General features: G+C 40.0%; 1 protein-coding gene across 6 annotated transcripts; it reads right to left on the bottom strand.

Moving 5' to 3' along the window:
- Window positions 1-466: 466 nt before the first annotated feature.
- On the bottom strand, window positions 467-103694 carry LOC139443343 (protein PALS1-like). 6 transcript variants are annotated; one of them, XM_071224322.1, is made up of 18 exons: window positions 103529-103694; window positions 100839-100864; window positions 99884-100093; window positions 98794-98920; window positions 61156-61265; window positions 57365-57419; window positions 28091-29116; window positions 27157-27443; window positions 14648-14839; window positions 7439-7514; window positions 6709-6794; window positions 6423-6506; window positions 5980-6182; window positions 4561-4697; window positions 3638-3799; window positions 3117-3319; window positions 2448-2561; window positions 467-1452 (listed from the first exon to the last, which is right to left on the bottom strand). In XM_071224322.1, exons 2-18 carry the CDS (start codon window positions 100842-100844, stop codon window positions 1267-1269), a joined length of 3264 nt encoding a protein of 1087 aa, XP_071080423.1. In that variant the 5' UTR covers window positions 100845-100864; window positions 103529-103694; the 3' UTR covers window positions 467-1266. The 6 variants fall into 6 exon arrangements, with proteins under 6 accessions (XP_071080423.1, XP_071080425.1, XP_071080427.1 ...); XM_071224324.1 differs by lacking the exons at window positions 61156-61265; window positions 98794-98920; window positions 99884-100093; window positions 100839-100864; window positions 103529-103694 and adding an exon at window positions 57551-57751; XM_071224326.1 differs by lacking the exons at window positions 57365-57419; window positions 61156-61265; window positions 98794-98920; ... (1 more) ...; window positions 100839-100864; window positions 103529-103694 and adding an exon at window positions 57152-57221.
- Window positions 103695-110328: the final 6634 nt, after the last annotated feature.

Genomic DNA, 110328 nt, shown 5'->3' with positions numbered 1-110328 from the left:
AATGAAATAATGAAATTTAATCTTGCTGCACTGACCTTGAACCCTACCTAGAGTTACATTTTGCTGACTTACCTATGATCAATGATCGTACATCCTTGAACACTATTGACCACAGTAGCTATTTCAGAAATTAGATCGATTAAAAATATTTCAACCATAATCATCTTCAAAACAAATAAAACCATTTCTTTCAAGTAAAATATTCATACTTGTAAATTCCGATGTAGACGGATTCTTGCGTCTGTCATGTCAATCTCTTTGTGAGACATGCAGGCCACATCACAACAGCAACCATGGTGAAAAACATGGCCACAGCCACTGAATGATAAACCTCTTTAACCATCTCATAACAGAATTAAAACTTTGGTAACCATGGTAACAGATCTGTATAAGGCACAACCTCGTACTTGTATCATCTTGATTGTGGAGAAAACTACGGGAAAAGAAGTGAAACATGAATATTATATTGGTTGAACTTGTGCAATACAACCAGGAGGATTACTCCCAAAATGAAGTTATATGTCACAGACAAGATACATGGTGTAACCATGGTAACAAGATGCCTTTTGAGCATCGTTTATACACAAGGGACAGTGCACATGTTCCGAGTAGCATGTTATGAAGATTTATTCCCATCAGACCTCACATTGTCTGGTGTCTTGATTATTGCTTGTCACAATTAAAAACATCAGTCGTAGAAACATCCCATTCATCGTCATCTGTTCCATCAGGCTTCCTTGTTTAAATACAGAACACTTCCTCTGTTGTGTCGATTCACCCAGTTAAGTTCCGTATACACTTGAAGGTATTAGAAAGCTGCATTCACATTGTCTTCTGTTCAATATACACTTGAAGTTATTTGATAGTAGCGTTAGGAACCAGTCACATTGTTCCTGTGTTGTGTGATTCACAACTGTGGATGCGCTTCTGCCTGTTTGGCCCTCAATAAGGCTAATGCTGATCTTGTCACAAGAACTCAGAACTATCACACTTGACATCATCCATGGTTCAAATGTACATATTGATTGTGAGCTGGGCTCTCACAGCTTGATCACATATCATACCAGCCAACTTTCACTCTGGCGTAGTTATATGCTTCGTAACATGGTCCTATGACCATCACAGGATTATCCCATTGTTTCTGTATCTGCTTCATCACTCCTATGTTCGAGCACACATTAGTCTGGTAGCACATGAAGCAGACAGGTCACAGTAATCCATGAATGAAGTATTGCCGAAGCAAGTGCCAACCAGCCTCTGGTCATCTCACATGAATGTGTCTACCCAAGGTTTCGGAATCCACTGTGGTTCGATCTCGAGGCGGTTGATCTCTTGAAGGAGCTCATCGTATGCCCTGTTGAGGTCCTGGTTGACCAAGATGTAGTCAAAGTAATGGCCATATATGTCCTCCATCTCACGAGCCTTCTCTATGATGTCCTTGAGTTCGTCATCCTAGTAAACAAATATACATGCTTAAGGGAAGACATTGAGGTGTGTGCGGTGGGGGTGGCTGTTAGGGATTTTCAACCCAAAATTTCAGGTTGGTGAGTTGAAACAAATAAAAATAAAAAAATTACAATTTCAAATACGTCTTGGGATTGTCTCAAAATGTTAAATGGTAGGGAGAAAAAAAGTGGGGCTTGATTTATTAAGTAATTTTTTGAACAGTTCTTAGTTATGGTACTTCAAATAATTCATTAATATTGATAGCAACAGTAAAAGAGTTGTTTTCACATCTTACTCATTTCTGGTTGGCCCCATTGCTTTACATTTTCTTTTTTTTCACATTTCATCTAAGGAAAAAAAGTCTGGCCTATAAGTACTCATCTGATCACATGTGAGGTACTCACACCTGACAGATAGCTAGAAGGTAATTAAGTAAAAAATGAAAAAAATGAAATAGTGCAAATGAAAAATGGGTGCCCCTTTCTTTTCCTTTGGTGTGTGGGAGATTTACTCAGATGAAGTCTCAGATATCAATGCAACAGTACCAATAGCCTAAGAGAAAACAATGTCTCTTATTTAATTTAATGGTAAAGTGAGTGTGTGAGTGAGTGAGTGAGTTTGATTTAAAGCCACTTTGAACAGTAAATCAGTTATATTATGGTCTGTCAGCTTGATATGGGAATAATCCCTGAAGCAATGCAGGTCTTAGATCTTCACCACACTTTGGTGCATGGTGCTGACAGACTTAAAAACATAATCACGGTGAAATGAGATTCAAACCCATGATCATAGTTTCCTGTCATGGCTAAGGGACACAACTCTGTACAATATATTCAAGTGTCTTAGCTACCTCGGCCTCCTGTACCCCTATTTTAATGGAATAATTGACAATTACTTTTGTATTACAAAAGGATTTGTCAGATTAGGTGGGACTACTTCCTTGAACATGTTATCTCAGTTGCTAGAATGTTGACTACGCTGTTGTTGAGATGTATACATACCGGTGTTGCTGGTTTGCCCAGCTTGACGTGCACAGCACGAAGCTTCTCCAGGTTCGGGGGACACACGAATATCACATAAGGCTTCAGGTCTGATGTGTACAGCGGTTTCACAGCCTGGCAAACAAAAAGGAAAACCATTTGTATAGATGTCAGTACACTTGGTAACTTTTAACTTTAGCTTGACAGCATTCTGTCAAGAGTTATCTCCCTTCCTACAGTGTCTATCATGTTTACAAACCATAATTACTTTTAAAATCAATTTACAGTTCAACAGCTATATTTCATCCCTATTAGAGTGTCCAGGAGAGCGTAAAATCCGCGGTTCAATTCTGGCCACGTTATACCAATAGATGTCAAAAGATGGTACTTGTTGTTACCCTGTCTGGTGCTGGGCATTAAGGGGCTAAAACAAGGACTGGTTGGCTCAGAGTCAGTATACTGTGTCTAAGAAGGGTATTTATGTTAAACTTAGGCATATCTCAGTGGGCTAGTGCCATAAAATTTGCATTAGTCCGGACTAGTACACTCAGCCACACACACGTCGCTACATAAGTGCGTTGCCATATAAGTGCAATAAACTTGAACACGACATTAAACTCCATTTTCCCTCACCTCACCTATAAGAGTCTATCAAGTTGAAGTTGAGCATCACGTGGAGCATATACTTACGTCGGCATGGAGATTGAGCACGCAGATCTTCCCCTGGTGGATCACCTGTCTCACGGCCTCCATACTTGTGCCATACAAATTCTTTTCAAACTCGCCATACTCGATAAACTTCTGGGCCAAGATGTCCGCCTCAAACATGGTGCGTGAGATAAAGTGGTAGTCCTTGCCCTCTATTTCCTCAGATTTGCGGACTCGACTTGTGTCTGTCAACATATGTAGGAACTCCACTGGTTATTGTGGCACTTAATATCAAAACCATCTTTCATCTGAACATCTGACGAATTTCAGTTACAACACAAAATATTAATGTATACTTATGAAATTATGTATGTACAGTTAACACTTCAATTGTTATATAATTGTGACATACATATACACCGAGACACAGACAGACAATCATGCTAGGTAAAAAGTTTAGAAAACATTGAATTTGAAAACGTTGAATTCTGATCCTTCTGCTGATAAAATCACAGGCTTCAGATAAATGACTGTGTGAGAAACTAAAGAGTAGATCCACGTACGGGGAACAGCAGCAGCAAATCTGTCAAAGTCAGACTCCATGAGACGCTGTCTGAGCTCCGCCCTCCCAACATTTGAAGGGCCAATTAAGGCAATTGGTCTTTTTCTGTTCGGCTGAGGTAAATATTTAACCATTTCTTCATATGAGAGGATTTCTTCAGTTTCTGCAAATATAAATACTGATGTTCATGGCATCCACTAATCATGCAGCAGAACAGGAAAATAACTAAAGTGTATGACATCAGGAGCACAGATACGGCGCTGACAGACCAAGTTCACAGATAGTATGAATCAGGGATTCAACCCATTACATGTGGCATCTTAAGCGATGTGGCAAACAGGACACCTGCACCATCAACACTTATGTTGTAAATAACTGAATATCACGCGTATTCTGTTATACGTGTGTGAGAATAACTCTGCTATTACTGGAATATCACAACAGCTGTAACACAAAGCAACCATGTGGGGCCCAGGAATCAAACTTGGTATTGAGAGTAAGAGAACACTTCAACCACTTAGCTAACAAACCAACACTTTAAGCTGCAAACTGCAAACATAATCACATTTTGGGTTATTACATCTAAGTTGACATCCTGACTTCACCCTGTTAGACCAAAGACCTGGCCTTCCTCATATCCATAACAAATAACAGGGGGCGCTTAACCCTTTGTCCAGGTGATTCATTAATCCAGACAATGCCAATGGGTACTGTCTGGGTTAATGGGGTTTCATTGTAAATTGCTTATAACGCATGCCAGACACCAGAGGCAGATCCAGGATTTTGAAAAAGGGGACGCACATAATACCCAAGTCATGAAGTGACTTGACCGAGGGCACATTTCAACATGTAAGGTGTCTGACAACGGCGTTTGCCACCCCGCAGCTGGATCTGACAGTGGACATACTAGGTAATGGCACCTACCCTCGTCAGCCCCAGTGTACAGGGAGGAGCGTTTCTTCTTTTTCTTCTTCTTGTCTCTCTTTCCACAGACACACGATCGCCCCTTCTTCTTAGAGTCCTTCCCGTCTCCCGGCATGGTCTGACGCAGTGTTTCACGTCTGTAACAACAACACACAATCCCATCTCAAAATTGGTTCAAATGGGATTATTTCAGAAAAGCAAGGGTGTTTTTCAACAAAAGAATTGTTGTACTGGTACCACAGAGGACACAGGTGATACACAAACTGTACCAAAGTGGAGTTGTAACAAAGGCTACCATACCACCTCAAGAAAGAGATTCTCTGTCAGTGATTACTGCACTTGCAGATCATGGAAGAGCCTGCTGGGTATAAGCCTGGCCAGTGATTACTGCAATTACTGTTCATGGAAGAGCCTGCCGGGTATAAGCCTGGCCAGTGATTACTGCAATTACTGTTCATGGAAGAGCCTGCCGGGTATAAGCCCGGCCAGTGATTACGGCACTTACTGTTCATGGACAGCCTGCTGGGTATAAGCCTGGCCAGTGATTACGGCACTTACTGTTCATGGAAGAGCCTGCTGGGTATAAGCCCACCCAGTGATTACTGCACTTACTGTTCATGGACAGCCTGCTGGGTAAAAGCCTGGCCAGTGATTACGGCACTTACTGTTCATGGAAGAGCCTGCTGGGTATAAGCCTGGCCAGTGATTACGGCACTTACTGTTCATGGAAGAGCCTGCTGGGTATAAGCCCGGTCAGTGATTACGGCACTTACTGTTCATGGAAGAGCCTGCTGGGTATAAGCCTGGCCAGTGATTACGGCACTTACTGTTCATGGAAGAGCCTGCTGGGTATAAGCCCGGCCAGTGATTACGGCACTTACTGTTCATGGACAGCCTGCTGGGTATAAGCCTGGCCAGTGATTACGGCACTTACTGTTCATGGAAGAGCCTGCTGGGTATAAGCCCACCCAGTGATTACTGCACTTACTGTTCATGGACAGCCTGCTGGGTATAAGCCTGGCCAGTGATTACGGCACTTACTGTTCATGGAAGAGCCTGCTGGGTATAAGCCTGGCCAGTGATTACGGCACTTACTGTTCATGGAAGAGCCTGCTGGGTATAAGCCCGGTCAGTGATTACGGCACTTACTGTTCATGGAAGAGCCTGCTGGGTATAAGCCTGGCCAGTGCTTACGGCACTTACTGTTCATGGAAGAGCCTGCTGGGTATAAGCCTGGCCAGTGATTACGGCACTTACTGTTCATGGAAGAGCCTGCTGGGTATAAGCCCGGTCAGTGATTACGGCACTTACTGTTCATGGAAGAGCCTGCAGGGTATAAGCCTGGCCAGTGCTTACGGCACTTACTGTTCATGGAAGAGCCTGCTGGGTATAAGCCTGGCCAGTGATTACGGCACTTACTGTTCATGGAAGAGCCTGCTGGGTATTAGCCCGGCCAGTGACTGGTGCTCTTCCTCGCCTTCCCTGTATGCCTGCCACCAGTTGGGATCATCCTGGTTGATGATATGAAGGATATCTCCCTTCATGAAGGAAAGCCCCAGTTCTCGACATGGGATATATGCATCGTCCTCAGGGTCATAGTTGAAGAGGGCTCGAAGGTGCACCTGCAGAACATCACCACGTAAATACTATATTCTATAAACATTTGTTGTGATTCATAATTAGTAACACCATATTCATAATGAATAACATATTCATATGATGGAAAAAAAGTTTTTCAAAACTTAATATAAGTTACAAATTATTCAGAAACTCTTTGAAATAAATTTTTCTGTGCGGCATCAGGCAACAAAGAAACGATTATTTTTTTATGCAATTAATTCTAGTGGTATTTCAGTACTTACTGCTTTTGGTCGGGCGGCTGGTTTGGGTGATGCGTAGTTGTGCGTCGGGATGATCATGAATGTTATTGTCCCTGTCATATAGGCCTGAAAACAGCAGTAGGTAATTAGTGTTGAACATAGACACATATCTACATAGTAATACTGTGTTACACAGCTAACAATGAACATCATTATCACTGATTATCCACAAGTTGTACAATCCGGCTTTAGTCACTAAACTGTTACTGTTCAAATTAAACAAATTCTGGAATAATACATTCAGTCTGAAACAATCTCCATTACTAACCAGCATCTCAGATACATCGTTGACATTTTTGCCGCGCATGTCGATGCCATTCACTTCTAGTATCTCATCTCCTTCGTGAAGCAAACCTGACAATGGAAACAAAGTTACACATACAGCTACTAGCTGTTATTCATGATACAGTCAGCAATATTCCCATGGCCTGTAAATAATCTGGGACCAGATAAGCAAGTGGTTGACAGCATGAGCAACAATCCACACCATCCGGGTACGATGACACGTCACATGATTAACAACTATCCTCTACTGTCAGAATGATCATCATGACAATGATGAGGCACTGGTCAATTCTTTGACTCCTGAATCCCCATGAAGAATGTCTGATATAATTTGCATGAATGTTTAATGCCGCACTCAGCAATATTCCAGTAAATAAAGAAGTTGTTATCTATAAATTGTGTCTACATTGTCATCCTTCAACTTATAAGTAATGCCTATCAGGCAACTGATATTCCAGTTATATGATGGCGGTCTGTAAATAATCAAGACTGGATCGGACAATCCAATGATTGATATCATGAGCATCAATTTACGCAATTGGAACGCATTGACATGCATCAACCAAGTGAGCAAACCTGACCAACTGACCACCTGATCCTGTTAGTCACCTCTTACGACAAGCAAGGGTGGCTGAAGACCAACTGTAGCCCAGGTCTTCACAGGGGATACTAAACGTAGCCTTGAACTCAGTTTATGAAAACAACAAACTCACCACTCTTCTCGGCTGCTCCACCCTTGACAATCCTCCCAATTATCACTGAGTCTCCCTCATTCTTCACTGTAGCTCCCTGTAACATGACAGAACACATACATAGAACATGACATATACGTCCATTAAGTAGCTGACATGACAACCAGCAACAGAGGCACTAGGAGTCTTGGTGAGTCTGGCAGCAAACATCTGACCTCAGTGCATAAGAGAGAGTTTTGGGTTTAATAGTGGAGCTAAAACTCGTGAGTGAGTGTGAGAGTGAGTTGTTTCAGAGTGGAGCTAAAACTCTCGAGTGAGTCAGTGAGGGGGTGAGGGGGTGAGGAGTGAGTGAGTGAGTGAGTTGTGTTTCAGAGTGGAGCTAAAAATCTCGAGTGAGTGAGAGGGTGAGTGAGTGAGTGAGTGAGTGAGTGAGTGAGTGAGTGAGTGAGTGAGTGAGTGAGTTGTGTTTCACAGTGGAGCTAAAACTCTTGGATGTAAAAATCATGGAAAATCTGACTGCACAGCTTTTGACCTTAATACATAAGCGAACAAGTGAGTGTGTGGAATCTTGGAGTGAGTGAGTTGGGTTTTTTGGAGATTTGAGATTTGAGCAATTATCAGTCATATCATGGCATGTCAGCTTGATGTGGGAGGAGACCTAAGAGTAATGCAGGTCTTCGCTGTTTACCACCTAGGGGAAACCAACAAACACATGTTTTGGCTGACAAATAAGAGTCATAATATGACTAAATCGGGGAATCTAACCAAATCATTAAATCTAGACACAACAATAATAGTACGCATTCATCTTTAAATAAAATATGCATATATTATTTTTGTTCTTGAAAAATGTCTACAAGTGTGAAACAAAGATAATATACCTTATTGAATCAATTATTCCAAAAACGTTGGTTACAAAGTTAATGTATTTCTTTAAAAAACAACACCCTACTTTTTCCCTGGAGGAGAAAAAGTCATTACTTTCAAACATCTTCTTACAAAGGTGGGAGTTTTTATGTTGCAGAAATGGAAATGAGGCAAAAATGGAGTAATTGAAGTCGCACAAAGTCCACAACTTTACCGACAGCTAATGTTGTTTTGTCCACTCAAGGCATTGATCCGAGAACAAAGAAAACTGGGATATGCAAACTGACCTGATCAGAATAACCCAAACAGCAAGGAGAATCAGGCCCTAAAAACACCAGAATAAATGGCCCTCTCTGTAAATTTCAAGGCATTACATCCCTCCTGAAATAGTTTGCAAATTTTAATTTTGGCATAAACTTTGATATTTTATTACCTCTCTTAACTGACACCAGGTTAAACAAAAAATACAACATATTGTGAAATGAAATATTTAAAAGGATCCTTCCTGACGTATATCCCTTGTCACATTTGCATCCCAGTGTAGCAGTTTGTTATATCCATCATACTGAGGGTGATATATGATCGCACGGAATGCTGGCAATTTAGACATGTTGGCATGAGATTGAATAACAAAGCATATCTCAGTTGTATCTCATAAATGTCCTAGCATGTCCATACATCAAGACTATCTTCCTTAACTTAGTCACCTCAATCTGCACTTTTTGACCCCCACATCGCATTTATGTCAACATTATTTTTGCAAATTTGTATATGGTTTGATCAGACAGATTATTGTGGATCAAACCACTGTTTTAAGAGTAAGCTGATAACTGTAAGCTCCTCTGCTCCTCGCTCAACAAAGAACTGTCAGCTCTACCACTATATTATAATATAGATTTACGATAGTGGAAAACCACAAGGAACAAGAACGAGGCCATGGTGTTAGTCTGTCTTACAGACCCTGATACATTTATATCAACTACAGCCCATGCAAGTCTATAATGTTTGGCAAGTCTAGATTACTGCAGTATCATCTGAAAATGAAGAGAATCACTGGGCTCCCTTTTTATTAGATTTTTATTAAGATAACTGAACAACTGTTTTTTTCTGTACGATATGTTAGTCTACCATGGTGTCTGAAGTCCTTTTAAACTTAAAATTAACCATTATACTTTGTGTTTTGCATCTTTCAACATATAAAAAAAATAGAGGCCCATTTACAAAAGCAATCTAAGCTGGTCATAAGCCTATGCCGAAATATCTGACCGAGACATTTGCAGCACTACAATTGATCTGTGAAAAAGAGGCCTGTTCTCTGGAGCAGGGTTGCAGCACGCCAACATCCTCGTGAGATGTTCCAGACGTAAGGTGGGGCTTAGCAAGCACCTGCCTGACTTCCTTCTCTATTGTCATGGAAGATAAGCCAACTATGCACACCATTACTGGATGATAAGGTCATCCACTGTTGCTACCCAAGACGTCCACGTTCCTGAGCATCATCACACACTGTAGTAGTCCTATCTCACCTCTAACCTATGACCGAGTCTAACCTCTTGTATCCACACTGAACTGCAACATAACAATATTGATTTTATCTCAAATCTAACCCAAGTCCTAACTTGATGTTGGATCACACTCACCTTTGGTTATGTAAAACTTGTACTGTGATTTAATGAGTGAGGGAGTTTTACTTTACTCTGCAGTCCAAAAAATAAAAGATATATCACTGTGCATGCTTTTAATCATTGTCTGGACCAGACAAACCAGTGGTGGTCAGCACGAGCAATGCTCTTGGGTACTATGACACCCACTCCACACATGTCAACCACCCGGACCCTTCAGTCAGTAACTGGTGATGTAACAATCTGTTCTGGAATCAAGAGTGAGTGAGTACTGTCTTACATTTAGCAATATTCTAGCAATATCACGGCGGAGGACACCAGAAATGGGCTTCACACATTGTACCAATGTCGGGAATTGAACCCGAGCGAACACTTTAACCACTAGGCTACCCCACCACCCCCTTGAATCAAGAATGTCCTTCAGTCTGTCAACTGGTCATCAAAACAAACATAACTGATATTTTTATATGCCATTTACAATTTTGTAACACATTGTCTCTGTAAGCACCGTCTCCGTGAGACCATGAGAACAGTTTCCATAGATATCAATGAAATGGGGAATATATTTCCCTTGACAACCATAACTCATTGTCTTCTATACTTCTTTCTGTATTGTCGGTCAAAGCACAACTCACAAAGTAATTGTCTTATTTAATCTTGTTGTTGACAGAACAGCCGAAGGCCTTGTGATATACACTGTGCTGCTGACCCTAAACTGCCAGTCCCCCTGTTTGTCATGTGACCAAGGTGTTGTGACTGTGGTGCCGCAGCTATTAATCTACAGTCATCGTGACAGCACGCAACATCTACGACTTCCCTGTTTCATGTAATTCGGTTAGTTCTCTGACAGCTTGGCGAAGAAATGGAGTCGAAAGTCTTCACCGGAAGACATTCACATTTCTCACAGACAGAATTGGCTACAGAACAATGGATGGCCTTTTTGTAAATTGAATAAAAATTTCTTAGTGTGTGATGTTGAAAGTTGGGAATATTGAATCTCTGCAACTCCAGTCCGTGTGTGATAGACAGAAGTTGTATGAGGTTCCCACCAGCTGTGCTCCCTTTCTTCCTAATATGTTTCTCAATGCATGTGAAAAAGAATTTCTGCTCAGATTGGCAGAGTCAAAAGACAGTAAGTTTACGATGTTTAACCTAAGTTGGTTGGTTTGTTGTTTAACACCGCACTCAGCAATATTCCAGCTATATGATCGCGGTCTGTAAATAATTGAGTCTGGACCAGACAATCCAGTGATTAATGTCATGAGCATCGATCCACGCAATTGGGATCGATGACATGCATCAACCAAGTCAGCGAGCCTGACCACCCGATCCCGTTATTTGCATTTTATGACAAGCATAGTCACCTTTTACGGCAAACATGGGTTGCTGAAGACCTATTCTACCCCGGAATCTTCACGGGTCGTTTAACCTAAGCCTCAGGTATACAGTGTATGTCAATGATCTGATGTCCAATAATGGTCAAATTCCTTCCATTGATTTACCCACCTGAAATAAAAGACACCATTGAAACTGTCTCATCCATGTCATATTCAGATTAATGCAGAAAGTGAGTGAGTGAGTATGCTTTTATGCCGCTTTTAGCAATATTTCAGCAATATCATGGCGGGGGACACCAGAAATGGGCTTCACACATTGTACCCATGTCGGGAATCAAACCCAGGTCTTCGGCGTGACGAGCGAACGCTTTAACCACTAGGCTACCCGATGGCCCCTCAATGCATAAAAATTCTGGGTGACAAAAAACCCCAAAAGGGATGAGTTCATCTTTCCAAAAGTCAACTGTCTCTTTGAGTCTAGACGTTTGCAGCAGCTCCAGCCCTTGGTGTCTACATTTCACAACTTCTGAGGTAAAATGGAGCATGCTCTTTCCACCAAGATTTCAAAGAGATTTGATAAGATTAACAGCATTTAAAGACTTTTTTCAAAAAGCCTTATCGTAGACATGTGGAGGAAATTTCCATATCCGATGCTTTAGTGACAAAAATGGTGTCTGATGCAATTCCCTGTTTTGACGTGTACTATATGTGCCGATGTTTGTTCAAGTGAACACATGACTTGCCTTTGCATGTGTCTGTGATGTGTGCTACTTTTCGCTCACCTTTTCGCGACCTCCTGGTATCATCATAATATTCATATACACATACTGATATCGTCAGAACTGTACAAACGAGTCTTCTTTTAGCAGATTTTCTCTTTTTCATTATGGAAAGAGTTATGTTGTTTCTGTTCCAATTACATGGTCTCAGATTCTGGAGGTTAATATTTTTTTCATTTTAGTTTTAGGACAATAAACTACCAAGATTTATCCAAGCATGTGCTTTTTTATGATCAATAGCATTACAACAATCATTCCCAAAAATGCAAGGGTCTGTTATAAACTTGAATTTACGGTTCTTTGTCAATGCTAAATTCAGGGTGTTGTCATCCAACAATGTGATACTAGAGCTAAACGTACAGGAGTCCATATTACCTGTAAGTTTGGGAGTTATGTCAATCATAGCGCTAAGATGACATTGTGTAGCTGGGATCTGACTTAAAAAATGTCAAACACTATCATGGGATATATATATGGTTATTCTCCATTGAACATTCTGACAGGATGAGCTTAATGGCTACCCCTTAACAAGTACATGAAGCAAGGATTGTGGGTGATGTCAAAATTACATTTCTCATGTCACATCTCATGTCTTGGGAACTAAGGAAAAATATTGATCCCACAGTTCACACAATTATGCTGAGACACCTCCTGAACTGTAATCAGACAAGCTTAGGGTGATGGCAGTTATCATGTGTGACTACATAGGGGAATACTGGGCAATACACCGCGGCCAACCCCGACAGTGTTCCCACAGCGAACCATGATATACAAGAGATATGACACGAGTAGCCTCATCAAAGCCTCCCCCAATGACACCGGACTGGTGCTAGGAAATAATAGACATATCACTCAAGGTTATACTGGATGCAGAATATTGCGTTGTATACAAATTGAATGGATGCAAATAATTTACATTGTGAGTCAGTTGGATGCAATAACGTATGGCTGTTTCAATCATAATATTTCTCAAAACTGTTGACTGCATGTTACATAGAAGTGACATATCTACTCTGGTAAGAAATACACTCAATGTTTGGGGTGTCAGTGGTTGATTCTTCTTGAAATCCACATCAATAATTGACATGAAGCTCTGAGCTGAGAATCCCAAGGAATAGAAAATAGATAGACCCTGGTAAATCTCTGACACTTATGTATCTACATCAAAGACTTCACCTGACCAGTGCTATGAAGTATTAACTATATACACCTGTATAAATCACCTATACCACAGACCTATATCCAACAAGCTCGGCCTACATACATGGGTAATACACTAATATACATGGGTAATGTGCCTCCCAACAGTAAAGCCTGGGAAAAAGCAGGTACGTATATTGAATAGGCAACCTTAGGCCTATCCCAAGTCACCTGACCTCGTATACCTGTTGTCATACCATGACGTCACGCCTGACTGAGTTTCTCAGAGACTCTGCCAGTGGGCTGAACAAATGCGTTGTACAAATTAACAGCCATGACTGTATTTCAATTCAGATATATTTCTAAGAAACTCATATGCATATCAGGTGGAAATTAACTTCCTGGAGTGAAGGAATACAGACTTAGTTTGTAGGGTCATGGTGTTCAACAGCACTGTTAACATTATTTCAGCATGTCAGCTTAATGTGGGAGGAAAGCTAGAGGTGATACAGGCCCCAGACATTTGTGAAACACAATCAAGGCAAGTCTGGCCTTCATCCCACGATCATAGGTTCCTGCCACACCTAAGGGTTGCAACTCTGCTTCTTATCATGTGTATGAAATTTCTATTTCTTCCTGAAGTAAAAACCAGAAGACTTATCAACAATTATTAAAATTTATATCAACATTCTTGAGTGGAAGGTCACAGTATATTTGGTGTTATCTTTTGATGTTTTTTTCACAGTTTCTAATCATACCAAATATAGAAAATACAATTTACAACATTTACACATTGAGTGGGTGAGTGAGTGAGTGAGTGAGTGAGTGAGTGAGTGAGTGAGTCTGATTTTAGCAATATTCCAGCAATATCACAGTGGTGGACACCAGAAATTCACACATTGTACCCATGTCAGGAATAGAACCCGACCGCCCCAAAAGACATTTAGAGTTTGGTGAGGTGAAATTGGGTTTAACATTGAGTTCAAGACTATTACACCCATACAGTGATGTGCATGTAGTATACTGACTCAGGGCTGACCAATCCTTGTATTATCTCCTTAATGCCGAGTGTCAGGCTGGGTAACAAGAAGTAACATCTTTCAATGTCTTTTGTTATGACACAGATTGGGATTGAACCACTGACCTTTGGCTCTCCGGGATAGTGCATTCACCTTGGTTTTTACGTTTTTTACACCCATAAAATCCGAAAAACATTGAAGTCAATTCTTACAAAAGTTATTCAGTAAATATATTTACCTCACCATGTTCAACATGAGTGAGTGAGTGAGCGGCTTTTAGCAATATTCCAGCAATAACATGGCGGGGGACACCAGAAATGGGCTTCACACATTGTATCCATGTCGGGTATCGAACCCGGGTCCTGGCTTGATGAGCGAACCCTTTAACTACTAGGCTACCCGACCGCCCCTGTTCAACAGGAAATAAACCTTGCTATAAACAATGTGATGAGTACAAGTCACGTACCAATGGCTCGTTGGTCTTCTCTAAGTGGATGATCTTCACACTGTCCTCGCCATAAGGCATGAGGGGGTACTCAAGGGGTTCACTGGCATCAGGCTGGGTGAGGGCAAGTGTGTGCGGGAGGGCGTGGACATGGTTCACCGTCACTGGCTCGTGTTCTCGCTGGGCTAGAGAGTCGTGTGCAAGCAATACACCCTGAAATAAACAATACAAATAATTAGAAAAACGTCATTTTAATGACAAAATGTCTGTGTACATGGTGTATGGAGTGTTAAACTACAACTAGAATAAAGAATTAAACATGCACGCTAGCTTTCAGCCTGTTAGGTGATGTATTTGAAATGTCCCGTAGCATTGTGAATGAGTTGGGTTTAACGTCGCTTTTAAAGGTATTCCAGTTATATCACGGCGTGTCAGCTTAATGTGGGAGGAAAGCCGGAAGTGATGCAGGACTCAGACATTTACCACTTCTGTGAAACCCACGGGTACGGGTATGGTGCTTACAAACCTAGAAACATAACCGGGGCGAACTGGGATTCAAACCCACAATTATAGGTTTCTGGAGTGCCCAAGGGACGCAACTCTGCACAGCGAATCGCGGCGCCTTAGGCGACTGGGCCACCCATTCCCCCAACCCCCAGCCCCCAGCAACCTATGCTTGTTGTACAAGGTGAGTGAATGGATTGGGTGGTCAGACAGAGTGACTTGAATGCATGTCATCGTTCACAGACATTGTGGGGCTTATGATTTTAAATCAATCACTGGATTGGATTGTATGGAAGGAAGCTGTCATGAATCAAGAATATTGCTAAGGCGTTAAACAAGAAACAAATAACATTGGTGATGTGGTTACTGAGGAGGTGTTTACAGACACTCTACATGATGGACAAATACGCCACACAACATGGGCTCTCTTTAGCTTCAGCTTCAACATTCCACAAATAGTAGCCAGTAATGGCCATAGAACTTTCTAAATACCACGCTTATTTCAGCACTTGGATGTGTGTGAAATGTTTTATAAAGATATTTCAAACAAAGTGGGTTTTTTAAGAGTAAGACTAAAAGCTGTAAAAAAAGAACTTAAATTCTAAAAACACATAAGACCACTTCAACATGGTTTCATACAGATATTTCAACATGCTTTGGGAGAGAGACAGATAGACAGACATGTAAACAGAATATGTTTCTACAAACACTGCCAACTTAACTTCAGCAAGGGAGATAACTCTTGAAGTATGAACATAATGCAGGTAAATGAAAATCCATAGAATAACATGGGTATTCAACATTAAATACAAATGTTCACATATTTACTGTCTGCACTAACAACTTTACTTAGCATTATATATCCTCAAACAGTGCGGTAAATGCTTGAACTATTTTCCTCCGACAACACAATCAACTATGTGTGTCACAAAGTATGACCGTAAACTTTAAATACGAAGCTGATCTTATTGACATAACAAGATTCCAATATTTGGGCACATGTTGGCCACAAAGCAGGCCACATTACGACCAGATTGACGGGTCAGTTCCACAGAGTTATTATTGGTTATGTCAACAAGTCTTGTACAAATGTTTGCCACCGCCATCATCATCTGTCATGTCCACGGTTCCCTGGCACAGCCTGATGACCTGTCACGGGCCTCCTTGTTGCCTCAGATGTACCAGGCCCTTACACATGCTCTGCACACAGTGGTGGGGAAACAAATGAAGACAAAAGTCTGTCTTAATGGATTTCTACATTTCGGTTATCGATTAGAACGTTGTTTTCAATGTGGCTTGTTACATCTTCTACAGTAAACAGTGCTAACATTTGTTGACTTGATCACCTGCGGATTCCCCCTTACAACCCACCCACAGAAGTACAGAAACAGACAGACAGTTGACAGGTAGACAGACAGACACAAAGACAGACAGATGACAGATAGACAGATAGATAGACAGACACAAAGACAGACAGATGACAGATAGACAGACAGACACAAAGACAGACAGATGACAGACAGATAGATAGACAGACACAAAGACAGATAGATGACAGATAGACACAAAGACAGACAGATGACAGATAGATAGATAGACAGATAGATAGACAGACACAAAGACAGATAGATGACAGACACAAAGACTGATAGATGACAGACACAAAGACAGATAGATAGACAGACACAAAGACAGATAGATAGACAGACACAAAGACAGATAGATAGACAGACACAAAGACAGATAGATAGACAGACACAAAGACAGATAGATAGACAGACACAAAGACAGACAGATGACAGATAGACAGACAGACAAAGACAGACAGATGACAGATAGACAGACAGAGACACATACACAGAGACACACATACACAGACAGACAGACAGAATCAGTTTTGAACAGATAACCTTACTTCAAAAGTCTCCAAACCCGTGTATGCATATTGCATGCATGTGATCAAGCTATAAAAGGATTGAGTGTCAACTAACTGGTGTTAAACAAACCATTATGACGATGTCACGCCATTGTCAGAGCTCCAGATAACATTTTGAGCAATTGAGTTTTTACTCAAAGGTTTCTATTTAATTTGGGTTATTACATTTTTCATTGGGTAACCAATATCTTTTCACTTATCTATACATCACTCTTTTGAGTTTTTCCCAAAATGAGTAAGCATTTTGAGATTTAAAAAAAAAAGAAATAATGTTTTAGATGTATATAACGGTTCTAAATATAGGCTTGACCTGGAAAGTAAATTAGCTTGTAATTGTGTGTCGGAAATTAGCTGTGTTGTACGCATGCTGAAAAATCTTCATTTGGTATTTACGCGTGCTGTTTTCAAACAATTGCATTTTCCATTAAATGCATGTGTTTCTGTACACAAGTTAATTGAAAGTAATTGTGTTTTAAATAGTTTTTGGGGGTATTTTAGACAAATACGCAGCTTATCTGTAGTTCTGCATTCTATTTGCAGTTGATTTTGAGCCAGAAATCCACATGCATTGTAACAACTAAAACTGACACAACCATAGGACAGTGTGCAGAGCTATAGAGAAATTGTATACAAACCATATCATGGTTTAAGTCGGAGAAATCACTCTGGCGAGTCCGGACAACATGGGACCATATTAAGGTGATTTCTACATTACAGATTCTCAGGCTCTTGCCCCTATCCATCAGTTGGCCTATATCAGACATTGCTGAGACAATGTTTAATTAATGACTGCATTTGGCAAATTATCTTCAAACTTGAATTGAAATGGAATGTTTGTTTCTACAGTGTTGACTCTTGAAGTCGGTCCAAGGATTGTTGGGAGGGTCTAACTACCACCATCCACAAAACTGGACTATGGCCAAAATAAAATAATTATCATTCAAATGGTTTTTTTTAATGTGAGGATGTAGGGATTTAATACTACATATTTAATTGTTTTTATAAACACAGCTCAAGGCATTCATACACATTAATTGTTGACTTATGTGATTTACTTGAAACTTAAATATTTGGTAGAGCTCCAGCATGTACATATGTGGTTAAAATATGTATAAATGTATACAGTACATTAAAGTAGTCTCTCAAGTTGTGAAAGAAGAGAACCTATGTATTCATGTTATACACATGTTGGGAATCAAACCTATGACATCATCAAGAAGAACAGTAACCTTATCCACTAGGCCACCTCATCATCCCTCAGGATCACATAAAATTGACTTTTTCGGGCGCTGACATTTTATATTTTCACACTGAACTCCTATGGTGGATCAAACATGTGCCTCAGGTGTGCAGAGCAAATGCTTTAACAAGTTAGCCAACCCCTGCCTCTGAAGATCACTTGAAATACCAAGGGCCCAGTTCAACACATTCATTGTAGCGCTCATGATTTTAAGTCCCATACTTTACCACAGACTTAAGACAGCCGTAGTGCTAAGATTGCTTTAGGAATGGCGACCTGGATTCTTTTTTTTGCGTAAATATTTCATTTCTCAGGGTACACTGAAACAATATAGTTGTCTTGTGTAGTGTGATGCCGTAGTGGTTAAAGGATTTGCTCGTCACGCTGAAGGTTCGATTCCCCACATGGGTACAATGTGTGACACCCATTTCTGGTGTGCCCTGTCGTGATGTAACTGCTGGAATATTGCCCAAACTGCGTAAAACCCATCTAACTCATGCTCATGTTCATACATGCTGAACTATAGTAAAGCTGCTCAAACAAGATGCAGACACAGGCATGATCAGTTTGATCATCTTCATCTTCTGTCCAACATGCCTGACAAACAGAGATTATCTATCACTGACCACAAGTCAACCACAGATCATGGAAGACAAACATAGTCGTCACCAGATCATCTCTGAACATCTCTGGACTGTCCGACATGTCATATGTTGCCTGGCAACACCAGATTCTACCTTTCATGTCAGATTTACTACCTTGAAACCACTTCAGTGTAAATGAACCAAAAAATGTTATGGCACTTAACAGATATTTTTTGGAGTTTAATCTTTGAGCACACTGTTGAAATGTTTGACAACACTGTTTATGGGCACTGAGCACGATGGCTGTAATCTGTTTGAGTCTGAGATATTGTCCTGGATGGTTTGCAAGATGGCCGAGACGATGCCTTCAGCTCTGTTAATACCACAATAAATACTGAATTTACTTTTATGTTTCAGCAACATATCTGCAAGCTTAAAATTGATAACAACCAATTTTCTTTGAATTTCTAAAATTAGGATCATTATTAATACACATATTTTATATTTCACTTAAATTCAATAATTTTTTTATAACTCTGCAAAATCATATGTCCAATGAAACATCTGTTATGAGTTATAGTATTGCATTGGGGACAAAGTGAGTCGGTGAATTGGGATCAAAGCAGTTTGTTACAACATTGCAATAAGTAAGCTGTGCAACACAGCGGTTGGTTACAACATTGCAATAATAAGCTGTGGAACACAGTGGTTGGTTACAACATTGCAAAAAGTAAGCTGTGGAACACAGCGGTTGGTTACAACATTGCAATAAGTAAGCTGTGGAACACAGTGGTTGGTTACAACATTGCAATAAGTAAGCTGTGCAACACAGTGGTTGGTTACAACATTGCAATAAGTAAGCTGTGCAACACAGCGGTTGGTTACAACATTGCAATAAGTAAGCTGTGCAACACAGCGGTTGGTTACAACATTGCAATAATAAGCTGTGGAACACAGTGGTTGGTTACAACATTGCAAAAAGTAAGCTGTGGAACACAGCGGTTGGTTACAACATTGCAATAAGTAAGCTGTGGAACACAGCGGTTGGTTACAACATTGCAATAAGTAAGCTGTGGAACACAGTGGTTGGTTACAACATTGCAATAAGTAAGCTGTGCAACACAGTGGTTGGTTACAACATTGCAATAAGTAAGCTGTGCAACACAGCGGTTGGTTACAACATTGCAATAAGTAAGCTGTGCAACACAGCGGTTGGTTACGACATTGCAATAAGTAAGCTGTGGAACACAGCGGTTGGTTACAATATTACGATAAGTAAGCTGTGCAACACAGCGGTTGATTACAACATTGCAATAAGTAAGCTGTGCAACACAGCAGTTTGTTACAACATTGCAATAAGTAAGCTGTGCAACACAGCGGTTGGTTACAACATTGCCATAAGTAAGCTGTGGAAAACAGAGGTTGGTTACAACATTGCAATAAGTAAGCTGTGCAACACAGCGGTTGGTTACAACATTGCAATAAGTAAGCTGTGGAACACAGCGGTTGGTTACAACATTGCAATAAGTAAGCTGTGCAACACAGCGGTTGGTTACAACAATGTTATTGACTTGATTCTGTCTGGTAACACTGATTATATCATTCCACAATTGAAAACCACCGCATCTCTTTAATTGTAGACTTGCACAAGTCTCCAAGGCAATGATTATTAGTTTAAACCATAATCCCTTGATTATATTCATAACAAGAACAAGATGTCCTTACAAAAGTCTGGCATTCTGTTAATCAAGTTATCTAAACTTGCTAATTATAAGGACAGAATAATAATACATCCATGGATATATCGTTCAGTGCAGTCTTGAAACTTGGTTTCTTTAACCAATAAACTGCATAAAGTTGTTTGCATTTAATTGACAAGTCTGTCACCTCACTTCTCATATTTCCATTTGGCTTGCATACCGGTATATTTTCCAGTGTAAATATTTCCTTTAACTTCAAGGGTTGATGAAGTACTAACTTGTAGCAATATGTATCACCATAGCTGCTACTTTCTCAAATTACAGCCAGTATATTTTTATGTCCGTCTACATTACAATACAGCCATGTGATTCTGTAACTCACTTGATAATAGTCACTTAGTTTTTATTTCAACATCAGAAACTTCTGATAATGTGAGTGTAGCGTCCTGATTGGACAGATGCAGCACTATAAATTGACTTGTAACTTCATACCAGTGGATAAACAAAACAAACTTGTGTTAGTAGCAGACAGTCTAAAGCTAAATAATGAACGTCTCTTAACCGGTGTCTATGAAAATTTAGTCCTTGAGATTTCTTTTTCTTAGATTGACATAACATTTACATGAAGAAATCATATTTTCATAGCATAGTTGCAAATTCATAAAATACGAAAATTCGGGACAGTTGACAGCCATGTTTCACTCCACTGCTAAACAATATTACTTCAGACTTTCCTTTTTCCTGAGAAATGGGCAAATGTAACATAGAAATATATACAAAATACATGTGTTCTTTAACTAAACAAGTTATGCTAGAAGGACAGCCGTCAAGAGTCATCTGTACAGGTATAATGTGGCTGTGACTTCAACCCGATCACACAGTGATTCAACATGTGGAAATCAACAACAGTGGTCTGCAGATTGCAAGTTGTCACACACAAGTATTTGAGAGGTGGAACCCACATTCCACAAGGCCAAATCTGCCGGCATATCAGCTTGACACACAAAGCCAGGAACTCTCTGACAATGCACACAGAACAATGGCTGACAGTTATGGTGGGGATTATATTTCAGTATAACCTTTTGCCTGACTGGCCTTATCTCCACCCTGCTCTCACTAACAAGAGGAAGTTCAATAAAGTCTATTACAGCAAGCAAGTGCCTGACCATAAACTAGAAGTCACTATCTTCCTGGTCATATATATGTTGATGATATGAGCGTATTGCCCAGTGTCAACTATTGGCTGATATACACAATAATTACCCAGTAGATCATATCACCATGTTTGCAGTTAGTTATGACCTCATTAATAGAGCGTCTTGGCTCTGTTACTATTATCGCCATGCAGGTCTTCACATAGAATCCAAACAAATCAAAACCTGGTTATCACAAATGCACAGATATCTTAGGACTATTCCTAGCTTTTAATTTACTACACCAGTGTATATTCACATAAAATGTACCATTTATCTTGAATTTTATAATCAAATTATTTACCTTTACCTCAGATCTGAGAGTTGGTGCTGATGATGTGTTTACAACATAAATTTGGAAATGATGTGATAAGGGCCCTTATTGGCCCACTAGAAAGTAGCAATAGGATTCCCGAACTGCACATGGGTCATTTCTTACAAACCAAGGGCGACATAAACTATAAAAGTGTCTTAGCACCATGTTAGAGTCACTCAGAACAGACATAGTTTGACAATGTCTTTGAGTGTGTGGGTATGATTTTACACAGTATTTAGTTATATCCCAGATGTATGATGGTGGGTACACCAGAAATTGGTTTGAGACATTGCACCCATGTGGGAATTCAAACCAGGCTTTTAACATGATGAATGAATACTTTCATGCTAGGCTACCATACTGCCCAACACTGCCTTGGATCAGGGCCTAGCTTCTTTGGTGTTTTCCCATCTCTGATGGTTGCCTACACTCCCTTACTTTGCAAGAGGAACAGGACCTCGCTCCCTTTGTGTTTTCCCATCTCTGATGGTTGCCTACACTCCCTTACATTGCCAGGGGAACAGGACCTCGCTCCTTTGGTGTTTTCCCATCTCTGATGATTGCCTACTCTCCCTTACATTGCCAGAGGATCAGGGCCTAGCTTCTTTGGTGTTTTCCCATCTCTGATGGTTGCCTACACTCCCTAACATTGCCAGGGGATCAGGACCTCGCTCCTTTGGTGTTTTCCCATCTCTGATGGTTGCCTACACTCCCTTACATTGCCAGGGGATCAGGACCTCGCTCCTTTGGTGTTTTCCCATCTCTGATGGTTGCCTTCTCTCCCTTACATTGCCAGAGGATCAGGGCCTAGCTTCTTTGGTGTTTTCCCATCTCTGATGGTTGCCTTCTCTCCCATACATTGCCAGGGGAACAGGACCTCGCTCCTTTGGTGTTTTCCTATCACTGATGGTTGCCTACACTCCCTTACTTTGCCATAGGAACAGGACCTCGCTCCTTTGGTGTTTTCCCATCTCTGATGGTTGCCTTCTCTCCCTTACATTGCCAGAGGATCAGGGCCTAGCTTCTTTGGTGTTTTCCCATCTCTGATGGTTGCCTATTCTCCCTTAATTTGCCAGAGGAACAGGAGGTAGCCCTTTGTGTTTTCCCATCTCTGATGGTTGCCTACACTACCTTACATTGCCAGAGGAACAGGACCTCGCTCCCTTTGTGTTTTCCTATCTCTGGTGGTTGCCTACACTCCCTTACATTGCCAGAGGATCAGGGCCTAGCTTCTTTGGTGTTTTCCCATCTCTGATGGTTGCCTACACTCCCTTACATTGCCAGGGAAACAGGACCTCGCTCCTTTGGTGTTTTCCTATCTCTGATGGTTGCCTACACTCCCTTCCATTGCCAGAGGAACAGGACCTTGCTCCCTTTGGTGTTTTCCTATCTCTGATGGTTGCCTACACTCTCCCTTACATTGCCAGAGGAACCATCGCCAGGGGTTGCCTACAGTATAGTAACAACCATACTACCCCAGTCCACACAAAAGTCACACAACGTCTCTGTGATTGATGTATGAAGTCATCCACGTCAGGCAGTTTCTACCAATATATCACAACACATCGCCTTAGATGTGATAATAATCATTAATATCCAACCTAATTCAATATCAAATACAACAATAAAAAAACAGCAATTAAATATAATTAATATTTCACATAATGTAATAACAATTTACAACATAAAGAAGGTGTCTGTCAATTATATTCCAGTTAATTCAATATCAAATACAATGCTAGGAAAGTCGATTATAATTCCATTAATATATCACTCAGTTCATTATCCCACAAAACACTTGTAGATTTTCTTATATATATATATATAATAAATATAATTTATATCCCTCCACATACAATATTACGTGTCAGTAAAACACTTGTGATCCTGGGTCCCTTTCGCAACAAGATTGTGATGCTATTGCTGCCGTAAGTCTTTGTTAAAAAAATGGGAGCTACAATAGTCGCGGAGACACAATCGATTTGCAAATCAGGGCCCTGCTTGAAGCAGTTAATAATTTTTCTTCAATTTTTTACAAAAAATGTCATTTGATCGAGGCAGAGTCGAGCCATTTAAGTTGGGCTTGCTCTTGAAACTTGCTCTTGAAAGACTCATGTAACAGTGATACAGAGGTGTAGTATTTTTCAATCTGTCACTCTAATTTGGGTTCCAACTCAGTCTTGAAATAACAGTATCTCCAAACGGCTGAATCTTTGTGCCATGAAGAAGACCGTGAAATTTCTGAAGTGACATCTCTCATGGTAAGGGTGCAAGATATTCAGGGACATAAAATAATCAGAAATAATACCTTTCCAAAAACTCTCAAAGCTCTATAATCTAATCTATGAAACTGCACAGAAATGCTTACACATAAAAAGTCATAATTATTTGTCAGTTTGACGTCATCAAAACCACATGAATGAAGCTGTTGAATTTTTAAACCAACATTACAACACAGAGTCTATATCACAGAGATTTGGATTGTCTTTGGTTATTTATCCTATGCTGAAGTCTAATCTAAACTTTGATAGTTTTTACTCTGAAATCAATTTTCACCACAAGATGTCTTATGTCCCTATTGTAGGCAGAAAGTCTCGTCGAAAATATTTCAAGATTTGAAAAAACTAATAAAGAACAGAAATTCATTCGATACAGATTCAGCAACGTTTATGTTTAAGGGGTTTCAAATCCAAAGAGAGCTCTTGCACCAAGATATATGATTTATTTGGTGGACATGAACCTGTGCAATGCTGCCATGTCACGTCAACCCTGTCACTCAAACACTGTGACTCATGTAACAAACATGGAGAACACAATTTGTCGTGTCAAAACATTTCACAACTATTGATGCTGTGCCCAAACTTATTGCGTAGTACATATATGCTGTTTAGAAAATTAAAAATGTCAATAAAACTATGATCGTTTCATACTGAAGTCCCTTAGATTGCAATTGATACTTTCCATTGTAACATTTTTGATTAAAAGGCCTGAACAGCTGATGAACACGAATACAGACAGTTGGCAGATTTAATTCCTTTCAATACCCAATTAGCAAAGAACAATGCTGCCCTGATCAAGCATTATTAGTCTATTCTCAACCTGATCACCATAAAATTGCCATAACAGATAAGCGTCTGAACAAAGCCTTTCTCAAAAGTATTGCCATGCTACTGTAGCTCGCCTGGATTTGTAGTCAACCACAAAAGTCACTTTACAAAACTTGCTGTTAGCATTGGTATTCCAATGATTTTAGCATACACACTGTGGGAAAACTAACACGCAAATGTAATTATTCCAGTTACTTTTCTTTGTTGTTTAACACTGCACGCAGCAATATTCCAGCTGTATGACAGTGGTTTGTAAATAATCAAGTCTGAACCAGACAATCATGTGATTGACATCATAAGCATCGATCCATGCAATTGGAAAACGATGACATGCATCACCAAAGTCAGCGAGCCTGACCACCCAATCCCGTTATTCACCTCTTACGACACGCCTAGTTGCCTTGTATGGCCAGCATGGGTTACTGAAGACCTATTCTACCCTAGATCTTCATAGGTTCTAATTAAAATGTCCATCATGAGAAACATACACGCAAAAGTTCAGTTCCCTCAGTCTGGTAATTTCAGAGCCAATGAGAGGAGAAGATGCTTACAAGAGGAGAAGATGCTTACAAGAGGAGAAGATGCTTACAAGAGGAGAAGATGCTTACAAAGCCAAATATGAATTCTGGGAGAAGTAAGAACATGTTTGTTTGTTGTTTAACGCCATGCTCAACCAATATTCCAGCTATATGACGGTAATCAAGTTTGGACCAGACACTACTGTGACTGACATGTGCATCGATCTATGCAATTGGGATACGATGACAAGCATCAACCAAGTCAGCGATCCTGTCCACCCGATCTCGTTATTCGCCTCTTGTGACAAGCATAGTCGCCTTATACGGCAAGCATGGGTTGCTGATGGTCAAAACAAGGTAATAACTTCCATAAATTGTACAAAACATAACATATGTGTTGAATCCCACAAACAAAACAAATACCAAATTTCATTATATTGTGAACAAAACAGGCTTAGTCATGGCTATAAATAGCTTTATCAATACAGTTGCCTTTCAGTCAGGTGAGGTGGGAATGAAACCCATTCTGTTTGTGTGTACGGCTCATTCTCATGGGAACAATACCGTCTCAGTCTGTAAGAAGTCACAGAGGGCAGACAGGACAACAGGTAATCATGGTAATGTGTCCTCATCCTCACTTCCAGTTGTAGGATCTCAAGTATACTACTCAAATCAAGTTAAAGAACAACCAATTTTTTGTATGACTATAGTTATTGTGAGAAATGGATGTATGGGTAACAACTAAGAGTAATCTCCATACTATCAGTGACTAGTTTCAAGCTAGGTTGAGTCCCCAGCCTATGACAATAGTTAGTCTGTCGCGGCCATGATAGATTGAACATAGTCTTACAGCCAGAATAGGTTGCTGGGGACCAATTCTACCCTGGGAACCCCGTGGGTCAAACGCATATTCAATATCACAGACCTCGATCCATGCCATCTGTGTTGCAAGTTGCAGCATTGTCATGGTTCCTTAACATCTTTTGAGTAGTATAGATAAGGACAGGACAGGGAACAACTAATACACCAGTGCTGTCAGGCCGGTTGCCAGGTTTTAGCATATGTTTGGACACAAAACGGTTTCAATAATACCAGTAACTGGTTCAAGCTATTTCAAACTTTTTCAAACTTTGACATCCCTAATTTTTTTACAATAAATATATCATGAAGTGAAGTGAGGTTTCCCATCTGGCGCATGCAAGGAACATGTTGGAGGAAACTATTATCCACACAACTAACTAGGATCAGCTGACGATGAAGAGGACTTCTGTTGAAAATCTAAAACATTTTTATAGTGTGATGACAGCTTAGGATTATGGCAAAGATGTAACAGAGGCATGGTATTTGCATGAATTATACATCTTGGATTTTTGGCAGAACAAATCAAGTGGTCTGTCCAAAACTTAAACTATACTAACTAAAATGAACTCACCTTCATATGTGGCCTATTAAGTAAACTGACAAGCTCCTCCGATAACTGTTCTTTTGATTGCTGCACAGAATTGATCACATTGTTAGCACTATTTTGGCCATTGCTTGCTACAGGGCGTGGCTGTGGGGATTGAGAAGTCACTTCCACAATCTTGTTGTGTATGTTAACAGCATGTTGAAACTTGCCGTTGAGAAACAAGTTCTTAAGAAAGGTAATATCTCCTTGGTCTTCATTAGAATTGAGCTGACTTCGGACATACTGCAGTGACTGGAACATATCCCCCATGTCTGGAACACAACAAACACATGAGTGAGTGAGTGGTGAGTGAGTGAGGTTTTATGTAAGTCCAAATGTGGACTGTAAGGTAACTGCAACTGGACCAGGTAAACCAGTGTTCTTTATTGTTTAATGCCTCACTCAGCAATGTTCCAGCTTCATGATGGCGGCCTGTATATAATCAAGCCTTGACGAGACCATACCAGTGATTGACTATACCATTGGGGTATGAAGACACGCAATCAACCAAGTTACCAAACCTGACAAGCCGATCCATTTGATCTCCTTCTACGACCACCCACATTAAGTGAGTATTGTTTTAGCGATATTCCAGCAAAATAATGCTGAGGACACCAGAAATGGGCTTCACACATTGTACAGACATTGTACCCATGTAGGGAATCGAGCCCGGGTCTTCGGTGTGACGAGTGAACGCTTTAACCACTAGGCTTTTGCTGCTTTGTAACCTTGCTATCTTCAGGTTCTTTCAGTGGACAGGAACTAGTCAAACTAATTACATCCTTTGCTATTTTTCAATAGAGTGCTAAAAGATTCTAATTCAAATCCAGTTCAAATTTGGTTACCCCTTGTTAAAGTAATTTCAACTAAAGAAACTAAACAAATTGTACAAAGATCTACGAAAGCCTCCATTACTTACCAACTCGCTTTGCATGGAACCTGTCCCGCGACGTGAGAGGATCACTCGAGTCCAGCGTTCCATCTTGGACCTCCTCATCCTCCCCATCAATGAACGCTGTGTTGACCACACCACTTGCCGGAACAGTCTTCTTGTCCTCAAGCGCTTGCAGCTTCTTGGAGCCGCGTAACGATGTTCGGAGAAACTCTTCCTCCTGGAAGTGCCTTGTCTCTTCCTCCCGACGTTTCCGGAGTTCTTCCTGATGTTTCCGTAATCTCTCCAACTGTTCCATTGTTGGCTGCTGCTGTTGGTTGCCCATTGCAACTGCAGCATCATTCAGAACTGCTTCTGTGTGAATGTTCTCACTTGAGTTATCAAGAGCATGTTTCATGGGGGTGGTTGGTGGAACTCGGGGCAAGCTGTTCTGGTTGGGCGGTGGGTAGCGTGGAGCAGTTTTAATTGTCCCCACAAAACTGTCAGGGCAATCAATCGCCATTTCTCTATGAGGTCCTGAATCCTCAAATTCAAATGAGTTCTGCATACTAGGATCAAAATCCTCACTGTCATATGCATATATGTTGTCCTTTGATCGGTTGAGCGAGTTCTGACTGAGAGTGGTGCCATTACGAGAGAGTCTGTCCGACCCATTCATCTCCTCAATGAGAGGGGTGTCAGAGGTGCTGGCCACCTTCTGTTTGCGGGATTCCTTCTTCGACTTCTTGCCCTTCTTCGGGCTCTCTTTCTCCAGAACCCCGTTCATCTCGATCAGTTCAGAACTACCATTCACATCGCCATTCTTGGCATGCCCATTGGCCTTCTTCTTCTTCGGGGTCTTTTCGGTCGGCATTGACGAAACGTATACGGTATTATCCTCCACAGAAATATCAGACTGCACTGAGCCTGCCTCGCTGTTGTCGGTGCTGTTGAGGAGTTTAGTCATGTCCCGCGGGGTGACCCTCTGTAGAGCTGGTAGGCTCTCAAGGTGATGCTTTGTGCCATCTTCAACCGCAATGATGTAAGCATCATGAACCTTCTCTATGTCAGAAACTGAAACACAAATAAGTAGGTTTAGTTTTGTAAATAATCATGTCAAACAGATGAAACAAAGAAAATGGTGAAACGTTTACCACAGATGTCAATCAGATGCAATACAAGTGACCATACAAAAACCTTAGTGCAGACTCTGTAGTTCTTGAGAACTCATGAGTGAAAACATTTTTTGGCTCCCGTTACCAATATTCTATCCATTTAAAGAATGGTCTTCACTCATGTGAAAATGTGTTGATTTATACATTCTCATGAAATATTACCTATCATATCACAGATCAACTGTAACTAGAAATCATTCATTTTTCATCCAACAGGTCAGAAAATTCCCATCCATATAATATAAAACGTCCATCATCGCGGGAGAAAAACTAGTTTTGATTATCCTCCCCCTCCCTCAGATTCCATTGTGCATAAAAGGCAAAAAAGCAGTGAAAATTATACGAATGGATCACTGAAAATTAGTGATGACACCAGTTACTCCCAGTTAATGGAACATAAAATATCAATTTCACATGAAGAAAAATCACATGTTTCAGTCTATTCTGAAGTCCTCCTAAACCATTCAGTCTTCTGACAGCCTAAGGACATCGTCCGTCAGTATAAAGAGACCCGTCTTTCACTGCAGGGACTCCTGATTCTCAACCGAAAATAAACCACTCCATGCAAGCGTATGTGATTCCGTATCTCATGGGGATTTAGGTATTGTCAATATTCGAAATAAAACCTCTCTTAACTAAATCAATATCCAGCAATTTCTGTCAAATCGGCGCTAACAACAGATTGCTTGAAGCTAAAGATGGGGAGATTGAGCATGGAGGGGCCAAAAACCAACTTGGATTCTGTCTGCAGAATGTCTTATTAGTAACACAGACAAAGTGATCCAGAAAACTCGGAAATGATTAAAGAAGCAATTACAGGAAAAACTCTGAGCAATACAAAAGTAATACAACACATGAATCTTAATTAACCATTGTGTAATGATGCAAAACAACTAATTCCTTTTCATATATATTTTACACAAAGTTTTAATCATAAACTTGCTGGAAAGAGCTACGTCTTCAGAAACCAATAACTGTTATGGAAATTTCAAACGACATATCACTTGAAATACTATGAAGCATGTTGGGTATTGGCCATGTTACACATCATGATGCTGGTCCATGTTTGACGCACATAGTGTTACATGACACGTCATTGCTGGCAATCAAAAACCAACAATAAAAGCTACAATGATAAATTCACAAAATGTCATATTGAAACAATGCAAACAATCTACCTTAATAACAATCAGCAAATTCCTGTGTGAGTTCAAAGACACTGACTTATTATCCCACACAATATTCACCATCAAACAAAACTACTGAAAGCGTCATAATGATGCGAACACTCTGCCGATGTATTCTCTCCAGCAACGGCAGGGAGCATTCGGATGATTTGACAGGGAAAGTTCAGCTAACAAGCATAAATGACGTGTCTCCTCCTATTGAGGTAATTGCGTTGTCTGAGTTATCACATCAACAGGTTAAATCAGTTTACTTGCCACATACAGCACCACTGGCCTATCATGGTCAATGGACTAATTGCAGGGTCCATTTCAGGCGTGTCTTCCTATATTGATAGAGGTGTGAGCATGTTATGGACAAAGATGGTTCTACAGTCCAACCGTCTCCCAGTGGACACTCTAAGGACAGTGCTACAGAAGGTGCTCCTGACTTGTGACATTGGTTGGTGTATGGGGGAAAGAGGGAACAAAGGATGTGGGATTACGATGACAGTGTGAAAGGGTATCTTCAGAATACTTCTATTGCCAATTAGACAAAGATAACCCCGGACATACTCATGATGTAACCTCAACATGTCATAAAGTTCAAGGAATATTTCCATCTAATTAGAACGAAATTAGCTTTGATGTCTTACATATTGCAACCTCAATATTTCACAAAGTTCCCATGGGGACATGACTTTGAGATAATAGTGAGAATGTATTGTATAAGTCCTAGTTGTTAGAATCAATATACCACCCCTGTGTATACGACCATACATAGCACACTCATGTTATGCATGTTCCAAGGTTGGAAACAATGTGACAATAAGATCATAAGTGGAAACAAGGGAGAGAGCAGGTATTAAGATAATTGCAAATTTGGAGCCATTTCGTTTATGGGAACACCATTAGTTTGTTTCCAAAATATTACACTGTGATTGAAAGAGCTGCAGCCTGCCATGTATTATTAAGCAGTCTTTGTATTCTTGGTAACCATTGAAGTCTTCTGTCCTATTTTCTAAGAAATATATTTTTAGAATAACCAATGAGCAATCTCGGAATTACGAATTATCTATCCTGAGTAAAACAATGGTATTAATCCTGAAGCTTTGGCGAGGGACTTACAGCGTTCATTCATGAGGGACAGATCATCTGTATTTCTCAGTTCCGAGTAGGTTATTCTATATTACTTATTGACATTTTCAGAGGATATGAAGAAAAAACAAATAAAATGTCCAGAGAAACTTCACTAATGGCAGCCTATTGTTCAGATGACTTATGGAATCAATTTTTGACATACTTACATTTAGTCCCTGAAATGAAGTTATATTATTTAAAAATTTATATCTACCAAATAAGAAAAATAATCCAAATGGAGCCCAGAACTTAATTCTGGAGCTGGGGTAATCAAGACTTGCCAAAACATTCTAGACTTGAATTGGATTCATGTTTTAATTTATTCTCTAGAGACTGGGAGAAATACTAGACCAGACATTCAAAGCGAGAAATGGCAGAAAAACATCATTATCATAAACTCCTGACTCATCCAGATCTTCTCACCGGTAACTGGCACACCTGATACAGGTGAAAAGATGTCCTACCAAGGTGTGCATCATCAGTCAGCTTCACGTCATGTCAACATTGACAGCAAACAAACACAAGACAACACATGATGTTGATAAAGTGTTACAAAAGAACACCTGGCAATAACTGTAAAGTTGTAGGAAAATCTATGTAACTAATTATCAGAAAACTGATGAAATAATTTCACAGGTAACATCTCTGGATAACAAATTACCGATCAAACATATTTGTAGATAATACATCTTATCTTATGATGATCATGAGAAAACTTGTCAACACTAACTCTTCTGTTATTTCTTAAAAAATCATCACATCAATACTGGTACTCCAAGAGAAGACACTCAAATGTCCTCCTTGACCATGTTGACCATGAGAAACTTTATAACATAATTCATCACAATGTCAGACGATGGTCAATGTTGCAATGTACATCTTGAGAAGACATTGTAATGTCAATCTTGGTCATGAGAAACTTTCACATAAATCATCCCTATGTCAGATGGTTTAAGCTGTAATGGACATCTTGGGAAGCTATCCCCGACCAGGAGAAACCCTACAACCATCATCGCCATTATCACATACCTTGTCTGTTGCATAAATCTGTTATCAAACATTAACCAGGCTTATGTTCCAAGCAAGAACACCCTTCACTCCTATCCCAAGCAAGCCACTGACTACACATCTGTTCAAGCGGAGTCAGTGTCTGTAACGGTGACTCCTCCACCTGCCTGGGGCTTCAACTACTACCCGGCAGGTAGCTGGGGTCAGTGTTGAGCGAGTGACCTGACTCTGTGCCTCCAGCCTCACAGCCCAGGGCCAACACATACTGCCTATAGGAATGTACAATCACTGAATGTCTCACCAATAGGCATGTGAGATATTCCTATTTGTTTACATCTCATTAATCATTATTTGGAAATATTAAATCATTGATTTCATTTTACACATCATTTGGAGTTTGTAGCTCTGTGCCTCTTTGCAGAAATATCAAGAACAATCCAGCAAACACATTTGAGAGTGAGTTGAGATTAACACTACCTATAACATTATGTCAGTGAATTCATGCCGTGTCAGCATTAGTGAGTTGTGGACAATTAGAGTAAGATCACAGGTGTCAGCTTAATGTGGAGATAAGCCCATAGTAACACTGATCCTACTACTTTCCTGAAACACTAGTACGGTAAGGTGAGGTGAAATGGGGTTTAACGTCGCGTCCAAGATTATTGCACCAATATAGAGATGTGCATGCACGTGTATGTGTGTGTGTGTGGCTGCTTGTACTAGTCCGGACTGATGCCGATTTATAGTGCTAGCTCACTGAGATACCATGCCGCAGTTTAACATGAATACCCCACTCAGATACAGTATACTGACTCCGAGCCGACCAGTCCTTGTTTTAGCCCCTTAATGCCGAGCGCCAGACAGGGTAACAACAAGTACCATCTTTTAATGTCTTTTGGTATGATGCGTCCGGGGATCGAACCCCGGACCTTCCACTCTCCGGGCTGACGCTCTACCACTTGACCACGGAGGCGGTACACTAGCATGGTAAGGTGCTGATAGATTATTGCAATTAGAGTAAATCTACCACTTTCATGAAACGCCAGCACGGCACGGTGCTGATAGACAGAGTAATGTTATTAGAGTAAATCTGGGATTCAAACTCATTGATCCTAGCACAGCTGGACCATGCCCCCGCAATAGAACATGAAGTAGTAGAATAAATCATTTCTAGTGTATTACTCAAAATAATATTCTCAGATGCTTGTGATTATTTGATGGAACAAATAAAAGCAGTCAAAATGAAACCATCAATAACGACTTGCATCTTTGAAACCATCATCTCATTAACTTCAGTCTAATAAAATGAAGTATTGATAAAAAAATACATGAACAAAGATCTGTAAACGCTATTCTGAGAAATTGCAGGTGGTCATCCACTGAGCTTCAAGAACTCTGTTCCTGTCCGACACTCATGTAACAAAGCTATCAGTAGAACACAGCCAGGCTTGTTCCGGGCATGCAGGCTCTAATTAAATCAGGATCAGGTACTGGGGTCATCTCACTGGATCCAATGCGATAACAGTCTATCTGACCCATGGTCAAGTCTGTGTCCAGGTTGAAGGTCAGGGTGTGGTGTTTACTGGTCTGGGGGGGTTAGCGGTCTATCTCTAATTGTCTGGGATGGGACCAGCTCCATCAGCTGCCTGGACAACACTTAATTCTACTTGACATCCCCCATGGTGGCCATACCTGCTGATAGGCAGAAAGGTCAGGTGCATAATCCCTGGGAGTGAAGGAGCGAAGGAGTTTTATGCATTTACAAAAGTCCCTTGTGAAAATTACACAGGAACTGATGTGATAATTTGATTGATGTAAGGTTCTTAATCCCTTTTAGAACAAAATCAATCCTCACATGAAATCTATTGTTGGAAGTTAAAAAAAAATGAGGTGGGTGAAATAGGATTTAATGTTGCATCCAAGATTATTGTATGATTATTGATTGATTATACGTATGTAGTGACGAGCATGCACTGTGTGAGTGTGTGAGTGTGAGTGTGAGTGTGAGTGTGAGTGTGAGTGTGAGTGTGTGTGTGTGTGTGTGGCTGCTTGTATTAGTCCGGACTAATGCTGATGTAATAGTTCTAGCTCACTGAGATACCATGCCACAGTTAAACATGAATATCCCATTCAGACTCAGTACACACTGACTGAGCTGACCAGTCCCCTTGTTTTAGCCCCTTATTGGTGACCACCAGGCAGGGTAACAACAAATACCATAATTTAATGTCTTTTTGGTAAGACACAGCCAGGTATCAAACTCCAGACAGTCTGTGTCCCCCCCCCCCCCCCCCATCTCCTCTCTCTCCAGGCGGACGCTCTACTACCACAAACTACTTTCCAAAAATGATGAAGATGGTAGGTTTCGCTGACTTTGAGAGAATTCATGATCAGTCTGGTTTGGATGAACCATTGGGCTTATAGTGGGGAGGAAACTGGGACTCAAACCCACAGCCAGGAGATCCTGGCAGTTGGGTCAGTGGGTGGGTGAGTGAGTGAGTGAGTGAGTGAGTGAGTGAGTGAGTGAGTGAGTGAGTGAGTGAGTGAGTGAGTGAGTGAGTGAGTGAGTTTAATGCTGCTGGGAACATTATTTCAGTTACATCAAGCCCTGATGATGTGGGACCACATGATGCACGTCTCAGACATTTACCACTTTGGTGAAACTCTGATATGGTGCTTACAACCCAAGAAACGTAATCAGCGCAAGCTGAGACATGACACCACAATCACAGGTTTCTGGCACACCAAAGGGATACAACTCTACACGGTTATTCTGGTGCCCTTGACAACTGGCAAGTGTCATGCCAGGGGTTGATAGACTGGAAACCCTCCATGTGTCACAGAGAACGCCTGAAGGGTGTCAGTGGGTGTTGCAAGTGTTTTATGGTGGCCTACCATGTTTACCTGTGTAAACCCGAGGCAAACAATGGGAACATCGACCCATACCAGTAGGGTTTGTTGACACGATATCTCCAGATTGCCTGTGAGATATGTTCCATACTGTCCTAGTTCGTCATAATATGGACTGTAAAAACATAGGTGAGGTGAAATAGGGTTTAACATCGCGTCCAAGATTATTGCACTTATATAGCGACGTGCATGTATGTGTGCGTGTTTGTGTGGCTGCTTGTACTAGTTCGGACTGATGACGATTTATAGTGCTAGATCACTGAGATACCATGCCACAATTTAACATGAATACCCCACTCAGACACAGTATACTGACACCGAGCCGACCGGTCCTTGTTTTAGTCCCTTAATGCCGAGCGCCAGACAGGGTAACAACAAGTACCATCTTTTAACGTCTTTAGGTATGACTCGGCTGGGGATCGAACCCCGGACCTTCCGTTCTCCGGGCGGACCCTCTACCACTAGACCACGGAGGCGGTCTCGTAAAAACATAGACACAGATAACAAGGTCACCTCTTCATGATGTAATCAATGTCTGATGTGTGAGGTGAGGTGAAATGGAGTTTCACATTCCCTCATACATGCATGCAGTGGTCTGGCTGCTTGTACTCATCTGGAAGGGCCAGTTGTACAATGCTAGCCCACAGAGGTACCATGCCGCTGTTTAACATGGATACCCCACTCAGACAGAGTATATTGACTCCGAGCCAACCTGCCCTTGTTTTATACCCTTAATGCTGTGTGTCAATCTGGGTTAAACTCATGCCATATATGACAATCATGTAGTCAGCCGTCAAATTTCAATTAGCCAAAGAATACTAAATCATACTGAGTGAGTGAGTGAGTGAGTTGGGTTTAACGCCGCTTTTAAAAGTATTCCATTTATATCGTGAAGTGTCAGCTTGATGTGGGAGGAAAGCCCCAAGTGATGCAGGCCACTTCGGTGAAACCCACGAGCACGGGTATGGTGCTGACAAACCTAGAAACATAAATGGGGCAAACCGGGATTCGAACCCACAATCATAGGTTTCTGGCATGCCTAAGGGATGCAACTCTGCACAGCAAATTGCAGTGCCATAGACGACTGGGCCACCCTTGCCCCCCCTAAATCGTACTGAGGACTACAAAAAATGCAATGATGGTAGTCCTCAGCGACTTGAAACACTTGATGGCTATTTTTCTCCATGCGATGATTTAAACAGATCAGTCTTAATGGACGAGTTAAAAACTGTAAGGACTTGTGTAATAAGTTTTGCACTTGTTCTTTGGACAACTCTTACAAAATTAACCAGAATTTCAGAGACTGTACAGTGAGTCAGTAAGCATTAGCAGAAATTCAGAAATACCATGTCTAAGAAAAATGGGCTTCACACATTGTACCCATGTGGGGAACTGAACATGGCCTTTGGCGAGAAGTGTGAACACTTTACCACTTGGCTACCCCTCTACAGCTGACATTCATTGATAATGACACAGCTTAAGCATTCCTTGGATGTCATGTGTCAACATAATGTAAATAGTTAGACCATTACATAGCTACAGAGCTGTTTGAATATTTCTATGAATTCATAAAACACATCAGAAGAATCTGCTCTGGAAACATAACATCTGTGCAGCCATATGTTACTAGGCTTACTTTCAACATGCAAATTAGAGTCAGGTTAATTGAAAATATAGATTCGCTATAATAATGTAGCTTTGTTATATTCAGACAATGCCTGTGACATTGTTTCAAACAGCTGAAATATAGCTGCAGTGAGTGAGTGAGGATGGTTTTACACCGCTTTTAGCAATATTCCAGCAATATCACGGCGGGGGACACCAGAAATGGGCTTCACACATTGTACCCATGTCGGGAATTGAACCCGGGTCTTCGGCGTGACGAGCGAACGCTATAACCACTAGGCTATCCGACCGCCCGAAATATAGCTGCAAAGAACATTAACATTGACAGTCTCATCATCCTCACCAAACACTGGTGTACATATTCTGACATACAAATACACACTTATACAACAATTCTCTAAGATATCTGACAACTTACTGAATCTCGAGCATACAACAGCGAAGATCACTGTGGAGATTGCAAAGCAAAAACACAATGACCTGAAATTAGGCCCACAGTTGTTCACGAAAATTCCTGGTGGAGATAGATATCAAACCACGCTGGAATGTGCATGCCATTAGATCCAGTCCTGATGGACAATCTCTGGTCCACCACAAGCACAGGGACTAGGTCAGATACTGATAGACACATTAACTGTCACTTGGTCCCTGATTTCTAGCTGTTTGCTTGCAACATAGGCAATGATTGGATATACAACCTAATTAGGCAGGAGCCATAGCTTTGCGTCATCACTATCAATTGTAACCTGACTCTCATATGAATAGGGTAGTCTTCCTCCCAGTCCCTGGAGAACAAATTAAGAAAGGAATCCAACTCAAGTCTAGAATTATTTGGCAAGTTTAGATTGCCTTGATCAGAAATTCAGCATTATGTTCTGGGTTATATTAATAAATATGATAACTTTATTTCTGGGACTCAAGTGTTAATCTGATGAATAGGACTGTATTGATTCAGTGAAGATCTGGAACATCACGGCATATAGCTATATGTGAAACAAATTCAAGATGGTAAATAAATTGTTAGTGGTATGTGAGAGTTCACTGTGACTTTAAATCACTTAAGTTTATTGAAATAATTTCTTGAGTTTCTCTCTTATGATGGACACGCTATGGCTCAATATGGAATACTGTTTTAAAGTACTGTATACATATCATGTCGTATCACAACCATACTATATTACATACAAGGCAAAAATGTAATGTTAAGACACACTTATAACTCTCTCATACAAACCCAGAAACAAAAATAGCCAAAAAATCCCATGCAAGTCTACAACAATTTGTCAAGTCCAGAATATTTTTTCCGTATCAATATGATCAAGGTCTCTGAAAATGAGGAAATTCTCTGAGCTATTTTCTATATGATCACACAATTTGACAAATGGAAAATCGTAAAATCTTTCCATTTCAGAGACTAAATATTGTCCATAGACCAACCATTGATTTGAGTTTATTTATTTCAGTACCCCTGGCCCATCAATGACATTATCATCCAACTCCAATTTAACAGAATCATATCAAAATCTATGAACCAACAATGCAACAAAGTCAAATTGTCTTTCAAAACAGATAACACATGGAGCCCAAATCTTCAAAACAACATACACAAAAAAATATGGTGTCATACCTCTTACGCCACTAAAATGTCTGATTCATAAAGCTTCAGCTCAGAAAAAAGTTTTTTATCCTCATTAGTGCTGACTTATCAAAGGAGCCATCACGCTCAGTCATCTTCACAAAGTACATCAACATAATTGTGCCTTGCTTTAGAAAGGTTAATTGAGAGGAACTTTCCTACAGCGATTGATGACTAATCCCATGAACTATACAAGGGGCAGCTACAAGATTCATATTACTATAGCACACCAATTTTATGTTTTATTAGCTATTCTGCAACATTATAAATAAGCATAGAGTTTGATACAAAGTGAACACATTCTCGGACATTTTAGTACTCTTGTATCAACATACACCCACTAATTAATTAATGCATCTGGATCATTTCAATCTGAAAACTGCAAAATGATACTGTAGCTAGCGATAAAAATAAAACTGCATCGCAACACTTATTATTGCATGGTATCTTATTCTGAAAATGTACCTTGATTACATTAAGAACACAAAAAGGTTGCTCTCAATCTACGGAGACAAACTGCTGTATCACTAAAACAATATAACACCATTAATGAAAGTCGATTAGTTCATTACTAAAATATTCATGATCTACCTCGTAATCTAGTATCTCATGCAGACAGTGAAACAAAAAATGATAAAGGAGGCATATACTCCTAACCGTTGTGTAAAAATAAAGAAGTTGACATCTATAAATTCTCTTCCTTATGTGTATCACTTCTAAATGCCTTTCAAAGACATGGAAACTGCTGTCCTAACAGCTCTACAATACCAAAGCAAGTCTAGATTCATCAGTTCTGGACTTCTACTATTATACAGTAAACAATGGTTATAACGAACTCAAAGGGAACACTAAGTTTAGTTTGTTATAACTGCAGTTCGTTATAAGCATATACAGCATATGTACAGCCAATGGCTGGGGCCAAAAAATAAGTTTGTTATAACCGTCAGTTCGTTATAAGCATGTTAATAAACATAGTTTACTGTATGTCAAAGACAATCTAATCCAAATCATGATTAAAAATAAAATAAAAATAATTTGATTTGAGAGACTAAATGTCAGTCTACTGGTAAGGTGGACCTACCCTGGCGGTGTGATTGGGCCTGCTCTTCCCCACTCTGCAGGGTTCCTACTACATACACATACATGATCCACTCCCTGGAATCTCAGGAACTACACTACAAACACATTATGGTGACCTCCGACTCCGCACTGGTGTTGGTTCATTGTTTCCACAATCAGTGGTGACAGATTTATGTTTCAAACCACTGCCACCATGTCAGCCATGTTGGGGGGTCAGGAGGAGGAACGGACATACTTCATCACATTGCTGTACGTCCCGATCACAACACTGATCACCCTGGCCGCTTCAACACTGGATAGCACGAGAGTTGTTACACAGTGATAATCCTCTGCTCCATCAAACAGGAAGAACTAATATTTCATATCCACACACCAAAACTCATCCGTGATAAAACACAAAGCCACTGTATTTAGGATAATCCAAATGTCCAAAGAAATATAATTGTTGTCTGATATCTTCCACCAACTCTGAGCTAAGCTGGTGCTATCTCCGGGTTGATTCAGATTCTGGAAAACTGATATCGATGTACCTGGTTATAAAAACATCCTTAACCAAAACCCACTGTGTTTAGAATTCTGAAGTCATCCATGGGCAATGTTATCAGCCCAACTGTCTGATTCTCCCATCACCTTGAAACAAAGTAGCATTCCAGCAGCTCAACACCATATCCACGTAGATCTATAAATGTTCACTGAAGAGCAAACTTAAATCATTCATCAGGTTGCAGAATGGTTCTTCAACCAGACACAGTCAAGGTCACACAAGACTGGAAACAAACTGTCCCGTCACTCATGGAGTGTCGTGGGAGAATAGCTGATGTTCTAGTCTGAGCATAGAACTCCTGCAGGGCACATACATGTAACTAGCATATACGACCTTTGATGTCACGCTTTAATTAGTCTCTAAGAACAAAGGGCTTACTCAACCAAGTCTCTCTCCACACTGAATCACTGCCTGTTATATCACACTATAGATAACACCAATACGATGAAACATGTAACGTTCCTCCAGCTCTGATGTGTATTACTCTTTTCAATCTGTCCTATCATTCATCTGTGATCTCTGCATGCAACATGTAGAACTTGATAGCATTGGGGCAATGTTGACCGAGTCTGACAGCTGGGTTTCCACCCACGCTGAAATCCTTCTCTGTACCATAAACATGATAAAAAAAAGTCCAGTTGATAAGAGGATGTTCCAAGGCAACCCTACACTGGTAATTGCTGATAGGAATTTGGTTCTGATAGTCACACGTGTATGTTTGCCCACATCAATCAGAACAGTTTATAACTGAGAGAGATTACATGTGTTCTCAGGCAGGGATCAGGACATTGGTTGTAGTTTTCTATAACTACAGGCAATTAAGAACAGACAGATATCCTATTGTCCTGATAATGGTATTTCATCTGTACTGCCTGGTGATTGTACCACCAAAGTCAGTGTTTCCATCTGAGACCAAACCGTGGCCTTTGAAGCTAATTAATAAAATATTCAGGTCTGTGATCACTTGCTGTTACCTGACACGCTTGCAGCAAAAAGTTTGGGGAAAATCCATACCTTTATCTGGAACTAACTAGAGACAACGTTTTCTCAGGAAACATTATCCAATTTTCTGAAACAGTATCAATTGGAAGAGAAAACTATCTATCCTGAACAAAGTTTCCCTTTCATCAGATGAGCCTCCAGACAACAGAGGCCATGAGTCATTTGATGTATTCCTCTGTGGTATTGTAAACTGTACAATACTTCAGTCAGCAGGTCTGCTCCATGTGGAACAAAATGACACAATATCTTCGGATATTCTCACTGTAACCACTTACAGAATTGGTTTGCAATAAGTCATTCAATGTATATTCTCTGTATGTTGCCTAATGAACCGTGCAATACTTCAGTCAGCAATAAACAATGATAAAACTCCCTGCTGAACAAAATGATACAATATCTTTCAATATTCTCACTGTAACCATTCCAGAGTCGGCATGTTTATTGCCATGTTTTCCTTGACCATGTTGACCAGATGGCAAGTTATCAGAGATCCCACTCCACTGTATATCAGCTAGACACCAGCTGAAAACCAATCACGTCTTTGGGAAACATCTAAATAGATCAGCAGAGTTCTGTTGTATGAAAATGTTGGCTTTGATGTACAGGTTATCTCAAGCCTGTCTGCATGATGGCTTCCATTGCTACACTTGGCTACCGTATCTGATATACCTCAGTGGAAACATATCCTATCAGGGCCTCAAGAGGAGAAGGTTCATCACAAGAGTCAAGTAGGATAGCTGTCTATTATCCACCTCCACACAACTCTTTGTAGTATGCAACAAATCCAGTGAAAGTCCATGTGCAGGTTAATTGTATTGTTTAGCAAAGGTTGGTAAATTGGTATCACATAGTCACTGCTACTTCATCAACAGAAAACTGTAAAAACCTCAGGTAACTGCTGGTATTGGTGTCACCAAATTTTAAATCCTTTTTACACACATCAAAGTTTTAACCTGTGTGATACCTGATCCGAACCAAGTACACATCTAAAGTACCAGGAATAATGCCCTATGGATGGCTGCCTGTACCATGTTGTACAGACTTGTGACAACCAGGAACTGTTTGCTGCATGTCGCCATCAGGTGTCACTGTGTCCTCCAGCAAGTGTCTCTACACACTTTGACATTTCGCCACAGCGTTCGACTTCATGTAACATTTATATGCCAGTATGGTTGATTTTTTCATGGGAAGTCGTCAAGCAGGTTTCGAGTTTCACCTGTCCATTTGTCTGTATGTAAAAGCCTTCAAAGACCTTTAGAGAGACAGCCTCTCCCTTCTCCTGGATGCCCTTCCAGGAATGCTAGGGCAGTTGCTATACATATTACTGACCCCGTGCTTGTAGCTGTTCCAGATGACTTTCTCAGATAAGTACAAGCATGTAGACCATGTAGACTGTCACAATGAAATATGACACCACTGGTGTCCCATATTCTGGGTACATTTGATTCACATCAATGGATACTTAAGCTGAGTGACGTCCACGAGTGTTTCCCTATCCCCCTTCTGTCTAACGAAGCTATCCTTCAAAATATATTGAATTCATTTTGGTGTTCATCTTCCAAATATACAAAAACATTGGCAACTTTAGAATCTTTTACAGACATCAATAATTGATAACAAATGGGATGTCAATTGCTAAACAATGCATGACATATTAGTATTAACTTCTCATATTACAAATACCAAAAGTGACACCAACCTAAACCTTTATACAGGTTCACATGTATTAATTTTTACAATTTCACATCTCACATATTACAGGATTCCAGATAACAGATAACAGCCTGCAGAATCAACGTTTTCCTGAATTCAACACTTGAAGTTTGAAAACCTTTTCAGAAGGTAGTTCTCCAGTGTATCTGTAGATCCAAAACAAACACACCCTGTCCACGACTCAAGGAAGCCCATAACTAAAGATGGACCATAACTCCAAGCAATTATCCTGAAATGGCCAATGAAACGCTCACATCTGTGACCCTGCATGAAATGTTTACTCATCTCCTCCTAGGCTATCTTACTAGTTATACCACCCTGCCCGGGTTATATAATATACAGCGTTATCACACCCTGCTCATCTATATCAAATATTTGTCCAAGCTATTATTCAACTTGGCTGCGACTGAAGCTTAAGTAAACATCACATGGTTCAGTGTGTCATATCGTGGAGCTGGCCTCATAATTCCTTTTCTTTCAAACTGTTGGATGTTTCCCAGGTTTTGCCACTTATGGTCACACGATGATCACCAAATCATATCCATCAAGGGTAGCCATCTTGGCAGGATTTATATGCTGGTTGAATGTTGTTCGTTAACCACATTTCCGATAGAATATTGACATGTATGTATTTATTCCATGAATTTAAAAGTAAACTTACACATGACTTGATTTGCAGGTTATATAGAGGAGGAAGAGTTCAGGGCGGAATAATCAGACAACAGCGACATTTATGGAGAGGTAAAAATGATTCATGTGACAGTGCGAGTACAAATAACAGAGTGAGTGAGTGAGTGAGCGAACGAGTGCCGCTTTTAGCAATATTCCAGCAATATCACTGTGGGGGACACCAGAAGGATCTTGTTTTGTAATAAAATTGTCAGATACATGTGGTCAGCAGACATTCCAGAGTTCCTCGCCCATTGCCAAGCTTGACACAAGGCAGCCATAGAACTATCAACAAACAAATCTGGTGCCTCACAGGGTAAGAAGAACTAAGTTTGTGCCTCACAAACATATTATATTCCCTTGAACAATTTAAAACCTGGTCAATTTAGACCTGCTGTCTGATGGCCTGTGACCTGTGACAGGCACCAGCTGTAAACAGGACAGAGCTATGTATGTATGAGTGAGTGAGTGAGTGAGTGAGTGAGTGAGTGAGTGAGGTTTTACGTTGCTTTTAGCAATATTCCAGCGACATCACGGCAGGTGACACCAGAAATGGGCTTTACACATTGTACCCATGTGAGGAATCGAACCCGGGTCTTCTGCGTGACGAACAAACACTTAAATCACTAGGCTGCTGTAACCCCACCGCCCCGACAGAGCTATGCAGGGAAGACATATACCATTGGTATTAGATTACTTATATTTCACATATTTTCTGTGATTTCCCTACAAGTAAGAATGCCAGTTATATCAAGGTATGATATTGGCGTAATGTCCTTAGTGATGGAGATGGACAATATTGTGAGCTGTGACTTGTGAGTTATGATTTGATAGTTATAACTTGCAAATTCTGTTAAATAGTTAGAAGATTTCATTCCGCGAATGTACTTTTTTGAGACTGCAGATACATTATATCATATGATACTTGAGAAGGAAACAGGTTTATTATCATTTGTAGTTCCATCATATCTGAAAGCTGAAGGGTGGATGGAGAATTTGCCCAAATAATATAATACAAAAAAAAGCAGCCCATTTTTCTGGGCCCACAAAAGATGAGATTATGTGGTGTCTAAGGCACTGACCCATGAGCATCGCCATGGTGCTGACAAACCAAGAATCTTACTTTAGGCTGAATCATGGATTCGAACCCATGACCATAGAATGGCAGCACCTTACACAACTTGACACCCATTCCCCCCATTAAGACTAGAACACAGACATTGTCCATAAGAAGCAAACACAAAACACACTGGGCTATGTAACAGCTCAAAACACTTCAGACTTAGTCAACATGACCATATGGTGTCGACCACATTCTGCAGTAATCTAGATTACTGCAGATTACTGCATAGCCTGATCTCCCTGCACATGCTGACTAACACATTACTATATAGCTGATACTGGATCAGACGGATATAACGGTATACAAAGTATATAAGAAGATGACTGCATTTCCTCATATCGTAGCGTTCCTAAACTTGCCTCTACTGCACACCAGGGAATGTCCTAGCTCCACGCCAACCTGATCATCCTTGCGGGCTAATTAGCCTCAACTCACCAGAGAAACAAACAAATTAATCATTATCCACGGTTCAGTGATCATTCAGGCCACATTGATCAGCTCCGTGTCATTATTGATCATATCAAACTTACTAGTCAATAATAAATTCCAGTGATGATATATAATGCATATAACAGTACTTCAAGAATTTAATGGTAACTAACTGTGCAAGAGTGATGTAATCATAATTGAAGATTTTATACTGAATAAAGATCAAAATTTTGAAAACATTTATAATTGTTTTTACACAGCATACTGCAACTTCACAAGGCTGATTGAATTGAATTGATCTGCACTTTTATTCTGCCAATTCAATGAACATCTACAATATCCATTCCGTTGAATATACAACAAGATAGCAACAAAAAATGACAAGTCAGCACATCTTTAGTGAACTGCAAATGAGTTTGGTTTAACCTCGATTTGGAACAGTAATTCAGAAATATAACACCGTGTCAGCTTGACATGGGAGGAAAGTCCAAAGTGATGCAGTTGTTTACCTCTTTGGTGAAATCACTGTGCGTGATTATGTTCATTACAAACGAAGAAACATAATCAGGGCAAACTGGAATTCGAACCCAGGATTGCCTAAGCAACACAACTCTAGACAGTGAATTGCAGCACCTGAGACAACAGGACACCTGTGCCCAAAATGTTAATGCTGAAATTTCTGTAATATGTATTTCAGTTCATCATGGAGAGATAAACAGAGGAGGTAAGCCCACCTGACACAGACATTACCACCATGGCGAAGCCTACAAACAAGCTGTATGGTGCTGACAGTCTAAACCAGTATGGATGCTGCTTTGCCTCAACATTTCAAAAAGATACAAGTTAACTACCCAGTATCTCAGCCTCATTCCAGGGCTACAGACATGCTTACTGACTTCATACAGTTTGTGGCATCACATATAATCCACAGCCATAATTATTCCCTGCAGTTCTCAAACAACAAATAGTAAATGAACCTTGGGAATTTGCAATGCTGTTACATGTTGCATGTGACAGACTTTCCATTGAGGAAGAGTGTTTGGTATCATTGTGTTTCCAGGCATGTTATGACACGCATGTTACATCAGACTGAGGCCATGGTTGTGACACAGATTTCCTATTGCCCATCACATGCAGGGTTTGTCACCAAGCTCAGTCCCGGGCAAACATGTGGGGTTGATGGACGCTTACGGCGGCTGCACCGACAAACAAAGCTGTCAATGAGGTCTCTGTCTCTTGTCAGCATGTGACGGCCTGAAATCTCTCACCTCAGTGTTGGACATCAAAATAGCCACAAGAATGTCTGGGACGGTCATCACAGTTTGGTCTTTGGCTGTAGGTGCATCTTTACAACATGGATGGTCGACGTCAGTTGCCACACAATACCAGTTTCTTACAGACTCAAGTCTGATACAACAATATCAGTTTCTTGCAAGTGTCATGTCTCATACAACAATATCAGTTTCTTGTAAGTGTCATGTCTGATACAACAAAACCGGTTTCTTGCAAGTGTCATGCCTCATACAACAATACCACTTTCTTGCAAGTGTCATGTCTGATACAACAATACCAGTTTCTTGCAAGTGTCATGCCTCATACAATACCAGTTTCTTGCAAGTGTCATGTCTAATACAACAATACCAGTTTCTTCCAAGTATGATGTGTGATACAACATTACCAGTTTCTTGCAAGTGTCATGTCTGACACAACAATATCAGTTTCTTGCAAGTGTCATGTCTGACACAACAATACCAGTTTCTTGCAAGTATGATGTGTGATACAACAATATCAGTTTCTTGCAAGTGTCATGTCTGACACAACAATACCAGTTTCTTGCAAGTATGATGTGTGATACAACATTACCAGTTTTTTGCAAGTGTCATGTCTGATACAACAATACCAGTTTCTTGCAAGTATGATGTGTGATACAACATTACCAGTTTCTTGCAAGTGTCATGCCTCATACAACAATACCAGTTTCTTGCAAGTGTCATGTCTGACACAACAATATCAGTTTCTTGCAAGTGTCATGTCTGACACAACAATACCAGTTTCTTGCAAGTGTCATGTCTGACACAACAATACCAGTTTCTTGCAAGTGTCATGTCTGACACAACAATACCAGTTTCTTGCAAGTGTCATGTCTGACACAACAATACCAGTTTCTTGCAAGTATGATGTGTGATACAACATTACCAGTTTCTTGCAAGTGTCATGTCTGACACAACAAAACCGGTTTCCTACAGACCAAAGTCTGATACAACATACCACTTACCTACAAACTGTCAAGTCAAATACAACAAAAAAAACCAGCTCTTTATCATGTTTTCAGAACATAAAGTCTGATTTCACAATAGAACCAACAAACAACAAAGTTACAATTCAGGTACATAAAACCGATAGCTGATACGCCCATGTATGACAAGAAACAGATTGGCACATTGATATTAACATTCTTGACCAAATCAGTAATTGAAGAACTAGGAAATGAATTGTCCAAATACAATGAATAAACATGTGTACAGATTAAATTAACTGAATAATATAGTTGTTAACAACGTATAATCTTCTTTCCAAATTAAAACCAAGAACTACATAAACTATTGTCATAATCAATGTCTATTCCTTATTACTTGGATCATTGAAAAGAAAACTGATCTTTAAACATCCTTGTCCAGTGAATTGATTAATCTTAACAATAAATATGCATTACATGCATAATATTCATCTCAAGTGTGAAAAAGAATAAAACTAATTTCAATGCTTTAACATAACTCAATAAAAGTTGTCATGCACTCATGTACATTTGGTTACATCTGGTTAAACATTTTCTGAAAGGCAGTTATAAACCTTGCTGTACATCCTCCATAATAGCTGTTGTTTGGTCAAGATGAGCTGGGAAATACTGCGCACTTACCCGTTATTATCGATAAACTTTCAAAGTCCATGATTCCGTCTCCATTACACACGCTCTGTGTGTTAAATAGACTTAACTTCAGCTGGATTCCAAAGTGAATAAGCCACCATCAATGTTTTCAACAACAAATGCTGAACACTATGAAATGTAATACTGATGACGGCACGATGTGGGGCTCTTACAGACTGCTCATTCCCTGTGATTACAACCTACACCGAAAGAAATTCACTTGGCCATATCCTGGCATGTCATAAAAACATTACATGCTAACAATCTTCCCAGCTGAGGCATCAAACACTCAAAACCACCAATTCATTCTCCATCGTTTGGTTTAAGCATCTTTGTACATTCCCAAAGGCCGACAGAATTTACCCTGAATTGAAAACCCAAACAAGAATGAGGCTCCGATTCTAAGAGGAAATGGGAACTGGATGAAGCACATTATTATTTGAAAGCTGCAAGAATGGACGCCCGGTGAAAAAAGTCTGAAATTACACGCACATGTATTGAAAGGGAATTGATTTTGGAAGGTGCCTTCAAAGACCCTGGGGTAGAGTGAGAAAGGAGGTGTTATGTTTCTTTGACGCGCTAGTTCCAGTAACTCACGACAAGTGCCATCAGTGCCGAGCCATCAGTGCCAAGCTATGGGTCTCTGAGCCATCATCTAGGTGATCAATACGTCTTGCTGTCCCCAAATCTGTCCTTGTCGATCCAGTGGTTTTCTGTACTTGTTTTCACATAAACCTTTTCAATGAGTGAGTGAGTGAGTGAGTGAGTGTGTGAGGCAGGGAGGGAATGATTCAGTGAGTGAGTGAGTGAGTGAGTGAGGGAGTGTGTGAGGCAGGGAGGGAATGATTCAGTGAGGGAGTGAGTGAGTGAGTGAGTGAGTGAGTGAGTGAGTGTGTGAGGCAGGGAGGGAATGATTCAGTGAGGGAGGGAGAGTGGGAGGAGGGAGGGAGGGAGGGAGGGAGTGTTTATTTCAGGTACAATTCACATTCAACAATCTTTCACTAACTATCGAGGAGGCAATGTAGTTCAATCATCTTTTACAGTCAGAACACCTTGGGTTAACGAAATGTGAAACAGATGAGTTGAGTTTAACACAGCCTTGAAAGGTTTGACAGTAGTGCAATGATAAGGAATCTAGCCATGTATATCTTTCACGCCACAAACCTTGTGGGTCATTTAGTGATTGAAGCTAAGGACTCTTGATTATCAACATGGGTGCAATCGCTGATGCTGATAGGCCATAGGCCATTTATATTGCGAATATTTCCACACCACACAGGGGCATGCTCAAAGTGTTATTACCCCGGTCACTGGATCAGTATGCACTAAACAATTATTCTCAGCTCCCTGGGGAGTATACAACCACATTGCCATCTCATCCTACTGGGTGCCCATGCACTGCTTGGTGAACAGAGGCACATTTCAAACAAATTCACTTGCCCAAGGTGACACCACATGTGATACATCAACAAATTCATTTGCTGGTGACCCGTGAAGATCTGGGGTAGAATAGGTCTTCGGCAACCCATGCTTGCCGTAAAAGGCGACTATGCTTGTCCTGAGAGGCGACTAACGGTTGATTGATACATCTCGTGAATCGATGCTCATGATATTAATCACTGGATTGTCTGGTCCAGACTTGTTTAATTACACACTGCCATCATATACCTAGAATATTGCTGGGTGCGACGTTAAACAACAAACCAACCAACCAACCATCTGCTAGTAGATCTGTATATCACTTCATTTTGAAAAAGCTAAAATATAATTTTCTTTTTTCTTAAACAGGATCTGTAATATAACAATGTGATCATGGGAACATGGCGACATTCACATTATCTCCTGAAGGAACTAACTGGTTAATTAATTCTGAAGAAAGAGATCATTTGTAAGTCCATCTTCTGTGTGAGGTATTGTGTTTGTCAGCAGAATTGCTCAAAATGGAAGTTGAAATGAAAAAAACCCCATGACTTTAACATGCCAAAATACGTCATGACCATAAACTAGTGAATGAAGTCATTGTTCCTTTGACAAGTAAGCAGCCTGCCAGCAACATCGTGTCACAATGGCTCAACCACAGAATCAGGAAATGTTACATTACAATAGCATTAAAACAACAGCATGAACATCTTGTGCAGTAGTAAAACACATGAATCATACCAAGGAACAGAAATATTAACCTGCTGGGTTATTAACTTGCCTATGATTTGTTTGATCCCCAGACACTGTCAACCATCCCAGCTATCACAGAACCATTACTGTCCGCCTTTCAATTCTGTATGGCCAGCATAACCAGTCATAATAATTAGTAGCGGTAACGATTTACCGATACCTATGATATCATCAATACTGAGGTACAGACGATATTTGAATCGTCAGTTTGTGAGATCTTGATACACTATAAATAGAACAGAAACTGATAGAGTTACCTCCCAAAGTGCCAGAAGTAGCATAGCGCAACATGTAAGCCTGGCGGAACACGTGGTGATGGAGGACGTGCCCACTACTAAACTATTCCATTTGAAACAACCATTACTTCATTTAAACCTGTTTTGTTTTTTGTTATTGTGGTAACAATAAATAGATGAATGAATCCAGAGGTTTCAGAGACGTATTTCAGTGATTTCATCTTTTCTTACTATTTGTTGGTGTATTGTGATACTGAGATATCGTGATACGTATTGTATCGCAAGATATAAGGCGATACTCAACTCTAATAATAACCTACTCAAGTGAGTGAGTGAGCATGGTTTTACGCCGCTTTTAGCAATATTCCAGCAATATTACGGCGGGGGACACTAGAAATCGGCTTCACACATTGTACCCATGTCCGGAATCGAACCCGGGTCTTTGACATGACGAGCGAATGCTTTAACCACTAGGCTAACCGCCCGCCCAACCTACTCAAGAAAACACTGGGTACTCACAGTACAACAATATGCCCTATGTTAAAGGTATCCTGAAGGTGTGAATGTTGTTTTAATGTCATAGTCTGGACTCGACAATTCAGTGATTGATATTGTGAACAATGATCCTTGCTGTCTGGATATGATGACATGCCATCAAACAATTCTCTGAACTTGCCCAGACCCCTTGGTTGCCTCTTTTTAACCAGCATAAGTTGCTGCGGACCAATTCTAACCCTGAACCCGCAAAGCCTGACTTCATTAACTATGTGGGTACACCAGCACTACACTAGAAACTTCATGACTTGATAGTTAACCAACCTACATTAAACAACCTAAAAACTCTTTAACAAATGCAACTCTGAAATTAGCCCCTGAATACACTCGAGGAGGCAGGTTGCCATGTATAAAGACCGCAGGGCCCTGTAATTGGCTCTTCCAATATTGACCCTCCTCCACCTTTGGTCGACCCCTCTTGCTTGCTGTATGCTGCCACCACCATACACAAAACACCTGTATAAAGGTCATCTTGACACTGCCATCTCGTCACCCTGCACACATCGTTAACCACTAATAATACAGGTAGATTTACACCTCTTCAGGAAAGAAATATTCCATCTTCAGGTTTTCCCTGCCACAGGAAAGCTGTTTAATGGTGTCAGACATCTGTAAGCTAAATTAAATCTCCAGCTAAATATCTGATGCTCTGAATGTTGTTCTGAAGTATATCAATCTGTGACTGCAATGTGAGCCATGATGTCAGAGCGGCGGGGGTGGGGGGTGGGGGGGACGTCTCATATAACATGTCTACCCTTATCTTATCTGATAAGCTGTCGTCTAGAATCAAACTAAATAGATATGTACAAAACAAATATCATGGTAGAGGACATGGTTTGATCAAATTACACACAGTACAGTATTGATCTGATTTGATTATCTTTCACTGGTTCTTACGCATGTGTCTTATCAAAAGACTTCCTTCAGCACAACATGTTTACATTACGAAATGACTGCTGCTGGAGAAAGCAAATACTTACAGAAAGGCCGAATCCTGGACAAATTATTCCAGCTACATACCGTGACCTGTAAATAACTGTTTCTGGACAAGACAAACCAGTGATTGATGTAATGAGTAATCACCCACGCTGTTGTGAATTCCACCAAGTCACTGAGTCTGTTCCATTTAGTCACTTCCTACAACAAGCACGAGTTGTTGGGTACTAATCCTGGCCTAGAATTCCCATGGGTGGAGGCACATCCACACGTCATCAGCCTAGAGTTAGTGTGTGGGTAGGAATGGTTTCAATCTGCTCATAGTAATTTTCTCATCACATCACAGCAGGGGATACCAGGAATCGGCTCCACACCTCAGGTCTATCATGTCTATAGCATAATGAGCAGCCACTTGAACCACTAGGCCACCCAAACACCTCATTCCCTTGGAGGTATTACAACCATACACATATTTCAACGCTGCTCACTTGTATTTCCTTGACTAACATTTTTCCAAGCATTTCCATGGCGACTTGAAGCAAATACAAGGTATGAAAAATAAGGTTTTTCAATCTTTTTGTCCACTTAATCCCTATTTGTGACAGCATGTTGTGTTGGTAAAGCCGAAATAGCCGTGACATCTCCAGGTGTCACAAACTATGTATCTCAGTTGTTGACAATGATGTACACTGGTGTTGTCACAGGTCAGTGCCAGATAACAGGTGAGGTGGGGTAAGATGGGGTTTAACGTCGGGTCCAAGATTATTGAACTTATATAGCGACGTGTGTGTGTGTGTGTGTGTGTGTGTGTGTGTGTGTGTGTGTGTGTGTGTGTGTGTGTGTGTGTGTGTGTGTGTGTGTGTGTGTGTGTGTGTGTGTGTGTGTGTGTGTGTGTGTGTGTGTGCGCGCTTGTACTAGTCCTGACTGATGCCGATTTATAGTGCTAGCACACTGAGATACCATGGGGTTTAACGTCGCGTCCAAGATTATTGAACTTATATAGCGACGTGGATGCGTGTGTATGTGTGTGTGTGTGTGTGTGTGCTTGTACTAGTCCTGACTGATGCCGATTTTTAGTGCTAGCTCACTGATATACCATGCCACAGTTCAACATAAATACCCTAGACACAGTATACCGACTCCTAGCCTACCGGTCCTTGCTTTAGCCCATTTATGCCATGTGCCAGACAGGGTAACAACAAGTACCATCTTTGAACGTCTGTTGGTATGATGCAACCTGGGACCTAACCCCGGACCTTCCGCTCCCCGGGCGGACGCTCTACCACTAAACCACCACGGAGGCTTTCGCCAGACAACAAGGGTAACAGGGAGTCTTAGTTTTTTAGTCATCTTGCAGTTATATAGTGTATGGAGATGGATACTCATATGGGGAATCAAACCCAGGCCTTTGGTGGAACAAGCAAATGCTTCAACCAGTCGGCTAACCAATTTATTTACATTGTATATAGTATCTACTACCCATGACAGCAATGTCAATCTTTGACTAATCTCATTAAAATATACAAGTAGGTGCAAGAATGGTGTTTATGCTGAGGTCAGCAATATTCCAGCTATGTATGGCAGTCTGTTAATATTCGAAAACCAGTGCTTGATATCAAGAGCATCATTCATATTTTGAGGCACAATCAGCTCAAAAAGAAAGAACCATTTACAGAAAAATACCTCATTATAAAATTAAATAAAAGGGAACCAAGAGACTCTTATTTTTTTCTGAAAATACACCAATAAAGACTTGCCAGCTATTATAGACTTGCATGATGATAACAGTGAAACATTAAAAGGATTTTAGATAATTAGAAATAGTGAACACTAGTTTGGATATTTCTGCAAGAAAAGGGCACATTACATTTCCTCCCTACAATAATGAAAACAAAACCGAAAAACAGGGGCATGGTTATTTTGGTACAAACCACCTCCCCTACTCACTGAAATTCAAATGGCTGCTCCCTAAGTAGACTGATATACACTGCCGGTGTTGTGGTGTAGCTGTAGAGACATGATAGAACACTGAGACAGCAACAAAGATGCCTGGGGCACAGAGTCTGGACATTGCCAGGCCAACTGCCGGCTAATGGGGGACGAGAACTCAATCCTTGAACAAACACACATAATGAGATAATGGAGGGAGGACCCTGAGTAGATTAGGAAAAAGTTTGTTTTCCTGGAAGTACAGGTATGGACTGGCCTTCCATACAAGTAGGGATGGAGACGGGTTATTGGTCACAGGTATGTCAAGGACATCTGGACAAGTTGCTATGGGCAAAAATATTATAATAATGAGTGAGTGAGTTGGGTTAAACGCCGCTTTTAACATTATTCCAGTTATATCACGGCGTGTCAGCTTAATGTGGGAGGAAAGCCCGAAGTGATGCAGGTCTCAGATGTTAACCACTTCGGTGAAACCCACGAGCACAGGTATGGTGCTGACAAACCTAGAAACATAATCGGGGCGAACCGGGATTCGAACCCACAATCATAGGTTTCTGGTGTGCCCAAGGGACGCAACTCTGCACAGCGAACGCGGCGCCTTCATGAAGTTATGAAACACTTAGATGGTTGGTGTATTACATGAAAATAAGTTTCAGAGAGTAACTCCTCTAAAATTCTAAATGTTGAAGTGTCTTTGAGTAGCAACAGTTAACATGATAGGCGTTTTCCTGATCAAATAGAGGCAACATGTAATAGAAAAACTTCAGGACAGTGTGAAACTGGCATTCCTCCCCGGGAGATATCACTGATTATATCCTGACGAGCAACTAATAAGGAGTCTTCTTACTACACCCTCTAGGCACCACTTGCCTGCACAGATAGAGTAGACATAATGATGTAAAGTGTAAACCTACAGTCCTGTCGCATGACTGGTCCAGGAAAGCAATATTCCATCAATAGATGCCCCTCAGCTTTCTTCTGACACACTGATACATCACGTTACAACTTGTACAAAGCTTCCTCAATTTTTCAAACAGACTCATTTTTTCAAACATTCCAGCATTGAGTAAGATAAATAGTTCAATTCTAACACATGTTATACCCTTCATATCTCAAGAGATTCTCACATGTTTTTGTTAACAAGATGGATTAACTGTACTTTCAAACTGCTTATTGCAAAAACATTTACAATCACACCCATTTTGTCAGAAAGTCATTTAGAATATTTCATGTTCTGGTACATAAATTAAGATTTCTAGTCGAACTGATTTCAATTTCAGTACATGCAAACTGTCAGCATAGTCCATGAACCGTGATATCTCTTGGCAGGCAGGCAGCCATTATCATAGTGTTTCCCAGGCCACCCAAACATCCATTGAAGTGATGTCCACCATTTATTTCCCATCTCCATGTGAGGTGAGTCAACACGAAGGTCGTACATGCACAGCCTACATACCTGCCCGTGTTGACCCTTCCATCGACCCTATCAACCATGACCGACCATTGCTGACAATCCACCCTGGGGGAACTACACCCGGGACAAAGCTGACCCGAATACTTGCGACAACACAGGTGACATGGCAGGCAAGCAGGTATATCCTGACTCAGGATACTCCGACATAGTATTATGTGTTTAATGTTCACCACTTGTACACACCATAAAGACTTTGTGCAATTACTATCAGGTTTCCGGGGAAAGCATGGATGGCTGAAGTGGGTGGGGCTGGAACAAAGGATCGGCTTAAACGACCTTGACCTTCAACGACTAACTGTAAAAAAATATCCCTAATGAGACATGTCAAGTACTTGTTCAGCACAGAGCCTCCATAAACAGGATATTTTATGCGATGAATAATGAGGCCGAACTTTTGATGTCATATAGCAAAGACTAAACCATAATCAAAATTCATTTCAAAATGTTGAGAAGCTTTTCTTCTCAACAACTCACCAAAGGCATGGTTTATATGGTAACATTTATCCGACCAACTTTATCATAACAGCCAAAATAAAAAATTATGAAGAAAAAAATAACACTGCGTCAGCAAATATCCAAAGCTATAAAAAACTAAAGACATCCAAATAAACTCCATTCAAAATCCATACTTTAAAAAAAGACTTTTACTTCCTTATCAGACTTAATGGAATCTGTATAACATTCTGCCACATCACAAAGAGACAGGTAACAGTCGATTTAATATGAGCCTACTTCCTGACTTGATCTGAATAAGTTCCTGTATATGACAAGAGACGGTTAATAATTGTGGTTTATCAGTTTATTAGCATGATGAGAAAACACCTAAGCAGTAAGCTTACTACTCAGCAAATTTCTATACCAGCCATATAATGTCTGGTGATGCCAGAAATAGGCTACACCTGTACATGATGTACCCATGTCGGGAATCGAACCCGGATCTTAGGCATGACGAGCGAACACTTTAACCACTAGGCTACCCAACCGCCCCTTTGAATAATGATTGCCAACAGTTACTGGATTAAGTAAAGTTGAGATATCAATATATATATAAAAGACATGGTATGAGATAATTCAATTTATTATTCCACATGCAGGTAACTCATCATGCTCATCCAACATACAAATAAATGATTCGATTTATTCGATTACTTTTGTTTAATAAATGACATATCTTACTATTACCCTGTATTTCAACTATTGTCTTGATGACTTTTCTGACATACACAAGACAACCCTAAATTCTGAAATACATACAGTCACAATCATATTATTTGTTTTAGCCTTGAGTCAAAATAAAAACTTATAAATTAATAAGATCTGAATAGCACAATAAATGGCACTTAAACTATATGATATTGAACATTTGAGTATATATCAAACTTGAAGTGAGCTTAGGTATGTGCCCAACAGATGACAGTCATGGTATGCACAAGATTTCTCAAACATTAAATTGACCTGGTGCCTTAGACTTTGTTCACATCCAGGTATAATATTAAAACATCAACATTAAGTCCCTGGAGTGTCAGGTGAGTTGAATTAGGTATTGAGGAAGGCTCCAAGAGTATGACACACCTGCCACAGAAAAATATTGCATTCCAAAACAATACCTGTATTCACCTGTAATCTCCCCCAAACAACTAACCTCGTTACCACCTGTCTTCAATTTGCAATTAGCACCTGACTGCCACTGTTGTGTATCCCAGGCCGAGCACCGAGCTGTCCGATGAGTCAGACAGACCATGACATATACATGTCGGCAACAATACCTCCACAGGGTGTGGAACAGTCATTTCACAACCCAACCTGACCGGACACAACCAAAACAAACAATTGAGAAACTCAAGATGCAACTCACTTTGCTGGTTCTTGGGTCGTTTCACTCTCAGACAGATGGACTTTGATCGGATGCACTGTGGAGAGAAATGAGACAGTGAGAGAGTGTCCCGGCTGGGTTGAACACCGACAGGGGGACATGAGACAGGCAGGCCATTACCAAACTTTCTCACCTGGGTGCTCTCACAGTCATGTCATGGAGACTCACCTGGATAAAAGTGGAAGTCCAAACACACAAACAAAGTATCCCAACTCCTTTAAAAGTGTCCAATGGTGTCCATTTAGTATCCTGAGAGAGACCTAGTGGTAATAGGGTACTATCAAGTCCATGTTTCTGTCAACCCTCTCCTCCTTTGCTCTCTGTAATCACCATTCAGCTATGCCAGTAATTCAACATGGCGGACGCACAAAGTAGGTCAACCAGAGTGCCCCTTCCAGCATGCACAAAGGTAAACAGGGAGGGGGTGGGTCAAGCAATGCTGCCACGGCTCCCACTCTCTTGTTTGGGACAGGGAGAGGGGGTGGGGGAGAGGGAGGTAGCTGACATTATCACCAAAGAGAAAATTACCATCAGCCAATGGAAACACTGTAAATATTTACTTGCCTGTTCTAAATCTAAGCCTCTGCCTAAGGTCATAAAATCTTTTGATCTTTAGAATGGGCTAAAAGTCACTCACTTTCCTGGTTAAGTCTATGGACCGACCTTTGAAGCATGTAACTCTTTAAATTGTTAAAAAATTTAAGTTAAAGAGAAATTCCAGCTTGCATAGTGAAATGTGAGTAAGCCTGTCACAGTGCTAGGCAAGCTTTGCAGTTCCGGTGTCTATTGACGATATACACTGTAGGATAACATATTGACTTGTAGCAGATGTTGCATTGTAATATTTGCTCTGAGTCAATATATTCCACAAATAAAAATCTGGTGTTGTGCAACTCCTGACCACACAATCAAAATAAAATAATCCATAACATTTGTCAATTTATTCTAAATGTTTACTTAAAAAATTCTAAAAATCAAATATTTCACAAAGATTATTTTCAATCTGTTATCATCACAAAATAATAACAGCTTAAATATATTCATTAACAGGTGTTATTTCTGTGATTGCTTCATAAAAGGTTATATGATATACCAAATATTATGTAAAGAACACTGAGAAATGGTTCAGGCCCGATGAGGGAAATAGCACCCTGTAAATACTTCATTCATAGTGCCAGCATTACCACATTCCTCTAGTGAATCACAAAGCTACACTCTCTGTGAGCTGACATGCCTTGCTGGATGAAGCAGGGTAATTAACTTAACCCTTTCTGAGCAGCTTAACTCTCAGCACCTTCAGCAACATGACCACACCTGTTCTAGTCAATTAACTTCTTTGGAAAAAAGTATTGTACCTGTAATAACTTGTGTATAAAGACTGCACACAACAAGTCTATAGATATTCATTTACCTGATGGAGGAGTAAGCATTATTATATTCTCTGAAACGTTGTGTTCCTCATAATAAAGAAGTTGACATCCATACAAATACTCTTCCTTATGTGTATCACATCTAAATGCCTTTCAAAGACTTAAGTCTATAGATATTGATTTCAAGATGTTAAATATTTTTATATTTTCATATATTTTGTCTTTATTAAGTATGAAATATTGATGAAAATAATAACAAACCTATAACTTATGTCTTCTTAAAAATGACCTGATTTATTTGTTTTTGTGTATAAACATTTGATATATAAAATATTGCACCTTAAAGAAAGTTATTAATTGATGGTTTTACCATCTACCTGTCTATCTGACCCACCTACCATCTACCTGTCCATCTGACGTAGCTGTTCACTCATCTAACTTCTACCTGTCAATCTCACCCTCCTACCATCTACCTGTCCATCTGATCCTCCTACCACCTACCTGTCTATCTGACCCACCTACCATCTACCTGTCCATCTGATCCTCCTACCACCTACCTGTCTATCTGACCCACCTACCATCTACCTGTCTATCTGACCCACCTACCATCTACCTGTCTATCTGATCCTCCTACCACCTACCTGTCCATCTGACCCACCTACCATCTACCTGTCTATCTGATCCTCCTACCATCTACTTGTCTATCTGACCCACCTACCATCTACCTGTCCATCTGATCCTCCTACCACCTACCTGTCCATCTGACCCACCTACCATCTACCTGTCCATCTGATCCTCCTACCACCTACCTGTCCATCTGACCCACCTACCATCTACCTGTCTATCTGACCCACCTACCATCTACCTGTCCATCTGATCCTCCTACCACCTACCTGTCTATCTGACCCACCTACCATCTACCTGTCCATCTGATCCTCCTACCACCTACCTGTCTATCTGACCCACCTACCATCTACCTGTCCATCTGATCCTCCTACCACCTACCTGTCTATCTGACCCACCTACCATCTACCTGTCTATCTGACCCACCTACCATCTACCTGTCTATCTGATCCTCCTACCATCTACCTGTCTATCTGACCCACCTACCATCTACCTGTCCATCTGATCCTCCTACCACCTACCTGTCCATCTGACCCACCTACCATCTACCTGTCCATCTGATCCTCCTACCACCTACCTGTCCATCTGAACCATCTACCTGTCTATCTGACCCACCTACCATCTACCTGTCTATCTGACCCACCTACCATCTACCTGTCTATCTGACCCACCTACCATCTACCTGTCCATCTGACGTAGCTGTTCACTCATCTAACTTCTACCTATCATCTGACCCACCTACCACTACCTGTCTATCTGATCCAGCTGTTCATCCATCTAACATCTACCTGTCCATCTGACCCACCTGTTTACCCACCTACCACCTACCTGTCTATCTGACCCATCTACCACCTATCTGTCTATCTGATCCACCTACCATCTACCTGTCATCTGACCCACCTGTTCACCCACCTACCATCTGCCTGTCCACCCACCTACCATCTGCCTGTCCATCTGACCCCCACCCCCTGTCCAACGATCTACCTGACAATTTCACCCACCTACCATATCCCTGTCTATTTGTCCCACCTACCATCTACCTGTCTATCTGACCCACCTACCTGTCTATCTGACCCACCTACCTGTCTATCTGAAAAACCTTTCCCCACCTACCATCTGCCTGATCTACACACCCGCCTATTTCCAACCTGCCACCAATTCATTGATGACCACATACCTCTCTCATCTATCTACTCACCCACAAAACCATCTTCCATCTACCCCAACTACCAATCCACCCGTCAAAACACCTGTCACCTACTCCACCTACCCACAACATGCTATTTACCCCACATGCCACCTACCCCCCACCTCCCAAATATCCACACACCTACAATCTCCCTACCTACCCATTCATCCACCCACCTCATCACCTCCCTTCCACGCATCCCCCCGACCCACCTGGTGGATGAATGCAATGACCTCCGTGTGGCTACAGTTTACCAGTCTTGTTGTTGACCTCAACAATCTATCCACCCACCTACAGCACAGATCTACCCCACCTACCATCCGATCTCCCCGACCCACCTGGTGGATGAATGCAATGACCTCAGTGTGGCTACAGTTTACCAGTCTTGCTGCTGACCTCAACAATCTATCCACCCACCTACAGCACAGATCTACCCCACCTACCATCCGATCTCCCCGACCCACCTGGTGGATGAATGCAATGACCTCAGTGTGGCTACAGTTTACCAGTCTTGCTGCTGACCTCAACAATCTATCCACCCACCTACAGCACAGATCTACCCCACCTACCATCCGATCTCCCCGACCCACCTGGTGGATGAATGCAATGACCTCAGTGTGGCTACAGTTCTCCACATTCTTGCTGTTGACCTCGATGATCTCATCCCCAACCTCCAGCTCTGCTCGGTCTGCTGGGGAACCTGCAACATGGACACTGTCAAACTCAAACAGAATGTTAGATTATCACACATGAAATCCTACAGGAGAGTGAACACAACTAGCTAAGATTCATCGAGCTCTGTCTCACACAAAATTAACCTCTGCAAAAGTTTACATTAAGCTAAACGTGTGTAATAGAGTAGTAGAGACACATCAGAACTCAAATAAACACTTATGTCGGCAGGGTCAGAGGAGTTACTTCCCTTGACTACCATCTTTTCTATCAACTTATGAGTGAGTGAGTGAGTATGGTTTTACGCCGCTTTTAGCAATATTCCAGCAATATCACGGCGGGGGACACCAGAAATGGGCTTCACACATCGTACCCATGTCGGGAATTGAACCCGGGTCTTCAGCGTGACGAGCGAACGCTTTAACCACTAGGCTACCCGACCGCCCCTATCAACTTATGAGCTGGCCTGGGCTTTTCATATGTCACCTTAACCACTAGGCAATGTAGTATCCAGCTAGCCTGTATTAAAATATACAAGATAGCTATGCGATAAATCGCAAAGAACAATGAAGAATGAAGAGTGATTTATTTCACGATAGAATATTGTTCTATCATTACTTAATTTCTGGAGATTCGAGACAAGCACTCGCAGCTTGATGATGTCGTAAATTGGACGTTTTTTAAGAGGGAAGTGTCTAGTCCCCGGAGACATAGCTGGGCAGCCTAGATAAGCGCAATGGCGGAACCATCGCATCCTAAAGGGGGAGAGGTGTGACAGGAGGTATTGGGAGAAAAGGTAATCAACATAAAAGTTGTGAGAATATCTGGGAAATACCAAACTTAACCCCCCTCAGAGCATGCCTGTCTTTGAAGCTATACAGTGGGAGAAGTACGATAAATTGAGAGCCAGTCTATAGTAGAATCTATACAAAGAAACAAGCACAAGGTATCAAGAGCTATCCTGTATTAGAATCAATACAAAGAAACACGAGAGAAGTATTTAAGACAAGCCTTTATTACAATCTATGTGTTTGAATGTGAATGTGAGTGTGAGTGTGAATATGTGTGTGTGTGTGAGTGTGTATGTGTGTGTGTGTGCCAGTTTTACATGGATTCTTCACTCAGACACAGTATACTGACTCTGTGCTGACCAGTCCTTGTTTCATATCCCTAATGCTGAGCAACAGGCAGGGAAACAACAAGTACCATCTTATAACATGACACGGCTGGGGATTGTATCCCTGACATTCTGCTCTCTGAACAGACACTCTATCCACTAGACCACAAAAGCAGTCTACCCCATGAAAGAACTGATGTGAGCGACCTTTCCAAAGCACCCTTAAAATCTCTCCCTCCTCCCTGGGTAAGTGGGAAGCTTGGGTTTATTGATCCCAGCTAATCCTCTATGTAACCGGATACAGAGTTAATTTCTTTCAAAGATTACACCAATCAAGATCAGACATCGACACTCACCATGAGGAAACACATGGGATGAAATTCTAACAAGTCAACAAAATGCATTATCTTGTCTCAATGATTTGAGGCAGTGTTGAAGTCTCATGACAAATTGAGGCAAAAGTCATAGCATGTTTATTTTCCCAGAAGGGGCATTTCACAACATCGTGTATGCATACACCAGAGAAAATACAGATTAAAGGTGCTGTCATGATAAATCACTGAATAATGAACTCCGCTGATGTGAAATGAAAATGCTTACAAGAACTGAAACAGGAATACCTGGTGTCTTACACTGATATTCCGTCATCCATTCACATAATTTCCAAACAAATTTGCCTTTGATGCCCAATAAAGTCTGCTTCGGCAGATAATTGAAACAGATTATTCTCTGGTGTTGACTTTATGAATTTTCCTGAAAATTTGGAGTCTGTTACATAGTTGAAAGCTGTATAGTTGTTGCTATGATACAAACCAGGGTATAAATTCCTATAGCCATTATTATTTCATTTCCATGAAAGCAACTTGATACAACACTGTAGAAAAGTTCATACATTGTATATACTGGCACCACATGGTATAGTGTATTGCTGTATGGTTGGTTGGTTGGTTTGTTGTTTAACACTGCACTCAGCAATATTCCAGCTATATGACGCAGTCTGTAAATAATCGAGTCTGGACCAGACAATCCAGTGATTAATATCATGAACATCGATCCGCGCAATTGGGATCGATGACATGCATCAACCAAGTCAGCGAGTCTGACCACCCGATCCCGTTAGTCGCCTTTTACGACAAGCATAGTCGCAATTTATGGCAAGTATGGGTTGCTGAAGACCTATTCTACCACGGAATTTATGCTGTATGAGACAGTGCTCATCCACCCTCCTTCATTTGGGCAATCATATGATGCAGTCTTTCACAATATCACCTAAACCTCACCTTACACCCATTCCTGCAAAATCAGTAAAGAAAGAGTGAACTATATACTTAACACTTAAACGCTTAACTCAATTCAATATTATTAATCGATAAATAATTTTATTTTTTGATTTCATTTGTGTCTGTTGTTATCACTGATGTTTGCTCAAATGCTGGTAATGATTTTGGAATAAGCCCAAAAAACATTTTGGACAAATTCAAACGTTTAACTCCTAAGATCGATATATTAACATTGATATTCCAATAGGAAGAGGAAGAAATCTAAATAAAATCAGGGTCAATTCATGTCTTACAATCTCTGGACAGATCATTCGTAATAACTCTTATCTCATTGACTGTTCTCTAAGTGTTGACAGGTACATGGTCCTAGTTCTTATACGGTAAACACATGGCAAACAACTATGAGGCTAAATTTGGGTTTCCATAATGTAGGTATCTTAGTATGTTTATTTCTTTGTCTTTTTAGTGGACCAAACAATCCAGTGATTGACATAATGAGCAATGATCTATGCTGTCAGAGTTACGATGAAACACAGAGCCTGAACCCTCGATCGTAACAAGTTGCCTTATACGACAAGGATAGGTTGCATAGGAAGTCCCCACAGCCATTATGTAGGCACAAGATATTGCAGGTCAAGTTATATTGAGATTTTGTGCAATATACAGTGGCTGCAATGCTGTATAATTGCTGTTTAACACCACACTCAGCAATATTCCAGCTACATGACGGCGGTCTGTAAATAATCGAGTCTGGACCAGACAATCCAGTGATTGACATCATGAGCATCGATTCACACAATTGGGATACGATTACATGCATCAACCAAGTCAGCGAGCCTGACACAAGCTACTCTTTCTGTCAGACACAATACATGTCAACCTCAGGCTCTCTACCATTAGTTACCCATTAGTCGCATCTTACAACAAGCATCATTAGAACACCCCCCAAAGCAGTTACAAGGCTAAGACTCAGTGTTCACGACCTTCAAATTGAGAGAAGATACTTAAACACTCTAACAGAAGAAAGAACATTTATCATATAATGGGTAGGTTTCTCGGCAGAATAAAGCCAACGGATAAAAACGATATCCGTTGGGGTCATATACAGATAGAGATGCAAATATCAAAGGTCAAGTAGGACTACTTTCGCTGTTTATAAACAAACATGGTGTCGCCCTCGTCATTCGGCGATCGAGTCAGAATTAACCATCGGGAATCTGGATAAACTACAGGTATAATTGCTATCATTATGAAAAGAACAGTCCAATATACTGAAAATCAGTGTCTAAGTGTGACGTAGCTAAGGCATTTTATAAGTTTTGGCAACTTTCGAGATATAAATTTCGAAACAATTTTGTGAAGGCACGAGGCCTAGCCAAGTGGGATCAGTATCCATATCTGTGCTTGTAGACCTCTGCGGCTTGAAACCTTCTCCAGAAATTAAAGTAGTTGGATATTGCCGAAATATGTTTGAATTGTTACCTTGTTTCGTTTAGTCGCTGTGTGTACATCTGACTACACTTCTTAAGGTTATAACAGGACAGACCGACTGTCAACAACGTCTGACCGTGGCCGTGACGTCTCATAGACTAGGGTTAGAGTAGCTTCCCTTTGACAAAGGGCAGTTACTCTACCGGACAGACCGATGAATTGCCGCTAAAGGCAATTAAAAACAACTGTTGTTTTACGTATATCGCTAAATACAATGTTTATTCCTAATGCAGGATATTTAGCATCCCCAAACACACTCGCGTGATAACCTCTATGTACCCTCTGGAATATTAATGAAATAGAAGATGAGGAACACTTCCTGTTGCAATGCCTTCTCTACAAAGACCTGAGACTGGAACTAAATTCATCACCCGCTTTAGCTATGCACCCATTATCACTGAAAATAGTACTAAATCCACCAGTGCCTTTTGCAAAAATCATCTCCTTTTTCATTTACAAAATGTTCATGCAAAGAAAATATGTATCTCCTCTCTGGACCATAATCAATACTTGTATTCTATTGTGTATATCAGTGTTTATAACTTTCCATTATAACTAGTCATGTCCATGTTTTGTACTCTGCCCCCTGTGGGTGTTTGTGTACAATAAATTTTCTTCATCGTCTTTTTGGACAAGCAAGGGTTGCTGAAGACCTATTCTACCCTGGATCGTCACGGGTCTGATACTTTGTCTCAGCAACCTTGTGTGCAAACATACAGATAATACCTACATCACCCCAGCCTTTGTAGAACTCACTGAAGAGTACTCTGATTTGAATTATTAATACCAACTTGAATCAAGTAGTTTCCTTGAGTGTCAGCTAGTCTCACGATCAAACAGTCTAATCTTGTTTCTTGTGAAACTTTAATAATTGTGAACAGCATTCGTGGCAAATCATGTCTAGGTTCTTATAAATAGAGCCAGTGGGCGAGTGAGTTGGGTTTACAGCCACTTTGTGGAGGAGTTACTTTCCAGCATGGCAGATCTAAATGTTCAAGTCATATATTTTTACATACACAAACATGACTGACCAAGAATCATAATTAAGGAAAACTGGAATTTCTACCCATGACCATCAGATCCTGGAACAACCAAGGGAGGCGACTCTTAGAACACAAGGCCACTTCTGCCTTCCTCATAAATCGAGAAGCAGCCAATTGAATGTGTTGGGCCACACAAAATCAGACTATTTCATATATGTTCATATGTATATGCAGGAGCAACAATACACTGAATCTTTGCAACATTGTGAACATTTCCTTTTTCGAAGTACCATATTCCAAGTAATAAGCGCCCCGCTCTAATAAGCGCCCATGGCGATATTTGCTAATATATTGGCTAGTGAACATTCCCAATTAGCACCCCTTCCAATTCATCAATGTACACAAGATTTATTTACTCGCGTATAATACAAACTTGTTTGTTATATGCACCCTTAAGTATGGGAATTTAATTCTGGAAAAATATACCTGTCGTACATAAACATTTAAGGCGGTCAGCATAAACCACGAAATTTATCTTTCAACTCTGTTTTTTTTCACCCAAATAATATTCTAATAAAAGCCCCCTATTCCTAATTTTGAGAGCGCCCTGGGCGCTTATTACTCCGAATACGGTATTTTAAAAATGATCCAACTGAAGTCATTATGTTTCCATACACAAATTAATGAATGACTGAATATAAAATATACAATACTTACCAAACAGTTTGATTTTGTTCTCTTTGGTCTCAACCAACAGTATAACATAGCCTTTGAGATCCATAGTGTTACCAGTACTACCCGCGACAGTCACAGGAACCCTTGTGACGAGAGTGGGGACTGCTTGTTACCCCGTGAGATACCACAGTTGTGTACAACCACATCAATCACGAGTCCGCAGAAGCACCAGCTCATCAATTACCCATACCGAAGTTTAATTAGAATTAGGATCCATTACTGGAATACAGGAGAACCTCGCACATTGCCGAATGAAGCAATCAGCCTTCCCTCTACCACTAGTCCTTGTTCCTGTGAATGAACGTCCAGAGGTCCCACTCCAACATCGATGTGTCAACACTAATATCTTTATATTTCCACAAATCAAAAATCTATCAATCCACCGACTAAATGGGCAGTCACGAGCCCTCTGGGGCGTTTACAGCTATCCTCAGGTGGATTTTCATCAGTGTCTGGTAATTCCACAAGACTCGATAAAGTTCACGGAAACTGTCAATGAAACTCACTTTTACTTACAAGCAAACAGCTGATGGGTTCGTGCCGAAGCTCAAGATTATTCAATGTTATCCTGTGGCTGTGTCAATGTTTGATTACATCATAGTTAGACAATCAAGTGCACATGGGCAGTCCAGATGAGTGTGAGCACAGGGTCGGGCTGCGTTATCAGGTGAATTACGGATCCTGCAATCTCTGTGCTGACACTCGCAGGAAATAATTCCTATGCATGGGCTTGTGTAACGTCTCAGTGGCATGGAGATCCATCCATTGATGTGCCTCATCTTATGGTTTCTTCACAGCTCAAAATAAACACTACAGAAAAAAATCATATCGGCTAATTTAAACCAAAAGGACTGACAGGAAATAATGGTTTTCCAGTCTTTGCCAGATATTTCAAGTTATAAATTATTATTTTTGTTTCTTGTCAAAGAAACTGAACTTCAAAACTAAACAATCAGATGGTCTTCCTAGGGATGAAAAGTTATTTCCTGAGGGAACATGAGTAGCATATTCAACAGTGACAGCGGGCATGCGAATGTGTTAGATCGTTGTCCCCTTTGAACTGGCAACTATCATTCATCCAAACATCATATGCAGTGATGTCACAAATTTCGGATCAGTTACTTCTAAACAGAAAAGCTTTTCAGCTTTGCAGTTCCACTATAGTGGTCAGTATTGTAGTTATTTCCTCAGGAAATGGTTATACCAGAGTGGTCAGTACTGAAGTAATATTCCAGTGAGATGGTTATACAACAGAGGTCAGTATTTCAGATATATCCAAGGAAAATAGTTAAAACACAGTGATCAGTATTGCAGACATATCCAAGGGAAATAGTTAAAACACAGTGATCAGTATTGCAGATATATCCAAGGGAAATAGTTACACCACAGTGGTCAGTATTGCAGATATATCCAAGGGAAATAGTTACACCACAGTGGTCAGTATTTCAGATATATCCAAGGCTAATAGTTACACCACATTGATCAGTATTGCAGATATATCCAAGGAAAATAGTTACAACACAGTGGTCTGTATTGTAGATATATCCAAGGCTAATAGTTACACCACATTGGTCAGTATTGCAGATATAACCAAGGCTAATAGTTACACCACAGTGGATTTTGCAGATATATCCAAGGGAAATAGTTACATCACATTGGTCAGTATTGCAGATATATCCAAGGGAAATAGTTACACCACAGCAGTCAGTATTGCAGATATATCTAAGGCTAATAGTTACACCACAGTGATCAGTATTGCAGATATATCCAAGGGAAATAGTTACACCACAGTGGTCAGTATTGCAGATATATCCAAGGCTAATAGTCACACCACAGTGGTCAGTATTGCAGATATATCCAAGGCTAATAATTACACCACAGTGGTCAGTATTGCACTTATATCCAAGGCTAATAGTTACACCACAGTGGTCAGTATTGCAGATATATCCGAGGTAAATAGTGACACCACATTGATCAGTATTGCAGATATATCCAAGGCTAATAGTTACTCCACAGTGGTCAGTATTGCAGATACATCCACGGCTAATAGTCACACCACAGTGGTCAGTATTGCAGATATATCCAAGGAAAATAGTAACACCACAGTTGTCAGTATTGCAGATATATATCCAAGGCTAATAGTCACACCACAGTGGTCAGTATTGCAGATACATCCAAGGGAAATAGTTACACCACAGCTAGTGGTCAGTATTGTAGCGAGATGGTTATACCAGTGGTCACTATTGCAGCAACATGGTTATACCACAGGTCAGTATTGCAGTTATATTCCAGAAAAGTGGTTATACCACACTGGTCAGTATTGCAGTTAACTCCAAATGAAATGAACCAATGGCGAACTACACACCGTGGTTGTGGACTTATGTCAACCAATCACAGCTCACATTCATACATCTACAGTAGAAAACTGCCCACTGATTGCAACCAGGTGGTGGTATATAAACACAATTCAGGTAAATATCCTGTGTTATATGAGAGTGGCTGTATCTCCTGCAGGAGTAGTCAATTACTGCCTGTTCAACGGGAATTTACACAGCTCTCGTTAGTATCAACGTGGCGGTCTTCAGATCCATTGCCAAAAACTAACAAGGTAAAACAACGTTGTTGAAGTGTAAGTTTTTCTGCCAACTGTCTACAGTTACCATTCGCCACCACGTGCATCATGGGAGCCAATTAAGAGTCGGCCATGTTGATTTGTCAGGGGTAAAGGAGAGAACGGAAGGCCTTTCTTTCCTTTTTTCGCTGATGTCTACTTCAAACATTCATCATCAAAACTGAGGCTAGGCAATGAAGAAGGGCTTTCGCTCTTATATTGACATGACATTAATCTCACATTTCACGCAATTAATTAAAATGAAACGTTTTGTTTTGTTCAAGTCAGTTTGATTTAGCTGAAGGATGAACAATCCTTCTTGAGGAGCTGACATATTTAGTTTAATTTACGTAACATGCCGAATTTCACCTCATATAGCATAAAGGACACGCATGTGTCTTTTGGCAAAAAATGCCTTCCATTATTTATATCTTAATATTTTATGTCCAGTTTTGAAACATCTCATGAAAGACATTTCTCTCGGTCTTAGCAAAAAAACATTCTGCAGCACACACAGAGCTTGCTTCAGTAAAAATCTCCAAATACTCATTAACATGGGCAATTTTGAATAACATAAAACAGTAGTCTCAAGGCTAAATGCTGGGGATTACAAAGCGCTAATGTTTACAAAGAGCTTGAGAATAACTGGTCCTGATGCTTCAACACAAGCATTCAAATGAAGCTCGACTAAATCTTCTTACTTTACCAGCAGCATTCCTCGCCTTTTCATGCTCGATTTTCAATAAAAGAACAAATTTTCTTCTTTGAAAAAAATTGAAATTTTCATAGAACTTTTTCAAATACCACTCCCTCACATGCTCAATTCATAACATGCTGCATACTCTCCCAGTGATAGTTTCCCGATCTCAACTCTACAGACTGTGAGCAGGAAGATAGGTTATCATGTAAATAGAATCAACGTTCTGTCACTAGTCAGCTGGAAAATTCACAGCTGATTACGTCTTAATGCTTTCCTCTGTAAAGTATGAAGTAACGAGGCCTTTTTTCCGATCAGTCTGAACTGATGCAAATGAACGTCAGTGGCAGCGGACCAAATTACCAGCAATCATGTCCGTAGGCACTGACAGTGGTTCATCTTTCCTCAAACACATCTTTTGATCATCTCCTAAATGGTAAATACCCCAAGGCATCAAGGGTTGCAATGTTGCTGAATAATGGCTACAGGCAGTGCTAAAAATTCAAAGTTATTACATCATCAATTTATTATTTTTGAAACAATTTTTTTCTGGGAAGACAGAGTTGAAACTTTAGAGGTTCAGCTTCTTTCAGTGCAATGATTCGGTACAGATGCTTGTAACTTTATCAAATAAGTGCTTTCTAGACTACACACGCATTATACCAGACACACATCTGCCATGTTTGTTTGCTGCTACTAAAAAAGCCGCACGCAACAGCATCACTATTTGATAAATAGGGCGATGAGGCTCCAAATAAGCAGAAAACTGCTCTGCTTGTGTTTGAATGGTTTCATATGATTAAACCTTGAAATTGAATATCAAAGCGATGCATAAACGTCAAGCATTTGACATTAACATCAAAAAAGTACTTGAAAATAGAAGTTCCATAATAGTGTGCGACAGCCTCATCAGTGACATCCGTCAGAGACACATTTCAGCAATCATGTATCTTGTATCTACTTTGGTAATGAAACATTACACTTACTTATGGGGAGTGAGTGAATATGGTTTTACGCCGCTTTAAGCAATATTCCAGCAATATCACGGCGGGGGACACCAGAAATGGGCTTCACACATTGTACCCATGTTGGTAATCGAACCCGGGTCTTCGGCGTGACGAGCGAACGCTTTAACCACTAGGCTACCCGACTGCCCCCATTTACTTATGGAAGCATTTAATTCAAGCCATTGAGTGGGAGGCAAGCCTGTTATTTTAATAAGGCGACAAAAATGGCGTTTGAAAAACGGTACTCTGGAATGAGCTGGCGCACATCCCTTAACAATATGGCAGAAGGTGTCCAGTATATTGCATTCTTGTGCTGGAATTCTTAACTGATAGATTTTGGTTTCAAGAAGATGTTGATATTTACCTTATAATATTGTCTCACCATATTACACATAAAGGAATAGTCCTTACATATAAAATTGATGTCATTCCCCTGGATTTAATTTTTTAAAAATAATCTAGCCAACAAAAATAGGAAAGTCTAGCTACCTGTAAATCAACATCAGGAAAAAAAGTAAAAGAAGGAAATGTATTGTGTAATAAACGATTTCATAGACAATATGTTAGTCTAAAGTATCCAATCATATCAAAATGTATATGCATATTTAACCAATCTTCTCAAGGTGTTCAGCAGTCAGAAAGACCGAGTCGAGTGTTTATCTAATCGTAGACTAATTCCCAGACCACATGAAGACATGAAAGGTTGAGGATGTCTGGGATGAAGAAGGTCACGTTGTTGAGGTTCCCTCCACAATATAGCTGACACACCAGCAAAGGTCATTTCTTGTCATCAATTATGGCATGGAACAAATTGCTTTCACCACTACAAAATAATGCCTCAACACTTCAGTCAATGCCATTCAACAGCTAACATACGCGGAAAAAACTCCAGTTGGACATTGCTGTCCAAATTTTTTGAGTTGTTGCCAAAGGATGATACTTGTAGTCCTTCAAGATAACTAACCACAAAATCCAGTCTCCAATCACAGAGCAGACCACTTTCAGGCCACATTTGTTGCAGACATCTCACAATACAGAATCATATCCACTGAGACAGCACAATGGTAGTGACAAAGAGAAACACTTTCTGGAAACATTAAAAGACCCCCAATTAAAGTGCAAGTGGACAATTAGCAGTTGCAAGTGGAGATATTCGCAAACCAGTAAGAGAGTTATGCTGTGTTTTTTCTCAAAGTATTTACAGTTCACAGGGACATACTTGTTCCCTGCCTTGAGCTCAGTCTCGGTCTGTGTGCACCACAAGTATAAGCTGTCTAAACTTGCTTAAAGCCCGGCCTTGCAATAAAATGCTTCTATAGATTCTCAGGAAGCGCTTGTCCAACAATACGTCTGTCCTTTCAGAACCTGATGGAGACTATTAAGCTTTGAAATCTGCTGTAAGAAGGCAGCTTGCAGGGCAAGGGGGCACTTTTCACCCATAAGAAACCATCTGAAAGCCTTACACGTAAACCGTTCCTAGCAAGCCCGTTATGAAGAGACATAGATCCTTATTGAGCTCAGAAATGCAATAAATCGGTGGCAGACAAGGAGTAAGTGTAAGCAGCACATGGAGTGTACCAGTCGATCTTGACAAGATCCCATTAGATGGGGACAAGAGGCTGGGGCTTCTGTTTGCTCTGCAGCGTTAACCCACACGGGTGGGACACTCAAAAGGACAAAATCTGTCAATAAAACCTGAAGATCACTCTCTTCTAATTATCAGAAAAGCAAAGAAAAGTTTGACTGGTGAGTGTGCTCCGTGACAGTGGAGGGAGATGAGAGGCAACCCAGAGGGCTGTGTCAGAGATAGCATCGTAGACATTATTGTATAAAGATCACTTTTAGAAAGCTGGCTTGTGTATTATGAACATTGGGCTAACCGTGGTAGGAGGTGAGAGGCAACCCAGAGGGTTGTCAGAGATACTGTAGTAGACATTATTGTAGGAAGATCACTTTTAGAAAGCTGGCTTGTGTATAAGCTGTAACTGTATAAGCACTGGACAGTCATTAGTTGGCTGTTAAGACAAGCACCTTAGGGTGATTGGGTGGGCAAGCAGGCGAGTGAGTCAGTGAGGTTTTACTCCCGTTTTAGCAATGTTCTAGCAATATCACAGTGATGTCTAGATATGGACTTAACACATTGTATCTATTATTCTGCCATACTATTTCAACCTTAAGATTGATGTTTCTTGATTGAGTTTCCCATTAGCAATATGTACCTTAAAACGTCTACACATTGATCTGAACTTGTTGTCTTACTCATAGATTTCAAACATTCAAAACAAAATTGTTTCATGGAAGTGGATCCTTGCTTCAATGATTCCAAGACAAGATTTTAATTTTCAAAAACACAGACAACGATTGTTTCCCTTAACATCTGCATCAATCATTTATATATGACAAGGCATATCCCTACGAGTAGAATACCTACTGAGGACTTTAATTGCCACTTCAATAAACCTAGGCCCCATTACACAAAGCATGAATGAGTATGGTTTTACGCCACTTTTAGCAATATCACGGTGGGAGACACCAGAAATGGGCTTCCCACATTGTACCCATGTGAGGAGTTGAACCTTGGTCTTTGGCATGACGAGCGAACGCTTTAACCACTAGGCTACCCCACCCTCCAAAGCGATCGTAGACTTACGACAGATGGACACTGTGTACAAGATATCTCATTGGGATTTACAAAGTTGTGTTTACTTACATGGACTCAATCAAGGATATAAATTGTGTGACTGTTGAATAGTGCAACCAGGTATGTTTAATCAAAGTCGGTTTATTAATGCCAAAATGTGTCTTTCCAAAATTCAGTTTTGTATATGTGCAATATTCCCCAAATTACTAGATCTTTGAAGTATCTTTTGAAATGTCTCCAGGTCACACCAGACATAGAGATACAGCTAGGGCCCAGACAAATCTAAGCTGTAGGGTTATCGAGTCCCACCTTAAAGCTCGACTCGTAATTTCAAAAATCTAAACGACAAAATTTGTCTTTTGTTACAAGTTATTAATGTGCACAGTTTGGTACAAAATTGAATGTTTTGTCTAGGACTTTGAATTCAGATTAGGGATATTCTTGGGTGAGCCACCCCTACACATATGTTTATTGTATGTCAGTATTAAGTAATTAACAGCACAGTAACATTCAACATTTCAGAGTTTTGATGTCGGAATTAAGGATTTTTTTTCTTGGGCATCGCACCCACAATATCTGGGCAAGCTCCGTCAAAGACACGGGAAGAGCACCCACTGTACTTAAAAGGGCAATAGTACCCACAAGTAAAGTTTGAGTCGCGCGGTAAAGTTAGACTCCTGGTTTCAAATTTCTTTATGCGAAATATTTGCTGAGATGTTAAATTTGTACTTTTTATGACATTAATCATTATCATTATTCGGTACTGAGTCCCACCACCAAGCCAGACTCCTGAATTCAAAGAACCTCCATGATTTATTTATTTAATCTGTGCAAAGCAATAATTAACTTGCAGTGAAATTGCACATAACAAAGATCACTTGGTTAGTTTTCAAACTGGCACTAAATCAAATTGGCTAGATGATCACTTTCATACCGTCATTGCATAGATATATTTGTTGCATAAGGATTTCATGTAACTGATCTCACATAACAGTCCATGTTAAATATATGAATACCCTGTAATTGTAACTAAACATTCATAGATTGTGCAATGTATGAGACATTCTTTTCCCTTCTGATCTATTTAAATTATCACCTCCAGGGATTTACCTGGACCTAGTCAGAAGCTGATATTCGGCCCCAAGTCTGCAGCAAATGTCCTAAAATATTGGAACCATTTCACTAATATTATAAACAGGAGCAATGAAGAGGCAGAAGCTTTTAATACTAATATTTACATCATTGCATAGAATGCAATATGAAAGTACATTGTTAAAATATAACTGCATTAAAAGAAACAGAACCAGAAAATTATAAAAAAAAAATCCAATTTGCCTGCCAGTGTGTATGTGTGTTTAATTTCCTTCAAGACAAAAATAATTTTGCTCCACTTCTTCAAAGAGAAATTGACAACGAAAAAAATAAATTAATTTTGTTATGGTTGCAGTTTACATTTCTATGAAAGCAAGATGGAGATTAATCAAGCGCCAGTAGATATGTTCTGTGTGTGATCTGTGTAGCAGACAACAGCCCGTCACAACCCATCAAACATCCTATCCATGTCGCTTCCAGCCCATGGTGCACTAACAGAGCCATCACACCCAGACACACAGACATAGGAAGAAAGTGGAAACTAATCTGTGACCAATGCCTAGTATTAACTACAACAGCCAACTCCATTACACACAATCAATGTTGGATACGATCTAATAAATGGGTAATATTCCCCTGAGAATGTTACAATAATCATCACACTGCAGTCACATCTCGACCCTGTAGGGAGCTGCTGGAATCCATATGGTATTACAAGAACAGGAGGAGAGGAGGCCGACCTGTGTACAGCAAGTCACTCGAGGATAATCACAATCTATAGGGTCATCAGGGAATGAGTGAGTGAATTGGGAGATAAACCTAGTGTGTTTTCAATGTGGAGGTTTCAATTTGCTATCTATTCAATCTATTCATCTATTGAATGCAATAGTGGAGGTTTCAAATTTGAAACATTTACGGGTATCAAATTGAAGTTTGAAACCTCACCAATCAAAACAGTTGTTTTAACCTCTTTTTACTATGACACATGAAAAAACAAACACAAAATCTTTTGGTTATAGCGGCAATGAACAGTGATGAGGCATTGGTTGAGTCTAATATTTCCAGTCGGTTGAAAGGGCGAAATTCAGGGATCAGGGAAGATCTGTTAGCCTCATGTACCCCAACCATAATTGTTTACCATAATACTTGAGCCAATTCAATGACACACAATAAAATCATGTTGGCAGATATCCTGTAAGCATTATTAAAACTAACATCAGTAGGGTTTGCGCCGCTTTAAGCAATATTCCAGCAATATCACGGCGGGGGACACCAGAAATGGGCTTCAAGCATCGAAACCCGGGTCTTTAGCGTGACGAGTGAATGCTTTAAACTTGGAGATGATAATGTTGTTGATGATGATCATGTTTTTATCCCCTGACATATAACGACGAGGGGAAATAGAGTTGTCAGTATGTCAGTCTGTCTGTCTGTCTGTTTGTCTGTCAACTACTCACTCAGACGTACACAACTGTTAGGGCATATGTGATTTAAACAGTATATGTTTTTACAACCATATGTATATTGGATGGGGATTCATAAACAAGGTTTCCCCTTTATAAATATCTCTCCCGTATATATATTACATCATACATTGTACACAATAGTTTCATAAACATTCTTCACAAAATAGAAGTGGTATTCAAATAAATGTCAAAAAGACAAATAAGACATGTACATGGACATCCCAAATTTTTACAGATAAGTAATTATACAGCAATCTATAGATGTCTAACTACTATATCACTTGTACATCACTAGTTTATAACTTTTGTTTGTTTGTTTGTTGTTTCACACCACACTAAGCAATATTCCAGCTATATGACGGCTATCTGTAAATAATCGTGTATGGACCAAACAATCCAGTGATTGACATCATGAGCATCGATCCACACAATTGGGATCCACATGCATCAACCAAGTCAGCGAGCCTGACCACCCGATTTCGTTAGTAGTCTCTTAAGACAAGCATAATCGCCTTTTATGGCAAGCATGGGTTGCTGAAGTCCTATTATAACCCGGATCTTCACGGGTCAGTTTATAACCAGTGCCTCAGAAGTATGTTCCAACACGACCCCTTTCATGAGATACAACAGTTCTGGTTTCTGGTGGTAGATTAATATCTTCAGGTAAATTTGTATTTCCATGTAAAACAGTTTCGTGGTCAAATCCATTCTCATAGAAGTAACATTTGCATCTAATAACCGGACACTGAGGGCCAATGAAAGATAATGTAAAGCATCGACATAATGGTGTCCGCGTTAACAATATCCTGACTCATCTAAATATCTATCATAACTATGGCCTTTCAAATCACAGCATGCCCCGCATATATCGTTGCTGGCAATAATATGTGATGACTGGCGACAATATGTGGCGTGAACATTGGTGTCAATTCATGCCCGGCAACAATATATGCCGTAACACACCTCCTACAAAATACTGCTGACAAATTCTCTTCCGAAAGACGTACATTTTCTTCCACTAGACGGAAGTATGGGGATATTGAGCGATATTGCTTGATTGACAACTAAATATTGAAGCTGTGCAACATTAATTGCCTCTGTCTGCGTAATCCCCGTGTCCTGGTGGAGCGAGCGTAGACAGCGAATATCTGACCACCATGATTGATCGCCACCTCCTCACTGATCGGCACCCACTAATTGCACAAAACAGTCCACAGCAAACAACGGTCAGGATGGATTACAAGTTTGACTTTCAGATGCCTAGGGACTCAGCCGCAGTTGTTCTTGCCTATAGTGTGTTTGGGCGAAATGTAGCTTCAAAATTAATGATATTTGTGTTGGATTTGACACATAATTTCCTTTTGCATACATATACAATTAAATTGTCAGCTACGTTCTTTATTTTAAACTCTAACTATTGGTGTCATATTCTGATTATTGATTGAACAATATTCATCAGTCTCTGATGGGCAGCTGGGATTGATTCAGAAGATGACTAGGTTCTGGGTTAGAAATGGACACATGGGGATCCTGGGTTGGAACTGGTCCCCACTTTGTTGTTTAACGCCGCACTCACCAATTTTCCAGCTATATGTCTCACCCGATCCCATAAATTGCCTCTTATGACAAGCATAGTTGCCTCTAATGGCAAGCATGGGTTGCCGAAGACCTATTCTAACTCGGATCTTCACGGGTACCGCAGCCAAATCTTTGTTTACGAGGCGACTTAATGGATTGGGTGATCAGGATTGGGGACTTTGTCAATCATCACCAGAGAGGATTGTTGCTAAAAACATCAATCACTGGATTGTCTGGTCCAGACATGATTATTTACAGGAAGACATAATATAGATTGAATATTGATGAGTGCAGAGATTAAAATTTTAAAAAAAATAATTAAATGAGGGTAATTTACAGTCCTTGTAAGTTTAATTCAAAACATTCAAACTAATCTTACATAATGGTTATTGAGCTAACAATTAGAGAGGTAGTGAGGATGGTTTTATGTCTCTTTTAGCAATATCCCAGCAATATCAAGGCAAGGAACACCAGAAATGGACTTCACACGTTGTACCCATGAGGGGAATTGAACCTGGGTCTTCAGCATAACGCGAGAATGCTTTAATCACCATACTACCCTAACGTCCACCTTTAATAATCTCAAGGGCACTAACAATTAGTGATTTCCCGAAATAGATTCCCCGATTTCACAAAAGAAATACATTACAATGAAGCGTAGTACCCCTTTAACAACAATCTACAGACCAGCAGAAGTTTCCAAACACAAACTTCATATGCCAACTCAATATGGACAAATGAAACCGTCTTCCAGACCCTGTCTGGTTTTCTGATGAATCAGCTTTATTCAATAAGTCTAGAGTCACATTTGAAGAAAAGACCACCAAAGATGCCAAATTGTCCACAGTTCACAGTATGCCAGATTTGATGTGCATTAAACACAATTGTATGGCCAAGCCTGGTGAGAACATGTATAGCAACATTACTTTCTAGGTTTTTAAGTGACTGAACTGGGTTTTACACTACATTTAGCGATATTCCAGCAATATCAGGGCAGGGAACACCAATAATTGGCTCCACTCATTGTACCCTTGTGGGGAATTGGACATGCCTCTTCAGCGTGATGCGCCATACCTGTATCAACTAGCCTTCTCAATCATCTTTAATGAAGGCTTTAAAGGAATGGCTAACCTCTAATGTATGCAAGTGAGTTAGTAGATTCCTAACTATCAGTATTCTAGCAATATCACAGCAGAGGATGTCATGTTGGAAATCAAACAGTGTGACGAGCTAGTGCTTAAATAACTTGGCCACCTAACAATGCTCAGAGTGATAAAGCTAATATGAGTGAGTGAGTGAGTGAGTGAGTGAGTGAGTGAGTGAGTGAGTTGGGTTTTAACGCCTCTTTCAACAGTGTTCCAGTTATATCACAGCGTGTCAGCTTAATCTGGAAGGAAAGCCCCATGTGAAACCCACGAGCATGGGTATGGTGCTGACAAACCTATTCAGGTCAAACCTCGTTTTGAACCCATTACATAGATTTGTGAGAGTGAGTGAGTGAGTGAGTGAGTGAGTGAGTGAGTGGACACCGAGAATGGGTTTCACACATGGTACCAGCTACAGGACTTTAAACAGTGCACAATATTAAATAAGTCCAACCAGCTCAAAATGTCCTTGCAGGTTAACTCTATAAAGTGTAAACTGTATGAATCGATATTCATCTTGATACTGCATTCAACACTTTTGTAAGTGAGTGTCTATAGAAATCATCAATGTTAATGTCTATAATGAGTGTGAATGGGCTTGCTGCAGAACTTTACAATTCTCCTTAGGCTGTTTTGTATGTGTCCTTTTCTTTTCTTGCTTCTCTATTTAAAGTTGTTCAGAAATTATTGACTTTGCCTTAAAGGGTTCTCAGGAAATGTAATTGTTCAAAATAACTCATCTAAAGTCTCCCGCTGAATGGCTTTTCGTGTTTTGAATTTGGCAAATTAACCATAAATTATGGCTGCGTTTATTGCGGACACATTGAAATTTGGAACTGTATGAAATATAATGCACAATTTTGAATTCCATAGCTCATCAAGACGTATTCGAAGGGAAAAGTTTAAAAACTAGACCAGCGTCAGACAAACATAGCAGTTGTTGACATTGGAGGAACACTGGCACACCATTAGCCATGTCATACATTATGTATCTTACCCTTGTTATATAGCAGTGCATTAGATTGTATTAGATTGTTGCAGTGTTTCTGTTGAGATTTGGTAGATGTTCATTGCATTGTGTTTGGACAGTGATTAGTTGTCAGGAATGTAGTACTGATTAACTAATGTATGTTAAGTATGAGTACGCGCCTCTGTGTGGCTGAAAAGTAGCTTCACGTAGGTATGTGTCCCTGTGCTACATTTTTTATTCTGTTTCAACTGAATAGTTTATGATTGATACGTTTTATAGTGTCTTGTAGGCCATATTTGGCCGGATGTTATATTTTACTGTTTTGTATATATCCTATCACGAAGTGTATATAACATGTGACACTTTAATAAACAATATTCTCTCTCTTTCTCTCACTAATTAATGTAAGTTGTTTTGAGGAAGTTACTATGTTTAGTTCTAGTGTGATATGTAAACTTCTGCTATACCATGGACTGATGGAATATTCTGTAATGTTCTAGTGCTGCTAAACAGGTGAGGACACTGAGTAGAAATTTCCAGTAGCTAGTTAGACTGTATACATATAAGGGACAAGAGCATGCTTATGTATCTCTCACACATTTCATTACATCAAGACCAGCTTTCGTGTGAAGATCACTCATCACCCCAGATTCCCTGCCTTGGCCTTTCTCAGAAGTTTGACCACTGTCGCTGCTGGGTGAAAATATTATTATCACTGACTTTTGCTATCACCACGTTATTTTCGTATTTGATACTGACCACTGCTATCATATTATATATTGCCACTGAATATTGTACTACCAATCTATTGTTTACTGCCATTATAATAGCTGTGCAGTAATTTGTATTGATTAGAAAACCCAGTGAATTTTGCAATACATTTGTTGATCGTATACAATTTGTTGGTTGTTTGATGGTTTCACACTAAATTCATTTATGTACAGATTTCTAGGTTAACATTTTGTTTCAATTTGGGAATCGACATGTAGAAACACCTTACATGCGGAACTTTTCAGTTCTATTGGGCAATGGTGTTTGGATAAGAAAAAAAAGAAAAAAATACTCTGTGAAGGAAAACAGACAATATATTGATTCTCATTACAGGGAGACGGCATCAAAGAGGGTACATCAAACCGTACTACCCTCAATATAAACCTCCTCCCAATAATGTAACCACATGACCATCACTGGTCAGCTCAAGCGCAGGTGCTAGTGACCTATTTGAACCTGGAATCACTGCAGGGTCAATAACCATGTTTTATAATATTTACCTTTACCTTTGATACTTATAACCCCATATCCATGGAGCTTGGGAAAAAACCGAATGACTCCATCCAGTTACAGTCATCTCATTGTGCATGTAAACCTGCTTCACAAACTGCTGCGACCTTTAGCATCTGGATTGTACTACTAAAAGTGGGTGGTGGGGTAGTCAAGTAGTTAAAGTGTTCGCTCGACACGCTGAATGCCTGCGTTTGATTTCCCATGCTGGCATAATGTTTGAAGCCCATTTCTGGACATAAAACCATACTCACTCACTCACTCACTGGTAAAGGTTACTGGTATATTCATACAACCTTCTTTGTTAGTTAACCTTGACCTTTGAGTGAGTGAGTATGGTTTTACACCGCTTTTGGCAATATTCCAGCAATATCACGGCAGGGGACATCAGAAATAAGCTTCACACATGTACCCATGTCAGGAATCGAACCCGGGTCTTCAGCATGATGAGCGAATGCTTTAACCACTAGGCTACCCAACCGCCCCCCTTGACCTTTGACTCATCGTTACCAATGCCTCATCTCACAGAATGTATATACCAAGCATAATGATAAAAACATTACTTTTTTACCCACAGGGTTAGAAATAACCGAGTTCATAAAAGTCGTATGTGCACTAGTGCAAATATCACTTATTGTGCACCAGAGCATGGTTTACATCACTTGGACGGCATTGTTGATGTTATTTGAATCTCACTGTGATGTAAGGATGGAATAACATAACACCAGAAACGATGTCATAGCTGAAAGATTGTTGACGTCATTCGACAAATTGTGATTTTCTAGGAGAGTGGTGATCAGTGCATTTTTTGTGTAAAAGGGGAGCTCAAAAGATTTATAAAATAATGGGTAATAAAGATATTATTACAGTCATATATGTGTTATAGTGGTTGTATGAAACTCGTGTAAGAATTCATGCATTACCTTCGCTATTGCTCGGGAAATACAGTTCTGACACTTGTTTTATAAATTTCTTTCAACAGAAATATTACTGTTCCATTGTTATGTTCACTCTATTTTATCGGGATGCTTTATAACTGTTAACAACTGATGCTGTGTGGTACAATGCGAGCCACATGACAATATCACATGAATGTTTCATATGGCACCTAATGGAAAGTTTGGTTTAAACAATGTTTATTCCCTGCAGTGGTTTCGTGGCATATTCACCATCTGTAAACACTACCTGGTCTTCCCAGGCATCAATTCATTGTCATGGTAACATAGGTAAAGCCTTGGCAACACTTGCATCAGAACAGTTGTGAATCATCATGATGTGTCCAAAACTATTATATTGATTTAGTTGAAATGTAATCTGTCACATATAATAACTATTCAAGTTATCACACCATTAAAAAATACCATTCAAGTATTATTATTCCAGTTATGACATTACCTTCGAGTACACTCTCCATGCCACAACTGCTGCCAACATCTATCCCTTAACTGTCCATTACCTATCAAGACAAACAGCTATCCCCTATCCTCAACTGCTATCTCCTACCTACACAGCTATCCCCCATCTTCACAGCTAACCCCCTATCTTCACAGCTATCCCTCTATCTTCACAGCTATCCCCCATTTTCACAGCTAACCCCTATCTTCACAGCTATCCCCTATCTTCACAGCTATCCCCCTATCTTCACAACTATCTCCTATCCTCAACTGCTATCCCCTATCTCTAAAGCTATCCCCTATTTCAACAGCTGTCCCCTACACCCAACAGCTATCCCAAATCTCTACAGCTACCACTTATCCCCCACAGCTATCCCAAATCTCCACAACTATCCCCTATTTCCACAACTATCCCCTATCTCCACAGCTATCTCCTATCTCCACAGCTATCTCCTATCTCCACAGCTATCTCCTATCTCCACAGCCATCGCTTATCTCCACAGCTATCTCCTATCTCCACAGCTATCTCCTATCTCCAAAGCTATCTCCTATCTCCACAACTATCTCCTATCTCCACAGCTATCTCCTATCTCCACAGCTATCTCTTATCTCCAAACCTATCTCTTATCTCCACAGCTATCTCCTATCTCCACAGCTATCTCCTATCTCCACAACTATCTCCTATCTCCAAAGCTATCCCCTATCTTCACAGCTATCATCTATGTCCACAGCTATTTCCTTTTTCTACAGCTATCTCCTATCTCCACAGCTATCTCTTATCTCCAAACCTATCTCTTATCTCCACAGCTATCTCCTATCTCCACAGCTATCTCCTATCTCCACAGCTATCTCTTAACTCCACAGCTATCTCCTATCTCCAAAGCTATCCCCTATCTCCACAGCTATCATCTATCTCCACAGCTATCTCCTATCTCCACAGCTATCTCTTAACACCACAGCTATCTCCTATCTCCACAACTATCTCCTATCTCCAAAGCTATCTCCTATCTCCACAGCTATCATCTATGTCCACAGCTATTCCCTTTTTCTACAGCTATCCTCTATCTCCACAGCTATCTCCTATCTCCAAAGCTATCCCCTATCTCCACAGCTATCTCCTATCTCCACAGCTATCTCCTATCTCCACAGCTATCTCCTATCTCCACAGCTATCTCTTATCTCCAAACCTATCCCCTATCTCCACAGCTATCCTTTATTTCCACAGCTATCCTCTATCTCCACAGCTATCCTCTATCTCCACAGCTATCTCTTATCTCCACAACTACCCTCTATCTCCACAGCTATCCTTTATTTCCACAGCTACCCTCTATCTCCACAGCTATCCCCTATCTCCACAACTATCTCCTATCCTCAACTGCAATCCCCTATCTCCAAAGCTATCCCCTATTTCAACAGCTGTCCCCTACACCCAACAGCTATCCCAAATCTCTACAGCTACCACTTATACCCACAGCTATCCCAAATCTCCACAACTATCCCCTATTTCCACAACTATCCCCTATCTCCACAGCTATTCTCTATCTCCACAGCTATCCTTTATTTCCACAGCTATCCTCTATCTCCACAGCTATCTCTTATCTCCACAACTATCCTCTATCTCCACAGCTATCCTTTATTTCCACAGCTACCCTCTATCTCCACAGCTATCCTCTATCTCCACAGCTATCTCCTATCTCCACAGCTATCCCCTATTTCCACAGCTATCCTTTATCTCCACAGCTATCTCCTATCTCCAAAGCTATCCTCTATCTCCACAGCTATCTCCTATCTCCACAGCTATCCCCTATCTCCACAGCTATCCCCTATCTCCACAGCTATCTCTTATCTCCAAACCTATCCCCTATCTCCACAGCTATCCTTTATTTCCACAGCTATCCTCTATCTCCACAGCTATCCTCTATCTCCACAGCTATCTCTTATCTCCACAACTATCCTCTATCTCCACAGCTATCCTTTATTTCCACAGCTACCCTCTATCTCCACAGCTATCCCCTATCTCCACAACTATCTCCTATCCTCAACTGCAATCCCCTATCTCCAAAGCTATCCCCTATTTCAACAGCTGTCCCCTACACCCAACAACTATCCCAAATCTCTACAGCTACCACTTATCCCCCACAGCTATCCCAAATCTCCACAACTATCCCCTATTTCCACAACTATCCCCTATCTCCACAGCTATTCTCTATCTCCACAGCTATCCTTTATTTCCACAGCTATCCTCTATCTCCACAGCTATCTCTTATCTCCACAACTATCCTCTATCTCCACAGCTATCCTTTATTTCCACAGCTACCCTCTATCTCCACAGCTATCCTCTATCTCCACAGCTATCTCCTATCTCCACAGCTATCCCCTATTTCCACAGCTATCCTTTATCTCCACAGCTATCTCCTATCTCCACAGCTATCCTCTATCTCCACAGCTATCTCCTATCTCCACAGCTATCCCCTATCTCCACAGCTATCCTCTATCTCCACAGCTACCCTCTATCTCCACAGCTACCCCTATTTCCACGGCTATCCTCTATCTCCACAGCTACCCTCTATCTCCACAGCTTTCTTCTATCTCCACAGCTATCCTCTATCTCCACAGCTATCCTCTATCTCCACAGCTCGCTACTACAGCTATCCCCAATCTCCCATTTCCCACAATTCCAACTGGCAACATCTCTCCCTAAACTGTCCACTCCAACATGTCCCTCAATCTTCCCCCACAGCTATCTGTCCTCCTGATCAGTGGTGTTCCCTGCTGCCGGGTCCGGGCATGCCTCTGCCCTCCCTCCAGACCAGAAGGCCTCATGTAATGGAGACATTTTTGTTTGCATTTCATTCCCCTTTATTGATTTTGAGGTGTGAAGCCCATATGGTGTTTTCTCAATCATTGGAATTTAGTTAATTTGCACCTAGATTGTTGATAATCAGCGTTGAAACTGCACAGGGACTAGGGCAAGAGGCTGGCAAACATGGACATTCTACATCTCTGAAGAGATGATGGTTGTGGAGCTGAGCAGCAACAGGCAACAGTGTCGACACTGACAACATGGAGTACTGTGCTGATAGCTCCCCTTCTGGCATCGAACCAGGAGTAAGTGAGATGCAGATCAGCATCATGCCATCTTCAGCTGCTTCAAGCAGAGACCACATTTTTCAGAAAGTTGTTTTGTAAAGTTTCAAAAAGACGTCTTAAAACTTTTCTTAAGAAAACAGACCAGAAATAATCATTTCTAGTAAAGGCCAGTTTACCCTGAAGCAAATCTAAATTCAATATTTGGTTCTGTTTGTACAGCTCTCATTGTCATTAACATACAAAATATAACTATGATGATTACCGTATCAGTGAATGGTCAGGCATATCATCCAAACATTGTGCATCATGAGTGAGTGAGTGAGTGAGTGAGTGAGTGAGTGAGTGAGTGAGTGAGTGAGTGAGTGAGTGAGTGAGTGAGTGAGTTGGGTTTTAACGCCTCTTTCAACAGTGTTCCAGTTATATCACAGCGTGTCAGCTTAATCTGGAAGGAAAGCCCTATGTGAAACCCATGGGTATGGTGCTGACAACCTAGAAACATAATCAGGTCAAACCAGGATTTGAACCCATCACATAGATTTCTGGAGAGCCTAAGGGTGCAACTCTGCACAGAAAACTGTGTCGCCTTAGACGACTGGGCCACCCATGCCCCCTTGTGCATCATTCCTACACAAGGCAGGTCAGTTGGACGTGAATGGCGGACATACCATCACGATTCACTAACCACACACAAACCTGTCAATGAGCAGTGGCTGACACCTGCATGCCTCCGAGCACAGCATCAGGTGAGCTGCAGAGATGTCAAGTATTCATTATTCTGTACACAGTATGACTTGATGAGGCGGTCACCAATATCTTCTGATCACAGAGCTCCAGATAAGCTTTTGGTGTTGTGGGTATTTTACCCATGCATTTTAAAATCATTGGGTATCAGTAATTCTATCTGGGTATTCAAATTTCTGTTACCCACTAGTTTTTACACATGTGGGTATTTGAGTTAAATATTTAGAAGCACTATTCATCTAGTCCCTGCAAACTGGTGTCGTGTGGGTTCGAGAGCTTTATAGGACTCAAAAATACCAACATACATCTGCAAGAAGTGTGATGGCAAATGATCATGATGTAACTGTCATTTTGAAGTTTGGCAAGGTAGACAGAATGCCCGTTTCAAAATAAGTTGCTGATTTGCTAATCGAATACGCAGGGTTACATCACAATATTTTGATGATACGCACAAGTTTTATTTTTGTAGCGTATCTGTAATTTTCTTTGCGTATTTGCTACGCTTGGATTTTATTTTACTGCATATTTCTGCATTTCTGATGAGTATTTTACGCAGATACGCAGCTTATCTGGAGCTCTGGATCATGCTGTTGGTAATACCTTAAAAATAGTACCGGTACACATTACTGTGGCTAAGTTTAGTGGAGACATTTTAAGCCTAGATTTTTGTGGTGTTCTTTTTCAATTTGTTAACTCTGCTGCCCAAGATAGTACGGAAAACACAGATGCTTTGACATTTCGCTATAGAAAGTGTGTGAATTTAGAAAGTTTAATCATGGATAGTTTGCAACGTTTACTTTCGCAAGGCGAAATTAATGACACCAGTCAGTTCTCTAAAGGACTTAGTTGGTATTTGGATAACCACACTTCGTATCATGTAGGATGAATTTAGGACCAAAATGATTGAAACGGTTTAGTTCAATACAGCTTTTGTATCAACAGTACAGCTGAGTGTCCATATTGACTATTTATTGACATTTTAACTTGGCATCAATGTATTGATTATGTGTCGAGTACAATTGTGTTGCATCGATAATTTGTACAATCATGACACCTGTAATCTCCTACATAGCCATCATTTTTAAAAACTTCTTCGTTTTAATTTTTTTTAGGGAAAGTATGAATAAAAACACTGAAACCCCATGCTGAATCACAAATCTGTTAGTCACAAATAGACACAAAGGCGATGATAGTGTTGAGCTATGGACCTTATAGGTGAGTGAGTGAGTGAGTGAGTGAGTGAGTGAGTGAGTGAGTGAGTGAGGTTTAACTCCGCTTTTAACTGTATTCTAGTTATATTGTGGCGTGTCAGCTTAATGTGGGAGGAAAGCCCGAAGTGATGCAGGTCTCAGATGTTTACCACTTCGGTGAAACCCAGGAACACGGGTATGGTGCTGACAAACCTAGAAACATAATCGAGGCAAACTGGAATTCGAACCCACAATCATAGGTTTCTGGTGTGCTTCATGAAACAAATCAAGAATATTTTTAAAGGCCCGCTCAGTTCCAGTATTTTTAGTAAACATTATACTAATGTAACTTAGGTTCATGGTAACTTGTATTCATGATAATTGAAGATTATCATAACTAGTATACATCATAGCTGTTCTTCATCATAACTGGTATTCATGATAACCAGTATTCATGATAACTGGTCAGTGTGATAACTAGTCTTCATGATAACCTGTATTTATTAAAGCTGCTCTTCGTAATAACTGCTATTCATGATAACTTGGATTCATAAGTGTTCTTCGTAATAACTATAACTCTTCTTCATGATAACATGCATTTATGATAAATGTTCTTCGTGATAACTGATCTTAATGATAACTGATGTTCATGATAAATGGAGTTCATGATAACTGGTGTTCATGACAACTGTTCTTCATGAAAACTGATCTCTATGATAACTGATCTTCATGATACCTGATCTCCATGACAACTGTTCTTCATGATAACTGATGTTCAAAACTGGAGTTCATGATAACTGGCGTTCATGATACAATTGCCAACTAGTACACATTCTCTCTGAGGCTACATATCAACGTATATATTACAATGTTATGACAGCAGTAATCACAACAGCAATACATGAAAATGGAATATATTCTTTGTGTAGTATTTATTTTTATTATGTTTCCCGCTAGAAATATAGGCCCTCTTATACAATATAAAATGTTATAGAAAATTCCATGTCTACATCACTATCAGTGAGTCAAGAAGCCAGCTGCAGTTATAACTCCATGGCAAAATTACTTTCGTATATAAAAACAAGTGATTGACATTTTGTGTACCCAATTCTGACAAGTGTAAATTTGCATGGCTCCCATGGCCGAAAGCTATGAATAAACAGTGGTCAAATGTAACAAATGTTATATTTGGAAAAACACTTTCTTAGTAACCTACAGAATCTGTACGTTACCAAGAAAGTGTTATCCGAAATAAAACATTTGTTATATTTACATTTAGTTTTATTTCAACCGACCTCATGTGGAAAAGCTGGAACAAATCCGTTAAGCATAAGTTAAAGTGTGGCCTTATGCAGTTTTGGCAATACTTGTCAACATCAGTGTATAGGCTGCACAATAGAAGGTGATATATCATCTGATAAATAGGTGAGGTGAAATGGGGTTTAACGTCGCGTCCAAGATTATTGCACTTATATAGCGACATGCATGTACGTGTGTATGTTTGTGTGGCTGCTTGTACTAGTCCGGACTGATCCCGATTTATAGTGCCAGCTCACTGAGATACCATGCCGCAGTTTAACATGAATACCCCACTCAGACACAGTATACTGACTCCAAGTCGATCAGTCCTTGTTTTAGCCCCTTAATGCCGAGCGCCAGACAGGGTAACAACCAGTACCATCTTTTAACGTCTTTTGGTATGACGCGTCTGGGGATCGAACCCCGGACCTTCCGCTCTCCGGGCGGATGCTCAACCACTAAACCACAGAGGCGGTCTCTGATAAATACCCTGTAACATCTTGTATTAACTGTATAGATGAGGGAAAGAGCGCCAGGCTGACCACTGACAAGGCCATCTAGTTACACATGAACCGCTGATGCCATCCCTCCGGGGGATGTGCCAGACCCGGCAGAAACTACTTGACAAGAAGAAGATCTTACGTGTACAAATAAAGCGAAGTGGTTTGATGCATGGGGTGTTATTAGCTGTATAGTGAGTGGGTTGGCTCCAGCCATAGTATCTTAAACAATATTAAAGTGAGTGTAAGCGGGCTGGTCACTAGTGAGTGAGTTATCTTCAGCCATCATAACTTAAAGAATCAGTGAGTGAGTGAGTGAGTGAGTGAGTGAGTGAGTGAGTGAGTGAGTGGTTTTCAGCCATGGTGCCTTAAAGAATTAGGAATGCACAAATGACAAGGTATGTCAATTCTATAATGCAGGAATACGGTATTTTCGCCGGCTTGTGTAGCCTAGATACCTTAAGCGGCGTTGTGCAACATGTATGGACATATTGTGCCCAGCCAATTGCAAGGATAAAGTACATTTGCATATTCCAATTCTAAAAAATCCCGATAAGGTCTACAAACTTTGGCAAGTCTAGATTTCTTCATTTTCATGGTCCTTTAAGTCAGATATTCAAAGATAATTTGAAAAAATATTGAATGAGTAACATGCACTTTGCTCATTGTGAGAGCATTCATTGTTGAGATTATCAGTTGAAGCAGTTGTCTCCCTTATCACACAACATTTGAAATGAAATGTCAGCCATTAGATTACTGTGATGATAAATCTCCAACATCTCAACATCAAGTCATGCACCAGGACATAAATTACGAAAACAGAATTTATTGAATTACATGTTTCCGTCTGCCTTCGGAAATGTAAATCATTGATCAAGTTGAGAAAATTGATTCACAGACCTCTGTCAACAAGAATATTCAAGAACCATGGCATGTTGAGCTGACCCTGGTGAAGCACATGCTACATTTGTTATCACAAGATACAGCAGGAATCTTTCATTGGCTTACAGATTCTGCTGACTCTAAGATAATGTAAACAAAAGTCTGAAGAGCATTATTTCTTTCATCCAGTGAATGTGCACATGCCACACGAAGAAAAAATCTGAAATATCTTTTTCAATCTTTTTTTTTTCAACCTTCACACCAGGAATTTTCTACAACAAAATTAAACCTTTAATGAATATATTTTCTACACAATTTAAGATGACATATTACAAATTTTGACATAATGTATCTACTGTATATTCGTCTATTGTTTGTAACCAGTGATGAAATACATTCTACTCCAAAGGAATTAAAGAATACCCAATTCTTTCCTATTACTATAGTTAATCTGTCACGGCATGACCTGATTCTTTCCTATTACAATAGTTAATCTGTCACGGCATGACCCAATTCTTTCCTATTACAATAGTTAATCTGTCATGGCATGACCCGATTCTTTCCTATTACAATAGTTAATCTGTCATGGCATGACCCGATTCTTTCCTATTACAATAGTTAATCTGTCATGGCATGACCCGATTCTTTCCTATTACAATAGTTAATCTGTCATGGCATGACCCGATTCTTTCCTATTACAATAGTTAATCTGTCATGGCATGACCCGATTCTTGCATGACAGATTAACGATAGTAACAGTAAAGAATCAGGTGTTCTTAACTTCTTTTGAGTGGTATACAAGCTTAAAGAACTTAAAGAACTTGAGTTAGCCTCACGAATAATGTTATCCCTTTTCATGAATCGCAAATTGAGATTGCAAGATGAACAACATGTCATATTTCTGTTTATAACCCTTCTGAAGTGAAGGAATCTGTACACATAATGGACGCTGTAAAGAGCTTAGGGCAGGCTTAAATATAAAAGGTGGACTCTTCATTCTATGAATCTTAAATTAGAGTAGCTGGATGGGCAATCTTTTGTTGTGCTGATATATTTGTATAAAATTGCCCTGAAATGAAATGACTGATCAAACAGACAAAACTATGACCATTCTATGAATCTCAAATATGGTTTCCAAGGCGTTATGCCCCAAGATACAATTGCTGAAACATCAAGAACTTGAACTCCAGTATCTCAATACATCATCCATGTATACATGACACTTTTATGAAACACAACTTCTTTTATTCTTTGTCACGACGTTTCAGAGCTACTTCTTGCTCCTTTATAGTGTGAACGATGTCACGACGTTTCAGAGCTACTTCTTGCTCCTTTATCGTGTGAACGATGTCACGACGTTTCAGAGCTACTTCTTGCTCCTTTATCGGGTGAATGATGTCACGACGTTTCAGAGCTACTTCTTGCTCCTTTATCGTGTGAATGATGTCACGACGTTTCAGAGCTACTTCTTGCTCCTTTATCGGGTGAATGATGTCACGACGTTTCAGAGCTACTTCTTGCTCCTTTATCGGGTGAACGATGTTACGACGTTTCAGAGCTACTTCTTGCTCCTTTATCGTGTGAATGATGCCACGACGTTTCAGAGCTACTTCTTGATGCTTCATCAGGTGAATGCTGAGTAAGTGTATAGAGTTTATAGAGTTCACAGAGGCATAACCTCCCCAGCATAGACTATAGTCCTGCACCATGACTGTGGAATATATTTATTTATTGAAAAAATAGTAATCTAGAAACGCAAACGAAAGCAAGTCTAGCCAGCTCTAGCTAGCTCTTTTCTATATGAAATCAGCATAGGGAGATTTTTTATATTTTTTTTAGAGTCAAGAAGGATATTGTGTAATATAAGATTTCATAGACTAAATGTAAGTCTACATAGACTAATGTATGGTTTCATTTCAACTACATCTCATCATCAACATGACCATTGATGTCGGAAACTCAACAAGTTGTAAAAATGAAATTACTGTACAAGGTGGTGTGATGTGAAATAGGGTTTAACGCCGCGTCAAGGATTAGTGCACATATATAGCGACGTGTGTGTGTTGTGTGTGTATGTGTTGTGTGTATGCATGTGTGTGTGTTTTGTGTGTGTGCGTGCGTGTGTGCGTGTGCTCATTGAAACCATACCTAATGGGTTAATTTGTTTTTAGGAACTGTAGTAGTAGTAGCAAACAAGTTAGTTCGAACACTGATGAAACTAAAAATGTTTAATAATAGTAATAATAGTCACAGGGCAACTTTATTATATACTGCTGTTTTTAGTTATACACAAGAAAATACAGACCGGGTGTAGTTGTCTGTAGGGATCACTTACAGATTGGGTTATACACAAGAAAATACAGACTGTCATGTAAAGTAGTGTTGTCTGTAGGGATCACTTACAGATTGGGTTATACACAAGAAAATACAGACTGACATGTAAAGTAGAGTTGTCCATAGGGATCACTTACAGATTGGGTTATACACAAGAAAATACAGACTGTCATGTAAAGTAGTGTTGTCTGTAGGGATCACTTACAGATTGGGTTATACACAAGAAAATACAGACTGACATGTAAAGTAGTGTTGTCTGTAGGGATCACTTACAGATTGGGTTATACACAAGAAAATACAGGCTGCCATGTAAAGTAGTGTTGTCTGTAGGGATCACTTACAGATTGGGTTATACACAAGAAAACACAGACTGACATGTAAAGTAGTGTTGTCTGTAGGGATCACTTACAGATTGGGTTATACACAAGAAAATACAGACTGCCATGTAAAGTAGAGTTGTCCATAGGGATCACTTACAGATTGGGTTATACACAAGAAAACACCGACTGCCATGTAAAGTAGAGTTGTCTGTAGGGATCACTTACAGATTGGGTTATACACAAGAAAATACAGACTGTCATGTAAAGTAGTGTTGTCTGTAGGGATCACTTACAGATTGGGTTATACACAAGAAAACACAGACTGCCATGTGAAGTAGAGTTGTCTGTAGGGATCACTTACAGATTGGGTTATACACAAGAAAATACAGACTGCCATGTAAAGTAGTGTTGTCTGTAGGGATCACTTACAGATTGGGTTATACACAAGAAAATACAGACTGCCATGTAAAGTAGTGTTGTCTGTAGGGATCACTTACAGATTGGGTTATACACAAGAAAATACAGACTGCCATGTAAAGTAGAGTTGTCCATAGGGATCACTTACAGATTGGGTTATACACAAGAAAACACCGACTGCCATGTAAAGTAGAGTTGTCTGTAGGGATCACTTACAGATTGGGTTATACACAAGAAAATACAGACTGTCATGTAAAGTAGTGTTGTCTGTAGGGATCACTTACAGATTGGGTTATACACAAGAAAACACAGACTGCCATGTGAAGTAGAGCTGTCTGTAGGGATCACTTACAGATTGGGTTATACACAAGAAAATACAGACTGCCATGTAAAGTAGTGTTGTCTGTAGGGATCACTTACAGATTGGGTTATACACAAGAAAATACCGACTGCCATGTAAAGTAGAGTTGTCCATAGGGATCACTTACAGATTGGGTTATACACAAGAAAATACAGACTGCCATGTGAAGTAGAGTTGTCTGTAGGGATCACTTACATATTGGGTTATACACAAGAAAATACAGACTGCCATGTAAAGTAGTGTTGTCTGTAGGGATCACTTACAGATTGGGTTATACACAAGAAAATACCGACTGCCATGTAAAGTAGAGTTGTCCATAGGGATCACTTACAGATTGGGTTATACACAAGAAAATACAGACTGCCATGTAAAGTAGTGTTGTCTGTAGGGATCACTTACAGATTGGGTTATACACAAGAAAATACAGACTGTCATGTAAAGTAGAGTTGTCTGTAGGGATCACTTACATATTGGGTTATACACAAGAAAATACAGACTGCCATGTAAAGTAGTGTTGTCTGTAGGGATCACTTACAGATTGGGTTATACACAAGAAAATACAGACTGCCATGTAAAGTAGAGCTGTCCATAGGGATCACTTACAGATTGGGTTATACACAAGAAAACACAGACTGACATGTAAAGTAGTGTTGTCTGTAGGGATCACTTACAGATTGGGTTATACACAAGAAAATACAGACTGCCATGTAAAGTAGTGTTGTCTGTAGGGATCACTTACAGATTGGGTTATACACAAGAAAATACAGACTGAAATGTAAAGTAGTGTTGTCCATAGGGATCACTTACAGATTGGGTTATACACAAGAAAATACAGACTGCCATGTAAAGTAGAGTTGTCTGTAGGGATCACTTACAGATTGGGTTATACACAAGAAAACACAGACTGCCATGTAAAGTAGAGCTGTCCATAGGGATCACTTACAGATTGGGTTATACACAAGAAAATACAGACTGCCATGTAAAGTAGTGTTGTCCATAGGGATCACTTACAGATTGGGTTATACACAAGAAAATACCGACTGCCATGTAAAGTAGAGTTGTCTGTAGGGATCACTTACAGATTGGGTTATACACAAGAAAACACAGACTGCCATGTAAAGTAGAGCTGTCTGTAGGGATCACTTACAGATTGGGTTATACACAAGAAAATACAGACTGTCATGTAAAGTAGTGTTGTCTGTAGGGATCACTTACAGATTGGGTTATACACAAGAAAAAACAGACTGAAATGTAAAGTAGTGTTGTCCATAGGGATCACTTACAGATTGGGTTATACACAAGAAAATACCGACTGCCATGTAAAGTAGAGTTGTCTGTAGGGATCACTTACAGATTGGGTTATACACAAGAAAACACAGACTGCCATGTAAAGTAGAGCTGTCCATAGGGATCACTTACAGATTGGGTTATACACAAGAAAATACAGACTGCCATGTAAAGTAGTGTTGTCCATAGGGATCACTTACAGATTGGGTTATACACAAGAAAATACCGACTGCCATGTAAAGTAGAGTTGTCTGTAGGGATCACTTACATATTGGGTTATACACAAGAAAACACAGACTGCCATGTAAAGTAGAGCTGTCCATAGGGATCACTTACAGATTGGGTTATACACAAGAAAACACAGACTGCCATGTAAAGTAGAGCTGTCCATAGGGATCACTTACAGATTGGGTTATACACAAGAAAATACCGACTGCCATGTAAAGTAGAGTTGTCCATAGGGATCACTTACAGATTGGGTTATACACAAGAAAATACAGACTGCCATGTGAAGTAGAGTTGTCTGTAGGGATCACTTACAGATTGGGTTATACACAAGAAAATACAGACTGCCATGTAAAGTAGAGTTGTCTGTAGGGATCACTTACAGATTGGGTTATACACAAGAAAATACAGACTGCCATGTGAAGTAGAGTTGTCTGTAGGGATCACTTACAGATTGGGTTATACACAAGAAAACACCGACTGCCATGTAAAGTAGAGTTGTCTGTAGGGATCACTTACAGATTGGGTTATACACAAGAAAATACAGACTGTCATGTAAAGTAGTGTTGTCTGTAGGGATCACTTACAGATTGGGTTATACACAAGAAAACACAGACTGCCATGTGAAGTAGAGTTGTCTGTAGGGATCACTTACAGATTGGGTTATACACAAGAAAATACAGACTGCCATGTAAAGTAGAGCTGTCCATAGGGATCACTTACAGATTCGGTCAGGAGGCACTTATTGGAGCAGGGTGCTCAACATGGTGAGTACGGTTATGTGGTATGGTGATACGGAAATTGTTTTCTTCTGAATGCAAATCTGTCATCCACCTATTCACCATTTTGTTCCTTTACACAACAAATTAGCATCATCAGAGACGAAAGAAGCAGACATAACAAATCAAGGCTAACCCATTGCTACCACAATCAAAGCAAGTGGTTCCTGGGCTGCAAGTTGGGAGTGTTTGATGTGGGTGTTTGATGTGCTAACCTGGCTAGCAGTGTGTGTGATGGAGTCCTCCACAGACACACTGCAGCCTGGATTAGATGCTGTGTCAGGTGTGCTGCCACTCAGCCATCTTGGAATTACAAGCTGCGCAAGAGAATCACCTAATGATTCAAAATGACGGAAATCAAAAGAATTAATTTCCTTCATAATCTGCTATGTTATTATGGGGACAAACACCCTGCCTCTGTGACTCCTGTGGAGAAGAACTGATTACTGCTTGATACTAGTGTCATTGCATCTGGAGCTAACTACACTGAGGAGTAGTGAATGTTTATCATCCAGTAGATATACTTTCTGGCAGTATGTTGTATTATCCATATACCACAATTATAAATACAAATGAAATACTTATCACAATAAGTTGCTGTAGTGCCATAAAGTACACAATATATTACATAAGTTGATATATGAAATAGCAACATCAACAAAATGGCGGATGACTATGAAAGTTTTATAAAATGTAGGTTGGTGGGTTGGGGGTTTGGGGGTTGGGGGGTTGGGGGATTGAGGGTTGGGGGTTTGGGGGTTGGGGGTTGGGGGTTGGGGGTTGGGAGAAGAACTTTGATGTATGGGTCCATATCAGACTTAATAAGAAAGAAAACATGCTAAGAAAATCGAAGATAATATCGGATTGTGCAAACACTGTGGCTCTTTTGTGAAATATGTCAGGGGATCCACAAATTTAACAATGAAAGAACGCATGCAATATATCGTGGTATGTATCGCAATACATGAATCATTACTGGAACAAATTACAATAAGAAAGTCAGGCAAATATGCATCAGTATATATTTCACTCTCAACATTGAGACGAACAGTACAGCTTACTGACAAATATAGACCAGCATAATCAAGAACAAGAACTTGCTTTGAGATCAGAATGTTTGTCATATCTAAAACAAGGATGTGTGACTGGAAATTACACCTCAAAGATAGATCACTGTCAACAAACACAGGACCTATGGAACGATATCCAACATGGTGAAAAGTATCCTTTGAGGAAGTGCTCCCTTGTACTGCTCTGAATATATATCCAGATATTGGCTAGTCACTGTCAGATATGGAAAGCTACCACACTGAGATTTGGATATTTTCTTCTGAAGTTTAACAGATCCAAAAGTGCTAGGAAGCAAAGGGCTATTTACCCTTCACTATTAATTTTTTATTCATCTAGGCTAACCCTCAGATATTGTTAAGAACAAACTATTTATCCTGTTATCAAAGTCCATGTGTATATGTAACTGAATCTATAACAGAATTCCACAGAGAAGGATCTCACTATCCTTATGGTCCTCAGTGTCTATTCTCAAGTGTCATATTACGAATGTTTTAATATGACATTTTAAAAGGATTAAAACAAATTCAAAATTGATAGAAAACAGCTGTTCGCTGAGCTGAGGATAACTTGTGCTTATGTCATGTGACTTTCATTCACTCATAAAAAGTGTGCAGCTTTTTGTTTCGAAACTGGGTATAAAGGATTTATTTTGCCTCTCAGAAATGCATGTGCAGCCTGTCTTCCTGGTGGTGGAGTATAAAGGATTTATTCTGCCTCTCAGAAATGCACGTGCAGCCTGTCTTGCCCATGGCGGAGTATAAAGGATTAATTCTGCCTCTCAGAAATTTCCCTCCAAGGCAGGATACATATTTTTTTATCAAGATCACATGGACCAATCAGATCTTATCATTCTGACATGGAGGTGCGATAACATCTCTTGAACACACTATGCAGACATTTTATGAGAGCTTCAGTTCCAAAAATGTTGGCTACATTTGCTTTTAAAGTACTTGCTCTGACTATAAAATATCATTCCCTATTTGTGTTCCTCAACAATTAATCAGTTTGGCTCCAGTAATTTGATTCACAAAGAGCTCCAGAGCATAATGAACACTGACAAACAAATGATACTGAAAGAACAATTAATAAATATTCTGCACTCAGTATAGTAATGATGGTTTGTTTCAAGTTCTTTTAACTCTATATGATACTATATATTTCCTGGCTGATAAATTAATATATATATGCTATAGATCTAGAAACATGTATGATTAACACTACACATATTTACATATGTATTTTCTTCAACAGGTCCAAATTTGATTTTTAACAAGAACATTCCCACTGCTATTGTGTTCCTGTGAGAAATCAAAAGGGTGATAGGGTTATCTCCCCTGATGCTAACCATGTTTACACTGACTGAGCAGTGCGTGGATGGGATAGCATAATGGACTTGTACAATTCCACTTGGCACCAGTGTACAAGGCATCAATGGCTTGACAACTCAATAACTTCAGAAGTTTTTTCTTCCCCTAAGGAAATCTATCCTAACCACAGTCAAATGGAGTCGGGATAAAGTGGAAGAATATATTCAACATTTTTTATTCCAGTGAAAATGAAATATTCACCTACCGAGCGTGATGTCATCGACACGAGGACCGAAACCTTCATCAGCGCCCCCTATGACGGAGAAACCAAATCGCCTCTCTGAAGGGGCCATAACCATTTTCAACCTGTGGATGTCCTCATCAGCTGGATTCTGTAGGAAAAGATGGAAACATGCTAGCATGTTGTTTACAACCATACAAAGTGATGGCATTAGTTTCAGTTGCATGTAAATGAGATTAGATTCTTAGTCAAGAGTCAGACATATTACAGCTACGCCATGTTTTCACTAGGTGTTTACGTGACTTGCCTTGTTGCTGTAGTGCCATAAAGTACACATCTAGGGTATTTCCATTACAATTCTGGCCAGGGTATATTCTTGAATATAGACCCGGGGTACATTTCTGTATATTTGATTCAGCAATGAACCTTTCCAGTTCTGGACCAGAGTAAAAACAGGTGTCAAGCAGTTTGAGCAGTGACGTTCACATAGGAAAAAATGACAGATGCTAATGTCATAGCTGATGGTTGGTCTATCTTGGGTCCTGATCTACAAAACATTCTTGTTTGTTGTTTAATGCAGCACTCAATAACATTCAAGCTATATGACAGTGGACAATAAATAATCGAGTCTTGACCACACGATCCAGTGATTGATATTGTGAACAATGATCCACACCATCAGGGAACGATAACATCATCCAAGTCAACAAGTCCGACAACCTGATCCATTGTATAAGTTGCTGGAGACCAATCACCACAGGGCAAAGCATTCTTGCAGTATATTATTGTGGGGTGGATTGTTTGTTTGTTGTTTAACGCAGCACTCAGCAATATACCAGCTATATTTCGGCGGTCTGAAAGTTATTGAGTCTGGACCAGACAATCCAGTGATTGACATCATGAGCATCGATCTACGCAATAGGGATTGATGACATGCATCAACCAAGTCAGCGAGCCTGACCAACCGATCCCATCAGTCGCCTCTTACGACAAGCATAGTCACTTTTTACGGCAAGCATGGGTTGCTGAAGACTTATTCTACCCTCGATCTTTACAGGCCATGGCGCGGATTGGATATTTTGATAGTCATTTAATTAATTGAGTCAGTGTGTACCTGATATCCATCAATGTCCTCCTCTCCAATATCGGAGTCAAACTCCGAGGCATTACGCTTGTATCCCGAGTTGAGGTAGTTCCCGCTGTGGGAGTGGCGATACCCCAGGTTAGTAAATCCATACACCACTGGCTTTGCATGCTGTTCTGTTAACCCCCCTCTAGAGAGGGAGGCCATCTCAAAGTCCTGTTGAACATTACTTATTTTGGGCTGAAGCAGAAAACCCAATTATAATTACTTGCTGTTACCCGTACCTTTAAAACATGAAACTGAACATTTTGGTTGTTAAATCAGATATACTGAATATATACTTCTGGGATATTAAACAGCATTATTATTTTATAAGTAGCAGTAAAATTTAAACATTCTTGTCTTTGTTCAATCAATACTACTTCAGAGGGAGAAACCTATGAATGTAGGATCAAAACTTTGTTTGCCCCGATAATGTTTATGGGGTTTGTCAGCACCATACCCGGGCATGTGGGTTTCACCAAAGTAGGAAACATCTGAGACCTGCATCACTTCGGGCTACAAGTTGACAGGCTGTGATATAACTGGAATACTCTTCAAAGCAGTATTTAATCCAATTCACTCACTCACTCACTTATAATCAGGGTAAAGTGAAGGGCATAACTCATGACAGCAATCGCCATTACCATCTGGGCTCCCTTAATGATATTACCCTATCGTCTCAATCTCTAGATTTCTGCGTCCATTGTTTAATGCCATACTTGGCAATATTCCAGCTACATGATGGCGGTCTGTAAATAATCGAGTCTGGACCATACAATCCACTGATTGACATCATAAGCATCGATCTACACAGTTGGGACATAATGACATGCATCAACAGAATCGGCGAGCCTGACTGTCCAATTCCGTTAGTCGCCTCTTACGACAAGCATGTCTACCCTAGGATCCCCTATGGAAATGTATGAAGACTTAAAATACATACCTCCATGTATTTAACATAGTTTCCTTCTGAAAGACAATCAGTTACAGATCAGTCAAACTGCAATTATTTCCATATTCAAATCTTGTCTGAAAATGTCCTGACAAAAATATATAAGATTATTAACTGAATAGGGTATATTTTACGATTTCTTTTTGGAAATTTAAATGTTTAGCATTTCAGGGCCACGTTCCACAAATGGATCATAGCACACGACAGTCATAATTCTATGTTAAAGTATAAGAGTTACAATCGTCTTAGCATTACGATCGTGTTTGTGGCATGGGGCCCAGATCATTAAAGGGGAACTAATCTCAGAAATCACTCAAATCATTAAATGAAATGCAATTTTTGTGGTCTGACACAAATTCAATGATGCATCAATCTTGTGACTAATAAAAGCACTTACCGTATTCAACGTAATAAGCGCCCAGGGCGCTCTCAAAATAAGAAATAGGGGCCTCTTATTAGAATATTATTTTGGTGAAAAAAAACAGAGTTAAAGGATAAATTTCGTGGTCTATGGTGACAGCCTGATATGTTTATGTACAACAGATATATTTTCCCAGAATTTAATTGCCCATAACTAAGGGTGCATATAACACACGAGTGCGTATTATACACGAATAAATAAGTCTTGTGTACATTGATCAATCGGAATGGGTGCTAATTGGGATTGTCCACTAGCCAATATATCAGCAAATATCGCCGTGAGCGCTTATTAGAGCGGGGCACTTATTACGTTGAATACGGTATTATACAGAGACAATTTTCCAGTCCCACGCATGACTCTGATAACCATGTCGAGATCTAGGTTCCTGTTGATCACACAGCCGCTCTGCACTGTGTCCTCCAGGTACATTCTAGCCCTGGAACAGTGTTATCTTTATCACTAATCAGAGTTTGCATTATTCACAGATTAAGGTCTGCCACGACAGGTCACACACAGACAATTATCATATCTGATCGATAAGGGTGTTGGATAACTAGCATCATTATCAATAGCCACATCATCACATGGATACTCACATAGACATGGGATGAGTGAGTGAGTATTGTTTTACGCCACTTTAAGCAATATTCCAGCAATATCACCGAGAGAGACGCGAGAGTGACGAGTGAACGCTCTAACCACTAGGCTACCCACCACCCTGACACAGGATGAGTATGATGAGATCAATGTGTCATAAAAGAGTGAGTGAGTGAGTGAGTGAGTTGGGTTTAACGCCACTTTTAACAGTATTCCAGTTATATCACGGCGTGGCAGCTTAATGTGGGAGGAAAGCCCCAAGTGATGCAGGTCTCAGACGTTTACCACTTCGGTGAAACCCACGAGCACGGGTATGGTGCTGACAAACCTAGAAACATAATCGGGGCTAACCGGGATTTGAACCCACAATCATAGGTTTCTGGCATGCCCAAGGGACACAACTTTGTGTCATAACAGTAGATGGGACAGGGAAGTCCAGGATTCGATATTGTAGTTTATGCCTTGTGGATGCATTATTTTGAGATAGATATCAATTTCAGTTTGATGGATCAGCTTCTGGCCGTGCTTTTATTTAATTTATATAATATAACATAGTTTAGAGATGACTGTTAGGAGTTAGCCCAACACCTGATTGTATCTATATATGTCAGGGATATAGTGTAATGAAGAATACCTACTGATAACTTTATATCTAGAATTTGTTCTGCAGGAATTAATTAACAAGAGATTTTTTTCTCTAAAACTCATTTACTTGGTAGATCTATTCCTGTCTAGACTAAATTCCCAGGATAGCTGATAATCATTTACATCTGCCCAAAATGCCCTTCCGTATGGATATCTTCAGTAGAATCTAATCAGAATATGTAATCTAATATCAGCTTAGCTTTACACTGGACTGAAATAAATTTTATTAGATTATAGGTTGAGACCAGTTTATCACTATCTGCCATCAGATGTTTTTCATTCCACATGCTACTTCCTCAAATAGAAGACAGTTAATATATACTACTCAAAAGAAGTTAAAGAAAACCTGTTTCTTTCATATTACTATATAGTGTCAAACCTACAAATGCTACTTCCTCAAATAGAAGACAGTTAATATATACTACTCAAAAGAAGTTAAAGAAAACCTGTTTCTTTCATATTACTATATAGTGTCAAACCTACAAATGCTACTTCCTCAAATAAAAGACGGTTAATATATACTACTCAAAAGAAGTTAAAGAAAACCTGTTTCTTTCATATTACTATATAGTGTCAAACCTACAAATGCTACTTCCTCAAATAGAAGACGGTAAATATATACTACTCAAAAGAAGTTAAAGAAAACCTGTTTCTTTCATATTACAATCCATATATTACTATATATAGCTGCAATATTGCAGAGTGTGGTTTTAAACAACAAACAAACAAACAAACAAATACTACACTGTCATGGCCATGACAGATTAACTAAAGTCATCTAAAAAAATCGGGTATTCTTTAACTTCTTTTGAGTACTAAACATGCATAGTTATTGATCAAATCTGTCTGAATTGTCCATCACAGCCGAAAACCATGTTTGGAAATTTTCATTATTCTCCAAATAACGCCACAAGGTGATGCAAAATCAATGAAATTATAACTCTAAAAAACATAGATGTTTCACAAAAAAATTAAAAGTCAAACATAAACAAAGGGTAACTGACACAGCCTCACTTACCATTGAAAGCGATTAGAGTTGTCCATTATCCCAGGTAAACCAAGCCTACAGGTATATCCACAGCACTCCCATCTTGACCCACCCAATACAGGTATCCTTGATTACAGGTGAGACACAGGTGAGGAAGTCAGGTAGATCCCTTCAGGTTGACCTGTGAAGAAAGGAGTCTGTCATTTGATCAGTTACTCTCCACTCCCGCCCCAATCAAAGTGCATCCTTGCTATGTGTAGTCAGGCTGACTGCCTATCAGTGTTCGTATCTTCAGTGTAGGTCAATTGTTCACATTCAAGTATGCTAGGAGATCGTTACTCTGTGTAACTACAGGTATATACATACCTGGTGATTAGCACTGCATCATCGGCCAGATAACTAATATATACAATGGGTGTGTGCACATATGCTTATTGATAATATGTGCTATCAGTGACTGCGAGGAAACAGAGCTGTTTGTTAAGTAACTGTTCAATACACAGTGATACAAAGTGTTACATAGTCATTATGCAGTCCTAATAGCACAGCACACATATCATCTGCATAAATGAGGACAACAATGTATAAAAACAATGTCGTAAGATGACAATCCTGATCCTGGTATGTATTGTTGTTTATACATAGTGTAGGCTGTTCAAAGAATCCTCAAAAATAGTTTATTGTTTTAGCTGTCTAGATGTATACACCTCATAGTCATTTTTCTTTATGATTTTACTATTTTGGTATTTTTAAGCATTGTTGCAATTATCCTACTCATCCACTACATCAACATAATCTACCACTATATCTCAATAAACAATTTTCAGCAAAATTGGTTTTTAAGGGGTGGGGTTGTATACAATATCTCAGCCCCTACTTAATATATTTTCATTTTGTTTTTTGTATAGGATAGCACAATGGTTTGGGCAGATTTTGATACACAGTAATAGTAGTTTTATTGTCACAATTCAATGGAATTAGTGTTTTACCTACTTGCAAGATTTGAAAATGAAGAAAAAAAACCATGATTTTTATCCATGTTTTTACTGAGAATTAGACTAACAGTTAAATGAAACAAAATGTTTGTCAAACTCAGATAAACAAACATATTACCTGTAGTCAAAGACATAATTTTGAAAGTTTAAAGACTTAATAAAAATGTTACATCCAATTTCGCAAATTATGCATTTTTCCTTTAATTGCGCTATTTTGACCCCCTGAAAATTCACGCACTCACTTGCAAACTTACAACCAAATGAAAATTATGTACAGATACCTTCTTTATGCAATAGAAAAGGTTTAAGGTATTTAGGAAAATGTGGGAACGAAAATCTTGTTTTTCATCACTGGCCAACTGACATTCAGAAACAATTAAGGACCAGCGAATGGTTTCATATGAATATAGTTAATCTGTCATGGCATGTCAGATCACTACAGTCATATGAAAGAATCGGGTGGTCCTCATTTTGAGTAGAATATAAGCCAGTGTCTCTTTGGTCTGATCAGGCCTAATTTAATAAGTGACACTTTAATAAACAATTAATTCATTCATTCACTATCATGTTTCTTCATCCTCACTCAAAGCTGCATATCATGAAATGATTGTAATGCAACAATTATCATAACTCCCACATTTAAGGCTCTCCTATTTTTTACTTGTTGTTTTACTGAATTTTTCTAATTAAATTTCAAAATCTCTATGTTCATTTTTGTGAAAAGTGAAGGAAATAATAAATATTTCAAAGTCTTTACATGGAAACAAAGGCACACACTGTTCAGATTACCTTGAAGCAATGAATGGCATGTGGTCAAATACTGGTCATTGAGCATGAACCACTTGTCTCACGCAATGAAACAATTTCTGATATATTATTCATAAACAGGATTCCGAGACTGAGGATGTAACATAGACACCGTCCTCCCACGACGGTGACCAGTCCTTGTTTTATTCTCATAATGCCGTGTGGCAGGCAGGGTAACAACAAGTACCATCTTTTGGTATGATGCAGCTTGGGATTGAACCGCCAACCTTCTGCTCTCAACGTATATACTTTATCAACTTGATCATGGTTGGTTGGTAGGTTTGTTGTTTAACGCCGCACTCAGTAATATTCCAGCTATTTGACAGTGGTCTGTAAATAATCGAGTCTGGACCAGACAATCCAGTGATTAATATCATAAGCATCTATCCAAACAATTGGGATACGATGACATGCATGAATCCAATCAGCGATCCTGACCACCCGATCCCGTCAGTTGCCTCTTATGACAAACATAGTCACTTTTTACAGCATTCAACCCCGGATCTTCACGTGTGAACTAGACCATGGAGGTGATTCATTCCAATCTGTGACATGATTTATTGTGTTCATCTAGAGTTCCAGATAAGCTGCAATTTTGTACAAAATATGAAAAAGAAATCATCATTGTACCCTCATGGTTGACATAATATGCCATCAGTCATGCTTTAACACTACCGACTACAGCATAACACTACTATTATTTTAGTAGCAAAGTAGCAAATTTCAAGAAAAATGCATCCTTCGCTTCACAAAAATTTCCCTATTAATGTCTGTTTGTTGTTTAACGTCACAGCAATATCCCAGCTATATGACAGCAGTTGTAAACACTCCATATTCAGGATTATTTCAGCTATATGATGGCAGCCTGTAAACAATTGAGTCTGGATCAGACAATCCAGTGACCAATATTGTGAGCAACAATCTATGTACTCGGGGTACAATGACACACAATCAAGTCACCAAACCTGACCACCTGATCCAATAAGTCGCCTCAGACAACCAGCATAAGTAGCTGGGGAGCAATTCTAACCCAGCATCCCCACAGAGATAACATTTTTAGGGGATATTCTAGTAATTTCTCATCATTTTTTACACAACAGTTCACCTACATCATTAAACAGCGATCTAGTAGTCGCATGCTGTGTAAACAAATATTCCAACTATGCAGGATCAATCAATCCCAAGTTTATATATCACCCATTGCATGCTGTGTTTGCATGTGGTGCCAGACTGACCTGCCCCTGTGCCAACCCACTGAATGAGAGACAATGTTATCTGGGGTATATCTACCCAGGGCTGCCTGATCGACACACCCCCCACCCAGCAGGCTCAGCCATTGTTTCCTGTGTGTGTGAGTGCGTGCGTGCCTGCATGTACCATTGTTCTACAGGAAGGGGTCACAGGTAATCACATGCAAGGTCACAGGTAACAATTAATTCTGACCAACATACCAGTGAATAGATTGTTTCCTGAATACCTATTGAAACAGTAATAAAGGTATTCTTAGGAACCAGTCATTTATTATAGGGGAGGGTGGGTCAGAGGGGATCAGGGCAGGGTCACCCAAAAATATATCAGTCTCTGGGATGGGGGGGTCACCCAAAAATATATCAGTCTCTGGGGCGGGGGGTCACCAAAAGATATGACAGTCTCTAGGGGAGGGTCAGGAAAAAAAGGACTGTTTATAATAGAATATATAAAGTGCTTTTGCATTTTGTCTTTTCTGGGAAGATCATGAAACAAATTGGGAGGGTTGTCCAACATATGACAAGCTTTAGGGGAGGGTAATTATTTTCTGTACATTAGTGCATCCAAACCCCTGACCCCAGCTCCCTGCAATAAATGACCGTTCCTAAGACTGATGAATTGAAGTATCGCTGCACTGTATTCACAAACACAATCAACACACCTGTTCCAATAACAGACAGGCTTCATGTTACAGGTTGGGCCAAATACACTCATGTTGTAAACCAGCTACACAATGATTCAAGGTCAGTTGTTTACATCTGCCATCATATAGCTGGAATATTTCTGAGTGCGGCGATAAACAACAAACATACAAACAAACAAAACATCTGCCGTTATCTTTGATTTGGATATATTTGTCAAAAAGATAAAACTACCAATATATTAACCATATTGCCACATCACTATACAATTGAGATGTCAGCAATCACTCAACACATTTTGTTTCAGCAAGATTCCTAAATCAATATACCCGTGATGATCCGGGGTATAATAGGTCTTAACAACCCATGCTTGCAGTAAAAGGCGACTATGTTTATCGTAAGAGGTGACTAATTGGACTGGGTGGTCAGACTCGCTGATTTGGTTCATGCATGTCATCGTATCCCAATTGTGTGGATCGATGCTCATGATATCAATCACTGGATTGTCTGGTCCAGACTTGATTATTTACAGACCGCCGTCATACAGCTGGAATATTACTGAGTGTGGCGTTAAACAACAAACAAACAAACATGCCCAATAAATAATATAATAAAACAAATAACTTGAATGAAAATTCATGCTCCAGTAATGACTCGTAAAGGTTAACAGAAGACTACAATGTAACAACTTAGAAAACATACTGACTGCATCAACATAATGATCAGATAGTGTATGAGGGTCCTTCAACCAGCATGTGTACGAGTATCAGTGGAGGATTATAATTACTTGAAGCTATTCATACTTCTTCATTTGAAGGACCACTAAGCATGCTAAGGTGGAGTACGTCAACAGAAATATGGTACAACACCAGGAATGTAACTAGACCTGCCCACAGGCCGACACATGACTCCAAGTCTGCAGCAAATGTCAGTACATATTCCCAAATTACAGTTACAAATTTGCCAATTCATGTTATACAGTAAGAACCAATGTTGAGTGTTTGTTGAAGTCGATTGTATGTCACTGACCAATTTCAGCAAAATACCGATTTTTTTCCCAGATTGCCTAGGACACTTAGTTCGGATCAGTGCACACGAGGCATGATAATAATAATCACTTGCTTAATAAATATGAGCAACTGTACCGAAAGAGAAACGAACATGATCTCCAGAAGTCAACTCTGTCTCCACTGAAACTACAGCCTCTAACATGTCACTTAGAGATACGAGAACACACGAGGTATTAACACGATGTAAACAACTGAACAGTACCTCACGATGGCCTGAACAGAGGAAGTAGCTTCCTGTCTCTACTCCAGTATGCTGCCATCTCTTGACACAGCCTACACATGCAACGTTGGCAACACCTGGCACTTGATGTTTCACCTGCTACAGGTATACCTATAAACATCGTTCTCTCACCAACTGTTGCATTCCTATCCACACAGGACAAATAGCAGATGATTCACCTTTAAACAACACTCTTCTACAGCAAAATTTGTCAGGATTAAAACAATTTTTTTTAAGTTTTAGAATGTCGTGTCATGTCAGAAAAGACGTTTTACAGTGTTTGAGTTGAATTGTACTCATGAATTAAACTATCCCTGGGCTGTATTCACAAACAATCAATACACCATAATTTCAAAAACATATTGGCTTTATGTCACAGGTTGTGCTTATAACACTTATGTTCCAACATGCTAGATATTGCTTCAGATGTCATTCAAACTCATTTTATCATGTTAATAGCAAAACCCATTTTAACGACTCAATTTAAATCTTTAATACAACAATATTTGAATAACCTCTATCTTTATACATAGATCACATGCTTAGAGAGATGGGTCCTGGAATGAATGAAAATTGTGAAATATGGGCAAAATTGTCAGCAGTTTAAATACTAATCATCGCGTTTCAGTTACTAGAGAAAAAACAATGCACACAAACACAAGCTGTATTCATTCAGTCACAGACTTGCAGGCTTCCACAACCTTTACACTGTCTGCAGGAGACACAAATCACATATGGGGAGACATTAAGTCCTGGCCTTAAAGACAGAGTGGAAAGGAGATAGATTAACTCTCTTTCTCACCTTTTCAACAATAAGGGACCGGTCATTTATAATAGGTGGGGGTGGGTCAGAGGGAATCAGGGGAGGGTCTCCCAAAAATATGACAGTCCGAAGGGATGGTAAAAAAACAACTTTTGGGGAAGATCATGAAAAAAATGTACAAGGACATGAGGTCAATAAAAAATATAAAGGGAAGCTTTAGCATGATTAGGGAAGGGTAATTAATGTCAGTACTTTAGTGTATGGAAAACCTCTGATCCGACCCTAATATAAATGACAATGTGTGAAGCAATGTTTTAGCATTACCACGACAGAAGGAGATTGAAAACTAGGCTTCACACACTGGAGAAACAGACCAATCATCTGGCAAGAAATGCCACACTGGCTACTTGAAGTTCTTTCACTTTCTATCAGTTTGACAATATGATGAACATGTTAAGGCAGTGGGATCCAAAAAGGAACTACAATCAGACTGGTTAACCTGGAGAAATTACACTCAATTTCTATAAAACTACATACACAAATAAACCTGTCACAACAAATTGATTATGTTTTCATCCAAAATGCAGTTTCTTCACGTGGACAATCACTTGTTATTCTTAAATACAAAATCCTTCAATGTACATGTGATCAAACTGATAGTATAAAAGAAATCATGTCAGCGGAAACTAAACAGAGAACAGTGTACAGAGAACATTGTACAGAGAACAGTGTACATATTCTTGCATGAGAAGTTTCAGGAATGGCCAGGACATACCTGTAGTGACCGAGGATAATCCCCGAGATCCCAGACTGACACCTTGAACACTGACGCTGATCCTCCCCTCCCCCCCAGGCATGGTGGATCTATTCCACCAGATAGTCAACAACCCCCATGATTAAATCAGATCACTTCACAGTGAAGAACAGTTGATCAAGACTGCCATTGAAAACAATGTAACACTATATCCCAGGTGTTCAAAGCCCAGGTTTCTCTACCTACCTGACCAGCCAAATAGGCCAATTTAAGTATTCACCGGAACCAATGCAACACTAAAGAGGGTTCATTTGAACAAACGGATCTTAGTA

Source organism: Haliotis cracherodii, unplaced genomic scaffold, assembly GCF_022045235.1.
Source record: "Haliotis cracherodii isolate W230 unplaced genomic scaffold, xgHalCrac1.p SCAF_5, whole genome shotgun sequence".
In the NCBI taxonomy this organism is placed as follows: Eukaryota; Metazoa; Mollusca; class Gastropoda; order Lepetellida; family Haliotidae; genus Haliotis; species Haliotis cracherodii.
The sequence above is the reverse complement of the archived record's forward strand: the minus strand, read 5'-3'. Positions and strand labels throughout refer to the sequence as shown.

What these genes read in the sequence shown, in the direction of transcription:
- LOC139443343 (XM_071224322.1), bottom strand. An exon ending in GTTCCATGCAAAGCGAGTTG is followed by an intron (nt 27,444 to 28,090) that starts GTAAGTAATGGA and finishes GTTGTGTTCCAG; the next exon opens with ACATGGGGGATATGTTCCAG. An exon ending in AGAAGACCAACGAGCCATTG is followed by an intron (nt 7,515 to 14,647) that starts GTACGTGACTTG and finishes GTCATGTTACAG; the next exon opens with GGAGCTACAGTGAAGAATGA.